Raw genomic sequence first — 123,555 nt, forward strand, 5'->3', positions numbered from 1 at the left:
AACGAAGACGTAAATTCTGATGGTAGAAGATGCCTTACAAGCAATGGGTTCTACCACATTTCGAGAATTGGGGTGATTAGAGGATTTTACTCCTTATTATCTGCTCTCGTGGAAAAATGAAAGTCGGAGGCTCACACCTTTGTATTACCGGTGGGTGAGGTTATCGTTACATTAGAAGACGTGACTCATATATTTGGCCTACCGATTAATGGAGAGGTTGTGAGCGGCTGGATAGATAGCAGTCGCGAATTCTTGCAGAGCCAGAGCATCGCAATTTTCGGCAGAAAACCCGTTGTGAGTAGTTCCTCCAAATCTTATATAAAGCTGGCATGGGTTTACCGTATCAAAGATGCAAAGCCATTTGACACTTTGGACTCTATTTAGAGATACGCCAGATGCCAGATTTTTTGTTTGTTGGGTTCGACAATCCGCGGCATATGCCCACGCGAAATATTTACCATTGCTATGTGATTTTCAGCGGATCCATACTTACAATTGGGAGCAGCATGTCTCGCGCATCTTTACAAGGCACTGTACCCTGCATCATGGTATGATACTAAGAAGATGGATGACCCTCTTAATCTTTTATTTGTTTGGGCAAGGGAGCCGAATGCCGTGTATTGTGCCTGTTCCGATGTAGTACCTTCCAGCGGCTGACGTACTAGTTTCTCGGAAGTAGCAGTTCCTATTTTAGTTTTGCATTCTATTAACAATGCATATTTGATTGACTTCATATTTTTTAATATTTTCAATGTTATGTGTTGCAGGTGGAGTCATTCCAAACGATCCATAGTGCAGTTATCAAAGACCGTAGCGATATTTAGCCAGGAAATAGACTACATGGACGAAGTTAATGTTTTTGCTTTGTGTGTGCTAATATCCAATACTAATATAAGATTTCTAATTTTCTAATAATGTGTTACAGTTTGTCTGGCAGCTGTACGAAAGATTAATCATACCCAACGAGTTACATGGACACCTTGAGGTGTGTAATACTGTTGCTCCGTTATTGTCATTCGAGTTTGTCAAATGACACCCTGCGAACCGAGTGATGTGTCAGTTCGGGTATCCACAACCCGTCTTGGAGCTAGCACAAATCATTCTACCAGAAGAACATTGCATCACTCTTCACGGAGTGCAGCTTCATGACTAGAGAGTTTTACATGCGGGTTGGATAGCGAAATGGGACAACCGTCGTAACACTCAGTTGCAGGATCTGCACCTCCTTCCGACATGGAACTTTAGACTGTCGGTTGAGTACCGTGATTGGTACGTGGGTTTGTTCGGGCATCTGCTGAGATTGTCGGAGCAAGTTCCTCAGTATTCGCCTTAGCCACCAGCACCTCAGGGACCACCTCAGTATGCAGTATTTGAACCGTTTTCTTATTATCTCCTACAGCAACTAGACCACAGTCAACACAGTCAGCACAGATACCACGGCCAATCCAGTGACCACGGCGAGCCCAGCCGTCGTAGCCATCACAGTCAGCACAGCCACCACAGCCAGTCTAGTGACCACGGCGAGCCCAGCCGTTGCAGCTGTCACAGTCAGCATAGCCACCACGATCAGTCCAGTGACCACAGCAAGCCCAGCCATCACAGCCATCGCAGTCAGCATAGTCAGCTCAGTGGGTATAGTCAACACATTCGTCAGGTTCAGTCCAGCCAGCAGATTTAGCCCACATAACACATTTAGCCCAGACAGCAATTGGTTGACTTTCCGTCGATCCCATCGCAGATTCCTATTGATGGGGATGGGGATGAGGATGATCATATATAGCAATAGATTGATGTTGATGTGGGTCATTTTTCAGATTTTAAGTACTATCCTTTCACCACCAAAGTCTGGTTGATAGGAGTCTGCTTTTGATTACACTTCAGGGCGGGCGTCATGTGATTCTTGTCAGAGTGCTTTCATCGCTCCGCATATGGTATTCGATACTACTTGTCTCAATCTACCAAATACTGGGCCGAGCTTTTTTTAGCATGAGGTTGTTGAGGAGTACACCTCCGGTACATCTGCGCCGGCAGAGGCAGGTGGGTCAGCCACTTCGAATGTCAATGATTCAGTTCGGAGTCATCCATATAACCTACGGACGGAAAGAAATCCACCTAATAAATTTACTCCGTCGCAGTTTGGTCAGGGCACGATGGGCAAGGGACTTAATTGGATGCTTGGAAAGAATTAACCAGGCATTTAGTAATTATGTTTAATGTAATTTTTAATTAATTTTTTGTAAGTTTACCTTATTGAACTGTAAATTATGGTTTTAGAATTAAGTTAATGTAATTTTTAATTAATTTTTTGTAAGGTTATTGTATCAAATTTGAAATCATCATCTCAGAAGCTGTCAACTATAATAACTCACATAAGTTAACATCTAACTTAATAATACAAACACAACAACCCACACAGACATTAAATTATAAAATTAACTTGAAACTACAAACACAACGAACCTAAAAAACATTAATTGACAAAATTAACCTAAACATACAAACACGACCAACAAAGATCTAGGGGCTATCATCATCACCAACTCCACTCGGTCCAACACGCTGAGGACATCGACCTCGACTATGACCCTGTATACCACAGAGACAGCATATCCGAGGACCACACATTTCTCATGAATCCATTTCATTCAGGTATCAGGTCAATTTGGGACGACCTTTCGACGTTCACCACAAGGCAAGATTAGTGACCCATGTTAGTCCCAGATAAGTAGGCCATGTCTCTAGATCGCTTAATGGTACAAACTCAAATCTGTAGACCTTATGAACATCTGTCATCTTATACACATCATTCACATACAGTTGCCAATCGAGACGCTAGTTAGCACAGTAAGCAATAACATGGCGACATGGAAGTCATTCCACCTGAAAGTGCCGACAGTCACACGATCGCCGTGCAAGATCAACTCCCAAGACCTTTCCATTAGGCATTTCATGCACCTCAAACACCTCATTTCGTTTAACAAACCGGTGCACAACTATATTTCTAACACGTTGCATGTTTGCTTCTATCTGTTGTTGTGAAAATACATAATAAGTAAATCTAGCATGCTTGCGATCGTGAGCCTCGTCACTCTTCTGCATAAATAGCTCGTTTAACCAATAATATGTTGCTTGGATGAGCGCCAACGCAAGGAGGTTTCAGGCACCCTTCAGCATTGAATTAATACACTCGACAAAGTTCATCATCATGTGGCCCATCGATGTTCCTCGTCAAATGCCAATACCCAGTTTCTAAGTCCAATGGCATCGCACCACCGGGCATATGCCTCGCCTCGCTTTTGCAACTTCTTATAGTTGATGTACTCATCCACCGTCCTTGAATACCCTATGTTGACAACAAGTTTTTGCAAGTGTGAAACTTTGAATGCCCTTAAGAAGTTGCTACCGATGTGCTTAATACAAACATCCACCATGCTCTTGGAGGTTGTCAATCACCTCCAAAATGATTTACTATTGCTCGGATTGACTTATGTCGGTCTGAGATTATACTCACGCCGTCTCTTCTAACGTGTTTTCATAAATTACTGAGAAAAAAGTGTCACGCATCAGCGGTCTCCCCCTCCTCGAGGGTAAAAGCGATAGACATAATATTTGCTTCCCATCTTGTGCAATAGCAACCAAAAGTGTACCTTTGTATTTTTCATAAAGGAGTGTCCCGTCAACCTGAACCAAAGACTTGCAATGCTTGAACGCTCTAATACGTGGATTGAAACTCCAAATACGCGGTGAAGTATCCTGACACTGTTTGCCTCCTCACTCCCGTTGTACAAGAGTTGTGTTTCTATTTGGACAATTGAGCCAGGCATTTTCCGAACCATGATCGAGAACCACCATGTTAAAGCTTGGTAAGAATCTTTCCATCCAAAGAAAACTTTGGCTATGGACTTCTGCTTTGCCAACCAAGCTTTTCGGTAACTAATGGTGTAGTTGAACCTTAACTGGACTTCTGCAATTATAGATTTCACCTTGATAGACAGGTCGGTCTCAATCAATGGCCTTATAACCTCAACAACTGTGTCCGAGTCTAACTTGAAATGATCCTGTAAAATCGTTTCCATGGTGCACGTGTGCCTACCGTTATATCTGTGTATCTCTCAACAACCTTTTTTTCGTATCAAGCTAGCTCGGATAAGCCAGTCGCACCCACGCCCATACGTCTTGCATTTTGCATAGAACGTCTGTGGCTCAAACTTATACATATTGTAGTTGACTCCTCTAGAGATAGTGTAACTTCTATTCCGATCCTGAACTCCCCGTCCTCAAGATCAGCAACACCTACACAAAATAGAAATTGTCACTCATTGATCCATCAAAAATATAAATTAAAAACGTATTATTCAATCATCACGTACCTATGTTTGCATATTCGGAGAATTCCAGTGCATGTATGGCATCAAGATCCAAGTTACGCATAAAAGGTGAAATGTCCATCGGTTGACTAACTGCAGGAAGAACCACTACATTTTCTACTGCTGCCTCACTTCCTACATCACCATCCTCATCTTTGTCGCCGACTTCATAAGTAGTTTCGAAGTCCTCTTCGCTATCATTGTTCATTCCTTCATACACTTCAGCTCTATCATCCTCTATATCTGAATCATTTTGAATCCTATCTTCCTCTACATTTTCAAACTCAACATACAGCTCAATTTTTGGTTGTCGCACCTGAGTCTACCAGTGAATATGGAACATATTATACATACTCGCTTCGTCAATGATCGGCATAATATCAAACTATATTAGACCACCAAAAACTATAATGGGATTCTAGTACAGAATACTGCGCACTCTCCTCAACATATCATTCTCCATGCTTTGACAGAGACTGTTCTGAAACTCCATGAACGTCACGGTGCATGAAACCACAAAAAAATGGATTTTCACACGCAAAGCTCACTCCTTTATGAGTATTTCGTATAATTTCACCGTTGTTATACACCATCAAATTTGCGGTACCTTCCATCACACTAGAAACATACTCAAACAACTCTCCTCTTTGCAATGAAATGGTACTGAACTTTGCCTTGTATAGGGAGAGCACTCAACACGCAAATCACGTGTTGCATTGCCATCGAAGGAGAGAGCGACACATCATCATCATGTCTCCACATGCTGAGTCAGCATGCCCTCCACGTATTGACAGCACGCCCGCACGTACTACGTCAGCATACCCTCCACGTGTTGTAACTATCCAACTAACATGTCCACTATTCTGTAAATATACCAAATGTCTCCATTTCTATGAAAACACTAATAATATTTTTATATGGAAAAAAATGAGCCAGTTTTTTATATTATATAAATAAATAAATAAATAAAATAAGATAATGCTGAATAAAATTCCCACACAGACACAGTTGGGGTCTTGGGGAGCAAATTTAGGCTAAACCTGGAATGGTAAGTACAAATAGTTAGTTTCAACAGTTATGGAAATGCAGTATAAGAAAAAAAACAGTTATGGATATTGTGCGAACTTTTTATTTTTAATATTGGAGTAGTAATGGTGTTTTTTTAAAATGTGAATTGTTGGGGTGTTATTCTCAAATGTGGAGCCGTATAATTAGAAAAGTAGAAATCGGATCGTCCGATTTATTAGAGGTACACAAATCGGACCGTCCGATTTGTGTTAAAAAAATTAAAAATTTTGAGGTACAGAAATCAGACCCTCCGATTTGTGTACTTTCCACAATTTTGAAAAACACCAAAAATTACAATATTATGGTATATCACTACTTTTACTTCCATAACAAATAAAAAATAGCCAAATTGTGCTTGCATGTTAGCAAATGCGACGTAACAACGAATCCACTGGATTATTCAAAAGATGAAAACAATTATGGTAATTCAGTTGGACACTACCGGTTCTAAGTTCTAAAAGGATCTATTATGACTAAATCCCCATAGTGGTCCCTCAGATTCAGTCCGTGCATCGATTTAGCCCCTGAGATTCCAATTGCACTATTTATGTCCTCCAGATTGCACTCCGGGCAACATAATGGTCCTTGGGTGGAATTCCGGCTTGACTCAGCGACGACCTTGCTTATGTGGCACACCCACTGCCACATTGGACATCTAAAACGACGTCGTTTCATGGAAAAATGTATGAAAGCCCAAACGTCGCCGTTTTGATCACAGTGAATGTAATGGTTGCTTGGGTAAAGTGTTTGGCATTCGTTATGTCTTCTTCATATTTTTCTCATCTCTCTCAACGCTTGGTCTCCTCCTCCATAACCAGAGACAGTGGCAATAGCCTAGGACACTGCTGCTTGCTCGCTGCTTTCTTACCATTGTTGCACTAAACTTGGGGGAAGGTTTGTGGGAAGCCATTGAAGCAACGACTGAGGAACCGTTTAACAGAGCTTCAAGATAATAATTTTTTTAAAAATTTTTTGGATCATTTTTCATTCCTCAGACGGGCGATTGTTAAAGTTACTCGTATATGATGCATCCAGAATTTGTTGGAATTCACATGTTGTTAGGGTTTTACTTGTTCATATGTTCCAACCGATAATGGATGCTCTGTTTCTTTTCAATAGAATAGGGGGCAATCTCTGATGGTGTATAATGTGGGTGTTATTTGTTGTTTTTGTGTTTCATGCGTGTTAAATTTATTTTTTTCTCTGTTATGTTGCAGATGGATGTCGAAGTGTTAGACATAATGTTTCATCATGGAGAAAATTTTGAGAAGAGTAAAGATGGGAGATGGACATATTATCCTGACAATAAGCACTGTTTGGGTAATCTGGATGTGGACAGGTTGGATGTATTCTACCTGAGAAATTACTTCAAAGAGCTAGGCTATGAGACGATGAAGGAGGTCTGGTGGCAGTGCCAGGGATGAGTCTGGAAGTGGGTTTGAGGCGTTTAGACACTGATAACGAGTTGAGGGAGATGTGTTCTCAGGGTGGAAAGAACAATGGGGTAGTTGATGTCTACATTGAACATGGTATTTCAAAACCTGAGATACTACAAGGGCAGGATGTTATTGTGCATGTTGATGACCAAGTGAGGGATCTTGGAGAGCAAGCTGAGTCGAATGCCAGTACTGTGAAAAACCCCCCCTCTGAAAACTACTACCGAGAAGGACCCTCCGATGAGTTTGAGTATAGTAACATACAAGCCCCAAGCTAAAGAGGCATTACCGAAGAATACCAATATGAATTCAAAAATGGAGTCCAAGCCTAAGCCTAAGTCAAAGCCTAAGCCTAAGACAGTTTCCAAACCTAAACCCATACCCACACAAAACAAAGTCACTAGGTCTAGGAGATACTGTCTGAGGCCTTCAGGGAAAGGTTTTTCAAAAGCAAAGAGAAATGGAGGTGACCATGTTGTTCTATCCTCTGACTCAGGCTCTCATGACAGCTACGAGAGTGCTGAGGACGAGGTGTATAAGCCACAAGAGCCGAATGATAGTTCAGGTGAATCGGGCATCGGATATAACATTCCTTCACACAAGAAGAAAGTCGAAAAACCCAGTGCAAGAAAGAAGGTCCAGGCAGAGAGTGTAAAGGAAAAAGGGAAGGCCAAGGTTTGTGTTGATAATGATGAATTTGTGCAAGACATTTCTAATGAAGATGTGGACATGGGATTTGTGGAGGGAGGGGGAAAGGCTGATAATGATGACGCTTTTGATCCGGGGTCAGAATCGGATGGTGCCAATTCATAGAACTCTTTGGAGATGAAAATACCACCTAATTCAGAGGATGGGCTAATTGGAGAAGAAAGTTCAGATGAGGTATTTCCGGTGTTTAGGCATGGTGCTAGGTTCGGAGAATTGCATTTGGAAGTCGGCATGAAATTCAATACTAAGTGGGAGTTCAAGGAGGCAGTAAGGGAGTTTACTATACAAGAAGGGAGACGAATGAGGTTCAGGAAGAACGATAGCAAAAGGGTAAGGGCAGTATGTAAGGTGAAGGATTACAAATGGGTTGTGTACGCATCAAGGGACCACAAAGACAGTTGCTGGCAAGTGGAGACATTCTTAAATGATCACACCTGTCCAAGAGAGAATAGGAACAAGGCAACAAATAGAAATTGGGTTGCAGGTAAGTTGGTGAAAAAACTAAGGAAATCCCAATTTTAGGAACTGTGAGGCTACAACTTATTTCAAGACAAAATACGACTTATCGCTCAATAAGAATTCTATATCACAGGCACTGTGTGATGCTAGGAATGTAGTTTATGGGGATGCGAAGGAGCAATATGCCATGCTTAGGGACTATGGTGAAACCCTGTTGAAGACCAACCCGGGATCCACAATTTAGATTTGCACAAAGCCACAGCCTAGTAATGAGGTCATATTTGAGAGGATGTATGTCTGCTTGAGTGGGTGCAAATCAGGTTTCAGGGCTGGCTATCGTCCATTAATTGGACTTGATGGGGCCTTTTTGAAAATTGTATTCGGGGGCAAATTCTTTCGGCTGTTGGACAAGATGCTAATCATCTATATACGTTATTGCGTGGGCAGTTGTGGAAGTGGAGAACTTTGAGAACTAGAAGTGGTTCCTAGAGTTGCTACATGAAGACCTTGGAGACTATGAGACTCATGGGTGGAACTTTATCTCTGACATGCAAAAGGTAATCTCCTAGCATGACCTTTATAATCTCACGTTAAAATGTATTGTATAAAACTGTGTTCAATTGGTTTAGTACATAAAGTGCAGTAAAATTCTGTTATTGATGATACCTCTGTTATTGTTTGATTAGTTACTATACTTGTGTGGTATGCTGTCTGTTACAAGTTAGATAGATTCTGAATGGTGCAATTCAGGGACTATTATAGTGAATGATTATGAAAGTTAAGGACTTTTATGGTGAAGAGTGGTAAACTTAGGGACTATTATGGTGAACGATTATCAAACTTAGGGACTATTATGGTGACCAACTATTGTTGTCTTTGTTTCTGTGACATGATCTTTGCTGCCTTCAGGGATTACTACCTGCCATAAAAGCGATGATGCCTGATGTGAGTCATCGTTTCTGTGTCTGGCATCTGTGGCGAAATTTCAACAAGTAGTGGAAGGACTTGGAGCTGAGGGGACTATTATGGGAGTGTGCACGAGCAACTACATTTCAAGAGTTTAAGGTATGTAAGGACAGTGGTCTTTTTTGGCGTGAGTTTACATGGACTGTTTTCACCTCTCTCAATTCTTGCCATTTAGGAGTACATGGAAAGGATAAAGAGGCTGAACGAGGATGCATAGGCGTATCTTGACAAGTGGCCCAGGGAGGTATGAACGAGGTCACAGTTTAGACACAACTCCAAATTGGACTCGATTTGCAACAACGCTTGTGAGATTTTCAATTCAAAGATCAAGGAAGCAAGGGGAAAGCCAATAGTTACTCTTTTAGAAGAGGTGAAGATGTTTGTCATGAGGAATATGGCTGAGAACAAGGTCAAGTTGGACAATCACCTGGGGCTGTTACCACCGGTAATCAAAAGTAGGCTAGAAAAGGTGAGGAAGGAGTCCAGGAATTGGCATGCTATGTGGTCTAGAGATACTAGTTATGAGAAGTTTGAGGTTCATGGGCGTCCTACAAACCATGTGGTGGACTTAGGAAAAAGATTATGTACCTGCCAGTTTTGGATGTTAACAGGTTGTTTTTCCCAATCATCTTTGTTCCATTTACACTTGTCTTATAAATGATTTTTTGTAACCTAAGCTACCTGTATATGAGCACTTGTAGGGATTCCATGCATTCATGCTTGTGCTGCACTGGCCTGAATGAACAAGCACCCAGAAGATTTTTGTCACAAATTGATAACCATAGAGTCTTACAAGGAAACATACAAGTACCACATCAATCCTATACCTGGCCAAGCCTTCTGGGAACAAAGTCAGTATAACAGGCCATTGGCACCACCAATCAAGAGGAAGCTAGGGAACCTTCAAACAAAGAGGAGGAAGGACTCCGATGAAGGCACAAGTTCTAGCAAGAAAGCTAAGCCAGGTATAGCCATAAAATGACATCTTCGACAATTCACCTGCAGGTACTGTTTGCAAAAAGGTCATACTAAGAGAGGGTGTAAAAAGAAGAGAGCAGCTGATGCTACTCAAGCTGCGGAGGCTGCTAAAGACCCTAAAAATGCTACTACCCAGGCCATTGCCACTTCTACTGGCCAGGCCACTATGACTTCGTCCACACCTACTGCCACAACTACTGCCCAGGCCACTGCAACTACACTGCAACTGCCACTGCTACTGGTATAGCTACGGCTACTGCTACTGTTACAAATAATATTCCGTCTGCAACCAATTCTGCTCCTACTAGTCAAGCTTCAGAGATGAACTATCACAACCAAATTGTTTTGAACCAGAAGATTCTCAAAAAATACAACAGTAATTCAATAATACACCTTTTTATTAATTCTTCACTAATAACTCCGAAAAAGGTTTAGTAGGTGACGAATTTGGGTTTTCATTTGTTGTTGGTGTTTTGTGTAGTTCACTGAACTAAAAGCGGAACTAGCCGCAAGACGTGCCAAATTACCTGCTAGAAGAAGATCACCACCGCCAACCCCCTCTACAGCACTGAACCCAATAAGGGTGCAAGTTCAGCCACTGCCTCACGATTCACAAATTTTCTAAAGTTTGTACCGACTCCTGAATTTAAACACCCCTGAAAGAAGTGAAACTTAATATTGGGACATTACACTTGTGAAGTGTTTATTTTTTTGTTAAAAGAAACTGTGATTGTGCTCACTCTAAATAATGGTTCATTTTGTTAGTCAAATATGTCATATTACTTGCTATTGTCAAATACATATGGCTGTAATGTATAAAAACTATTAATGGTTTGCCATATTTTGGTTTAAATTAATTGATACTATGCATGGTTTAAATCAACCTTTCTATTACTTATTTACATGTACTATTTATTCATCTAACATGATATTACATTATAGTAAACTAAGATCAGTTACTGAAACCTTGTGATATTACCCCCACAACACTTTTATTCATTAAATTAGGTACTACATTACATTGCCATGTTCTCAACCCTTTAATAGAACCATTCCTACAAAAGCAACAACTACCAAGAATCTAAACCCAAGAACTTGAGTAATGAATTTTAGATTTCTAATGTCTGTCTCCATCTTGCCCACCCGCCATGCAAAGTTCATCTTCCTGTCACCGTCATCATCTCCTGAAACAGCTCTTTCAGGCAGATCCTCTTGCACACAATCTGCCCAAACGAATAAGCCACACCATTTTTTTCTACTTGTCTGCAAACAACCATCCACAATTTACTGTCACAACAAAAAAAAATTAATGGATTACAAATCAGTTACTTTCACTCACATTATAGTTGGGGCAACCAAAGAAGGGCTTGTTAGGATGTGCCTCCGTCGCTGACCACCTAAACACTGGGCGACAACCACAGTCGCACCAGTCCGGAACCCGCCCCTGCCTGCTTCGCGTTGTGCTTCTTGTCCAGTTCTCCGTTGACGATGACCGGTTCGAGCTTCCTGCAACGTGGCTCCCAGCTCCTCTCATGGGGGACAGCTATTGGTGTACACAACAGATGAAGAAGGAGACATTGATGGAGAGAACCAGATTGAGGGGAGGCATACGAAGTTTTAGGGTTTAAAAAGGAACAGAGGACTACATTGGGAAATTTTAAAATACAATCCACGTCATCTGTTCACTATAACGTCCAACGTGGCAGTGGGTGTGCCACATAAGCAAGGCCGTCGCTGAGTCACGCCGAAATTCAACCAAAGGACCATTATGTTGCCCGGAGCACAATCTGGAGGACATGAATAGTGCAATTGAAATCTCATTTATGAAAATTTAGTCAAATGATCCAACGCGTGCTACTCGTTTATGGTTAAGTTCGGTTGAATCTTGAAAACACGCAAAATAGTAGAGAGATTGATTTTTTATTTTAGGATAAATTATATGTTTTTTTTTAAGTTTAACAAAAATTTTAAAAATATTTTAAGTGTTATTTTGTTTTACTTTTGTTTTAAAAATTTTTTAATTTACATCAAATATATTTTCGATAGCTGAATTTTCAAAAAATTTAATATCAATCTAACAAAAATGCATAAAAATTATACTTAATTTACTTGCGTTGAAAGTTATTTTTATGAAATTGTTGTTGAATTAGTCTTAAATTTTGAAAAATTAGTCGTTGAGAAGTATATTTAATGCAAATAAAATTTTTTTGAAAAAAATTAAAATAAAATAAATAAAACTTAAGAATACTTTTAAAATTTTTTATTAAATTTTAAAGACAAAAAATATATTTTATCAATATTAATATAATTATTAACTTAACATACGTGTTGTAAGTTATAAATTTGTTAACTTTTTATTATATTTTATTATGTTTTAATTTATTTTATGTTTAATTTGTTCCCGCTCATATAAAATTTCTAGTTGCGCGGTTAAACTTAGCATATTAGTACGAGATAAGCCTCATTGTAGTCCCTGAAGTTGCACTCGAGCCTCATAGTAGTCCCTGAACTTAAAAGTTTCTCAGAGTCATCCCCGAACTTGCACTCCGGGACTCAAACTCGTCCTTCCGGCAATTTCTGGACACCTGGCGCAACCGGAAAACTGAGTTGGCAGGCTTCGTGACACGTGGGCATTACAACGGCTAGCTGATGTGGCAGAGTAAACTGTCCGGAATCAATTTGGTCCCACAAATCAAGTTAAAACCCTAATCCCCAATTTTGAAGCCCACAGTGCTCTGTCTTCTCTTCTCTTCGTTTCTCTGTTCTTGTCTTCCCCACAGCGCTCTGCTCAGAATAATTACTGCTTTCATTTGCTACAGTATAATCCCTAACACTGTATGTAGAAAAATCAAAGCACCAGATCATGACATAACCGTAAATTCACAAGAAGTACGATTAACCATAGAAAATTTTAATTTTCACAACATATCCGACTTCACCCAGAAAGAAAAGCTGATAACCTTTGAGCAACAAAACTCAATACACACAAGCTTAAAATTTGCAGCACAGAACGAATATACAAAATATTTCTGGTGGTTTTTTTATTCCCTTAACTATTATATCTTAATATTTGATGTGACAAAGAAAGAAATAGGGGAAAAGGGTAAAAGTTAACAATACAGAGTACAAACTCTAATTTCAAAAGGTTTTCAAATCACAATTTCGTACTTCAGTTTTTACTAAAAATCATATATGATTTTTTGCCCCCACCATAGCCATTATATTTTAGTTTCTGGTCTTCCTCTATTAAGAACGGAAATTCTATTTAATTAAAAAGAGTAATAAAATAAGTCATCAACAAATAGAAGCTCCAAACTCCAACACAGCCCAATTCAACATGAACAAAGAAAACCAGGTTGGTCAGTTACAAAAATTTTAATTTTGCAATGCAGCAAATGAAAGAAAAATCTTGAAGAATTTATAGCTTGAAGGGGAAAAAAGAAGCTTACCAAATCTCAAGGTGTGCAGGGTCAGAAAACCCTTCCTTCAAGGCATCAATGAGTAACTTCTCATTCATGACGAGGCACTTTACTAGCACTATATTTGGAATCTTTTTTGTATTGACATAAACAAAGACATATTCTTGGTCAAGTTGGTTCCAGTTCTCTACAGACACCTCCTCTACACACAATCACAAACCACGTATTAAAAATGATCAGTAAATGCTAATTATAAGCTTCAGGCTGCATATATCAATTCGCTACATCTTCTCTTGATACCACAAGGTATCTTCTAACTTCAGCTTAATTGAATTAATCCTCATATTAGATTTCATAGCCTAATCCTTCGTCTAGTATAGAAACCCAAGGATAGTGTAATTTTCCGGCATGAATTGCCATTATTTGTGGTTATCATGGTTCATTAACAGCTACCACCTTAGAAAGCTCAAATTTACTTTATAATCTAAATAATGAACCTCTGTAATTCACTCAATCAATCACATATCAGTATTTGATGGTTTTCAATAAATCATCAACTCAAGAACAAATAATCCTATAAAAAATCATCCCTTCACAACTAATTGTTCACTTGTTTTTGTCTTAACTCATTGACCGAAACAAGTTACTGAAAATTCTAGATGCTTGAAAATATCTCTAGCTATACGCAGAATTTCTTATTATATGGCTGGTGATCCAGATCACATGATGGCAATGAAAATGATCAATGAAGCACATATGCGGAAGGGGAAAATTAAGTCTTTCATTTCTCACTGTGGTGGACTTCCATCTCCTGATGCTGTTAACAATCCATTAGCATATAAATTTAGGTACTTTTTTTTAATGTCTTTTACCATCATGGTTTAGAAATAAAAACTACATTTTTGGTATTTTCAGAGCTGGCTGGTTTGATAAACAATTAGTCAAAAGACCATGTTAGTTTGTTGCATTAATGACTTGAGAAAGACGGCTTATTAATCAATAGCTTCATAACATAGTTGTTGTGGCAAAATGTTTAACAATCGGGGAATTCTCTCTTTTCGAGTAAATACTTACATGACCAATTATGGATTCAATTAGATTTGATCAGGATGAGGCATATATCTGTTAGTCTATGTTTCCAAAAAGAAAAGTTCTTCTAAATCTACCTACTTTTGTATTTGCTTTCAACTCAGCAGTACAACTTGCTCTTCTTAATGTAGTTGAAATATTTTATGATTGTTTCCATAAGAACTCACTGATTATCAATTATGTCAATTGGAGTCCTGTAGGGGCTATCCGAGCTGGGAGAAATCCTGCAACCTACAAATACTGTGGTGAAACTATACACATTGATGGTAAAATTTTAGTAAGTTGGGTTAAAATTTCAAGAAAGCAACAAACAGGATGTATTTTCTATCTTCATTTTTCTTTTCTGTCTTCAAATGATTTTGTAATCTGTATTCATGCATGACAAATAACAACATGCTTGGAATTATCCCTAGAGAAGCCTAGCTGATAAAGATTTCATCTGCTTTGTTTTGGGAACAGGGGACAGTATTTATGATTCAGCTACAAGAATAAGGATAGCTGACTTTCCTGCTTCAGCTACAAGAATAAGGATAGCTACAAGATTGCATAACCTAATCCTTCGTCTAGTATAGAAATCCAAGGATAGTGCAATTTTTCGGTATAAATTGCCATTATTTGTGGTTATCATAGTTCATTAATAGCTACCACCTTCAAAAGCTCAAATTTACTTTATAATCTAAATAATGAACCTCTGTAATTCACTCAATCAATCACATATCAGTATTTGATGGTTTTCAATAAATCATCAACTCAAGAACAAATAATCCTATAAAACTCTCTTATACCGATTAGATAAAAATTGTTCTACATAGCTAGTGCTACAAATTTAGGGCACGTTTCGTTTCCCTTTTTACTTTCTATGTTTTCTGGTTCTTGCAAAGAAAGAAGTGAAAACAGAAAACAGAATTTTCAATTGTTTTCACTAAAGAAGAGTGATAATTAATGATATTTGGATATTTCACATAAAATATATCGAAATTAAATGATTTCGTTAAAGAAAAAAGAGAGAACAAAACGGGAAATTAGTGAAAGTGTTACCAGTGGAGGGATGTGAGAGGGCGTCGTCGAAGAGGGCTTAGGGGCCGGTGGCGGTGAGAAGGTAGCCGGAAGAGAGGAAGGTGGCGTGAACGACAATCGCACAGATGCCATTGATGAGTGTAGTGGAGAAGAAGAGACCTCTGTGTTTGTGTTGTGATTTGAGAGGGGGAGACAATTCGTTAGGGTAACGTTGAGGAAGGGGGTTTTTTAGCGTGAAACGACGTCGTTTCATGTCATTTTGGCGCCACAGCAAATACTACGTCGTTTCTGTTATGCCAACGTGTCAGGAAAGAGGCCAACTCAGCTTTCCAGTTGCGCCAGGTGTCCAGAAATTGCCGGAAGGACGAGTTTGAGTCTCGAAGTGCAAGTTCGGGGATGACTTTGAGAAACTTTTAAGTTCAGGGACTACTATGAGACTCGAGTGCAACTTCAGGGACTAAATTGAGGCTTATCTCTATTAGTACTGACCAAACAACTGCAGAAACAATCAGTTTGATGAGGTCAATCTCTTGAATTAAGTACTTTACTAACTACAGGACGAACCCAAGAAAACATAATAAAATGAGCATCTCCTAAATAATCTTAATCTCCATACCCCATATCCAAAAAATAAAATCTGGACAAAATAAAATGAGCAACATACTTTAAGATTTTAATATTTTTATATTTTTTTGATAATAACTTCATATAACTAAAATAAAAAGTTATCATATCTGAAATAAATTTTAAAATAATTTTCTTTTAAGTATATATACTAATATAATTTGTTAAAAAAAATGTATTTATCTTTGTTTAAAAAACCTTGTTTAATGATATTTATAATTGAAAAAATACATTCAGTTCTTATTGTCATATGAAATTAAAAAAATAATTTTTTTTAGAGAAAATGCATAAGAAAATATGAAAGAACAAAATTTTATTAAAAATAAATTATAATTTTAATTTGTTTGGATTATCTTAATTCTTAAATGAACTAACTTATTATTTTTATTTAACTTATATTTATTACAAATTTATTATATATTCATACATACTATTATTATTATTATTATTATTATTATTATTATTATTATTATTATTATTATGCTATCAATATATTGTAATACACATTATACACAATGAGTTATTTAAACATAATTTTTTTATATATAATATACTAACATATATTAATTGACTAACAGTATACATATTACATATTACTAATATATTTGTTCGGTTGCTCGGAATTCCGGACGGGTTGGAGAGATGCTCCAGGTGAAGGTATGAGAACCGATCTGAACTTGAGTTTGTGCGAGCCGACGACCTCTCGAGTTCTTCGCGAAATATTGGGGAGCCACCTGCAATGACACTCCGACGCCCAAGTCAGGAAGTATGCAGGTAGCAATGTGAGTAAAGGTGGTAGTGACATATTTTAGGGGTGGAGTATAACTTTCCTCATATATACCCTGTCAGAGGTGGATCCCGCAAGATCAGACCCATCTTCCTCAAAATTTTCCTGCATAGCTGTTTGTGTGATGAGATGGGAGGCAGCTGTTTGGGTCGAATTCTCGGCCCAGATTTGGTCATTAGAGTGGACCGCTCGGGTCGGGTCGGTCGGGACACAACCCGAACTGGGCCGTAACAATATTATTTTAAAAAAATTGGGGGACATGACCATTTTAGGTACCCATAAATTGGTTGCTGGCTAAGTTGAAAACTATATTTATTTAAAGGAATTATATATATATATATATATATATATATATAATTAAGAGACGATATCGGACATAATATAAAGGAATTTTATTAAAAAGTATTTTAAAGAAATTCTTTAGGCTGCGAATTAGGGATGAGGACGAGTCGGTTTGGTTTGAATTTATGGTAAAATTAGAACCGAACCGATCAAAACGTAATTGGTTCGTTTTGGTTCGGATTTGAGATTTTTTGTATATGTATCCGAACCAAACCAAACCGATTAAGAACGGATTGGTTCGGTTCGGGTAATTGGGTACCCGATGACTTTGAAATTCATAAAAAAAAACAAATTTTTATCTTAAAAATTCAACAAGTACAATAAACATGTAACATCAATAGAAATAATCCAAACATGTTAAACACCAAATACATTAGAAACTAAACTCATTAAAATCCAAATATATTAACAGTGAATAATCATTGTCTAATAAAAAGTCATATATATTTTTATTTTTATTTATTTAATTAATACATGATCGGATTCGCGGGTTTGTTCGGGTTCCGCACCCCCATAACCGATACCCGAACCAATTACTAACAAAGGTCATCGATTTGGTTCGGGTTGGACCCGATTACCCATTGATTCCAGAACCAATTTAATTGGTTCGGGTTCAGACGGGTAATCGGATACCCGTTATCCGTGCTCACCCCTACTGCGAATATTTTTTGGAATTGAGACTAAAATTAGGGAACTGAAAAGTATTATATTTGATTATTAGATATGGAAACTAAATTTTAATTTTAGAACATAAAATTTTAGTCTTTTTAGTATTTTTAGAAAATAGAGATACAGAAATTAAAATTTTTAAGTATTAAGATTAAATTTCAATAATATATTTTTTTATATTTTTATTTAATTTTTAAAATTTTAAATTTATCTCTTTGTGTAGAATTAGAAAAGAAAGGAGAAGAGATGATGGTGTGGGGAGCCACTGCTATTATCGTTGCCATGTGGTGCGAGGAGAGAGGGAGAGCAATCAGAGAAACAAAAGGAGAGGAAGAAAATTCAAGTTGAGAAAGGAACTAAGGGGAAGAAGAGAATAACAAGAGGAAGAGAAAAAGAAGACTACTTTTATTTTTTTTATTTAATATTAAGACTTAATTTTTTTAATTTATTTTTAAGGATATTTAATTAATTTTATTTGTTTTAGCTTTTATATTTATCTTAAACTAAATATAATATTTAGACGTAATTCAGTTTTATACATTTTACACCAAACACAATATAAAGACTTAATTTAATTTTTGTATTTCGGTCTTAGTCTCTCAATTTCTAACTCTCAATCTCCTTTTTAAACACAACTTTATGAAACTAAAAGAAAATAATTTTTTTATAAATAAATTTTTAATATAATAAATGCATTAATATTCTTTGGCATGTCAATTTTAAATAGCATTTTCTGGACATTTAGTAATAAAAGTATTGTTTTAATTGGTTAGAAAAATCAAGCCAATGGTAAAAGAGAGTAATATTCAATTTACCTCATGAAATTTGATATTAAATTTAATTTAATTCTTAAAATTTCAATGGACTCAAATTATTAGACTTTAAAATTTATAATCGTAACTCGCATTAATTTATGAGCTAATCTCCGTTAACGGTGTATTGATTTGGTACATTAACTTGTTATGATTTGGATTATTCGTCCAGGTTTCATGTGATTGAAATCTTTTAGATATTTCTAGAAATTTGAATGCTACTCTCGGAGTTCTAATTTTCCAAATTAAATTTGTTATTATCGTCTTCACGAGGATGTTAGAGAGACAAACAAATTTCTAGAAAAGTACAGCATATCTCAGTCATATGAAACTTAGGTGAAGAATCCAAATTTTAACAAGTTAATGTGTAAAATCAACACGCTATTCATAGAAATTAACTTAGGGACTAACGCGAGTTATTATTATAAATTTTAAGTTTAAATTGAGTCGACTGTAATTTTAGGCGTCAAATTGAGTCCGATTTCAAATTTCAAAGGTCAAATTGAATATATAAAAAAAAGTACCTATCAAAAATATAAGCGAAAATAAAATAAATATTACCCTAGTTTGTATTTAATTAGGACATTTAGGACACTAGACTTGATCTTGTTAGGGCACGATGAGAAATTCTTAGGTCTGCCTTACATATAAAATTTTAAATTAGAGATACTTTATATTTTTAAAAGATAAAGAGAATAAATATTGTCAATCTTATTTTAATAATTTTATTTTGAGCAATGCTAGGGGGCCAGCAACATTTATGATTGGTAGCCATCAATTAGTCATCAATGATGATTTGATGGTGTGAGATTGGTGTGAGATTTCATCCAATGGCTCACTTTTTTCTGCTGGTTACATGCTAGCTAAAAAACAATAAAATTGCTGGCCCCTAGACTTTCCCTTTTATTTTTCTTATAAAGTTATATAAATATATAATATAAAAAAAATAATGTATAGAATGACACTATTATTATCCGTAAATAAATAAACACATATATATCACCTCAATATTAATTTCTCGGGCATATGCATATGGGTCCAATAGACAGAGGCAAAACAAAATCTCATATTTTGCTTCATTCATTGCATTCTAGGTAGAAGAATCATAAAGTACACAAAACCAGTCAATTATGTTGAAGCTTCACTGGTTTTGTCTTTTTTTGGCACTTTCATTTTAATTCATAAACTTGATTTAGGATGTTGATGTGAATAAGGGTTTCTGGACGAAAAGGATGGTTTGGAAAACGAACGGGCTATTTTGTTTTCCAACCCTTTTTTTTCGTTCCTTTTTATTAAAAATAAAATTTATCGTTCTACTAATTAATTTAGATTGGTCGAAGAGTCAGTTCATTTGTTCACTTAAATAAGTGTCGAGAATTCAAATTCTGACATTTATTTAATAAATTGAGAGGATCTATTCCCTAATAAAACAAGAGATAAAAGAAAAAGAAATATATAAAAAAATATTGTCTTAACTTTTTTCTTTAAAAAGATTAACAAAAACACAATAAAATATTTTTTATTTTCTTGCAAAACAGAAATAGATTATCTTTCCCACTAAATATTTTTTAAACTAATTTTTATATCTTTAAAAAAAATAGAAAATTAGATACTATTACACCAATGTAATAAAATATATGACTTGATCTATATATAAAAAAACACTATAAATACATTAAAAATTAATTTTCATATATTCGTGAAAATATATGTATTATTTATCTATCTATTAATATATATTTTATACTAATATTAATTTAGTGAGTAATTTTTGTATCTGTATAACATGATTATATAGAAAATACTATACTCTTACACCAATATAAAGTTTTGTTTTTTTTTCACCTAATTATTCCCCTACCAAATCAAACTCGAATTGATTTTGAATGGTGATACAAATTTATTTATTCTATTAACGTGTAACACCAAACATATATAAAAATAAAAATCAATTATTATTGAGCAGCCGGTCAAGAACAATATATCTATTTATTAATAATATTTTCAATCCTACTCAATATAATAATAAAAATAAAAATAAAAATAAAATGCACAATGTGATCACTATCTTCTGAGTTGTGAGTGAGACAGAAAGGAGAAAACAGCTGACTGGAGAACAGAGTGGTGTTCAGCTTCGTCTCCACGATCATTTCTCTCATCCTTCTTCTAATCCCAATTCCCAACACACGCTTCTCTGTAATCGGGTAAAGTTAACACCTTTTCCGTTTTTTCTCACTGCCCTTTTTAATATTTGATCACGCTCTTTGCGAATTTTGATCGGGTTTGTTCTTTGTTGTTGCTCTTTTCTGTTGTATCTGCTGAATTCTTCTTCTTTAATGCTGTGAGGTAATTTAACTGCTGATTTTTTGGTGACATAAAAAGGGGTTTGGAATTTCGCAGAGGCTTATATGATGATGGCAAATAACTTTGCGGGCCGGTTGGTAGGCTCAGAGATTCATGGATTCCACACATTGCAAGGTACCCATTTTTTTTATGTATACCCTTTTCCCCTATCTTTTTATTTTATTTTATAAATCTTGAATTATGCAATATGCTTTGTTAGTTTGTTTAGCTAAAATATGTTGTTTCAGTATAGTTCTGAAAGTTACCATCATGTTCTCTGGGTGGTTAAACAAAGTTTTAACTTTCAATGTTTGTTTTCTGATCACATGTATGGGCAGTTCTTGTTTTGTGTTTTACCTGGTACTAATGCATCCATGCAAGTTTGTCACTTTCAAATTTCAGTATAGCCTTGGAATGAAAAAGACAGTTAATTGTGTCTTCAGTTCCACCTTGATTATGTTTCTAATAGTGTTTGGTGTTGGGGTTGTTGTGACAACAATCCTTTTTGTTTCTCGTGGTAAGATATAGTGTATTATTACTTGTTAGTACAGAGTTCATTAATTTGGTGAGTTGAGTCAGATGTTAAAATCTTTGTCTTAATATGGAGGGCTACAGAGAACATTATCTTGATCCAAGATGCAACAAAACATGTTGAACTGTGAAGTCTTCTACCCTAGAAATATTAGGTTTTGATAGGCCTCCTCAATAGAACGAACTAATAAATGAATCTAAATCATGGATATGGAAAGTGGCTTTAAATTTTTGTTAAGTATGATTTTATGGCATAGGAACCACCATTTTTTCAAGATTTGGATAAAAGAAAACTAACAATTTATATTTACGCCATTCACTTCTCTCTTGTTTGCTTCCCATAGCAAATCTTATATGGAATACCAATTGTTTGGCTACTGGTATATTAATCGTCTCTTTTTTTTTTGTCATTGTGAAATACATAGACTTGGATTTGGGGAACATAATGGAGGAAGCAAGAACCAGATGGCTTCGTCCCAATGAGATTCACGCCATACTTTGCAATTCCAAGTACTTCACAATCAATGTCAAGCCAGTGAATTTGCCCACATGTAGTTATCTTTGCCCGTCGCAGTGACCTGATATTTCTGAAATGGATATGCATAGTTTTCATAAATACTTACGGCTGATAGAAATCTTTCCATGTTAATCTGCATAGTTTCTAAAGATTTGTAGTCTTCGTAGTAAATTTTGTGAAATTCTAGATGCTCTGATTCTTTTTGGAGTCTCACTGTGAATAGTTTTCATTGCATGTATGATGTATCTACAATAAATTTCATGAGTTATTTTGCATTTAAGAGAAATCTCAAGTAGTAATGTTATATTATTATTGGAACTACTACTTTTGTGCAAACAGGTGGTACTATTGTATTATTTGACCGCAAGATGCTTAGGAACTTTCGGAAAGATGGGCACAACTGGAAAAAGAAAAAGGATGGTAAAACTGTTAAAGAAGCTCATGAGCACTTAAAGGTAAGTAATTTCATTTTCTGATTGTTTAAAATGGTGTTAACTTGAATTTTGTGCGGGCAATTTGTACAAAATATTTTTGGATGAGAAAATTTGACATTTTTTTTTTGTTCACATGCAATGCGAAGGCAATACATGAGCATCATGTATTTTGGTTAGGTTAAATCTTGAATTAAACAAGGCTTACAGGAGCTCAGTTTCTACTATACCTGTTCTCTTTGTGTTCAATTTTCTCCAAAAGTGCTAATATTTATTATGCATTTGATAGACTTAGATAGCATATATAGAGGTATTGAAGTAACTAATTCGGCCTTAATTGATAGATAATTTTGTCTCTGCTTTGTATGTTGTGCAATTTTGGACTTAATACATAATTATTTTCATTCAAATTTTTATCATTATTTCGGGTTAATATTTTAGTACTGAACTATTATTTCGGATTATTTTCTTATTGTGATTGTAATAAATTGAGTCATTAATGTCTTATCTGATATCTGACAAGCTTTATGGTCATTATTTTCTTTTCCCCATGAACCAGGTTGGTAATGAAGAAAGGATCCATGTCTATTATGCACATGGACAAGATAACCCAGGCTTTGTTCGTAGATGTTATTGGTTACTTGACAAGTATGTATATTAATAGCTGAGCTAACTTCTTTTTCCCCAATTCAACATGTTATGCATGTCCATATTTCTGAACTATGATTTATTAATGGTCCTTCTTTAGTTATTGTAAATATTGGTTAGAGCAAAGACTTATAGTAACTTTGCAAATATTAATAAGACTTATATCTGTTATTATTTTCCTTTCAGGAGTTTGGAACACATAGTCCTTGTTCATTATCGTGAAACACAGGAGGTATCATTTGCTTTGTTATTTTTCCTTTATGATGTAAATATATCATCATTCACTTCTCTGATCCCGAGCCATTAACCTGGTTTTACTCTAAATTTGAACATGAGCGGATTCTCCACATGATGTGTCTATAAGAAATTTGTTATGGCAACAATGTGAAAAAATACACTCAACTAATATTCCATCAATTAGTTTCAGTTTGTGGATGATTCTTAATCTAAATACATCTTTGTAATCAGTGATAGACTAATGTTTAAGGTATCATTTATGCCTTGCCATTTGATCATGACAAGGAATATAACCTGGATTTGCACTTGTTTTTGCATTGTGGTGTGGTTTATGATACAGTTGCAAGCTTCTCCTGCCGCACCCATAAATTCGCACTCTAGTTCTGGCTCTGACCCAAATGCCCCATGGATTTTATCCGAAGAAATAGATTCCGGGATCAAAACTACAAATGCTGGTGGTGAGAATTTACTTTTTCGTGATTGTGGTCTTATCTTCTTAAAACATATATTGATAGTAGATATTAGTACAAAAGGCATATCCCATTAGTGTTTTATTTGAAACAATTATCTCTTAACTTTGAAGATTTTAAGGGATGGTTTGGAAACAATAAGTAGCAGAATTATTAATTCAAAGGAAAGAATATGTGCCACGTCCATTACTCTACATGCTGCACATTTTTCTTCATTTTTATTTATTTCATGATCCTTTCTGCATGTTGTCCATTTGGTACCCATTCGATTTTATGATTTTTTTTTTCCTTTCAAAAAATTGTTGATGTCTAGTTTTATAGAAGTTTTTTGATAAAATGAATACATTAGTTGTCTTTACTTGACAAGGTAATATCCTAATCCCGATTGGTGATTAGCAGAGATTAATAACAATATAACCGTCAAGAGTCACGAGCAAAGGCTTCATGAGATTAATACACTTGAATGGGATGACCTAGTGGTTGCAAATGATCCTAACACCTCGACTATTAATGGAGGTAACTGATTGTCCTTTAGCACATTGAAACCTTGTCTAGAAAGCATCATAATATTTTTTAACTTTCTCTTCCTTTTTTAGGAGGCAAAGTTCCACATTTTGATCAACAGAATCAAAGTAATCTCAGCAATGTAAGTTGATATCATCTTCATTGTTCTATTGTTTTGAATAGCTTTGTATTTTTTTTCACAGTTTGTTTCTTTTGGTTAACTCATGGCTGGGACAATTGCTCCCCAACCCCTCCCCACTTCCTTTCTTTCCTTTTTGCGGCGATTCTTGCTTTGTATTATCTGCTTAGCCTGCATAGTGGTTTTATCAGCAGGTAGCCAACAATCTTTCTGCAGAAATCCCTTCTTTTGATAATCTAACGCAACCAATTGCTGGGAGTCACACTTTTCCGGAGAATCTTAATCTTCAGACAGACAATCAAATGAATCCAAATGAGCAGATAAATCATAATGTCTTAGTTAATGGTGTTTTCTTGGACACTTTGGGCAATGGTGGATTGCAAAGTCAGGATAGCTTTGGAATGTGGGTGAACCATATGTTGTCGGATTCGCCATGTTCAGTAGATGAGTCAGCTGTTGAATCATCAGTGTCATCCATTCACGAATCATATTCATCTCTAGTAGGGGATGATAAGCAAACTTCTTTGCCAGAACAAGTATTTAATCTCACTGATGTGTCACCTGCATGGGTGCCTTCTACTGAGAAATCAAAGGTTTGCTTTGCTATTCTCATCTACCTACTTTACTAGCCATCGCTTTCTGGTAAAATGTATCTTTCGTTTAACACTAATTTATTATCTGCTTTCCTACTTTATACATCATTCTTCTTCCATTTTGTGCAATCAATCTTAAATGCTTATAGAACTCCCAAGCTATAAAGCAAGGGTTAATTGTCGGGTGATCGATCAATGTGTTTACCGCCCTCTATTTTGCAAATGGTTTGACTTTCTCTAAGTTTGTTTACTTGTTGCAGATCCTCGTGACTGGATTCTTTCATAAGGATGCTGACCTTTCAAAGTCCAATCTATTGTGTGTCTGTGGTGATGTAAGTGTTCCTGTAGAATGTGTTCAGGTTGGGGTCTACCGATGTTGGGTACCTCCACATTCTCCTGGATTTGTGAATCTCTACTTGAGCTTTGATGGCCATAAACCTATCAGCCAAGTTGTTAATTTTGAGTATCGTACTCCCATTCTGCATGATCCTGCGGCTTTTATGGAAAACAATGACAACTGGGACAAGTTCCAATTCGAGATGAGGCTTTCTTATCTGCTTTTTACCAAAAAGAATAGTCTTGATGTCTTCTCTTGTACAGTATCACCTAAGAGACTAAAGGAGGCGAGAAACTTTGCCATCAGAACGTCGTTTATTTCCAATAGTTGGCAATGCTTGATGAAGTCAACTCAATACAACAGAATTCCATATTCACAAGCAAAAGAAGACCTATTTGGAATTTCTTTAAGAAGCAGACTAAAGGAATGGATTTTGGAAAGAATTATTTTAGGCTGTAAGACTACTGAATATGATGCACAAGGCCAAAGTGTAATCCATTTGTGCGCGATTCTGGATTATACTTGGGCTGTTTCCCTATTTTCATGGTCAGGCTTGTCACTGGATTTCCGTGACAAGTTTGGGTGGACAGCTCTTCATTGGGCAGCATATTATGGAAGGTAAAATGGTTAAACGACCCACTTCTTTAAACCCTTATCCATGCTTCAACTACATTGATCTCCACATGTTTGATATGTTTTTAACCAACTAAATACTTTTGTTTCTTTCCACCCTACGCAACCAGATATTAACATTATTTGAATTCAGCATGAGTTTTGGTAAATTTAATGAAAACTTTGTTGTTTATTTGATTTGAAATTTGTGTTCGTTGGTAGGGAGAAAATGGTTGCAACTCTTTTGTCGGCTGGGGCAAAGCCAAATTTGGTTACAGATCCAACTCCACAAAATCCTGGTGGACAAACTGCTGCTGATCTCGCATATATGAACGGTTATGATGGCTTAGCAGCTTATCTTTCAGAAAAGGCTCTGGTGAGGCAGTTCAATGACATGAGCTTAGCTGGAAATATCAGTGGCCAGCTAGAAACCAACACAACTGACCCAGAAGATCCTGAGAACCTTTCAGAGGACCAGCTGTACCTGAAGGATACATTGGCAGCTTATCGAACAGCTGCTCAGGCAGCAGCACGCATACAAGCTGCATTTAGAGAGCATTCCCTAAAACTGCAAACTGAAACCATTGAGCTTTTGACACCAGAGGCTGAAGCACGCAAAATAGTTGCAGCAATGAAGATTCAGCACGCCTTTAGGAATTTCGAGTCGAGGAAAATGATGAAAGCTGCTGCTCGCATTCAGTACACATACCGCACATGGAAGATTCGCAGAGAATTCCTCAACATGCGTCATCAGGCTATTAAAATTCAAGTAAAGAGCTGCACTTCCTGCTCCATTTATTTCATGTTTTTGCAATTTACTTGCAAGAGAATAACCACATATATGTACAATACAGGCTGCTTTCCGGTGCTTTCAATTGAGGAAGCATTATCGTAAAATTTTGTGGTCTGTCGGGGTGGTCGAGAAAGCACTATTGCGTTGGCGTTTAAAGAGAAAAGGTTTGCGTGGGCTGCATGTTAACAATGCCGATCAGAAGCAGGAAGGTGATGGAGAGGAGGAATTCTTTCGAATTGGTAGGAAGCAAGCTGAAGAGCGTGTCGAGAGATCTGTAGTGCGTGTGCAGGCCATGTTCCGTTCAAAGAAGGCACAACAAGATTATAGGAGGATGAAGCTGGCCCTTAATCAAGCAAATGTAAGTGACTAAAGTATGCAAAGATTATTGGTGATAGGTTATGTTTTACGTGTGTATTGACGTGTATATTTCGTTTGTGCAGCTGGATCGGGAATATGAAGAATTCCTTGGTACGGAAGATAACATGGAAATTTAAGACATAGGTTCTCAAAAAAAAAAAAAAAAAAGATAGGTTCCTAAATGTTGGAAAAATATTAAAAAGGGTCCTTGTTTTTTCTTTGGATGCAGCCAACACCCCAAGACAATTGACAAACTAGTAATGTGCAAGGGGAGGTTTGTGCTGTTTTTGTATATTGTATAGTTTCTAGATTACCTAGGGTAGATATAAACCCTTTGACCCTTTGTACAAGATATATAGTCAAGACTCAAACAACGTGCCTTCCCAAATTTAAATGGAAGGGATAGTAATCTATCATTCTATCTTTCATACTGATTCATGTGGTCCTTGTTTGCTGCATTAGTAAAAAAGACCTGTGTGTGCGCTTTGCAGCGAACATAGCAATCATGATTTTTAACCCCGCAAAGGGTAAATGACATGGCATTTGTGCAGATGATCCAAAGGTAAAAAAAGGGAATGGTTAAGGGTGCATTATTATGACTGAGAAAACGTGTTTATTTCTCTTTCTACATGTCCTTTGAAAATGTAACAAATCTTCCCAGTTTAGCAAGGGTATTCTCGTTCCTATTAGGGGAAAAAAAATAATAATTCCTAGTTTAGCATAGTAAGATTAACTTTTCAAATAATGTTTTCCCTGAGAATGGAACCAAATTCTTTCTGAAATCATTAATGCTCCTCTATCACTATCATCATGTCTCTTATCATACTGGAACCATGCAGTTAATTACTCTCCGGATGAATTGATCTCTGAAGCTCTGGCATTTCACATTCTCATTCTACTCAAAGATATATAGATGGAGCCATTTCACAAATTCAAAACACACTATTAGATAGGCAATTTTAGTAACCAATATAGACAGAAACACAAGCTTCTCAACCCCTACCAAAAATAGAAACAAGCGAGTCTCATAACTAAGTACAAATAAAAATAGAAAACATTATATTATAACCAATTTACATGAGACGTCTAAAACAGTAAAACCTACAACTGCTAATGTTGAGATTGCATCAGCACCATGAGAAGTTGAGAACCAAACCAGGAGCACACTGCACACTTGTGGTCTATTTGTCTTCCCTCTACTTAATGTACTGAGAGAGCCACTTGAAGCCTTCACCATACCCCATCTTACGGACGATACTGCACATGAACACCTCAAGAGGTCTGACTCCAGTGTCTGCCAGATTCACATTGCCCTTGCCAGTAGTGAAGTTACTCAGGCCCATATTATATCGCAATTCTTCCTCCGATGCTGCATAAGGTATGTCAATCTTGTTTCCCAAGATAAGAAAAGGTACATTTGCTAGTGACTCATCAGAAAGAAGGGCATCCAGCTCCCTCTTTGATTCTGCAAACCTCTCCTTGTCATATGCATCTACCAGGTAGACTACAGCATCCACCTACATGGCATCAACTTCAGAGTTAACAGGTAAATTCACACGAATTAGGAAACTGCAGATGTTATTGCTTGGGAATGGGAACAAATACTGAGTTGACACTAACAATAAACATTAAAGACTCTTCCAATGCACCATGAAGACCATAAACAATCTAACAACCCTACCAAAATGCAATGCCATGGGGTTCATGTATACTAAATTGGACGTTCTAAATGCATGTTTTGAATCATATAATGAATGATCTTGCACTTAACCCTACCATGTCTCTCTACTAAGGCAGTAAAAACCTATGTCTCGCATGCACAGACATAAAAATATCAGAAGAAAAATTTTATTTCTAAGAAAGGTTAACAAACCTTAGCATAATAATCCTTCCAGACCCTGCGAGCAATTTGATGGCCACCCAAATCAAAGGCCTTGAATTTTATCTTCCCAATACTCAACTCTTCAGAAGTTGGATATTGAGTAGGCTGATGCTGAACTAATCTCTGCAAAACTCAGGTTTTCTTAATCACTATATGAAGGTATTCATTACACCAAAAAAATAAACAAATAAAACGAAGATAATCAAATAAATTTGATATTTTAAGATCGCAGAGAAAACAATAAAACTAGATGCAGGATAAGATCGAAAAAGGAGAAAAGGGACGAAATAATAATAATGATAATAATAATAACCTCGTCTTTGAGCATGTGAAGCAAGGTGGTCTTCCCAGCATTATCTAACCCAAGGAATAAAATCTTTGCCTCTTTTTGCCACAGACCCAGCGATGCAAGAACTCCATAGAACCAATCGACAAGAAACATTTTTTTTTCCTATAAAAGATTAATAATTCGGTGGAAAAATAAACAGCGATAAAAATCCGCCGCCGACGAGTTCGTCGGAAACTCCAACCGGCGTAGCCAACAGAGTAAGCTAGACGATGATATTAACTGAGAGCGATAAGATGAATCAACAAAGAGAGAACAAGAAAACGCAACAGAAGAAAACGAAATCAGTGATCTTTTCTTCTTCCTAGGTTACTTATTTTCGCTGCTTTTTGCGGAGTTTATTTATTTATTTATTTTTCACTCAATTTATAATACTGAATACCGGCGTAGCCAGTGAAGTAGGCGGGAAGCTTTCGTGCGCGCAGGTTGTGGAAACTGGAGTAGCCGGTCATTGGGTGGATATTCCAGTTGTGGGTATTTCATTGGTTAGTACGCGTCATTAGATTTGTTATTTGAAACATCCGTATGAATGTAGAACCAACCGCTGGGTTTCTGAGTCTATTGGCTTCGCTATAGAAAAGCTAAGGAAAATAAATAAATAGAATTTCTACATAAAATTCTAGATAAAGTACTAAATTGATCTCCTATATTTTGATGTAATCCTATTTTGGTTCTTAAGGTTTAAAGTGTCTTATTTGAATTAAAAAAAATTATTTAATTTTAATATAATCTCACCGTGAAGTCAAAATTAAATAATTAATGAAATGTCCTATATAACAGCAATACAAAAACAGGCTAATTTTTTTTATATTGGTTAAATATATGTGTAATACATTGTTATTGGAAAATTAGGTGCTTTTTTTTCATACGGTGTTTTATTCAAATCGGACGGTCCGATTTGTTCGATGAAAAAAATAAATTACAAATCGGAGGGTCCGATTTGTTTGAAGAAAAAATTAAACTCCAAATCGGATGGTGCGATTTGTATTTTTTATTTTTTTTATTTGTTAAAATAAAAATCGGACGGTCCGATTTTAACATTAAATTTTTTTTTTTAATTTTCGAAATCACAAATCGGACCAATTTGTGATTGTTTGTTTAAAAAACAAAACAATGCAAACAAATCGGTGCCTTCGATTTGTGTCATCCCATAGCCAAATAAAACACCCTTCTCCTCACACCATATTGTCATACACATTTCTCTCTCCCACACCAAAAATCAAAAGCGTACAAAAATAATGTCGATAATCTGGAAAATAAGTACAAGTTCCAAAGGCATAAAATCTACCGTTGATGTATCAATACATTTATTTATCATTCTTCTTACAATTTAATGAAATATAAATGTATTGATATATCCACGGTTGATTTTGTGCCTCCGAAGCTTGTACTTGTTCTCCATGTTATCCATGTTATCAACATTGTACTTGTACTGCTGTCATATAAGACATTCCGTTAATCATTTAACTTTGACCTCATGGTGGGACTACATTAAAGTTAAATGAAACTTTTTTGAATTCAAATAAGATACTTTAAACCTTAAGGACCAAAACATATAAGGGACCAATTTAGTACTTTACGCTAAAATTTATTATCTAAATAAATCTAAACAAAATAACCACCTAAATTTTTCATAATGTTAGTATATCAAAATTAAAATTTAAACAAAAATGTAAAAAATTAATTTTTTAAGATAATTATTTATATAAAAGATCCTTTTATATAAAAATAATAATTAATAATTAATAATTATTAAATTGAGGCCTGCTACACATGATACAAGTCTTTTTGGCTTACAAGTCTTACAAATTGGCACAAGCCCAACAAAAAACACGCATTACACTCTCACATTCAAGAGTAAATAAACGTATGTTATTCAACCACTTTCTGTTTCTAAAGCGTGTTACTCACCATGCATTATAAACACTCTTCTTCTTCCTCCATGAAAATGAGTTTCTTGCCAAATTTGAAGATAATGGAACTTCAGAAATACACTTAAATGATTACAGAAATACACTCAAACGATTATAGAAATACACCCAAAGAATTACAGAAATACAGCCAAAGGATTACAAAAACTACACCCAAAGAATTTAAGAAATACACCCAATATTCGTTGAAGTACACCTTATGCATAATTCAGAACTCTTTCTCTTTCTCCTCTTCATCTTCTGCTGCTTCTTCTTCAAAAACGATTTCAGAGTTTGATGTCAAAAAACAATGGAAATCGAGAATAACGAAGAAAGAAAACAGAGAGAAAAACACATAAATGAAGAAGGAGAAAGAGAAGTGAAAAACGTGCACTAACGGTTGAAGAAGAAGAAAGAGAAGGCAAGAAACGAAAGAAAAGAAGAAGAAGAAGAGGAGTGCAGTAATGGTTGAAGAAGGAGAAAGAGAAGGCAAGGAACGAAAAAAAAAAGAAGAAGAAGAGGAAGAGGAAGAAGAACGTGCGCAAGAAGAAGAAGAAGGTGCACTTGTAAAGACTTGTATAAAAAAATGCTTGTATGTGGAGAATTTTTCTATTAAATAATTTAATATATTTAAAATTAATTTGGATTGATAAATTGAATAATTCATTTTTCTGATTAAACAAGTGTTTGAAGGTTTAAATTTTGTCTTTTACATATAACAACTCTTCATGACCCATTAATTATTGACCTATCGACCAAAATACATAACTGTCTTAATCTTAACTATTATGTTCACATTTCATGTGGATAGCACCATTTACATGCATGGCAATAAGTCAAAACTTGATAAGACATCAACAAAGAATGGTGCATGACAATTAAACTTGAAGAAAAACCGAAAATGGAAAAGGGGAAGACAACAAAGTTACACGTATGTGAAAATTACTTGTATGTGAATGAAAAGTACTTGTGGAATCAGGGCAAGACGAATCACTTGTACGAAAAGCACTTCTATATATTCTTTCCAACTGGTAAATGGAGTATGTACAGTTGCAGCCTGATTGTGTTCCAGCCTCGGAGGAATTAATTGAATTGATTCTACAAGCTATGTTTTTTGCATGTGACCTAAGTTTGCGTGTAATTTTGATGAGGCACTATTAGATAAAGTAATTTAAATAAAGTAATTATTGTGTTTTGGTTTTGCTATGATCATTGTCTCCATGAATATGATGCACAACCAATAATACTTCAATACATTACAACAAAAGGCGATTAATTATTCTATTTGGCATTTTTGTGTGTTTTAGTCATCAACTCAGTTTCACAACATGCTAACATGCGCAAAACGATGTTGATATATTAGATTTCTCTCTATTTCAAAATCAACAACACAGAGAGTGGAATATAATTTTTTTTTTCTTTCTAAATTTATTGGTGACTTCTCTCTTTCTCCTCAGTCATACCACCTTACAACAGAATCCAATGTTTCAAAGGAGAATGAATATGCCCCAGCCCACAAAAGAATCCCTAAGGATACAAATTGTAATACAAAATAGTACTGGAGTTGTATCAAATAATCCAATCAAATCCAAATCACCAAAACCAAACAAAGATAAAGCCTCCTCTGATGTAACTGCAGACAGTGAGTGCTTGTTTGTTAACCTGGGAAAGGGGAAGAAAAATGATGCCCAGGCTCTACTTTATATATTGAGAGACCCATTTGAAACCATCGCCATACCCCATCTTGCGGACAATGCTGCACATGAACACTTCAAGAGGCCGAACATTGGACTCTGTAAGATTGACCTTTCCCTTCCCCGTGGTGAAATTGGTCAGGCCTAGATGATATCGTAGCTCTTCTTCCGAAGCAGCATATGGAATGTCAATCTTGTTGCCTAGCACAAGGAATGGAACATTTGCTAAGGCTTCATCTGAAAGCAATGCATCCAGTTCCTTCTTCGATTCAGCAAACCTCTCCTTGTCATAGGCATCAACTAGGTAAACTACAGCATCAACCTGTAAAGACAACATACATGTGATGTCACAAGCAATAATAATGAAAAAGAAAAAGAAGAATTATTATGCAGCATTGCAGTCATCGCAGATAAGGCATGGCACACATGTTTCCGTATAGTGAATACATCTATCCAAGAGCGTTTGTTCTTTGTTGATAAAGAGATCACCAACCTCAAGAGGTCAGCTTATAGCACATTTGACATGCAAGTAATGCCAGATGAGGCAAGGAAAGATGACTGAATCACAACCTGTCGATGAACACGGTGTGCTGACAGCTGATTTATCTAAACACTATTAGTCCCTTAAATTATTTTCTACAAATAGTTTAATCCTAAATTTTAAATCGTAGTACACTACTCTCTGAATGTATAAACTCATATCAAGTAAGTCCCATTTAGGGACAAAAAATAATATGAAAAGGACATTTGATGATGTGTTTTATAATTCATATGCAAACTCACTAAATTTCAGAGAGTAAACCGCAAGGGCAGAACATGTCGGGGAGTTGGATCATGTTAGTAACCTAAAATATTAAAATAACTGCTTCTTGGAATACTTCAGTAGGTTATATCAATTTATTAGAAAATCTAACAACTAGATCGTTATAGTTCCATGCATCTCATTTATTCCTCCTACTCTTCTGTGTGCTCTTCTATATCCAACTGATCTGGAAGAACTTGGACATATTAGGAAAGCCTAGTAAAATGCATTCTGCAAGTGAGTGTTAACAAGTTCAATTTCCACTGTCAGTATTTGCCTCCCATGAATCACAAAAAACACAAAAGGTTCCACCTGGGATTATGAAGGCATAACTGGCTGAATCAGGAAAAACATATGAATATCAAGCAAGTTGTAAGTTGGTTACAATATATATTAAAGGGAGTTTGGTTTAGGGTATCAAAATAGTGAATTTATAAATTGGATTTTCATATATATGAAAATACGGTAAACAGAGAATATTTTAGAAGCTAAGCTAACTTTTCAACTTATAAGAAGAGCTGAACATTTTTTTTGTGTTTTTTTTTTGGGGGGGGGGGGGGGGGGATGTGAGTTCATAAGATAAAACAAACTAATAAACAGAGTCCAACAAGTGAAAATTAAAGCAGAAAATATTGCAAAGAGCCATAACCTTAGAAAATCAAGCAGTTATTTTCCGTTAGAATAGATGAGCTATCTACAGACTACATGGACCACTGTGTCTTGTTGTAAAGCATGTCTACATGGATCAATCTACATCATTGTGTCCTATCAATAGATAAATAGGCTAAAAAATTTCAAATGTCCCATAAAAGTGAGGGCAGCCAAAAAAAGAATTCAAGAAAAGCTGGTCTATGAATCTATGATGAGGAAACCAACCAGAGTTAAGAGTTAAAAGAAAGGCATTAGCCAATCATATCAAAAGCAATTGGTATCCAGGCTGAAGATTAGCACGTCTCAGGCTTCAATTGAAAATCAATCTAAGAAGCACAATTGCTACATCACATCCAACTGAAAAGGAAATTCCACTACGGCTCTAACCAAAACACTTGTAAACCATGCACACTCTGGAAACAACATAATGCTGATAAAATTTAAGGTTAGTATGTTTTTCATTGAAGATTTGACAGGAATCCCTACACAAATAACAATAAAAAAACAACAAATCTGCACATAAAAAGCAGGATATGCATGCATCATATAGACATCTATATTAAATGACAACCAAGTACACATTAATCCCTATTATAAATACCCTCCCGCAAGCCACATAAAGATATCCCATTTTCAAAAACTAAAATCATTTTAAAGCTGCATTATCTTAAAATTTTTCATTTAAGAGAGGAAAAAAAGTCAAAATTTGATAAACACAAAGGATTGATTAATGACCTTGGCGTAATAATCTTTCCAGACTCTGCGGGCAACTTGGTGACCGCCCAAATCGAAAGCTTTGAACTTGATCTTCCCAATGCTCAATTCCTCCGAAGTGGGGTGTTGGGTTGGTTGATGTTGAACTAATCTCTGCAATGACATGGAAAGAAAATTTAAATTTCATTTTTAAACCATTCAGAATCACACACAAAAAAAAAAGATTAGGAGACAGGGAAATTGTTCGATGTTGTTACCTCATCTTTGAGCATGTGAAGGAGGGTGGTTTTTCCGGCATTATCGAGACCGAGGAAAAGAATCTTAGCTTCTTTCTGCCAAAGACCGAGGGAAGCTAGAATGCCGTAGAACCAGTCGAAGAGAAACATGGTTTTGCTTTCAGCGTGGAGATCCAAAGGGAAAGTGGGAAATGGAGAGAAAGGTGTGTATGAATCTGGGGAGAAGAGAGTGTCACAGATCGCTGCTTAGTTCACGAAATTATGTGAATGACAAAAACGAAAGGAAGCCACGCGATCGATGAGATCCCACACCACCATAAGTCCTCAATTGTCTTTTCACATCTTACATTTGCATTTGCTACCCCCATTAGCCAATTACCAATTTGCCACCAATACAAATCCTCCGCATGTCCTGCTCTGCAAATTTACGATGCGTATTTTTTTATGGTATTTGTTTAAGCTACAATAAGGGTGTATGACGATGGTATTTTAAGTTCTACATTCTAATTAATAAAAAACAAAAATAGGCTTCTTACTATTAGTTTTTCTATTTATGGATTTTAATTTCAATAAATCTATTATATATTACTAATTTTACGATAAAAATATATCATATATTTCTTCTTTTATTATAATTGAAATTAATTTTTTTTTCCAATTTTAAAGAGTTATCACTTTCTTTCTCTTTCTAATTTTTTATTTCTTTTATTTCTTCTCTTATCTATCTCTCTTATATGTCATTATCAATAACTAACTACAAATTTAAAAATTATAATGTATAAAATGATATTATCTAATTATAATTAAAATTAAATTAAAACTAAAATATAATTATTATATTACTAATTTAACAATAAAAATATATCACATAACACTCTCTTATTAAAATTAAAATAAAATATTTTTTTCTAAAATTAATAAATTTTCTTTTTCAATCATCTTGTCTATCTCTCTTTTTCTCTATTTTTCTCTACCATTTATATTCTATATATAATTTATAATTTATGTCTTATATTACTAATTTTTTTTTTGGTAACTTCTTATACTAATTTAACAAATCAAAATGTTTCATGAAATATTTTTTATTATAATTTAAATAAAATATTTTCTTTTAAAATTAAAAAATTATCTCTCTCTTCTTCTTTATCATTCTCTCTCATTCTCTATCTCTCTCTTTTTATTTTACAAAAAATAAAATTAATAAAAAATAATTTAATTAAATTCATAAAATTATAAAAAAATACATTAAATTTTATAATTAAATATAATTAAAAAATAATTCTATAATATTATTTAAATAAAAATATATTATTATATGCATATATTTTTAGTTTTTTATTTAGTTTTAAATTTTAACTTCTAATTTATATTTTTATTTTTTTAAATATTTATTACATATAATTTAGAGAAAATACTAATGTTGTGATGTTGTGATTAATAATTAAAATCAAGATTCACTTATTTAAAAAAATTAATTTTAAGTTAATTTTATAACTATTAATATAATTTTTTATACTAATATTTAATTATATTTTTATATACAGAAAGAGAAATATATTATTTTAAAAAATTATGAAAATTAATTATTTTTATTTGTGTAACAAACTTAATACTTAATCAAATGTAAAAATATATACATTAAATTCTTTCAAATTTTAGATAATAAATATTAAAATTAACTATTAATAAAGAATTAAACTTTTCTGTATAAAAATAATAACTAAAAAACTCATTATTTGATTTTTTATTTTTATTATGAAGACCCTCGTATTTTATAAATCTTTTGTATCATAATTTATACTACTGAAATAATCTATTGTGGATATAATTACTTAAGCAGATGAGTAAACTGACCATTTGACCAATCCAAATTAACTATGTTTCCATAATATTTTTATGGACCAAAATACTAGTAATGTATGAAATTTTTTTGGACTTGGATTAATGTATGGAATTTAAGTACATACTACAAACATATTACAAAAAATAAGTTTTTTACAAAGCTCTTTTTTTCATATGATTTTAAGGCGTCTTCTTATATTAATTTAACATAAATTGGGCCTAACTATCTGTCTCCGGCCCGGAAGGGCATTATTGTAATTAAGAAGACAAAATGTCCTAGGGTTTTCGCTCACATATATAAACATCCCATTTGCTTCGTTTCTAATTTCCTGTTCCGCAGAAAACCCTAGAGCTCAGCACTCCCTCTGCTTTTTCACGGTTCTTTTTTTCTTCTTCTTCTTCAATTTCTCTGCCGTAATTTCTCACCCATTTTCTTCTCCTTATTTCTAATTTGTTTTGTTTTGTAGATTCAGAGATGGCAAAGTCGAAGAACCACACAGCTCACAACCAGTCCTACAAGGCCCACAAGAATGGCATCAAGAAGCCAAAGAAGCACCGCCACACTTCCACCAAAGGGGTACTGTTTTTTCCCCACCCTTTCTTATTTCAAATTTCCCTTTAAACCTTCTCAGTTGATCTGTTTGCATTCATTTTTGTTCTAATAATATTGTGTTGTCGGCAATTACTGTAGATGGATCCAAAGTTTTTGAGGAACCAGAGGTATGCAAGGAAGCATAACAAGAAGAGCGACGAGGGATCCGCTGAGGAAGAGTAAACTGCTACTATCGAATGGAGCTATTAGGGTTTTTTCATTTAGATTCCTTATTCCAGCTCTATATATGTTTTGGTGTTAACCTTTTGTTTTAATCTAAATTCAGTAGTATAGTTCAATTTTATGGATACTTATGGTTTTTAATTAATCCCGAGATAATGATGTGCTTTGTTGGTGATTTCTGTTAAAGACCATTTAAAGTTTCTCAGTGGAATATTTAGTTGCATGTGTTTTTCTCCTATTTGATTGTTTAACTGCCGTAGAATTATACGGATATCAGAAGCCATAAGCAAACGTAGTGGGTTTCTAGGGAAATGTATGTAGGCATAATTTAAGCTTTCATCGAATCTAAATTAACAAGCTATGAATAATCCTTTGTTATAATTTTTAGAGTCTTATGATATCTCCTCCCACTCTTATAATATTATGAAATCATCGTATGATGGGTAGCAGGCATGTCATAGGTTTACTCTACAAATCTAAGCTTGGCATGTCTTTATCGGCTTTCCACTCTCTCTGTTACGTTTTATCATAGAAGTTTATATGAGCGTTATTATCGACTACAGAATGATTATAAAAAAAAAGTTCCCGAATATTTGTATCCGGTGTTCCGACGTCTATTTGTACTAAGGGCCATTTTTCATTTGAAAATTTAATCTTTTTTTTTCTCATGTTGATCATCATTAGCAATCTTGTTTAACTTTTGAAAAAAGTATTCATTACGGAATTTTTGACGACTTGACATAGCTAGATCAAGAAGAGTTATTCAAAATTAGAGGGTTTTTTAGCGTTTAATTTTAATTTAAATGAAAGGAAGGATGGAATAGCAAGATAATAAAAGAATGATGAAATGGTCTAAAATAATACTACTCAGTACTTCTTTCGGTAGTTCAAAAGCGTTTTGTAAACGTAGATTTGAGTACAAAAATCACTTCAGCGTATCAAAGCGATCAAGAAATTTAAACGTGTTTTTTTACCTTTGAACGCAAAAACAAAAACACACACTAAACGTTAGTTGTTTGTCAGGTTAAACAGAAATGAACTTTTCTTATTACTATTTAAGGTTTAATTCTGAAAAGGCTATGATTCGGGGCTATCATTGATCATTTTGGAACGGCAGCAAACTTCATTCTCTTCCCAAGCCAATTAATAATCGATAGTAGATTTGGCAAATCTATTCGAGCCCATGAAAACCTAGAATGAACTCGTTGGGAGCTAATTAGTTTGACGAAGATGTCGACGGGATTAATTTCATCAACTAATTTGGCCAAGTCTTCGACTTATGAGGAAAAAATGGGTACATTATTTTTGGGTGCAAAAACCAAGAGCTTTGTAAAGTATACCACTCTAAAGAAGACTATAATTATGAGAAGCAAATCAGTTTGAAAAATGCAACATTGAAGCTAAGCATTTCTGGAATGCACTAAAAATACTAAGAAAAAGTGATAATACTACATCTAATACTCCGCGGCTATTCATTCCATGGCTGTCGGTGGTCTCCTTCCAGCGGTTCCCTACTACAGGCTTCTGAATGTGCCCAAGTCTTCCGCTTGAAGATGAGTATTCCGGAGGTTCCTAGTACAAGCAAATTTCTTCAAAATTTATACTTTGGGGGAAGATTACACTGCAACTGGTTCACTTACTGGGATGGAAGCATGTGCTTTAACCTGCCTCAGTAATTGAAGATGGCGTGTATCAATTCACAAGATATAATAAACTAGCTGTGTATTAATAGAATTTAACCTTAAATTCACCACTTTCAGAAAGAAGTTTAGATTGAAAACCATGAACAACTCGATGCCTATCTTCACATTTTCACCATTATAAATAATTAGGTATGCTGGAATGGTCATGCTTAATATGATGTTTTAAGTAAAGGATAGCTCACCTTTGCTGACTTGAACAGCTCATCAAGAACCTCTGACAAAGTTGGATGAGCATGAACTGCAAGTTTTATGTCCTGCATTGTGGCGAAATATGATGAAATTTATCAAATAAACAGTACGACAGCAAAACACATGGTGGCCAATAACACGAACATTAATAGACTAAAAACTTTATTGATAACAAAATGTGGTGAGGGAAAAAAGAAAAACTCTAAACTAAAAAGTCAATCTGAACAAATTTTACCTGAATACGTGTTCCTAATGCTATTGCATTTGATGCTTCGTGAATGAGATCTGCTGCATGCAGACCAAAAATATGAACACCTAGTATCTCTCCATTGTCAGGTCTATATATCAACTGCATTAAAGCATAAATGACAATTAGCAATGTGTAGCAAGTCTCACACAGAGACAACAAACTTGTTCAGCACCGCAAGTTATTCCTTAGAAAAGATGTAAAACTTATTTATCATTTCGTACGCAAATAGCATCAAAGAGAAATACAGAAGTAGAACCTTGGCAAGTCCCTCTCCTTCATTTTCTGCTAGTGCCTTTGTGTTAGCTTTAAAACTTGTTTTGGCAACACTTACTTCAAAACCCTCTTTTTCACCTTTCTCCCTTGCTTGAGGCTGCAGATTTTATGTTGGTCACAAAATATAAGATCTTGATCTTCCAAATTCAAGACAAGAAGCAGAAATATTATAGTATAATATTGGGGGGAAAAGGGTGTTAGACCAGAAAACTGGAAGGAAAGTTAAGAACATATATGAAAGAGAAGAAGTCCATTACTGTAACATTACTACAGAGAATGACACATAAAATAAAAAGAAAATTCTGATATACCTCTGTTAGTCCAACCATGCTGATTTCAGGATGAGTGAAACAAGCAGCCGGAACACTTAAATGATTGAGTACGTGATCTCTTCCAGTAACTTGTTCAACAACTGTCAAAAAAAGAAATTATCGAGTGAAACAAAGCAAAATACTAATAATTTCTAGAAAATTACATCAGTTGCCAGTTACCTGAAATTCCTTGAGCACTGGCAGCATGAGCAAGCATCATTTTGCCATTTGCATCACCAATGCAAAATAAATGCGGTACCTAGCATTCCAAATCCTATGTCAGTAGCCATAGATCAGATAAAGATAATTGCTTGATTAGCACCTGAGAGACTGAGACAAACCAGCTTTCCATTTGAATCAATTACTCGCATGCGCTCGTCCACAGGAACGAAACCTCTCTGTGTTACCACATCAATCTGTAGGAACAACATGCCAAACTTTATAATCATTTCTTTAAGGGAAAACATTCTGTCCTAAAAACATTTCTGTTAGAAATGCATACATTCTCCAACCCAAGACCTTGTGTGAATGGAGCCCTGCCAGTTGCTATTAGTGCAGCATCCACCTGTACCAAAGCAGATAAGAACTTGTCAGGTTGTGATGAATCCATATGAACCGGTATGAAACAAATAAAGAGATCATTTAACTTTGAGATTTCCAGATAGTTCAAGGATCCCACAAAACCTAGCACTACAATTAGTTAAGGATTTCAGCTCATAACCTCACAGTGCTAAGTTCAAGGGGACCGCTATCTCTAAAGCTAAACATAGACAAGAAAGAAGAGTAATTTGGTTATCAATCATCATAGACTTGAATTGCCTGCCTCAGTGCAGCTTCATGCACTTATTTTGTTGATTTTATGCAAAATTGATGTGCAGTGCATCAACCACTTGTGGCTTTTGAATATGTGATTCAAGTTAAGTGGCAAGTCCTCTTGTCATGAGTGTGTTGGTGCCTTACAAAGTACATGATCAGAAACAGTTACTACTAATGAAACTAATAGTTAAGTATGAGTACATTCTTGTCCATGTTTACTCCATCTCAAATTCCAATTTTGCAATTAATAACCTTCTCCCTCCTTCCCATGGGATGATGAGAGAAATATTTACATCAAAGAGATAAAATTTTCAGGTAAATTACCTCCAAAGTGTCCTTTGGTTCCTTGGTCTTTGCATCAATGAGTTCAATCGTGACAGGTTTTCCATCCCTTGCAGGCGTGATCTATGGAAAACATCAGGACTGTGATTCATGAAAGTAGCCAACCAACAAAAATCTAAATCAATAAATTACAAGATGTAATTACCTTGCTTGCAAAAACTCCTGTATGATAATCAATATTCCGGGGGTTAATAAGAACCCTCTGAGCCAATTTTCCAATTTCTGGATCAAATCCAGGCATAAGCTGATCTAAAGCTTCAACAAAAGTAACCTGCAGAATATCATTACAACTAAATTACTAGCCTTAATAAATTAAATATTTGTTATAAATTTTGTATATCGAGGGATGTGGTTGTACGACACTCAATTATTTGTAATACTTCTCAGAATAAAAAGTATTGAGAAAGAAAAAAGCATGCCAAATATGTAGTATCTCTCTTTCAAGTTCTGTACAAGGTTGAACAACAGTCAACTATATGTAATATTTCTCAAGTATAAAAGATAACAAAAAATGTATGCCAAAGATGTACTACCTCACTTCCAAGTGCAGTATATACATCACTGAATTCAAGGCCAATGTAACCACTTCCAACAATTGCTATCCAATCAGGAACAAACTCCAGTTTGAGTGCATGGTCACTGGTAATCACAGTCTTCCCTGAAGGTGATTAGTTGGCAAATTTTCATTAGGAAAAAATAAGTAATTATACCGAATGTCTGAATATATCTTATAAGAAATCAGGAGATGACAAACAAGGTTGAATACAAGGTTGAATTTATGGACAAAAGCTAATTATAAACTGAAAAGAGAACAAATTAGGATATATGGCATTTCTGAGTTTTTCAATTTCGAAGAGATAACGACTCTTTCAGTCCACTTGATGAACTCAAGTGTCAGGAGCGTTAACCATTAAATAGAACACAGCCCTATCCCCTCTTCTAAAGATTGAATAAAGACAGTGAGTCTACATGAATCATCAAACTGACATGTTGAGAGATTAGAAAGCTATGTTTTATTGATAAATGTTTTGTTTGTTTTGCATTTGTATAGGGAAACCATTATCCCCAATTTTATTATCCTCCTCCTCGTCTTAATAAAATCCTCTTTTTTTCTAAAATATGAATCATTAAACTGACATTTGAGATCATAAATAGAATGTACTATTGTAATATACTGACCGACAATCTCATCATATAAATTCTAATGGAGACGAATAAGTTAAATACTAGTAATCAATAAAAATATCTCCAATCCAAATACTAATGTTGTGAAGTAATTGATACATACCATCAACTTCAATGCCCTTGGGAACAAAAGGAACAGATCCAGTTGCAATAATGATATCTTTCGCAGTTACTATTTTGTCTGAGGAGCCAATTTGCACTTTTTGAGGACCCTAAACAAATTCATAAAGCAAAATAATGTCAAGAACTTGGAATCTTTTGAAGTTTAAGGATAGCCTTGCTCAATAAACAAATGGTTCATTTTTCCCAAGCAATTAGGCATGACACAAATATGGATCCACAGCCCAAAATATTAACTATAGATTCATGACTTACCAAAATTTTTCCAAAACCAGTAAGTATATCTACTCCAAGTGCTTTCATTGAGTTGGTTAAGTTATTGCGGATTTTTGACGCAAGATTTATAGCATGGTCGGCAACTCCTTGTCTGTCATACCCAGCAGCAGAAACCTAGATCAAGCAAAACAAAGGAAACCAATTTACTCGTGTATCTGATCGGCCCACTGCTCTACCATGGGGCAAATACCAGTATTCCATTGCCATCACAGCAATTGACAGCACAATAGATTCAAATTTTGAAACCAAATTAACTAAGATATTATATAGCATTGTTACCTGCAAGCCCAGGGACTTCAAATGGTGATCATTCTGCAGTTCTCGCATACGACCAGCCACAGCCAAAAGAGCCTTTGAAGGAACACAGCCTCTGTTCACACACGTCCCTCCCACCACGTCTCCCTCCACAATTGCCGTTTTCAAACCCTGTAATTGTCATGTGATCCTTAAGATAGTTATACACTTATACATAACAAGTAATTTACAGTATGGTACAGTGCACCACTATTGAACCTTATCAATCTAATTATATTAAACAATTATTAGTCCCAGATAAACCCTGTCCTGCTAAGCTTACTTTTGTAAGATACTATTAAGCATTAAATAATTGAGATCAAGTTTGGGAGATCGGACCTTCTCTACAGCGTGAAGCGCAGCTCCGTGGCCGCCGACGCCAGCGCCAATAATCAACAAATCATAGTCGAAGGATTTGGGAGGGCTGCCATTGGCGGAGAGCGCAGCTGAGATGGCTTGAGAGCGGGGACGGGACGGGAGCTGAGAGGAACGATGGTTGCCGGAAGCATTGAAAGCTAATGCCTGAGGCCTGAGGCCGCAGAAGCGGAGATTGAGGGGCGTGGAAGTGTTTAGTGAGAATCTGGTGGTGTTTGATCTGGAAACTGCTGCGGCGGAGGAAGAAGGAGAGAAGGAGAGTGAGAGAGTCGACTGCATTTTGGAGAGAGAGAGAGAGAGAGAACGGAGAATGGGAATGGCGAAAATGGAAATAAAAGGGAGAAGGGAGATCTGAGAAGATATAAGACAGAAAGAAAAGGTGTCCCTCGATGAATCCGTTGGGAGTTAGGAGGAGCAAGTGAAAGAGGCGGAGAAACCAAAGAGTGGCGGATTAACCACTTTTCTTTGCTTTGTCATTAGTCATTACCCTGCCTTAACTTCGCCACTAGAGTGGGACTAGTTATTTGTAATGGGAAATGTCTCAATTTCTTTTTTATTTGATAAAATATAATTTTATATTTTATATTTTTTAAGTTACTTAAAATATATATATAAAAAATATTAAATAATTAAAATTACATTTTATAAAATAATTTTAAAAAATTGAAAAAATCCACTCCCACACCTATAATAAGTGTTTAAGAAAATTAAAATATCCGGACAAAATTTTATTTATTATAATTTGATGCTTAAATTGATATTCGTTCTGCATTCTTTTTAGCGAGTCCAAGTGTCCAACTATGGAATAGTAGCCAGTTATCAACAAGTATCCTGCTGGGCGAATGTGTTTAACTGTTTATGGTCTAGTCATGTATTGCTTTTAAGATATACATTTTTGTGGCACCTAACATTACTTGAAGATGTACTTTGTAATCTTGTATATGGGGAGAAGATATTTTGTATTTGTTGTTTTGTATTGAAAGTTGAAACAGGCCATAATCCATTTTTGATGTACTTTTAATTTATTTTTTGGATTGGACTTTCACTTAATTTGTATTCTTTGGTTATGTGGACTTTTTTTATTTAGTTTCTAAAAATGGTATCATCCAAAATATTGGCCCAATGGGCCACCTCAAACCCATAAAATTTTAGTCAAAAGTAGAAAATCTTAGCTCAAATTTGATCAATATCCTGACAGAATATTTTTTTTTATTTGATGGCATAAGCCCAAAAGCACATATACAGATCAGAAATCATTCGTGGTGCAATTTAGGATTTAGCTCAAAGCCTCAAATGATAAGTCATGTATCTCTTAAAATATTATATTCGGATTTGAATATCGACAAATATCAAGTTGTGAATAAAAATCCTTAAGTATTGTGTAAACGAGTGTATAATGTGTTTGAATTGCAATGATGTAATGCTTAATATTAAAAAATGTCCAATCCATATTTAAATAAAAAAAAATTATTCGGGTAAAAGAATCCCTCTTACATTATCATCGATAAGCAACTTATGTTTAGATCAAGGTTCTGAAAACCGAACCGATCATCGAATCGTTCTACTTACTGGTTTATTGGTTCATAGGTTCAACCTGTTCGACCGTGGTTGAACCGAAAAAACCGTTTTATAATAAAATAATAAATAAAATATAAATAAACACATGAAAATATAATTATAGTCTAATCTAAACTTTAAAATATCATTCAAATTAAAAGTACTACATAAACCAGAATGTTATAATCTCATTCAAATACAAATGCAAAAGTCAAAAAACAAAACAACCAATCAAACATAACATAGCAGCATCAAAATGATCCAAGTTTGTCATCAATCATCAACCCTACCAAGTGGAATAAGATTTTTTGTTGTATATCTTTCTAAAGAATGTACACCTGTGAATAACTAACAACCCATCTACAATAGAGCAGGATCATCATCACCGCCTTCTAAGATGTCCATGTTTAATCTTCATTTACATAATTAAACAAATATTTATATACCAAAAAATGTAATGAGAGAATCATTCAAAGGTACCTCTCCTGCAGCTTTTTTTGAAACTTCCCCCTCTGAAGCTAGAGCTCGGTCAGCACATAAATGGGAATGAGCCACATTTCCAACATAAGTGAAATCATACATGTTATTGCCATCACCAATAATGAACTGTTCAAGAGAGAATTAAAATTAAAGAATTAAAAGACTTTAAGAAATTTTCTGGTAATAAGTTACATGTGCGTATTGCTCTGTCCAAATCCCTCTTTGTTTCTGGAAGCACAAAGGTTTTCTATTATTTGCAACAAGCCAATTTCTTTCAATTCATGGATAATTTGAATCATCAAGCTATGTCCCACTCAAGATTAATTGTCCAGATTAATTAGCTACTGAAGGAGAGTACAAAAATTTATTAGGGCACTCACTACAAATGCAGTGCAAAGCATAGCCTTCAGCAGAAACTCACATTAAGAGTCAGGAAGTATGGCTGAGTATGCCATAGCATCAGCTACAAGGCTCTACAAAGCAGTAAAGTCAAGCTAATTGCTAACTCTTCTCATTCTGCTCAGCCCAAAGGGGATAGGATATAAGAGCAGAGAACAGATCGAATAAACATTAAGCCTGCCTAAAACATGCAAAAACTACAAAAATGTATTCATAACAGTTTCAGAGACTCAGAGTTCAGTTCATCAGAATCAGTATCAGATTTCATCACAAAATCATGTTCATAACTAAATTAAAAATTACCTGGAGATGAGGAAATCTATTGCTTTCTCTCAGAGCTCGAAGGACTTCACCGCTTCAACGCTTCAACGCTTCAACCGAACTCTATTGCTTTCTCTCAGAGGCAGAGCTCGACGGAGGTGACTGGTCGAAGTGGCTGAGGGCGCGACGGAGCTGAGTGCGCGATGGAGCAGAGGGCGCGACGGTGCTGACTGCGCGACGGACCCAACGGCGCCACGGAGCTGACAGCGCGATGGTGCTGACGGCGTGACGGTGCTGAAGGCGCGACGGAGGTGAAGGCGCGATGGTGCTGAAGGCGTTCTCTCTGTCTCTCACAGTCTCACTCTCTCTGACCCTTGCTTCAGGACGCTGGAGTGCTGCTAGACGAAAGGAAAGTGCGAAGGGGAAAACTGAAAAGGGAATTAGGGTTCCAAAACGCAAAACGCAGCCGTTTTGCTGCAAGGCTAAAAAACCGGCCGAGTCCCGGTTCGGTTCGACCCACCGGTAACCGGCCGATTCATCGGTTCAACGCCGATTTTCAAATCCTGCGATTTTTCTTATTATTCGAACCGGTTTTCAGAACATTGGTTTAGATAGTGGAGTATCTAAAAATTGTTCAATTTAATGTAATGCAATGTAACGAAACGAATGAAATTTGAAATGAAAATGGCTGATTTGAAGTAAATATGTTATATGATAGCTTCGAAGGCCCATAACACGAAGAAGAAGTAGTGCATTAAATTTGATAGAAAATAATAATATCACTCTTTATTTTTTATAAATTTAATTATTTTATTGATCCTTATATTTTATCAAATTTTTAATTAACTTTTTATATTTTTTAATTAAATTTTTAAATTATTTTTAATTTTGTAATTATATTATTTTTATATAAGAAATATTAAAATCAACAAAGAATATTTTTTTCAAAAAATATATAGTCAAATATTTAATTAAATTCTTAATCGTAGATATTTTCAATTTATCGAAAAATATTGAGTTAACTCTAACTTTTTATACTAAAAACTAAAAGGGACCAAAATATAAAATTAAAATAATATAGTGATTCAATTAAAAAAATATAAAGATCTAATTACAAATTTAATGAAACTATAAAAAATAATAAAATAATTAAACTTTTTTTTACAATACTGTTTTACATATAATATTTTTATATTATATTTTTGCATAAATTTATAGACAAAATGAGTGATACTATTAAAATAAGAATACTAGTACATATTCTCAATTTAACAATTCTAAATTGAATCACACAAATTTTTGGATTGATAAAATTTGGTTTTTTCAAAATAACTTATTAACATAATTTTATAAAATTTATAAAAATTATATTTGTTAAATTAAAATAAAATAAATTTTAATAAATACAAATTACTAATAAAATTATTTTTAATATTTTTAATAAAAATAAATGTACTAAAAAAGTAAAAAATATATAATAATATAAAATTGTATTAGATTTTTTTATTAAAAGAGTAACCTACCAAAACAATATTCAAAATATTTTAGTATTGGCAAAATAATTTTAAAAGATATAAAAGATAAATTAGCCTCTAAAAAAATTCTTAATTTTGACAAAAATAACTAAACATCCGACAAAGTCGTTTTTATTTATGAAAATGCTGAATTGGCTAACAGAAAAGTTGTAATGACTTATCAATTACCACCACGACTCCCCTCTCCTCTTTTCACCCTCTCCTCTCTATTCACTTTTTCTACAATCTCAACTTTTTTCTCATCCTCCTATGTAAAAATGGTATTTAAAAAAATGATGGCACCAACAAAAAAATGTTAAAAAATACAAAAAAGATAAAAGAATCCTAAAAAAATTAATGGATTTGACAAAATGATCAAATTAATCACATTTTGGTTAACAAAAAATGCTTTTATGTAACTAACATTGTAGATGACATAGCAAACTGTGTTAATAATCTATTACATAATATTATGAATTATTTTGAAATGTTAGAAGCTAGAAAAACAAAATTATCAAATCAAAGTAGAGTTTATTTTGATGCATTGATAGTATAAAACATTTTATATAATCCTACAATCACAATCATTTTTTTGGATGACTATTTATGCGATTAATATAAAAGATCATTATTTTTGCTAATATGATGTTATGTGATTAGATGTATATATAAAACGGTTTTACAATATATCTAAATTAAATTTATCAAAGTAATACAAACATTAATTTCTCAATAGGGTAAAGTACTAAATTGGTCCCTTACGTTTGGAGTGAATCATATTTTAATCTCCAACATTTGAAGTGTCTTATTTACATGCAAAATAGTTTTGATTGGTCTCAATCAAATCCTGTTGTTAAGTGATAGTGAAATTGGTAACGACGTGTCCGACGTGGCCAACCTGGTACACACGCTCGACTTAACCGTTGGAAGCAAGATAAAAAAAAAAGAAAAAGAAAATAGGGTCAATAAGTAAATCATAAACCACCAATATTGTTGATCATCGTCTTCTGAGAATGACTCCTCCATTCTCTTCTCAAGGTTCGCGTAGCAGCAGCAAAACTTGTGGGAGAAGGAAGACGTGGTTTTGTGAGGAGAGATCAGTATTGTGAACATCCTCTATAGTGGAGAACCCTGGAAGAATATTTTGGGAATGCGTCAACTATCAGGTAAGTGTCCTCTTTGCAGTCTCTTCTTTTGATTCATCATTGGTTGCTAGTGTATGGAGCTTTTAACTGTTTGATATCCTCTTTTTGTTCTTCTGAGAACAGATCGGAGAAGAATGTGAGTATTTTACTTGGGTAGAGACTGAAGGGTAAGACTCACAAATTCAAAGACTGAAGAAGAAAGCAAGTGTGTTGAAGAAAAACCTGCAGAAAGCTGAAAGAAAATTCGCATTGGCACTTGCTACTAGAGTTCTAGGATGGATAACGGATAGGTTGTTGCTATATGATCGATCGATTTAGTTATGCAAGACATATGAGTTTGACATACATTTGAATTGCTGCAAGATTTAGAATTGTGGTTTAGGGTGATATTATATATGTTTATCTATTTTGCTAAATTTGTCTCTAATTTGATATGAATGTGTAAAGGTATGTGCTATAAACATTGTCAACTATTGAGCAAAATAAAAAAAATGAGTTTTTTAATCTATGAACATACATTTTTGGGCATTGTAACATTTTAAATCAGTTCGACAACCAATAAGTAGAAGGCTTAAAGAAGCAGTTCACATAATTATACTCCTGAAAATAACTTTTAATCATTGATACTAGAGAAGTCTTACAGTAGCTTCTCTAAAACATTATAATATCAAAATAAGTCTTAAAGTAGCTTGACATAAACAGAAAAATAACAACACAAAAGATAACTATCAAATAGAAGTCTTAACGTAACTTCTCTAAAGTATTACAGGTCCAAAAGTCCTTAGTCATTGTCACTTTCATTACAAAGTATACATTAATCATAGTACTATAAATTCATCCCAATACTTTTCAGGTCCTAGGTGGTGTTTTGGCCATATACTTCAAGATCCTTTTTGATGGACTATTAATTATTATTGTAGATGGCTGGAATTGACTATTGTTGTTGGTGCATTTAGCTCTCTTGGAGGAGTTTTGTGACTGTTGTGTCCCTACAGCTTGTGCATTGCTCTCTCTCTTTGCCTGAGTTTTTGTTATTATTTTTGTTGTTGGCTTTGCTGCTATCTTGATGGAATTTCTAGTCCTAGTTATACCAACACTTCTTGGATTGTTGAACTGTATTATGCTACAACCAATAACAAAAAGCAGAGATATCAACAAATTGATATTAATCCAATATTAGTTTCAATCTATATAGTTAATTCTAATTCTTACAATTAGATGAGGTCCATGCAATTTTTACCTTTTTTGTCGATGTCTCCACCTTACGTTTTCTATGGCAGGTTCTTTTGTTGTGACCAAGTATAAAATAGTAGGAGCATTTTTTTTGTTGTCCTTTCCTGGATAATTTCGACAGTGGTCCAATATTTCATGTCTCATCACCACCCTTGTTCCTGCTTAATTTAGGGCACCCTATTGGTTTCCTAAGCACTGGTGGTAGCACATTATCATTCTGAATTCCTCCCACAGATTTAGTCCATTAACAGGATAGATAACATGTTGATAGCAGTTCACATAGATCTCTTTCTTATAGTAGTTGTTCACATAGTTCTTAATATTTAAACACATTTTCTAATGCAACTCATGGCATGCTCACAAGGATAACCTGATAGCTGAAACTTTTTACGGGAGCACTCATGGTTCATTAAGTCCACAACAAATTTGTTCCTATTACCCTGGCTGCTGGACACCTCATACTTGTCTCTACCCACATAGATGGCTATCCACTCCCCACCCTTATCAAACTCTCTTTTATTTTTTTTTTTGTTTATTTTTGACAAAACATCTCCAGCATATGTCAGTATACTTTGTCTATTATCAGCCCACCTATTCATAAGATAAACCTTAATATCTTCTAACATAGACATTATAGGTTTCTCTCTAGCCTCTACTATAACAAAGTTAAAATATTCACACATATTGTTTACAAGTGTATCACATATGGGTAAATAACTAAACTTGGACTTGATCCAAAACTTAACAGGGATCTCCATGAGATGCTTATAAGCTCCTTGATCAACCATCTGAATCTCCTTCATTCTTCTCTCCCACTCCTGGACATATGTTGCCTTTGTAACCTTCTACATCATCAATTTCAACTAAACACTTTGGTACCTTTTTTTAAAATTGCTATATAAGTGCCTGACACAAAACCTATGATCTATGCCAGGCAGCAACTCATCAAAGGTAGGAATCAATCCTTTGGACACAAAATTTAAAAACAGAACAAGTCAATAACATCACAATTTGAAGTAAATATCCTATGACATAAACAAGAACCAAGTAATCAAATTAAATGAGGGTTACCTTTTGTTGATCGCTCATAAATGTACACCTTCTGATTTTATCAACGCTCAAATCATCACACAAATTCAATAAAAACCAAGTCCATGGGTCTTTTGTCTCTACTTCAACAATAGCATAGGTAATTGACAAAATCTGATCATTGGAGTCCCATCCAATAGTTGTTAGAAGTTGACCTCCATATGGAGTCTTGATGAAGTATCCATCAAGGCCAATAATGGGTCTACATACCATGAAGTTCCTTTTGCAAGCATCCAAGCAGATATAAATCCTCTCAAAGGTTGGTCTCATATCCTTACTAGGGATTGGTATCTCTAATTGAAACTCAAGAGGTCTTTGAACTTGTATACGAATAGTGATATCCGAATTCGACCTTAGTAACTCGGCAGGATAGTCATATATTCTCCTATATTACTCTCCATAAGTACCATTAATCTCATCCAATGCTAACTACTTGACTCTGGCAGCTTTAAACTTTGTGAGGTTAACATTCCACTTGCTATGAGTGCATACTTTCTTCATAAAAGTTCTCAACTTAATCTTTGGGTTCTCACAAGTCTTCTTCATAAATGCCTTGCTAAGCCATTAGGAACTCATGATTCCAATTTTGGTGGCCTTGCTACATGTGTGTCTTTTATAATAGCTGGTCAACTGCCATGTATCCTCCCTTTTAATCTTATGGCAGTATGCAAACCACTTGCATCCTTCTTAGCATGCCACATACGGCTATCACACTTTGAGAACCATAATCCTCTGTCACTGTGCACTGCATAGCTAGTTACACATTCCTTAAAAGCATTCCTGTCCACATATATTATGCCAACCTCTCGTTTATACTCTTTGATATTCTTCAAATGTTTGTGCAAAGGATACTTCCTCAATGAGGGATCCCCTTCATCATCGCTTACAGGGACATCCCATAATTCCTCACTGTCATATCCATCATCTTCATCCCTTAGTCCAACAGCCACCACTTTCTCCTTTTCCTTAGTAAAACTGGCACTGAATTCTACTTCCACTCTCTCAGCTGCAATACTTTCTTTCATCTTTTGAGAATCCTTCATAGTTGTGATATCAACAGCAAACAAACTCCATCACCATTCCAATCATCATCACTGTTATAAAAAACTACTTCCATTGCACTATCTTCAGAGCTGAATTCACTCCACTGTTCATCATTATCTCCATCATCACTCTTTGGCTGATAGTCATCATCCTTAGATTCATCATTACCTGAAGAATTTGTCCTCTCTGCAGATATACAATTCTCCTCTAACATAGAACATGTCCCCATACTCTTTTAAGGTATCTCCAAAACTTTGGGTTTCTTACCGACCTTGGCCCCTATAGATGATTGGGCCTTATGCACCACAATTGGACTAGACCCAACAGTCTTCACAATAGGTGCACTAGCCTCACCACCATCTATGTCTTGGACTTCCTCAATGGTACATGCTTTCCTAGCAGTAGTACCATCTTTGTGAACAACAAAAAACTCCATTATGTTATCCCTCAGTCCAATTTTGGCTATATCTATTGTGTCATTATCTGTCTGAAGCATCCTCATTCCTTTCTCTGTTTCTTCTTTTAGAGACTTATACTACATTGCATCGATATTCTCTGCCAAATACCTTGTTTGACTACTATCTTAGTAGCCTCGAATCTACTCCACTTATCTTCATCACAATAGTCCACTATGAAAGTCTCACCCCCACATAGTGTAAAGGTTCACTGTCAAACCCCAAACTTTTTTTATGGTGTATCTTGACACTAAAATAACTCATTATCTCAATAAACTGTCAGACAAACATAACATACTCAATAAAATTCTCATATTAATCAACAACAATTTAAAGGCATACATTTAATCACTATGGCAAAATAAAAACTTTCAAAACAAAACAATAAAATGAATATTGAACTATACAATCACACATATAGCATCATCACATATCATCATGCATTAAGATGAAAACCAAATGGGTGGAGGAGATTTGATAAATGAATACCTGACACAATCTTCTTTAGGAGATGAATGGTTTCAAACTAACTGCTAGGGTGGAACTTGAATATTAGCGAACGACAATGTCACCTCTCTACATTCGAATCGCAACCTTTGAATGACGATCGGTAGGATTTGTGGGTATTTTCGTTTCGTGCTTCACAAGAAGAAGAAGAAGAGTCAGTATTAGAGTATGCGTTCTGTCTCAACGTGGGAACCTTACACGTCTATTAACCCCTACCCCTTTAAACGGCCACATCAGACACGTTGTTACCAATTTCACTGTGACTTAACGACAGGACTTGATTGAGGCTAATTAAAACTATTTTGGATATAAATAGGACACTTTAAACGTTGGGGATTAAAATAGGATTCACCCAAAACATAGGAGACCAATTTAATACTTTACCCTTCTCAATATCTAAACCAAACAACCAGTAGACCTTACCCTAATATACATAGCAATCTTTCCCAAATTCCTAATTTGAAGGTGAAACCGATGGGTGGAAAGGGTGGTGAAAGATTGTGCATAAGCACATGTGCAAGAAATCAAATCAGAGAATGATCTCGTTCTACAAGCGTTGGGTGAGGATTGGAGGCAAACACAATGATTTTGCATATGTCGGAGGTTAAAAACCCTTAGGACTCGAAAAAATCAAAATTTGGCTGCAAAGTTCGTTTGGCATTTGCAATGAATAACTTGGGTGACAATTAGAAGACATTAAATGCCGTCGTTTTCGATAAACCAATGCAATCACATCATTTGGTTTTTACTAGTTTCGAAATTCATGCGATTGGAAATCGAAGTGACGACTTTTGGTGGGAAGCCACATGTGATGATTAGGTACGAGAGTATGAAAGATTTGTCGTTGGAAGTTGAATATTAAAGAGATGAGGTTGAGAAGAGTCTCAAATAAAGCATGACCATGAATAACTATAAGAAATGCAACTTCAAATGATCAAACTGCATTTCCTTGAATTTCTTAGAAAGAGCCTTCAACATTTGCAGAAAGCATATAAACTTAATAATATGATTTAGGACCTCCATCACTTAGGTTACCTTCAGATAGAGAAATTAAGATTGAAAGACAGAGATTAAGAGATATAAATTAAGAGGCAGAGAGTAAATTAAGTTTAAATATTATGTTTGGTGTATTCTGTTTAATTTAAAATAAAAATATAAGAGATTGAAATTATTGAAGTTATTAAAATATATTTATTTATACTTCAACTTTAAAATAAAATCCTAACCCCTTAAATTCAATTTTCAGAACCCCTTTCTCTCCTTTTTTCACTGACCCTATCCTGGAACTACGTCGAAGCATTGAAGACTACCTCCATTCAATCCTGTCATCGGCAAGTTCACGAACATCGACACAAAAGACGATCCCATTCAGCAAAGCGTGTGACAGTGGTGGTAACGCTTCTCAATCACGCCGCCAGAAAAATCCTCGAGATCGTGATTTCGGTGCCGCTTCTTCCCACGTCCTTGGAGCGCCACCTTCTTCACTCAGAACGTCGTATCACCCTCTTCACTCTCCTTTTTCCTGTCCGTCGCCATTGCCTAGCATCCACGGTTCACTTCGATTCAGCACCCGTTGGCAGCTCCTCTTTTTACACCATTGTCTCCTCCTTTCTTCCTTTATTTTCTTCTATTCTCTTTTTTTTTCCCTCAATTCTAATTATGAGATATATTTATGATATTGTTTTTCGTATTATTGTTGATGGTAGAAATGAGAGATGGGATGAAGTTATGAGGTGAGAGATGGTGGTTTTGGTGGCGGCAATAAAGCAGAAGTGGTGGTAAAAGAACTGGATGAGGATAAACTTGGAATTAGAGTATTTTGAGAAGGAGTTATTTGTTAGAGTTTCAGTATCTATCTTTAAAATTTCAATTCTGTGTATCCTATTTTTTTAAAAATATTGAAGTAACTGAAATTTTGTATTTAAATTTTAGTTTCTAACTATCAAAATAATACTGAATTTTAATTTTCTAATTTTAGTTCCAACACTCCATATTAAATACTATCTTAGCACTCAACCGTTTAAAATTAGGTATAATATAATTTTCAATGTCAAAAAAAATCAAATAACTAAGAGAAAGTATTGGGAATCAATATTAATTGTGTACAATGTGTACAATAGATTAAAAAAATAAAATTATAATTAAAAATTAGATTATTAATTAATTATTTAATTTTATATTTTAAAATTTAAAAAATTAGGATTAGCATTTAAATCCATTCACACTACGTACGGTTATTTCTAATCTCCGATCCTCATCTCGCATCACTGAATTTTTCACCGGCCATACCGACGCTGCCGCATCCTTCAACCGACATCGTCCTCACCTCCGCCGGTCAGTCTGACGCGCCTCGCCTTCCGACGCTCAACCTAACGTTGCTGCTGTTGTTTTCGCATCTCTCTTCCGAACCGGCTTCGCTTTCTCCTATTTCTTCAAGCAACTTCTCACCGATGATACCACCATACTCTCCTTCTTCGGATCCAAGCATGATTAGCTTCTTTCATGATTTGAGCCCTATGCTTCACAACAATGCCTGCCTAGTCCTTCAAAATTATGTTTCACCATAATAGTTGTTTCTTTTGTTTATTCATCATCTTCTATTTTAATGATGGTCAATTTGGGATGGTCATTTTAGTAGGTATGCGGATGGTCATTTTAATTTTTATGTAGATGATTATTTTGATTGGATTATGTTTAGTTATAAATAATTAAAATATGTTAGATGTTCAATTTATTAGGTATGCGGATGATTATTTTTATCTTTAAGTAGATGGTTAATTTTTTACTAAGGGTGAGTGCGTGTGAAATGGGATGATTATTGATGAAAGTGAGTGGCCGCCGATTGAAAAAGAAGAGAGTATTTGAGTGAAATATTTTAATAAATTAAGATTTTAGATAGTTATTTTTTTAAAATAACTAACTAGATTTTTTAAAAGTTTAAAATTTGAATGGGGATTTAAAATTTAAATTTTGATGTAAATTTTTTATTTTTTTTTTTTTAAATTTTTTTTTTTTTTTATTTTTTTTATTTTTTTTTTTTTTTTTTTATTTTTTTTTTTTATTTTTTTTAATTATTTTTTTTTTTTATTTTAATTTTTTTTTTTTTTATTTTTATTTTTTTTTTTTATTTTTTTTATTTTTTTTTTTTTTTTCTTTTTTTTTTTTTTTTTATTTTTTTTTTTTAATTTTTTTTTTTTTTTTTTTCTTTTTTTTTTTTTTTTATTTTTTATTATTTTTTTTTTTTTTTTTTATTATTTTTTTTTTTTTTAATTTTTTTATTTTTTTTTATTTTTTTTTTTTATTTTTTTTTTTTTTTATTTTTTTTTTTTTTTTTATTTTTTTTTTTTTTTTTTTATTTTTTTTTTTTTTTATTTTTTTTTTTTTTTTTTTTTTTTTATTTTTTTTTTTTTTTAATTTTTTTTTTTTTTATTTTTTATTTTTTTTATTTTTTTTTATTATTTTTTTTTTTTTTTTTTTTATTATTTTTTTTTTTTTTTTATTTTTACTGAATAAAATTTTTTAAATTTATTATTTATCTCTATTAAATTAAATAACTAATTTATTATACACATTTGTCAAAATTTTTCATTGGCTCTCTAACAGGATTCAATAACTAACACAATTCTCACAAAATTTTCCTCAAAATTGAGGAAGATTGTTATAAATATTATGGTTAGGTCTACCGGATCGATATAATTATTTGATTTAAAATTTTATTTTATCCGACTTATAACATTTAAAAATAATTTAGAATGTCAATTGTTATATAATTATATTGTTAACACAGTTTGTCATTTCATATACTTAAGATTATTTTTGTTATGATAAGAATTTTTTGGATAATATTTTATTATTTTAAAAAAATATTCATAAATATTTTTAAAAATATTTCTGATTTTACGAAACTAAAAACATAAACACATAACAATCCTTTTATTTACTAAATATAACATTAAATATAAAAAATATAAATATATTTCCATTGGCAGACCATTGCTAATCCGGATTTAAATCTTTTTGTGCTGTGGGATTAGAACTTTAGCGGGGATCGTATGATAGACCCCAAACGGCTTGGCATTTACTGATTTTACTTTGGGATTGAAAATTGGCGAAACAAAACAAACCGCGAAATCGCATGGAACAGCGCGGGCCCTGAGTCAATGGGCTGTTCGTAGTTTGATCCAACTCCAGGGGCATCACTGTCATTCCACACCTTAATACAAAGCGTTAATAGTTTTCTACTCCTTTCTCTGCTTAATCCAAGGTCGGGGTCACATTTTTGCATAGAAAAAATATTAAAAGGGAAGAGAGAGAAAAAGAGGAGAGAGAGAGGAGAAAGTTCACGCTGTTACGTCAATGGCGGTTAGGGTTTCCTTTTGATCCCGCGAAGCTTAATTCTTTCACTGTAATTAATTTCTCTCTCATTCTCCTTCTTCACAAAAACCCTAATCTCAAGGCCCCCCGAGGTTGAGTTATGCGCCTTACCTGCTTTTGAATTTGAGGAGCTGAGATGGGCGCGCCAGAGAAATCACAGGCTAACGCCAATTCGATGCAGGCAAGTAATTGGAAACTTCCACCTCAGCTATATAATCTTAGTCGATGTGTTTTGTTTTGCTATTTGATTATTTTTGGAGTTGAAGTTTCTATCTAATTTATTGGTGCGGGAGCTCGAGGTTCTTCATGGAGTCTGATGCTATCGTTGTAGATTCCGTTGGACTTGTCCTGTTTTGCTTTTTCTGTGGACTTCTTAAATAACTTTTTTTTGGCACTTGTTATTTCTCTTCATCCCCAATTGAATTGAATCGTTCTCTGCTGTAAGCCTGTAACAGGACCCATTTCTGAAATTTGCTGAGAATGCATTTATTTGTGCTGGAGTTTTGATATCTGTGGTTCTTTTAATTCGCATGAGCTTTTGTCGTGACTATGACTTACTTATTTTGGCTATGGCTGTCAAATAGAGATAGTGCATCTCACAATGATTCACTTGAGAGTAATCTAGGATTGCTTATGCAAGAAATGTAGTGTTTTGTGGAACGGGTTGCTAGGTGTCAATTAACTAGACGTAGCTAGTAGTAGAAAAGCAGCTAACAATTTAACATTCCATTAATGGAATTGCACAATGCTAAAAGAGATGGAGTTGCTGTGAAGTGTTAAAATTGGAATTTACTCAAATACTCAATCAACATTGTCTGGAAAATTTGGGAGCAAAGTGTTCCAGATTTGAGAGAAAAAAAGGTAATTCATATATATAGAATGCTGGGTATTTTTTACTGGCACAACCTGAATCACAGTTAAGAACTAACTTCTCTTAAAAACTGCATGTCTTATATCGAATTTTTATAGTATTGACATTTAATTGTGTTCTTCTTTAGCTATTTTTGTCTATTTACATTTATCAGATTAAGTGTTTTTTGCTCTTTTATATAAACTGCCATGTTAATCATCTATAAATTCATCAACTTTAATCATGAATCAAAATTTACAATATACTAAAAGTTCGGTATACTATATTTTTCTCGGTAAAAAAACACGATTTATATTAAAGGGTAAAGTATTGTTTTGGTCTCCAACGTCTGGGATGAATCCTATTTTGGTCCCCTAACGTTTTAATCGGCCTATTTTTATCCTAAAACGTTTAAAATGACATCAATGTTATTCCACCGTCAAATCCTTCACTAACACTTAACGAAATTGATGTACTATTAATAATGCTTTTGTTAAAACTACATTTGCTCAACCCCCCTCTCCCACCTTCACCCTCTTAACAAGTCCAACTCCCATTCTCCTACTCCCTTCTTCTTTCTCCTCAAACCCCTCTTGGAGAATTAATAGTGTAAAAGGGAGAGGAAGAAGGGAGTAGGAGAATGGGAGTTGGACTTGTTAAGAGGGTGAAGGTGGGAGAGGGGGGTTGAGCAAATGTAGTTTTAACAAAAGCATTATTAATAGTGCATCAATTTCGTTAAGTGTTAGTGAAGGATTTGACGGTGGGATAACATTGATGCCATTTTAAACGTTTTGGGATAAAAATAGGACGATTAAAATGTTAGGGACCAAAATAGGATTCACCGCAAACGTTGGGGACCAAAATAGTACTTTACCCTATATTAAAAGTTCCATAATACTATATTTTTTCTAGTGCTGAAGTTTTATTTAGGCATCACGTCATATCCTTACAAGATAACATGATAATAAATTTAATATTGGCTGCACCTTTTTACAAAAAGATGAAGGCAGGAGTTATTTGACCATAGAACTTCTAGTTGCAATTTTATTTATTCGAGGTTTGAAGCTAGAACCCTAAGACCAAGAAGCCACTACTAGTGGCTTTGCAACTTTTTATTTGTTTTGTAACAATTGTTTTAGTGGTCATATTAACAAGAAAACACATATCTGGATTTACAGTAGAACACATAAGAAGACACATAAATGGGATTTACAGCAAATAATGTTTTATGAATGGTATCAACTTTTTAGTGCTATCTTGTTTAACTTGAATTAACTAAATTCTATCCTATCTGTCATCTAACAAGAAGGGGGAAAACCTCCACTTTCCTGCCTATTGTCAGTTGTTGTTAGCAATTGCAAATCTACTATCTAACATCCTATGTTGACCTTCTTATACATTAATGTAAAAATGATCCTATCTGGTTATGATATTTGCTTGAGAGATAGGTTTAGATTCTGTTCTGATATTTGTGACCATATTCCCCTCCCCTCCCCCCTCCCCCTCCTTTCTTTTTTAATTTTATTTCAGTCAAATAAAAAACAAGGAAACAGGATGATTGGAAACCTTTATTTTATGTGGGACTTATAGAAACCATTCCCCTCATTGAAGCCATTACTCTTAAAGTAAAGAAAAGAAAGCTAAAAGAGTGCATTATACTTCACATCTTAGTGACTGATAACAGGATGTTGCAGCGTTGTAGGTGGGCTGCATAGAGATGATCTAATGTAGTTTATGTGTATCTTTGTTCCTTACATACAAGTTCTCCTGTTGGGACTTTTTTGCATGATGCATGAAATGTGTTCTTAATCCTTTTCTTTTACATTGATGCCATCAATGCTTGAATCTGGAGAGCTATATTACTTGATCCTTATTTCGTAATCTGTTGTGTTACTGGTTTTCAGCGTGTCAAGGTCTATCGTCTTAATGATGACGGGAAATGGGATGACCAGGGTACTGGACATGTTGTTGTTGATTATATAGAGGTTTGTACATCTTCCTAATGAAACTTTTGTTTGTGATTACTGACTAGCATGGTTGTTGTATTGAGTCCAACCATATAGTATCTATTAATAAGTCATGATTCTCAAGGGTTGATGAATGTGTTAATTTTGCTGAGACCACTGTTTTCTTCTGGTATATGATTACCATTACATTCCCCTTTTCTCACATAAATGTTTACAGTTTGGAGTTAATGTGGTGTGGATATTGAAAAGAATAAGTGGTCATTGGGCATATTACTGTATTCAAATGCGTATTTACAGTTATGGTTGATTTTCCTTTATTGGACAAGCTTTGAGATTCCTTGCATTTAAACAGCGATCGGAAGATCTGGGTTTACATGTTTTTGATGAAGACGACAATGATCAGATACTTGTGCACCGCATCAATGCTGAAGATATTTATAGGAAACAAGAAGGTAATTGGTAGTTTCTTGTGCTCTGTTTCTTGTGCTCATTCATTTACTCTGGTAATGTATCAGTGTTCTTTGTATTTGTTAATTTGATGGATGTTCTATTCCTTAGATACAATTATCTCGTGGAGAGATCCAGAATATGGTACAGATTTGGCACTTAGTTTTCAAGAGACTAGTGGCTGCTCTTACATATGGTAATGAATAGAATAACTAGTGATTTTAATTAATTTACATGTTGCTCTGGGTTTTGTTCTTGCTACTTTGGAATTGAACGTAATTACTGTCCATGTTTCATTCAGGGATCATATTTGCAATGTGCGGAGGAATATACATTTTAATACAATAAATAGTAAGTAATGAAGATTCTTACAACTATATTAGTTTTTTAAGCAGGAATATACATTTTTTAAGCAGGAAATGCTCACGTGTTGCACTGTTGTTTGCTAGTTAATGATTTTTGTTTTGTAAATAATTTGAATATTAACTCTATCATCTATCTAAAATTGTTTTTTAGGATGTAATGCACACACCATCAATGATAGATTTTCTGACAAATGTCTAATGGGAGATAGGGTTATACCCTTAGCATCTATTTGGTGAAAAGCTCATGATCTATATAATAGGACGATCCTTCTCAAACATGTTGAGAGATTGGAAAGCTTTGCTTTATAGATAATTTTTTTTTCCGTGTTTTGCTTCGTAAAAGGGAACTCTTACCCCTTTCCTTTTCCTGATCTTAATAAAGTTCTTTTTTCTAATTAAAAAAAGATTCTTAGGAGCTGATTATTATTTCTGCTAGTTGAAATGCACCACTATTTACATAGTTAATTGTTGAATATTTTGTTTTACTTTATTTTCTGAATCTTCTTGTTTCTACTACATAGACTAAGCTCTCTCTCTCTCTCTCTCTCTCTCTCTCTCTCTCTCTCTCTCTCTCTCTCTCTCTCTCTCTCCATTAGGTGAGCCATTTCACAGCGTCAACAGTGAGTTAAGGGAGTTGCCTGCTGTACAGCTATCCACACTTCCTATGATTCTTAAGGTCTGCCATATCCCTTCATCTTATTTTTTGCTTAGCTTTTGCTTACCTATCCCCCCCCCCCCCTCCTTAATTTTTCTTATGCAAGCTATTTACGTCTATTTTGCATTTGTCCTCTGCGTTTTTTTTTTTTTTCACAATTTCATTCTTGTCAGAATCCTTTTTCATTTCTAACCTACAAGATATAAACGAATGAAATGTGTGAATAGTTACTTGATATGGTGAGTTTGCTGTGCTGTAAATAATCAATTTGGCTGTTTTCTTTGCAGATTGTGGTTGACAGTGGCATTACAGATCAGTTGCGGCTTACAGATCTAATTTTAAGTGATGTAAGCTGACATAAACTTTCGGAATTTATATCTGATGTATATTCATAGGGATGGTCAGTGACTTTCATTCTGCATACTCTGGTGATCTCTTACCATTGCTACTATTCATTTAAAGTTTGTATTTTTGCCAAAAACCTGTCCTTTTCTACAGTAATGAATTGAGTAAATTCTAAACTTGTTTGCTGTGGAGAGTATGCAGTCTATGGTGCATGCATAGACCTGGGACTTTCTTATGTCAATTCCCAATATATACAAACCCATGCAATGATTTTAACACTAAAAACGTTAGATAGAATAAAACCTTCAACTCAATTGGAGCTTAAATGGATGATGACATGAAGCATAATGTTATATGTTCTCATCTGTGCAATGTGTCAAGATTTTCTTTGCAATTTGCATATCTTGTAAGCAACAAATCTCTCTTAATAATTTGGACGAAGTTATTGAAGTGTCTCATGTAAAAATGTAAGATATTTGTTTTAATGGTTTTCAAATTTAAATCATATTTCCCGATGATAATGTGTCTTTCTCATGATGAACGAATTAAGTTTAGGACGGCATATTATGTTAATATTTAATATGTGTTTAATTCTAATTTCCACTACTGATATAGTGTTCTGCTAATTACTTATTTTACCTTGTTCACATCATAAACTTGCTTGCCTATTGCTTTCTGTTTTGCTTATCTATTATAAAGTCTATATATCACATCATTCATCTGTATGGCTGAATGCTCTTTAGACTTTTTGTAAACTCCATCTTTTTGGTCCATGCATATTTTAAGATTTTTCAACTTTTCCCCCTCTTGTGTCTATAATGCAGCAAGAATTTGTTCGGAAGCTGATGGAAGTATTTCGACTATGTGAAGACTTAGAAAATATAGACGGCCTTCACATGATTTATAAAATAGTCAAAGGGATCAGTAAGTATTGATTACTGTGTCATTGTGTTAGATCCTTTTGTTGTCATTTATTTCTTCCTTCATAACAGGAATATGTTCGTCTCTTGCAGTTTTACTTAATAGCACACAGATTTTTGAGAGGATTTTTAGTGATGAATATATAGTGGACATTATTGGTGCGCTTGAGTGTAAGTTTCATTCGTCAGAAATTTATTTCCTGTTTACGTGAACCGGTGCCTCTCATACACTTATTTGTTTCTAAATGAAAATTCTTTTATCATATCGTGATTGTATATTGGTATTCCTTACCTGGTAATAGTGGTTCTAGTTCCAATGTAATTGATTTTAGATGGTTTCATTCCATATTCCCCTTTCCATCTTACAGTTTTAGGTTCCTTAATCACTTGTTTTTTACTCTTTTTTAATATGCAGATGATCCAGAGCTTCCGTGTGTTCAACATCACCGTAAATTCTTAAAGGAGCATGTAATTTTTAAGGAGGTAAGTCCTCCTGCCTCTTCTCTTCAAGATTGTAGCTATATCTGTAGACATGCCTGGAAGTTCTACCTTACTGTATTTTTTTCTCCCTTCTTGTAGGCCATACCTATAAAAGATCCCTTTGTCTTGTCAAAGATCCATCAGACATATAGAGTTGGTTTTTTGAAGGTTTGTCTTAATTAGTTAATTTTCATCTTGTTATTGCTGACTGGCAGGCTGATTTCTTCCTTAATGCAATTTTTATTTTACTACTTTCCACATTCAGGATGTTGTTTTGGCTAGGGTATTGGATGAGGCTACTAGTGCAAATCTCAACTCCATAATACATGCAAATAATGCCATGGTAAGCTTCAATTAGTAGTACAAGATAACTTGGTTAAATATTTTATCTTCATTATTAACTGCCCTGTCAATATTTTAGGTTGTTTCTTTGTTGAAGGATGACAACACATTTATCCAGGAGTTGTTTGCTAGGTTAAAATTGCCTTCCACCTCTCCTGAATCGAAGAAAAACTTGGTATGTCTTGATTAAGACATTGTTTTATTTGCTTCTTGTAGGCTGTAGTCAGAACTTGTATGTAATAGAAAGACTGACAGGCATTTCCTTTACCTTTTCTGAATATTAAAGAGGGAAAATTGGGATAATTAAAAGATCTAACTTTTTAATTTAATCAAATATGGGTTAAAACAGTAAATCAGAAGACAGATTTTTAAAAAGTGAGGTTCTGCATGCGTTAGATTCCATTTCCAGTTCCATCCTTCTGAATATTTCTGATAGTTGTTGGAACAAACACAACCATGACAGTTCTACTGTGAAATTTCCATCATGAAGAAACTTTTACAATGTGAATTTGCCCTTACCAGTAGATGACACTTACTATATACATGCAGTGCGAATGGTGCCTCTTGATGACTTTTAGGATCCTTGCATGAGTTTATACTGATAGATGCTCCCTATTGAACACTTCTTTTCTTTCTCCCCCATCATATGATCTTTCAAAACTTCAGAAATTTATTGCTCGAGTATTAAACTTTTTGCTGTGCTCTTGTCCCCTTGGATAGGCTTTTACACAGATCTCAGGCTCCCTTGTTCTCTAGCTTTCAACTTGGCCACAGATTTAAATTTACCAACATTTGATCGATAAGATATTGGTAGAATGTATTTTCATAAATGTTGCCACATGTGATGAATAAGATATTGGTAGAATGTATTTTCGTAAATGTTGCCATTCTACTCTAGAATTACATTTGTAATTGGAAAGTGCAGAAAGTCAAAATTGTTTCTCCTTTTCATCTTAGCTTTCTGGTCAGAAGAGCCACAGAAATCCTTCTAAAATTAATATTTCATTTTATCAATGCTTATAAATGTTACTTGTTTAATAGTTGTAAATGTCAAGATACCTGAAAAAGAGTGATTTGATTAATAATTGAACAAATATATTGATATTAGAATAAGGGCGATGTTTCTCCTTCTAAATGAATCATAGTTATTAAATTTGAATTTTATCATATATTGATATGCTACATTAGTGAGGATATTATCCTAACTTGTATCATTATAACTCCTAAATTTTAAAGCTGTATTGCTTAATAATTGTTGTCTTTGTTGGTGCTGATTCTTATTTTAAACTTGATATGCATCATTTATGGGATGAATAGGTATATTTCCTGCACGAGTTTTGTACCTTAAGCAAGAGCTTACAGATGGTCCAGCAGCTTCGGCTCTTTAGGTAATTACACGTGATATTGTGATCATGGAACTAGTTAGAGCTTTTCGACCAAGATTATAGCACCGGTATTATGTAATCTTTCACATTCTATGTAATAATGTGCAACTGTAGTATGGTATTATAATCATTTATAATACTTTTCTGACTTGTAGTACTGATGTTTAAATCTTAGTTATTTTTTATTTGATTTATTCTAGCTAGGTTTGCAGGTTTTATGAACCCTGTTGGTTCTCAGCTTTTAATTTTTATGCATGTTTTTAGGGATCTAATGAATGAAGGCGTCTTTGATGTCATCACCCAGGTTTTGCAAAGTCAAGATAAGAAGTTGGTGCTAATTGGGTATTGATTCCCCTTTGTCACCTTGATCTGTTCATGATTCAGTTTTGGGTGTTCATGCATTTCTTATGGTTAATTTCTAATGTGAACTCATTATGATGGTTGCAGAACAGATATCCTGATTCTCTTCTTGAATCAAGATCCTAATCTTTTGCGATCCTATGTTGTTCGGCAGGAAGGAATAACACTTCTTGGACTTCTGGTATGCTTTGCATGCGAATGAGGTCATATTTTTCTTATGACATGAATGTATAAAATTACTGAGAAGGTATTTATTAGACAAGTTATCCTGTACAGGTTAAGGGAATGATAACAGATTTTGGGGACAACATGCATTGCCAATTTCTTGAGATCCTTCGCAGTCTATTGGATTCGTGTACATTATCTGGACCACAGGTACCTGTTACTGATATTTTCTTTAATTTCAATTGTTTAACTGTATTTGTCACTGCTATGGATATGATAATAATGGTTATATATGACATATTTATTTTCAAGGTTTCCTTTGGTACCCTTGTTTATATCGGGTATTGTTACCTTTTCAATAATAATATTTAACGGTTGTGAATGTTTTTGGGTAAACTTTCTGGTTTTTTTTTAATTTACTTATAAATAAATAGTGAGGTGAACTTTTTTATTTTATTACAAGTTTTATAGAAATGGAAACATAGTGATTTGAGTTAACACATGATTGATTCTTAGCCTTTAGCCACAAATAACTAGTGTTTTGGTACAAGAATGTTACTTATATTTGTAGTAGTTTGAGGTTTTAATTTCTTCGTGAGTGTAACAGAAACCTTGTGTTGGATTAGCAATTTGTTTATTTATTCATTATCCTGACATGACATGACTATTCTTGATTTTTAAGTTTAAAATGGAGGGGGGAGAGAGAAGCCTCCAAGCATAGTACGGGTGTATTCAGTTTTAGATTGTAATTCTCTCTGCTAAAATAAAATTTTGATCTTTTTAGTTGGTAATGTAGTTTGTCTAGGGTTGATGTTGCTATCATATACCAAAAAATCACTGGAACTGATGCAGTTGAATTTATTCTTGCTAGTTTGGATTCTGAATTGTGTATCTTCTAATTATTGGAGATGTCAGTTAGTAGTCTTATTTTGCATTTGAAGTCGACTTGTTAAAAAGATAAGTTTGGATGTTGAGTAGTAATTTATTACACATCCTCTAAATTGTTGGAAAAAACTTCTTTTACATAAGATGGAAGTCCTTTTCTAGGTTAATAAGATATGCATTCCTGGACTTGTTTTATTGATTGTTTCAGTTCTATCTGGCAGAGGGACACAGTTATTGATATTTTCTTTGAGAAGCATTTGGGTCAACTGGTTGAAGTTGTTGCAGAATCTTGTCCTTCAGAAAGTATGGTTGATGCAAGCAGCAAGTTAATAGGCTCTAGAAGAAGAGCTCAATGTCAGAATGTGACAAAGCCAGAGATACTGTCCAATATATGTGAATTGCTATGCTTTTGTGTCCTACATCACCCTTACAGGATAAAGTATTACCTCTTGCTCTGCAGTTAGTAGAATTTTCTTTTCAGTGAGTCATGACAATTCTGATCATGGATCTCTCTTTGCTGCTTTCAGGTGCAATTTTCTTCTTAACAATGTGATTGAAAAAATTTTGCTACTGACACAGAGAAGAGAAAGATACTTAGTTGTTGGTGCTGTCCGTTTTGTTCGTACTATACTTTCCCGCCATGTAAGTTCATAAGATGTCTGAAATGGTGACTAAAATTTGAATTTATTCTGTGTTCTTTGACATTATTTCTTGTTGCCCAAAGGGATCTAGTTGAAATTCATGAAATTCAACATATTGTTGGTTGAGATGGCTGAACCTTTTTAATTTATGAAGCACCAGGTTAAGATACAATACTGATACGATCTGGTGCCAATTCAGGATATAATGAAGTTTAAAATAACTCTATGGGCCCTATACCTGACGGCGAGTTTTTAAGAAAATAATAATATATGCCGTATCCTGTATGCTTTTAAAGTTGCTGTGTCCCAATATGGGTCACGTCTCACATCCGTGCTTCCTAGGTGATTAGCCTATTGTTAGCTTGTTGCTTTGAGCTTTTACTGTCATTCTCTTTATTTTTTGTATTTTCTTTCTGATGCCATTGTTGTTTCTGGAAAATTTTCAATGGTTTCCTCCTTAGATACTATACAACTAACAGTTCAGAGTGCTAACCTGCAGGATGAGCATCTTATAAACTATTTTGTACGGAACAATGTTCTCAAACCAATTATAGATGCCTTTGTTGCTAATGGCAACCGCTACAATCTGCTCCATTCTGCTGTTCTGGAACTTCTGGACTATATACGGAAGGTGCCTGTTCTTATTGGTATTCATTTCAATACTAATGCTGCAAGTATTTTGCACTGATATCATTGCATCGTGTAGGAGAATATGAAATCATTGTTGAAATATATAATTGATTCTTTCTGGGACAAGTTGGTGAAATTTGAGAATTTGGCATGCATTCACTCTGTGAGAGTGAAATATGAGCAGGTATTGTTATCTTAAATTATCCACTAGTCCTCGGGATAGGTGTGCCACATAGGTTTGAGCTTTACTTATATGCATGCTTGCAGTCTATGGATAATGGTGGCACAAAAGATGCTGCTAATGTGGTCGATCTGCGAAGAAGAACTGATGAGCGTGCTCTGGAGGAGGAGGAGGAACATTACTTTAATGAGGACAGGTACGCCTCTCTTCTCTTAGTTATTGAAGGAGGTTTTATACACGCAGGATAAAGTCTCATGGCTATTTTGTGATGCAGTGATGAGGAGGATACAGCCTCTGCATCCATTCCACCTAATCAGAAAAGGGAACGACAACCTAGTTTATCTAATGGAGTTGCTACAAGCTATTCACAAACAAGGTTGACTGGTGTTTCTTTTTGACTTTTTGGTTTGGATTGGAAGTCAATATAATGTAAATGTAAATATCTAATATGTTCATCTTGATTTTCAGTCCAAGGTCCGGTGGACTGGTTGACTATGATGATGATGAGGATGATGAAGATTACAGGCCACCGCCAAAGAAGCAGAAAGAAGCTTCTGAAGATGACGGGGAAATGGAGTTTCTTCGGCTCAAAAGGAATCTGCCTTCAAAGGACAAGGAATCAGAACATGTGAAGAAGCAGAAGTCATTCAAGAATACAAAATCTAAAGATAGTGTTTTTGCTGCTTTGTGTTCAACCTTAAGCCAAGCTGTGCTACCTGGTAACAAAACTACAAACAACGTTCATACAGGTGGTGCACCAACTGAGGGTAGAATGAACTCAAGTGAAGACAATCAGGGAGAGGGGGCAAATGTTTCTACAAGTAGCTCTGAAAATAATAGCAAGGAAGCAGCTGAAGATAACCATGTAGAAAAAGAAACCGCAGCCTCCAGAGGATTTTCTGATCGCTTGCATGGAACGTCAGATAACATACAATTGAGTGGAGAGGAACGTCCATTGGTTCCGCCAAAATCGTCGCCAGAGATGACCGTAAATGGATCATAAGCTTTTAGAATCAAGCAGGAAAGCAGATCATTTGTTCTATTTGACGTATATTGCTGGTGACCGACTGCCAAAGCAATACCTTTGCCTTCAGGGGGTGATAAATTCTGATTATGAATTCCAATATTCCATCGAGGACATGTGGAGAGATATACTGTACAGGCCACTACGGCAGGAAGACATTAATACAGCTGCGTGCGAGGATCTGCTCTTATCCTTCAGTTTGCTATTTCAGGCTTTGAGCTTAGTAATTGTTGCTTTTGTATAACGTTTCCTCGGAGTAATAATCTTATGTTTCTCTCTCCTTTCCCACCTCCTTCCCCTTTCTTTCTGATTTTTATCCCCCTAGCTCCTTTACTTTGATAGCGCCTTGCGAAGGATCCAGGATGCGGGTAAGGGGTGATCATGTTATGATTTCCTTTGTCAGAGTTAGTTGAACTTCGTGATATAGGGCACCAAATATATGCCCAACACAGGTTTTCCTATTTTTTTTTTTTTTTTTTTTTTTTCATTTTTGTCATGGGGTTGTGGATGTGACGGTAGTAGGGATATGTGCAGCGAGTTTGTTGGGTCAATTTTTCAGTAGTGTTGTAGGGGTCATCATCCATTGTAAATGTGTATTCAACTGTTACCTATGCAATGGACTTCTCTTGATGAGTTGATGCTCTTCCGTTGGAACTGGATTTTCATGGGCTTGTGTTACCTAGGCTTTGCCTTAGTCGCGTGTTTTGGTTTAATATCAATATTTGTGGTGTGTTATATATGCTGTGTATTGAAAGTCGGTGCTTGGGCTAAGGAGAGAACTACTTAACCGCGAACTGATCCCTCTACTTGATCTGGAATTCGGTGTAGAACAGCTCAGCTGTGCCCTTCTCAAGAGAGATTAGGTGAGAATGTGAGTAAACATTTTATTTACGGCCTGCAAACGTGTTTTGCAAGGAATAAGCTACAATGGACATGTTTTGTGGTATCGTTGTTGCCGTTGACTGCTCTGGCTCTGTTTGTTCCGCCGATGGATATGGAAGCTTTTGCGAAGTAATCCATCACCTACTCGAGATAAAACTATAAAAGCCGAGTCAAGTGTTGCCTGATCAAATACATACTTTATATTCCCTCTACTGTGTTATTGAGTCTCTGATAGCATGTTCTTAAATAAAAGAACTGTTTCGATTAAAGTTGAAGTAGTATTTCTCCTAGCGAAGTAGCATTGCAATACTAACACCAATAATAATAATAATAATGACGATAATAATTTGTTAACCCCCTTCTGCAGTTGAACTTTCCTCATTTGCATTGCACATATATTACGTGATTCACGTCTAAATTTGAGCCGGCATGGATATTTTAAATATCCTGTAAAATTAATAGACCGAGGAGATTCATGCCAATACTTGTGTAAGCAACGGCATTTAAACAGAACCATAAAAATTACTAAATTAACAAAGTCCTAATACTCTCATGACAATAGAAGCTGGAGCTTACACAACTTGCAAAAATCAACTATGTAAACATCTCCAAACACATGGCATCTCCATAGTTTAGTCTAATGCAAAAAGCTTAAATCAACTTCAGAGTACGTTCAGAACAAAAAACTAGTCGCAGAAAAGAAACACAAGCCGGAGCCATCTATAGCAAAAACCTTATTGTACATTAACCATATCATAATAAGGACGGTATCTGCTTAAACAGTTAAACTCTTGTTGATTGCATATGAATGTAGAGATGGAAACATCCTCAGATTGTGACTTGCACTCACTAAATCGTTTGTTGCTCCACACAATCTTCACTCACATTCAGCGTCTTCGATTGTGCTGCTTTTTCCGTCGACGACTCCTGTCATCAGAATCAGAGTCTGATTCTGAATCTGAATCAGATGATTCTGAAGACGTACTATACCTCCTGCGCCTTCCGCCCTTCTTCTGCTTCTTCTTCCTCCTTCGCCTTCTTTCTTCCTCTGAATCAGATGAGGAACTGTACCCTGAACTACTTCCGGAAGACTCTGATCCTGTAACCGATGAAGATTCGCTGCCACTATCAGTCTCAAATACTGAATCCTCGCTATCACTGCCCGAATCAGAGTCAGATTGATATTTCCTTTTGGTTTTCTTAGAACTCACTTCGGCCTTCTCATCCTTAGTAGCATCGGGATTATTATCATCCATATCCAAGCTCACAGAAATATTCAGCCTCAACTTGGGATTCTTAAGTTGCTGTGTCCTGGATGGCCTCGACATGTAAACCCGCTCGTTCTTACATTCGTAGGTCCAGTGGCCACTTTGGAAGCACTTCTGGCACTGCGCTGATCCGCCAATGGCAGACATTGCAGGCTTAAGGTCTTTCCTTTCACCCAATCTAACAGCTTTCTCAGTACTCATCAAATACATCTGCCTTTTGGCTTCCCTTTTCTCCTGCCATCTGCTAGGCCCTTCTTCCTTCTGACCATAAGCATTCACATTCCGGGCAGCTGCAGCGGCGGCCCTTTCAGCTTGGGCACGACTAAGCCCTTTTGCGGCACTCAATGCCGCAGCTTTGATTCTATCAGCTGCGGCCTGAGATTTCTCATCCTTCTTGCTCGACATGTTCTACGTATAGAATTATCTTCTACAAAATGGTTCCAGAGAAAACTAATTGCAATCTATTGAAAGCTAAAACCTGCGATAAAGAGAAGCAAAATCATTTAAAAATTTAGATTAAACAATCTACCAAAAACACACCATTGCAAATCCTAACAGACTCGAATGATAATGAATTTAGCTGTACACTGTTAGGGTTCGGTTACCCTTAAAAGAACGGAAAATCGAGGGGGGCAAAAAGGTACGAAACGACATGCAAGAATTTTAGAGACTACAAACTAAAGGGTAAAAATTAAGAGAAGCGAAACTAAAATAAACACTCAGGATCTGGAAAATGAGAAAATTTTAGCGCTAACCTTGGCAGTCTTGAAGGTGGATAATTGATTCGAATTTCGAAGTAGATGGGAATGGTTAGGGCTGCGATCTCTTCAACCAGAGCTGCTCGTATTTGGATTTTGGAGGCGAAAGGAAATTAGGGTTCACACGCTTATCAGATCAGATCGAATATAAAACATGAACAAAATTTGAGCTGTTGAGAAGCATAACGGGGCTTATTTATAGTTAAGATAAAGTACTACTTGTCTACTTTAAACAGGGTTAATGTGATTTTACGGTTAAAATTAATAGTAATAGTTAACGAAATAAATAATATAAATGTTAACAATGTTATTAGTTGAGTTATTTTTTTTTAAGGGTTAAAAAAATATAACTAAAATTTTTTGTAATATCTTTTTTTTTCAATTTTTTTTAAATTGTATAAAATTTTAAATTCTAACAATCAATCATTAATGTTTAAAAATTAAAGAAAAAAATTTTGTATTAGTGATTGATAATTCATCGATTTTATTTATATACTAAAATTGAATATTATTTGCTCTTCATTATGTGAATTATTTGTATAAAATTTAATGGTGGGACAATAATAAATTCACTTAAAAATTTTTTGGAATTGAAATAAGACGTTTAAAAATTTTTAGGACTAAAATAAGACGTTTAAAACATTAAAGATCAAATTAAAATTTAGTTCAAATATTAAAGACTAAAATAATATTTTATTTTTATATTTATTTTTAAAATTTTGGGTAACAAATGAATAATTATATTAAATAATTAAATAAATATATTTTTTTGTAGACTTGTGTTTCTCAAAAAGAATGAGAATAATCGTTATATAAAACTATAACACTATTTTATTGTAGTAGGACTATTTTTTAAGATAAAAAAAATGTGCAGACGTGCAGTTGAAATTTTAAATAACCATATTTAAGCAAAATATATTTTAATCAACACACAATAAAGAATGTTAATGAGTTATAGTTTAAATGTCATAGTCTTCTTCTTCTTATACTCATTTAAAAAGGTTGCAGATTCGAATCTCTTCATTTTTAGTAAAAATAAAAAATACATAAAATAAAAATATTATTGGTACACTAAAATCAGTTACTAATGTGTTTATATATAAATATATATGTGGTTTAATTTATTTTTAATATGTATTTATATTTTAATATATATTTTATACTAATAACTAATTTTAATGATTAATTTTAATGTCCACCTAGCATAATCAAATTTGTAAAAAAAACAATAATTAAATCAATTATTTTATATTTATATATAAACATATATTATTTATTTTATTTTTAATATTTTATATTTTAACAATGAGAGAATTTAAGAGGAAATTACCACTACGCTAGTTTAAGGCGTAATTTTTTATGTCATAAATTTATTTATTGTTCAATTTATTTATTTATATATAAGACTCAATAAGGATAAAAATTCACCCAATAAATATATTTTATTTATTGTTTTTATATTTTAAACATATTGTTCTTGCTGAGTTTGGCCGGTGTATAGTGCGTTTGTCGATGAATGTCTTCAAACTTCTCGTCGGGATGAGTTATACGTCGGCAATGAAAGAACAAGGGGTGGGTAGCTGCAAAAGACACTCCGACGTTCAGGTCAGTAAGTATTTAAGAGGTATAAGAATAATTCTATGAATATAGAATGTAAGACATGATATACAACTTATAGAACTTATCATGCTGCCTCTTGAGATTAGATATATAAGGTTCCTTTTATACGTATAGAATTGATGAATAATATTCATGTTATGACCGTTTGGTCATTAAGATTAAAATGATGGCCATTAAGTCAGTAATGAAGGTGTCGGTTACAAGCAAAGAATAAATGATAATTAACGCCGAGTTATAACTCGTAATGCACAATAAAGACCGAGTTATAAGGTGACGGATCACATCCCCCAAGCTTTGTCCACTGATCATATGATCCAGGCTAAGCTTAGAAAATAAAATGAGTTATAACTCTGTTAAAAGATAAGTAAATAATGATATGGTGAGCCCCCAAGCTTAGTCGGGTTATTATGTCGGCACTTATTCAAGAAATAATTGAGTGATAAGAGTCATTCAATCAAGAAAGTTGAGTGAGGGATACTTTTCTACTTAAGAACAATTTTAACATTTGATTGTATGTGAACTGAAAAGTCCAGAGATATCTATTGACAGAATCGATTTTATGGTCCGAGGATATAATGATTAATTGTCTTGGAAAATTTTCCGTCCCGCAACAACTTATTGATAAATTTCTCGCTCAAAACAATTAGTTATTGAATATTTACAATTTATAGTAAAGGTCATACGACATGAATTGAGAAAATGAATATGTCTAAAATCGCAACATACATTGATTGATATATATTGTAAAAGTAAAAGAGTTCAAAGTAGAAAAATATACCTTGAAAGTTGATAATTGTAGAGAAGAAGACGACATATATGAATGTCATACATGGCAAATGTGAATATTTGAATTTTGTTTTGTAGGACATGCTTTAATTTGATAATAAAGTAATAAGATAACAGTTATTGAATTATACATTTAGTATATTTTTTCTAGCAGTTACAATATGACGAGGGATATTCTTCGTGCAATAATAGTAAATTGCCTGTTTAATTTTTTACATTAAACAAATAGTAACATAAAATTTAATAGTATAAAGTGAATAGTGTAACAGTTATATACAATTGATATATAATCAATTTTTGATGGAATCAAATTTTAAGATTTAAACTCGTCATTACCGTCATTTAATTGTATGAATGAAATCATTAAGCAATAAAAACATAATACATAATGAAATAAAAATGAAATCGACATGGTTGTCATATGTCATTATTGTATAGAATATATATTGAGGTTTGAATATAACTAATAAATCAATAAATATTAGTTACACAAAATATAAATGCAAAAGTATGTTGAATAAAATACATAATTTTACTTGTGTAAATAGAAAACTTTGAAAAAGTAAGCAAAATTGATAAGTGAGTTTGTGTTCGGATTGATTGAAAATCGAGTTTGTTCTCAGATTGATTAAAAGCCGAATTTATTCTCGGATTGGTTCATTGATCGATTATGATATGTGAAAGATTATGATACATAAAAGTAAAGCAATTCAAATGTATAAAGTACATACTTTATAAAAAGTTATGATAGATTAAAATTTGATAAGAGGTATTAAATAAAATCTTAAAGTAGATTGTTGAGATTGGTCCAAAAATTTAAATGTAAATCAAATTTTATGAACCTAAGGGGAGTAGGAACTATTTTACTCGTCCCCACAGACGGCGCCAATTGTTCTTGCTGAGTTTGGCCGGTGTATAGCTTGTCCGTCGATGAATGTCTTCAAACTTCTCGTCGGAATGAGTTATACGTCAGCAATGAGAGAACAAGAGGATAGATACCTGCAAAAGACACTTCGACGCTCAAATCAGTAAGTGTTTAAGAAGTATAAGAATAATTCTATGAATATAGAAGGTAAGACATGATATAGAACTTATAAAACTTATCATGTTGTCTTATCATGTTGCCTCTTAAAATTAGATATAGAAGGTTCCTTTTATACGCATAGAATTGATGAATGATATTCATGTTATGACTATTTGGTCATTAAAATTGAAATGATAGCCATTAAGTCAGTAATGAAAGTAATGAAGGTGTCGGTTACAAGCAAAGAATAAATAATAATTAACGTCGAGTTATAACTCATAATAGTCATTAAGTCAGTAATGAAGGTGTCGGTTACAAGCAAAGAATAAATAATAATTAACGTCGAGTTATAACTCATAATGCACAATAAAGACCGAGTTATAAGGTGACGAATCGCATATATTGTTTAATGTATTTATTTTTAATATTTTGCCCAAAGCTTTTGCTTCATATTTAAGCAGTAAAGTGTTATATTTATATTGCGTTTGAGTGACCTCTGCGTAATACACAATGATTAACAATCTCTTAACAGAATATTTTAGGAACTGCTCATGTAATTACTGCTAAAACTAGTGTCACGTTTAATTCGGATGCTCCTTGCAAGGGAAGAAGCTTGTTAATTCGAAAGGACTTTAACAAGGAGGCCGTGTCCAACACTACAAATTCGAGTTAAGACGGAACAACTTGCCAAGTAGTTCAAAAACATGTCCTAACTAGTAACTAGAAGAATCCATAAATCCACCAAGACAACACAAGACGGTTTTCAATTATCAATTTCAAAAGTAGAATCATTAAGAGGGTGGTCATCACTAATATTCTGTCTAGAATATTCCGGTAAGAAGATTTGCTGCGGTCGAGATTGCAGCTCCAGTAATAGCACATTGCACAATCTGTTCATGAGATGTGTCTTCTGATGTCAGTGCAAGTGTTGCCCCCGTTATTGCTCCTGCAACTACACTGTTTTTCTACATCATTCAAAAATCAAATGGTCATGTCAACTTTGTAGCAACCAACATAACATCTACCACTATAAGCAGCTAAAGAAAATAATAGGTACTACTAACCAGAAGTTTGATGGTCAATACTTAATACCCAAATATTTTTAATTAGTCTGCATGCTATTAGGCTAATAAGCATGTTACATGTATTAGTTATCTGGAAATGAACATCTAAACTATTGGAAACTCCGCCAGAGATCTCTTACCAGTGTAATATCACTACAAAATAGATAAAAATAAATAGAACAAATAAAAAAAAAAAATTGTTGGGGTATTCATTACCCAATCATGAGCTCCACGAGCTTCCTTCAGCCCATATGTGAGACCAGAGTATATCCCAGCAGCCAGTCCTGCATTTTAGAAAAACAAAAGATTCTGTTTACAAGAGTGGAAGTAGGTAAACACAACACACCTAAATTTTGCCTGAATACAAAGGCAAAAAGAAACGGTAGTAATTGGAAAATTCACATATGATAAAAGCATATTGACATGTATCATTACCCCATTGCAAGGACTCTTTCCCGGTATGCTTCACCTGAGCAAGGAAAAAATAAAGCCGTCACGGGAAAAGAACTATAGGATATGAAAGGCTAGTTCACTAATCTCTTATGGAATGTATAAAGAGAATGTACCAGAAATACATATACAGCATTCGAAGTTTTATGAACTCACCATGGCCTCAAGGGATTTGCTGCTGGTCTCTCCTGCATGCACAAAAGCAAATGGGAAACAAATATTACTATTTTTCCCAACTAATAACAGATTCACTCCCAACCCAATCACCATAAATGGCCACAATTTCTCCTTTTCTTTTACTATGTTTCAAAATTATTAATACGGGCATGTTTGATGTACCTCTGAGACCGGGCAAGCGATGTTTCTTGGCGCCAGAAACTTCGGAAGGCATGCCACCGGTATTATCAAGCCCTGAACCTATACATATCATTTCATGAAATCGGAAACTGAGAGAAGGAAATGAAAGCAGCAGTTGCCATTCAATTAAAAGGAAAATAGGAAGGGAACATGGTAGTACTTTCAATAGCAGTGAAATAAGCCTCACGGGACACGGCTTGAACCGCTCCTATCTGCAACAAATGAAGAATAATTATGAGAACGAGAATGAGAGAGAGAGAGAAAGAGAGATCAAGTTAATTAGTTGTTAGAAAGAGAACTCACTCCAGCAGCTTTGACGAAACTTTCAGCAATACGATTGAGGAGAGGGTGACCGAAGTCGAAGAGCCCCCCTTGGTTGAAGCTGCTAAGCTCATCAAGCAGTGAACGGGTCTCCAGATTGCTGCTTTTAGAATTCATCTTCCACTTGCACTTACAACACCCAACTGATAAGATAGGTAACAAGAAGAAGAAGAAGAAGAAGAAGAGAGGAGGTGACTGGTAAGATCAGTGGGAGGTATGAAGAAGAAGTAGTAATGGAAATGGAGAACACGTGTTTGTATGATCCACACGTGGATGCCCCTAAAAGTGCCAGAGTCCGCAATCGCTTGCAACTTATTTGCAACAGGGTAACACCTGTCCTCTCACACACTGACATTTTCTCCTCATATATTCAATTAAGCTCAGCTTAATTAAAAAAAAAGTAAACACAATAGTATATAAAGTCCTTTCGTAATTTCACTTTCTTCCATGTAGATGCATATTATATTTGTGGTTTAATTATACACTTTATATTTGGTGGGTCCATGAGCTGTTGAGTGAAAATGAAACCTCCCGAAGAGAAAATAAAATGATAAGCAACTTTCCTAGTTTGGTATACATAATGATGGGTTGGTTTCGTTCTGTGCCTATCGTTTTGTTCCTGTAGAAAATGGTAGAAAGAACTACATAACATTTATTTCGTTCTACCAAGTTATTTTGGCCAAAATTGACCAGAGTATTTTAAAGACTATGCATTTGTTTAGCCCAAAGTTAAACCTGGCGAAATTTACCTACGATTAGCAAGTGGGAGTTTGCAGGAGAAGGTCTTAAGATGACTGTGTACAAGTTCTGCCCTGAATGGTAGATCATTTTTCTCTCTTGTTTGAAGAGAATTTGGTTCTTTCCCTCCCTACTCACTTTCATTTTCGATTATAGGAAACTTTTTAATAAACAATGCTGTGGTTAATAAGCTTTGAGATGATAAGCTTCAATAGCATAAATATCCACCAACTAATAACGTAAAGTATGTAGTTTCAGTTTGTGTATAATTGTTTCCTATCAAGTTTGAACCAACACAGTTAACTTTATGCTAACTGATCAGTTAGCATAAAGTAGTAGAATGCAAAATACCTGCCAAAACATAAGAGCGATAGAGAAATATAACAAGGAAACTAAATAACAAGGAAACTAAGTCCCACTGGTTTTATTGATTCAACCATTTTCATTTTATTTATGTGTATCCATATCTGCAGCAACAATATTCTTTATCCTAAGGAAGACAGGGAGCATAAGATTCTCTTCTTCGCTTGCCGCACCTGTGATCATCAGGTTCTTCTCTTTTCTTACTCTATATCTGAAATAAGATTTCACAAAACCATATTTAAAGATAATTTCTCCTAAACCACCGGTTCTTTTAGAAGTAGCCTTTCAGCATTACCATCAGGATAGTAATGGATGACCTTATTGAATTCTTGTTTTCTACATGGCCAAAATTTGACCCTTGGTTTTTGTTATTCGGATCCAGACCCAGTTGCTTTATTTGGATGAAAAATACAGGGAACTAACTTTTAGTTAGCTTAAGTGTTTATAATTTAGGGTCTAGAATTTAAAAAAAAAATGGTTAATGTTAGCTGAAAAAAGTTGGTCATCTAGCATTACCCTATTTGAATATGTCTGTTGGAAGTTGGAACTGTTATAATATAACTAACAGTTATTTTTTTGTTCAGGAGGTTGCTGACAATAACTGTGTGTATAGAAATGAGATATATCATTCGGCTGAGGAGCGAACTCAAGTGTTGGAAGATGTAGCTTCAGATCCAACTCTTCCTCGTACCAAGTCTGTTCGTTGCGCTCAATGCAATCATGGAGAAGCTGTCTTCTTCCAGGTTAACTCCTTAGTTTTACCACCTATATTGAATTGACTATGGCATGATTGAATGAACCATATTTATGCTTGTTAGTAGAATAAAATCTGCAGTTAGGTGGGTAAGATGTTAAGTATTTGATTCGCATGCAATATGCAGGGAACTATTAGAAGGGAAGAAGGTATGACACTGTCTTATGTTTGCTGCAACCCAAACTGTGGCTACCGATGGCGAGATCAAGATTCATAACCTTCACTCTAATCCATCTTCTCATAAAAGATATCAAATCCTTTCATCCTGGATAGCAGCATAGGGAATTAGTATATGGAGTGATATAGAATTAGATATGTAACACGACCAAAATGATGAGATGAAAGCATAATATTGTTATTATATATATTATAACGTACATAGGATATTACAGGGAACATGTTAAATATAAAACAGAATCAGCCTCTCTTTTATTGGAAATTAAAGATATAATCTTAGTCCCGATCAGTTGCGACGCTTAACAGAAGTGTAGGTGGTGGAGGAATCAAAGCCACCGAAGATGATGGAGCCATTACCATTACCCTCAGCATGGCCAGTGTTGTTTATAAGACCTTTCAAGTTTTGTGGCCCTGTGTTGTTCAACGAGTTTCGCGGTTTGGTGCTCTTCCTTGATGAAGCAACACCACCACCTTGGTTGTGTAGCGGCCTTGGCTCAAGGTCAGATTCGTCCTCATCGTCAATGAGGCCAAACAACCGGAAAAGAGAATTTGCCATTGATATTTAGGTATATGGAGCTTTTTTTTTTTGTTTTTTGGCTTAGGCTAGAGAGTTTAGGAAATATAGTATGGTTTTATATCCTGGGCAAGGAATATGTTGTAGCAGCTTGAACACTAAGCTAAGCAAATACAGTACTATAAGTTTCTCCTACCATATATGGGTGTGGTATAAGATTCATATATTCTAATATTCAAATCATTTTCCATTTAATAAATTTATACCCGGTAAAAGTATTTCAAGAAGTAAGCATTTTAGATATTTTATGAAACTGAATTTAATTATTTGTATATAATCAGAAGTTTTGTCTTCAATAACTGCGATTTCGTTTAGTTTTTGGCGAGTTTAAAAACAAAATTACATCTTTGTTAGTTAATTTATCAGATTTATTAATGAATAAAATGACTGAACTGTATAACTACTAATCATGCATATGAATTTGATCCTTCAACTTCAAACGTTAAGAATATGGTTGAGTGAAGCAAGTCAGAATTTCCAAATCAAAGGTTTAAACTCCCTACTCATGTCTTTGAGCTCGTAGACTTTCCTTCCCTTGAATTAAATTGGCCAGGTCGTGATTCATTCTCTTTTTTCCTCGTGTTATGTTTTATTTCAGTGTAAATACTATATAATATTTTGGTCCGTCATGTCAAACTTTGCAATTTCAAATCCCCGATACTCACATTAATATATGACATGAATCACTAAGTGTCGGAGGTTTGAATCTCATCTTGTGCATGCATTAATTTATTAGCCAGCGACAAACCCTTAAATGGAGCTTCGATCTCCGATCCGTGATGGATTAGTCTTTAGCCTGCCAGATTAAGAGATATCATGGGAAACCAAATGAATTTGATTTCACCTAACTAGCTTGCGAGATGCTGCTGTTAAAGACTTATAAAGTTGCATATTGGACAGTAACATGAATCTTATTATATTATTGAGTACGATACATGAGTTTAGTACGATATTATTATTATACATAATCTTGTTTGCATATTATCAAAGGATTAATTAGATCATGGCTTCCTCTGGGCTTCAAGGATTGCTAGTCAAGGTGCCAAAGTTGATGACACCATTAGCGTTGCCCTTCACAAATCCGGTCTGATTTGTTAGACCTTTTATATTTTGAGACCTTGTTTTGCAGCAGTTTTTCCTCTCCTGCTCTTCACATGGAATAGGAGTAGTGGTGGCGGCAACGGCCGCGGTAGTGGTGTTCCTGTTAGGCCTAGAATCAGCTTGTGTTGGTCTTCGAGCATCACTCGTGCCAAGAGCAATATTGCAGATTCCGGACGCAATCCCTGCCATATTGAAATATGATGTTGGTATAATCTGCTTCTTCAATTAGGTTTAGATTAGTTTGGTGTGGCTGAGGAGGAATAAGCGTTCTTTTTATAGCTGCAGCTTGAAGGGAATTTGAATGAGCATGAAATGTAAATACAGTTTTTAATTTGCTTTGGTTATTTGTCCTTCTCTATCATGTCCAAAATCGTATAAGATGCTCCAATAATAATCAAGTGGCGCCTATACTCTGTACTCATCTTAACTTGTTATTAGTATATGGACGAATAATAAAAAAAGAAGTAAGATTATTATTCATTCCTCGTCTCGAGCTAAGTGTACATCAAAATCAGTCATCAATATAAAATACATGTTAAAATATAAAAATACACATTGAAAATAAATTAAACTACACATATATATTTATACACAAATATATTAGTGATTGATTTTAGTGGCTAATTTTAGTATACAAATATCATTTTTATTCCTCATCTAAAGCTGTATTGATAAGGGAATCAATGCAAAGGTGACACAGTCCTAACTTTGATTCATATTCCTTTTATATCGAATGTTATATAGAATGGATCATTTCCGATAGAGTAGTTAACCCTTTGGTTTCTTTCTCTCTTCGTAAAATTATTTCAAGATCACTTAAAATTTTTAAGTATTTGATTCATTAATTAAGAGTATCGGTTTATTTTTTATCCTTGAAAAAAAAAAGGCATTGCACGGGAACAAAGAAAATTATACATTTGGCAAAAAATCATGTCATGCAATTAATCGAGGGAAGAAATTATACTACCATTTTTCGAAGGCTAGATTTTAAGTGTCAACACCTCACTCACAAACACACATGGACATAGGCCCCCACTTACTGCTATAGCTAGCATAATATATAAGTATAATACGAAAATACGTTTCTGGATAAAAAAATTGTTACATGATAAATATCTTTTTCTTTTTATTTATCTTGTACAATACTAATATTAATATTAGTCAACTTTTTTTTCTTTTGTACTAAGAGTGTTAGCCTTTTAGTATTTTTTTTGGTGGATACTACCATGAAAATTTTACAATTACCTTCATATGAAGATGTTTCTTTTTTATCATTAGATCATAAATTGTATGGTTTGATTTTGATGTGCTACAAAAATGTTATTTTTTTTAAAGTGTGATTAAACAAATAAAATACATTTTTAATACAAGAATCTTCATAAAAAGATGTTTTTAACATCTTCCTTTAAGTAGGTGCCTTTTCTTTTTTGGATATATATATATATATATATATATATATATATATATATATATATATGATGGATCCGAGTTTAAAATTGCAGGTATAGTCGGAGTCTTGCAGGTACCTCCTATGTTGCGCATTAAAATTACCCGTTTGATTATTCTTTTTGTGTGTTTATTTGGAGCTTGACACCAATGAATCTTCTTGTAATATATATTAGCTAATCTATTATTTCTTCTTTTAACTAAAGAAGTAGTCACGTACAACAACGAGAGAGTTTATTCTAACATGTAATCATGTATTTAGTATTTACTCATTCATCATATAATACATGACTTTATGATTAATTCTCCGTTTGAGTGGCTTACACATGCAAGTCGCCAAAGTTGATGGCTCCGTTAGCATTGCCTTCAATGCGACCTGTTTGGTTACTGAGTCCTTTTATGCTCTGGCGAGTGTAACATTCTCCAGACATGCGATGATTTCTTCCGGGAACCGGCCTCGGACATGATTGTGGTGGTGGTGGTGGCGATGCCGGAGGAGCACTTTGAGTTTCACCATCATCTATGCTATTTAGCACACATACCAGGCCCTTGAGTGCATTAATCTTTCGTTGCAAGTCAGCCATATATGGATACTATGTTGCTAATGAATAGGTTATGACTTATGAGAAGAGATTGGATCTCCTTATATATATACATGAATGGGAGGAAATTAAATATTTCTGTCCATTAATGAAATGTAAACTAATAGCAAAGAATGACCATTGTGGCTGGAATAGAATAATCTATATATCAAATAAAGTGCACTCTCGGTGGAGTATCATGTTCCATTTTAATTTGATGCTTTATACTTATTCTTTAATAATCAAAATGAGTTTGTTAAGACGAAAGCATCTTATCGTGATAATTCCACAAATGCCATTAAATAGCTATATGTTAATTACTTGGATTTTTTAATTTTCTTATTCTCATAAATTTATTGGCATGTCTTTACTCTGGCTTTCAGCTGGCTAAGATTTTAAGCATTCAAAGCGATAGTGCATTTATTATTAATAAAACTAACACTTCGGATCGTAGTGAGTAGTAGTGTAGATAAACCAGACTCGAAGAAGAATACAATATGGAAAAATAAAAAAATGTGGCTGCTGGGATTCGAGCCCAGGTCTCCACGGCCACAACGTGGAATTCTTACCACTAAACTACAGCCACTTTGTTGTTCATGTTGGTTAAACAATGAAATACTAAACAAGCATTGAGCCGTTGAGCCATTTACGCACAATCTACTAACTATTAACAAAGCATACTTAGATTAGACTAAAGAAAATGAGGCTTTCAATTATAGTCATCCACAGGCTTAAGAATTTGCTATGCAGTAGCTTTCCTTAAACAAACTTTCTCAGTATTATTATTCATTCCAGTAGCTTGTTTAAGCTTACACCATTCTTTTATTTTTTATTTCCCTACGAAACACGTAACATTTCATACAATATATTACCGAATAAACAAGCACTTATAAAAGCTTTAAAAAGCTTGTTGGAAGTTGGAACAAAATCAGTTCAGACACTTGCACAGCTCATGTTCCAAAACTCAACCTCGTGCTCAAGAACACTTAGTAAAGCAACTTCAGCATTCTTCAGCTCATCGTCAGAAGCTTTCTGCAGGTGTAGATTGGCAATGTTCTGAAGAGATTGGCAATACCGACCAAAACCCTCATTGCCCCATCTTTCACAAGTCTCCTTCAATTCTTGTGGGGTTTGGGATCCTTCTCCAAGACAGTGAGCAAAGCTCTCTTGATACACTGCTTCAATGGCCCAAAATGCTGTAATAGCCACAGAATATTCTACCTCTGGCCTCGTCAAACTATCCAGCAACCTGTCACAGCATCCATGTCATAAGACTTAGCTATGTTAAGTTAATGTGACAAAATATCATTAAATGATTTTCATCAATATTAAGTGCCATAAGGAAATGTATGTGTGTTAGAAAAAATCCAAATACAAACTTGGTCTTAGAAAGATTGAGTCCTCTTGGAATACTGTGCTCTTTCAAATTACATATTTTGCTACTATTTAAATTCATGTTTTTAAGTCCTTTATGATATTACCAAATGTATATCTTTGGACCTTTAATCCCAATCCAAAACCATACCTTCCATAAAATTTTTGTCCACCACTTATTGTGTTTCCACTTTCAATATAATAGTACAAATGGACTATGATTATATATGATTAATATACCTACCCACAGTAGTTTTTGTTTGGCTTTTGAGGGACAACATTAGAAAGTGAAATACCCCACTTGTTGGCTTCGTTCTTAAACCATGATATCTCATCCTTGAGAGCAGCCACACCCCCCAATATCACTTCCATGTCAGTGTTGTCATCTGATTCCTTATAAGCTTTTATCAGAACACTTGCAGCAAAAGGAACAAAAGCTCTTACGAACAAGTAGTCCTGTGCCTGCATAATGTGTACTATTATGTATATTATATTTATATATAAAATAAAAATAGCAACCGGTAAATTGAAGGCTCAATTACCCGAGCCATGTAACTAATTACTACTACTACATTGAAATCGTGATCATATAATAATCAATCATGCTCATCATGCTATCAGCCACCAAAAATCAGCTATGCTTATAGAAAAATATAATAATAATTGCTTGATCATTGAACATGAACAGAAAGAGTCAAATAAAATACCAATCAGGGAAAGGAAGCTAAAATCAGAACCTTGCAAAAGGAAATAAATAAAAATAATATCTTACGAGCCATGTTTTGAAGGCAGCAATGTCGACGGTGCCATCACGAATACTAAGAATGAAAGGGTGTCTAGTCGCTCCAGTGTGAAGAAGACGGTGCTTCCTCAACCAAGCCTCGGTCATGCCGATTTTCTTCTCTTCGGCCTTTAACTTTTCTTCCATCTTCTCGTTTCTTCTGTGTTTCTCTCACCTTCTCACATGTAATCGGTCATTCGGTTGTGCACTTTTTCATCTTTGACTTTGTAGCTGGCAAGATTAGCATAGTAAAGCATACATTTATAGAGTGAGTAGTAGGAATTTTCCAGTGATCAGTGGGGAATTCGTGGCAGACACAAAAACTATGGGCCTCAACGATTTTTTTGGTCATGATATGGGCCTCAACTTAACCAATCGTGGCATTAATATTGGGCTTCACACCCTAAAGCCCAATAAGATTAGAGAAGATGAGCACTGTAAATGATATAGTGGAAAAAATAAGGTGTAGTGAGATCCGAAAGAAGAGCTACTTCGCTCCAATAGAAGCGAGACACGTAAGAAAAGAAGCGCATCGTGACGTGTCCATCGAGGAGCGAATTCCCTCGGGTGAATTTAATTACTAATTAGGTCCCCGCGATAATTTCCATGTCTAATCCTTAATCTGATTATATCTTCTCTCTGCATTTCATAACACCAATCATTTCCCCAACCTCTGAGCTATGATCTCTGTTTAAGTATCTGTCAACCACGCAACTCTAACTAACCAGAGAGAGAGAGAGAGAGAGAGAGAGAGAGAGAGAGAGAAGCCGCGTCAACGGTGTCGGTGATAGTGTGGTTGGTGGTTTTTGGTTACATCAATCTCAACGTGAGAGAGAGAGAGAGAGAGAGAGAGAGAGATCGCATCGGAAATGGCGGACAAGTACAACCTCAAGAACCCTGCCGTCAAGCGCATTCTCCAGGAGGTCAAAGAGATGCAATCCAACCCTTCTGATGATTTCATGAGCCTCCCGCTTGAGGTTTCTTTCTCTTAATTTAGTTTTAGGTTTTATCTCTTGCTTTATTCTTGAATTCCATATAATCACATGGCTATCGGAGAATTATTGAGACATGAAAGGGAGATTCAACGGTGAGATCCCCGATATTATCGGTAGCAATTCAATTTTGTCTTGTTCTATCCCCAATAAAAAATTGGTTGCCGTAATTGCTAATAATATTATCAGGTGATTCAATAGATTGATTTAGCTTGTTGATGTTTGCGAGTTGTGAATTAGAAAGGTAATTAGAAAAAAGAATTCCATTCTTGAGTGAATTCATTCCAAACATACTCTTAGAACGTCTAAATGATTTAGCTCATCGCTCTCAAGCTATGGTATAAATTAATGCACACCAGATTAGGGAAACCTCTATCGCTATTAATATTTTCTTATATTGTGTTCTCTAAGGTTTCTGATTGTTTGCTCACTCACCTGTTTTATTTTCGCATAGTTTGCATCTTTACATACTTATTTGGAACTTGGCATCTGCTAATTAATTCTTATTGTTTTGTTTTTGGGATCTTATATGTTTTTCCTGAACAACTTTATTATGTTTATTTTCAGGAAAATATATTTGAATGGCAATTTGCGATTAGGGGGCCTCGTGATACTGAATTTGAGGGTGGTATTTATCATGGGCGGATTCAGTTGCCAGCAGAATATCCATTCAAACCACCTTCATTTATGCTTTTGACCGTAAGATCTTACTTAACCCTCTAGATTGAGTAGAGTTTATTTTATTTTTCATGTTGATCAGCGTATCTTGAACTTAAAAGCTCAATTCCAACATGCTTATAAGTTTCACTGTTTTCCTTTTCAGCCTAATGGTCGTTTTGAGACCCAAACCAAGATTTGCTTGAGCATCTCTAATCATCACCCTGAGCATTGGCAACCATCATGGAGCGGTAAGTTCTCCTTTCCACTCTTGACTCACCTAAATGATGCTTGACATCTCATATAGTATCTCGGTTCGCCTCTTGTATTTGTTTAAATATTTCTTGTAATTTTCATGTTGAATATATTGTTTTGTATTTACTCTGTTGCCATTAGTCCGTCTCTATTTTTAATTATCCAGCGCTAACTTATTGGGAAAATACTGAACAAACTAAGTGATTGTACTGAAGGAATATTTATCAGTTTAGAAGGTGATTGTATTTGTACGCATCATTTTCGTTACTTGATTGTTTCTTCATTTGCAATTTTCATTACCTTAATGAACCATAACTATAACCATTAATGCTTCACACTTTTCCTTTAATAGGAAGGTTTGTATGTTGCTGATGTGAATTTCTTTTGGCAGTAAGGACTGCTTTAGTTGCACTGATTGCATTCATGCCAACCAACCCAAATGGTGCATTGGGCTCATTAGACTACAAGAAGGAAGAGAGGCGCACATTGGCAATTAAATCCCGTGATGCAGCGCCAAGGTTTGGGACTCCTGAGCGGCAAAAACTGATTGATGAGGTAGAACAATTCTTATTACTTTCTCCCTAGTGCATTATTCTGTAATACCATGCTGAGTGTACTCTGTTGTCTCAGATACACGAGTATATGCTAAGCAAGGCGCCCCCAGTTCCTGAACTTGGCCCCTCACAGACTTCCGAAGAACAAGAACAACCCAGAATTGAAGAGGCCAAGGCCGAGGTTGATGTGCAAAATCCTGAGGCTTTACCTGCTGGAGAGGAGATTGCAGATCAAGCAGCTGATGAAATTGTTGAAGAACAAGAACTTCCTATCGATGCTAATCCTAATCCTGCAGGAATTGAAGCTTCAACAGAGATTCCATCGGCTGTCTCTAGCACTCAGTCTCTCCAAAAGTCAAATACAATGATACAAAATCTGAAACCAGAGACGAGGGTCCAAAAGCCTGATGATCGCTTGTTCACACTGGCAGCTATTGGACTTACTATAGCAATTGTTGTCCTTTTGCTGAAGAAGTTCATCAAATCCACAGAATATGGTGCGGTTTTCATGAATGGTGGGTCGTAGATGTATTCGTTTCTCATGTTTTCTCCAAGATAAAGATTATTAGCCCCACGTAGTTCATAGGGTATATCAAGCTCATTAAACTCGAGTTAAATTTTATAAACCAAGTCTTGTAATTATGCTAATATGAAATATATTGCATTTCTTGTATAATATGCGGTGTCAGATATTCCTCTCGGCCACTATATGATTGGCTTATGACTATCATGAACTTTGTATTTACCGGGGATGATGACAATTATTAGGATAAACAATTTCATGGTTTACAGTTGAAAAATAGGCAAATAAAAAAAGCTTTGTTAGAGTGAGCACAAGTAAAATTGCAACACTGTAATCCAGAATCATGTACAAGTGCAAGTTTTGAGACAATTGCTCTTCACTTTCCTCCACCATGATCTTCGATTTGTGTTATACTCAGTTATTTGTTCATGAAGCCCCGCAAAATAGAACTTTTCCGCCACATATTCCACTCCCTCGCAAAGCCCCTTAAATAGATCACAAACATTTTTCTCCGTACCCTTCTCGCTCGCGACAATCCTTAGATGGCGAACGAGCTTCGCATCATTTTCATCGCTGATGATGTTTTTCATTAGGAACGCATAAGAAGTGAATGGCTGAACATCTTTCTGATGCTGCTCCAATGCTATCAGATTTGAGAACAGTATTTCCGTGAATTGATGAGTAATGAGTGGAGCAATTTCAAGAACACCATTGTGAAAATCTATATCTAACAAGCTCTTGGCTGTGAACCTCATCAACTTAATGCCATACTTCCGAAGCTTGGTGGCACAGATATACTTGAGATCCTCTACAGTCGGGAGTTTTTTCGACTGCGCCCTTGCATAGGTTGGTAGGTAACACTGTTGGAATAAGTCAAGCAAATGATTACCTTCTTGTCCAAACCTCATAGTAACACATTCCTTGTCTCCTGGCAGCATGTTTCTAAAGAAACGGATTGCAAGTTCCGGGAGGGTACAATTGCATTTCACTGGAATGGGTACAATCTCAAACAACCTTTGAAGAATGACCAATGGTATTTGGTTTTCTAATAAGATCAAGTCACACCGGATATCATATAGCAACCTTGGCGTGGCGAATATGGGGTCAGCAAGGCGTCTCACACTCTTTATAGCATATTTCAACAAAAGCTCAATGATGAAACAACCATCAAGTAACATAATCTCCACAAATTCATCACTTGTGAGATTGAGTTCTTCTGCATAGAAATTCCGTGCTGTCTTCTCTGACTCTCTCAATGCCTTCAAACATTCATGCAAACTTGCTTCCATGTTCGGCTCGCGGCTGAGCAATGTGTAGAGGTAATGCCACTTATGATCTTGCATATCTTTGAGATTTTCGTTACCATGGTGAAGAGGTCCAATTGACACTTTAGTAGGGACGTACACCTTCTGGTTTGCTTGTAGAAGCTTCGTAGGCACCCTGAAGATGGATTTCAAAGATGTAATCGCTTCGAGTTTTTCCTTAATTGATGCCACAAGATCTTTGTTAACTTCTGTCATACTGATATCTGAAACATGGCCACGGTCCATGCTTTTCAAAAGCTCCTTGGATTTGTCAATGCTGGTTTCCATGAAGTTCTTCCTTCTCTTATGCATATCCATTGATGGACACAACTCACAAGCTAAAAGGAAAAGGAAAATTGTTAGCTGAAAAAAATTTCATCATATGGTATTGATGATAGGAAATCAGGAGTTATGGCTGAACAAAATTCAATTTCAGTTGATATTTTATACATCAAGCTTTCCGATCAATCATATTTCAAATTTGTCAGTTACATGTTAAGAATAACAGATTTAGACAATGTTAATTTTCAAAATTGTATATAGTTACTATATTATATATTACATGGAAAAATTCATGGTAGAAAAGAAAACAGAAACCTAAGTAACAAAAATTAGGATATTCTGTTGGAGAAGATTAAGATTTTTTTTCTCTAACAGATTAAATAAATTTGAGAGAGAAAAAAAATAGTGCATAAACCTGTAGGTGGGGTCTAATTTCAATTATCTAAATTCTGAATTGCTGTTCTGCGAATCTGTTTGTTTCCTCCCTATATATCCTGTGCAATAGCATTGCATTGGTTAATTTTATATCTTAGAAACCTCAGAAAGAATTTTTTTTTTCACGAATCCACTGCAGCTGTTGTTAACTTGTTATATTATGCTAACCAAGTAAACTTTGGAATACTGGATAACTTGACAAGGGTGATAAGGGAAAATAATACGATAAAACAATGAATTAATAGGAAAACATAATTCCAAGAACTGCATAGGCGAAGATTGATTACTTGACAAACAATTTTAGAATTGTTTACGGTAATTGATACGAGGCGGTTTCCCTTTTTCATGAGATATATAAATTAGCAGTATATTTTTTTGTCTTTAACATTTACAAAAAATTTAAAAATATTTATAAATTTTATTTCATTTTAATTTTATTTTTAAAATTTTTTATTTGTATTAAATATATCATGACAATTAAATTTTTAGAAAAATTCGAATTCTCTAAATTTTAAATTTTACTTTAGAAGGTAAATTATGATCTATCATCATTTATTTCATAGGTAGGACAAAGAGAAAACATAAGAGAGAAAGCATTCAATGGTGAAAAATCTCACTTTATCATCTAAAGTGAAAATCTAAAATTTAGAGGATCCAAATTCGTAATAATATATGAATTACAAGTACTATAATATGAAGGAAAACATCAAACCAAATATACACACATAACCTGCCATTTTTTACACCCAAAGAAAGTTAAATATACACCCAAAAATCTATCCCCCCTCATGCTTTATCCCTAAAACTCTGAACCCTAAATACTTAAAACCATCCATATGCAAACTGTATTTTATAACATAAAACCTTTAAAACGTTATAAAAAAAACAAACAGTATTTTATAACATAAAAATAAGGTTCTGAAGTATATATATGTATATATATGTAAAATGTGAAATACAAGAAAATTCATAAATACACCCAAACGAACAGTGCTTTTACACTCATATTCTGTAACTATACACCCAAAGAGTTATCTGCTGCTGCTGGTACCCTGAACTGATAACTCATAACACGTGCTTAATATTGGCTGGAATTTGAATGCACCACTGATGCAGCATCAAAGAGGTTTAACTGAATATAACAAACTCACATATTAGCTAAACTATTAACGAGAAAATTAAACTCAATCACCACGTATTTAAAGAACATCACTTTTACCTCGTTTAAAGCTTTCATTTTCTTCTTCTTTGTAGCATTTGCAATCTGTTTGTCCAACTTTGAACCTAGCCAATTTTTTGGACGTCCTCTTGTTCGAATCTTTGGAGGGCTTTGAAGCTCGTTAATGGATTCCAAGTTGGCGTCTTCGTGAGATAAAGAAGATATGCCCTTCCTTTTGGCTTTCAATGATTCCATCTCAACCATGACGTTATCGTACGCACGATGCAGAATTGCAGTCAGCTCCTCCGATTCGGATGCAAATTCGCAAATATTTTGCGAACGAAAAACCAATTGGTCAAACCTCTTTCTTCTTGGCTCCAACAGTGGCTCGTCGTGACTGCTCTTGATGTGTGTGTGTCGCCTCTTTACCTTTTTACTCCATCGTTTCAGTATATATCTCGGTGACACTTGGCTTACTCGTTCAAAGCTTAACACGCTTAGTGCGTGACGGCACAATATCCCTCTTGACTCGAATAATAAGCATTGGTATTTTACCTCGGCTGCTACTGAGTCGTAAGTAACCACAAACTTGTTGAATATTGAGCTGGAAACTTGTTCTCCGACTTCGTATACTGAATAGCCTAGAGCGGAATTCGTTAATCTAGTGATGCAATTCGCCTTTCCTCTGAATTGTGCTTGGATTTTCCTAAACTTTTGATGAGTGTACACATCTTGAAACTGAGCTTCAATGGAGGATTTGGTTGCACACAGTATGACCGTATGAAAATCTGCAGCATCTGATTCTCTCTCTGCTTGCTCCCTGCTTCTGAGCCAATTATCGTATTGTTTGACGAATTGAATAAGCGAGTTGTTCCGGGTAATAAACTTGTTAAAAAATGAATGCATGCTCTCACTCCTTTGTGTGCTTCTCATCCCTGCCCAGAAGTGGTGATCCAGATAGATTGGAACTCATATATGACGGTCTTCATAGAGATCTGCAGAATACACCTAAACACAGACTATAAATACACCCCCAAAAAATTCAATTTACACCTCTGCTGCAGATTTTAAACAAACATTACCTGAAAGCCACTTGTTGTCCACAAGACCAAAATTCAGTAGAAAATCATTCCAATTACTATCAAATGAGTCTTTACTATGAGAGTTCCAAACAACTTGGCTCATTTCTTGTTCAATTTCTGCATGTCCCTTGTACCCGTTTAATTTGCTTGGAATCTTCTTCATGATGTGCCAAATACACCAACGGTGAATTGTTGTTGGCATACAAGCCTCTAAAGCCCTTTTCATTGATGCGCATTGATCGGTGAGAAACCCTTTCGGAGCATTTCCTTCCATGCAACAAAGCCAACATTGAAATAACCATTTGAATGATTCAATTTCTTCGTTTTTCATCAAAGAGCATCCGAAAAGTGTTGACTGACCGTGGTGATTCACCCCGACAAAAGAACCACAAACCAAATACCATAGTGCATAATGAAAAATCATTAGGTACACCCAACAAATACTTTGTATACACCAAAAAACACCCAATATACATCTCTGCCGCGGATTCATAAAAATACATTAATTTAGCATCATAAACAGGGACAGTTTGTTACCTGTTTGTATTGTATGTGGTGTCAAATAAAATAACATCTCCGAAATACTCAAAGGCAGCTCTGCTTCTTGCATCGGCCCAAAAAGCCAGCTTAATTGATTGATCCTCCTCGAGTTCAAGCTCAAAAAATAAATTTTGATTCTTCTCTTTCATTCTTAACAAATATTTCCCGAATTTTTTTGCATCTTCTTGTTCGGAAACATTCCGCACTTCTCTCGTAATGTAATTCCTCACATCCTTTTTAATAAAATTTAACTCGCGGTGACCCCTGGCAGCCGCAACAAATGATTGGTAAGTTTTGCTTGGTCTGATACTAGCCTTCTCGTTATTCTCTATTGTACGATGAATGGACATGCTTAGTTTCCTGTGCTGTTTGAGCATCTCTGCTTTACTTGGACAGCAAGGGTGTGAATGATCCAGCACAACTTTTGAAATGATCCAAGCACCAATATCCTTCAATGTGTGTATATAAATTCTTGCAGGACAGTTTAAACCGGCTGTCGGATTCGTCTTCTCGGTCAGAGATATTTTAGATTTCCATTTTCCCTCTCTGCTACATGTAATCAATTGATTCTTAATCTCGTTTCCCTTCCTATTTGTGCTCCGAACTCTTGTAGAAAAACCTGCAGCCTTGGCGTAGTTCCTGTAAAATTTTCTAGCATCTTCAAGGGTGGTAAAGGTCATTCCAACCTTCAGAACAAACTGGTCATCAACAACAGAGAGAAGCTGTAGAATACACCATGTCAAAAAATAAAAATACACCCAATCATATCTGATATAATACACCCGAACGACAACAACTCAGCTAAAATAACAAAAAAAAAACATAAACTGTAAATACACAGCTGCAAAATACACCATGTCAAAAACTAAAAACACACCCAATCATGTCTGGTATAATACACCCGAACGACAACAACTCAGCTAAAATAACAGAAAAAGCCATAAACTGTAAATACACCCACACTTCCCGCAAAAATACACCAAAAAAATTCTGATCTACACCCGAGCGTCTGCTATAAATTCCAAATAATTAATCAAAACTAATACATTAGATTCAATCCACATATTTATGTTCACGCGTTAGTTTCACAGTCAATGTTCACGAATTATTCAGCTACACAATGCTATACAAATTATTGCAACAAAATTTAGAGTAATCGTATGTAAATCAAACCTCAGGAACTTCGTTAGATTCAAATTCATAATCCACTTCGCCCTGATTCTGCTGACAATCTGAGGTTGAATCATCCATTATCTTCAAAACGAATTCAAACTTTGATTTCAGAAAACAAAAAATCGAATAGAAAACGAAGCTGGAGTTACAGAGAGAGGAACTAACGTAAATGACGAAGAACAAACCAGTGAGAAAGGAGGGAAAAAGAACGATCGAAAAAAGCAGGGGAAGACGCGCGAGAAGAAGAACGAGCAAATCTAGAAATAAGGAGAACCAAGAAGGAAACAAATCTTTTAAATTTGGTAGTTATATATACGCGGGATCTTTATATAGCGCGTGTATGGGACGTAACCCTTGCAGCGCGTTTTGGGGTTTTATTGGTTAATTAACTTGTAAAGCATAACTTTCCTGTTTATATATAATAAAAATTGTTCTTGTAAAATTGTTGTCGAATTATTTTTAATTTTTTTTAAAAAATTAACCATTAGAAATATATTTTATGCAATTTAAAAATTTTAAAGATGAAATTAAATAAAATAATTTTTAAAATTTTTAACAAATTTCAATAAAAAAAATATACTTTATCTAAATTAATAATTCCTTAATTGTTATGATTATTATATGGCATTTTAATTTGATCCTTTTCTTGGATGATGATTGAGATGCTTCAAAGAACTCTTCCACTTCCACGTGCCAACGAGAAGTTCTCAAATAGCCTTGATCATAGGATCATTTTTATTAGCTGCAAAAATGATCACTGATGAAAAACTTGAAAGGGCTTAAAATATGGCTCGTTTGGCCCTGAGTAAGTGTTAACAAAAATGTTAGTACTTTCCTAAAGAAACATTTATACAATTTTGAGTGAATACCCAATTCAATTTTTGATAATTTTTTCGTAGAGATTACAAAATTTTTAAACAAAAAAATATTATTTTTAGTTTTTGATCTTTATTTTTATAAAATTAATTAGTCTCTGTGTTAATAATAAAAAATATTTATAAAAAATTAATTAATTTCATAAAAAAATATTTTTTTATTAAAAATTTTATTATCTTTTAAAATAATTGTTAAGGATGTTTAAATTTTTTTTTTTTTTACATTTTTTTTTCACTTACATGTAAAGTGATTCCTTGGGGTGTAACTTGCGGGGCACTTTGAGTAAGAAATTAATAATCAACGAAAAGCCAATAAAGAGATTAAAGTAATATTCAAAACTTTTTAAAGCAGAGATTATTGAACAGTTGAAAACATTACAGTTTCATTTACTAAAATAACTTTTCTATGCAAATCACAGTCCCTTTATTTACCTGTTCAGCAATAGTCAAAGTGCTGACTAAGACAGAAATGCACTTTAGGCACCTAGTAAAAGAAAAGAGTAAATAAATAAATAAATAAAGGAATTGTTTGTCATATATTAAGTAAAGTTTTATGGGATGCTACGGTAAAGATGTCATTTTTATCTTTACATAAAGACGTTTTTATTTTGTGGTTGTTATTGATTTAAAAGCGTATCACTAAAAGTGTTGCTTAAAGAGAAAGTGTTACCCTTAATCGTTAACTTGGCTCTGATACCAATTTTTGGTTTGCAACCATTTCTACTATATGATACCAATTTTTTACTAGTCCTTGATGTATATTCTGATTTTATTTTTATAATTTTCAATCTTGTTTTAGTTTATAATATTCTTTTTTGCATGAATTATTGTATATAAAATCTTTTATCTGTTTGTCTTTTTCTTTAATATAATTTCTCAAATCCTCAAAAACTTCTTTTATTTCTACACTTTCTGTTGTTTCTAAATACCTTCTTAATTTTTCAACTTCATTCTCCATTTTTTCTTTCAACAGCTTTAATTCTTTTAAGTCATAATATAGTTTTTCAGGCATTTATAAATTTTTTAAGTTTAATTCCAACTTGTTTATATTTATTCTTATTTCTATCCTTTTTATTATAAGGTCATCAATTTCGATCTGAAGGTTATTTAATTCCCTTTTATACTTTTTTATTTTACTTTTTAATTTTTTCCGCCCTTTTTCTTTTTATTTTATTTTCTGGTTTTTCAATCTTTTTATACTTCATTATTTATTTTAGAATTTCTGCAAACTCTATCATCGATTCATCACTATTTTTTAAAGATTCTATTAATTTTTCTAACTCTTCAACTTCTCTTTTTAACTTGTCATAGATTATTTTTAGAACTTCAAATGCTCTTTGATTTATTTCAGAAAACTGTAAATAATTCAAACGATTTTCTCTTTCAAAGAGCTCTTGTTTCTTGTCTTGATAAGTTACATATATTTCTTCTTTATTTATTGTCATAATTTAGTGTTTAGAGTTTCATTTAATTTTTCGACCTTTTTTGTTAATTCTTTTATTTCAGAATTTTCTTCTTTAATCTTTAACTTAGATAAACTTAACGGGCTATTAATTTTAGATTCTCTTATTTGAAAATTCGATGAAACTAATTTTCCTGATGGTTCTTTTAATAATAGAACTGGGTTTTCAATAGCTTTATATTTTGGTATTTTTGTTTTTATAATTTTTTGAAATAATTCATCGACATAAATTCTTTCTCTATTTTTAAATATTATACTATGATGGCTATTTGTTAAAGCATAATTTATTGCATATGTAATTGAAAATGGTTCATCATCTTGTTCCATTAGATTCTTTCTGTGAAATTTATAAGCCAAACTTATAGATCTTCCAAGATTTTCAGTTGATAAAGGTATAGCATATCCAAGATGAGCATTGAATTTAACATTTACGTTTGCCAAGTTTTCATGAACAATTCCAATTATTTGATCTATTGGGTCATCATTAATTCTTTTGTCACAAATTGCTAAGCTTATTGGTGAATTAATTCCTTTCATATATGTAGATTTGATTAAGACTTGTATAGTACTAATATGAATCCATCCAATTTTAGATCTTTTTTGTTGATTCTTAATTTTCTCAATCTGTTTACCCAATTCTTCATCATTTATCAAAGCTATTTCAAGTTTTCCATTGGCGGATTTTATCTTTATAGGGGCTTCAAGTTGAATTTTTTCATAGTATATTATATTTTTTCTATTAAAAACTTCTTTTAAAAGATTTTGTTTATTAAAATTTTCATTTGATTTGAGATTTAATTCTGTTTTTAGAACAGCCTGTTTTTCATTATCTAATAAAGCAGTTAATCTATAGTAATCAAATTCTTCTGTTAATTCTAAACTTTCTAAATAATTCATAATTGAAAGACTAGGATGAAGATGTACCTTTTTGGAGGAAAACTTCCTTTATTTAGTATATTTTACATAAGGTGTTCTTATCTCCAGAGGGGAGATTGTAGATACTAACTCCAGAGGGGAGTTTAGAATTATTTTTCTCTAAGGGAATTCTTCGTCAGACTACAGAATCGCCTCGGCCGCTTCCTCCTTGCTCTCCTAGCATATGAGTACTCTTAGCCTCCTGCTTTCTATTGTCTGATGCCTCTACAATTGCCTGAGCAACCTATTTATAATAGTTGGGTTTGATGGACAATTCTCATCCTTACCCTTCTTATGACGTCATTGCTTACGTCATTGTTTGTTATCTTGCACCAGCTACATTGTTAGTGCTTTATGACCTAAGTGCTTACGTCACTATGCAATAATGTTGAGAGATGCTTCAGATGCACTGTCCTCCTCTTTTATCATGTGACCCTCAGATGCGTTGTCTTCTTCCTTCATCATGTGGGTTGATTCCGTTTCATTATTGCTTTCTTCAGATATCTCTGAGGCACATAGCTGGCACTTGTGGTATTCTCTGTCTTTTATCAAATAGCAGAGGTTCCTCTTTATCCCTTCAGGGAGCTTTTCTAAAAGTTCAGATAAGTTGTAGAATGCTGATTCAAATTCTACCAAGAGTCTCATCTCTCTTTCTTCAATTTCATTTCTTTTACTGGATACAAGCAGAGTATTTCTACTTTTATAATTAATCCTTGTGTGAGATTCCTTCGTTATTTTTTGAGTTCTTTCAAAGACCCTTGCTAATGTGCTGGCTAGCCTTCCTTCATGATTGTAGATTGTTAAATCTTGAATTTGATCAATTGGTTAAAAATTTTCTGGGAAGACGGACATGAATATTACTTGGTGTGCTGTAACCAAGCATTCTTCTTCTTCATTAAAAATAGGTTGACTGTTTGTAAATTTTAGGGATATATCCCTTGGATTTACATTGTCAATCATATTTTTAAATCTCTTTACTGCATCAACGAATCCTGATTTGTCCACCATGCTTAGCTGGCTGAACTCTGATGGTTTTGCTTGTTGTGTTGATTTCATTGCTTCAATGGCCTTCTTGAGGGATTGAATCTGTGTCCTTATTTGCTGACAATGCTTGCATTTTTCGAGCTCTTGCTCATATTTTTAAATTTCTTGATCTAATGCGTTGTAGACGAACTCCATTCTCTTGTTAATGTATCTGCAATAACATTTTTGTCACCCTTAATATATTCAATTTTTATTGGATATTGTAACAAAAATAATTGCCATCTTACCAATCATCCATGATTATAATCAACTTTTAAATTATATCGTATGAAACCTGTTAGGTAACTTGAATCTGTCCTTAATGTAAATTCTCTAGGTAGTAAATCAATTTTCCATTTCTTAAGAGATTTAATTGCTGCTAGAGTTTCCTTTTCATGAGTGGTATATCTCTGTTCTGTTGGAGTAAAAGTCCCTGAAATATACCTGCAAAGTAATTTCTTTGGGGAATATTTAGAATTTAGTGATTCTTTTTCTTGTTCTAAACCTTTTATAGTTTTCTTAGCTTTTAGACATCCTGACCAGGTTATGTTTGAAGCATCTGTTTCCACTATTAAGTAGTCGTTTTCTTCTGGAATATAAAGTTCTGGAAGTTTTTCACATAACTCTTTAACTCTTTGAATTTGCATACTATCTTTTTCTTCCCATTTTCATTCTTTTTTAGTATTTATTTTTGGAAATAAGCTTTTAGTGTATTCTGTTATATTCTTTAAAAATCTTTGATCAGAAATATAATTTATACACCCTAAAAATCTTTGTAACTGTTTTCTATCTTCTATTTTATTAGGAAATAAATTTATCTTTTCTAAAATATTTGGTTGAAGTTTTAGCTTTCCTTGAGTGGATAGAATTAATCCAAGAAACTCTATTTCTTGTTTTGCTATTCTTGCTTTCTTTTTGCTAAGACCTAATCCTTTTTCTTTACATCTTTCTAAAACTATTAGTAATTTTTGAAGATGATCTTCTTTATCCTGTTTTATAAAAATTAGTATATCATCAATGTATACTAAAATAAATTCATTTAATTCTTTTAGATTTTCTTCCATAAATCTTTGATAAATACCTGGGGCTTGTTTTAATCCGAATGGTAATACATTCCATTCATAGAGCAACACACTTGTTGATTCTTTTGTTGGGCAAGTAAAAGCAGTTAATTTCTTTGTTTCTTCGTCTAAACGAAGTTGCCAATATCCTGATTTTGCATCAAGAGATAAAAACCAAGTTGCTCCTTTGATCTTTTCTAAAATAGAATCTTTTCTTGGAAGTTTATGAGCATCACCAATGGTTGCTTCATTCATTTTCTTATAATTAATTACCATTCTTCGTTTTCCCCTTTTAATTTCATTATTGTTTTCGACATAAAAGGCTGGAGCCGCATGAGGACTTTTACTTATTCTTATAATTCCTTTTTCTAAAAGATCTTTACATTCTAATGAGAACTCTTCTCTATCTCTTGCAGAATAAGGAATTTTATTTAGAATATTTATCTCTTTTGTAGGATCTTTTAATTTAATGCTTACTAATTCTTTATTTGTATTTTTAATATCTAAAGGATTTTCAGCACAAATTTTATCTAAAAGTTCTTCTATCTTTATTTCAAGATTATTTTTTGGAATATTTATCTGAAAGTATAAATTTAAATAACATGTTTCTAAAATAGAAAATATTTTAAATTTTAAGATCTTATCTATAGTAGTAGTTGGTATTTTTATACGTTTTGATTTTTGATTTATTGAAGAATCGTGTGGAGCTTTTAAAACTATATATGTTAATTCTTGAATAAATGGATGATATAGCTTTAAAAAGTTATTTCCTATGATAAAATCCATTCCAGAATCTAACATATATATAGATGGAACAATGAACCTATAATTTTGAATAAAAATTTCAGCTATCTCTGCTTTTTGGTCAATTTTATGTATTGATTTGTCAGCTATTCTAACTCTTAATGGTTTCTTTAATTTTTTCCAATCAAGTTTTATATTTGTACTAGCAAAGCGTTGTGTTGCTCCAGTATCTATGAAAGCATTTATAAACTTTTCTGTTATTTTTATAGTAATAAATATGACATTATTACTCAGTCTCTGAGTCTGTTTCTGAGACATATTCAAAAATATAGTCTAAGTTATCATCGGATTCTTATAATGGTTCCATGAAACAAGACTTAGCAATTTCTATTTGTTTGGTAAGATCCTTTTTATCCTTCTTTTTTGGACATTCATTTGCATAGTGTCCTTCTTCTTGGCAATACCAACACTTACAATTTTCTTTTTTATTTGGGCAATAGTCATTTTTTTGTCTTTTATTTTTATTGTTATCTCTTTTTCTAAAATACCTCTTTTTTCTCCAGTTTGGATAGTATTTTCTTTTTCTAAATTGATATTTTTTTTCTTTGAAAATTTTTATTAAGACCATATTTTTGAGGTATCTCTTCATTATCCTGACAGCAAATTCTAATTATATTTGCAAATCTTTTTTGAGTCGCTTCTTGCATACAACGTTCTTTTATTTCCTCTCTTATTGCAGAGGTTGCTCCACCAAAATTATTTTCAATTGTCCCTCTATTTATTTCTCTTATAAATCTTCCCATTATAAATTCATTAGCAGGATATGGAAGTTTTGTTATATACATACTAAGATAATGATTTTTATCTTCTTCTTTTAATTTGTAATAATGTATTCTATATTCACATATATATGACTCCACATTACATAAATCATATATCTGAATATTAGCTAAATGATTTTTTGCTTCTTGATATTCTTTATTATAGACTTCTTGTCTATGATCTATAATATTTTTTCCAAAAAATTCTTTATATAGAATCATCATTATATGTAATATCTTATCATAAGCTGTTGTTTTTGTTGCTAATTCTTCTATTATTTGGTTTTCTATTGATGTCATATAATCTCTTATAGTTTCTTTAGTATGAAACCCCATGTAATTCCAAATATCTCTTCCAGACAATTCACTAAGTTTTGGATTAGTAAAGGCTTCTAATAAGAAGGAATTTAACCAGTTTTCGAAAATTTCTTTTTCATTCTTTTTACAGTCTAAATCGAGCATTCTTTCTCCTTCCATTTCCTGGATTTTAGGAACATATTTTGATGGTATTTTTGTATATTTTGAATCTTTATTTATAAACTCCTTTTTAAAAGCATAATTATCAAAACTTGTTTCCCATTTAAATTGAGATTGATTATCCTTAGATGTTCCAGCTTCATTTTTTACTTGTATTGGAATTGCTGGTTCTTCGTCACTTGAATAATCTAGGATGTGTTCTTCATTTTCTATGTTTTCAGAATTTACTAATTCTTCTTCTATTTGAAATCCCTGTTCTATAATATTATTTTCTTGAGCCATTTTTAATTGTTTAAAAAGCATTGTAACTTCTTCTAATTTTTCTTCAATATTCATAATTTCAATGGTGGTTTTACTTTTAAATCTGTTATGTTGATTATATTTTGAAATTTTTCTTCTTTGGGATTCTCTTTTTCCTTATTTCTTTGAAATTTTATGGATACTAATATTTCTTCAAGCATATCTACTATAGAATTTAATTGTGGGTTAAAAGTATGATAAAGATGTGGGGAATCATTTCCATGGTAACATTTTTTAGAAATTTCGTGTGAAAAATAAGTTTTTTTAGGTTTTTGAAGTCCTTCAATAAAATTTATAGTAAAATAAAGATTTTGAGAAAAATCATTTTGTATTGATTTTAAGAATTCGGTGTCATTACAGTTAACATTAGTTAAAATCATTAATTTTTGATCTATTAATTTTGATAATTTAATTATTTCTTCTCTTAAATCTTCTAATTTACTTTTTTCCATTAGGTGACGCTTTTCTTTGTGAAGAGTTACGGTTTTAAGTGAAAAGTGTTGCTTTAGAATGTGTGGATCAAAACTTGCCACGTAGGCATCTTTATCGTAAAGTTATTTTTGGAAACTTTATGTAAGTGGTGCCCAAATTTTATAAAGAAGTTTATCAAGCCTTACTATATGAGGATTAAAATATCAATATAATACTTTGTTGAGTTATTATATTTAGTGTTAAATACAATATTTGTTTCAAATACGTATTTTCTGTGTTCAAGTAATTTAAAAAAAATAAAAATGAAAAATAATAACTTAAGGTGAATTTAACAATTCTTGATCAATAAATAATTTTTAAAATAGTACATAGTGTGCCTATTTTTTTGGTTATTGGAGGCATGAATGTGATGTGCTGCCTTATGGGATATAGTGGTGTTAGATCAATTTGTAGGGATAGCCTTTTTTAACTTGTGCTATAGACAAGTCTAACCATGCGAGTTATGTTTAAAAAAAAATATTATGCGCAAATCGAATGGTCCGATTTGTAAGAGAAAAATTTTAAAATTTGGAAGAAGCAAATCGAACCATCCGTGTTGTATGAAATTTTTTTTAATAAAACGAAAATCAAATCGGATGGTCCAAATTGATTATTATATATTTTTTGAAATCAGACCGTCCGATCTCTAACACCATACATACGCCTGTAAAACACACTACTTCTCCATATCTCCTACACCATTATCTTTTCTATAATAAAATTAAAAAGCGACATAGTATTAATCATTAATATAAAGAATTATTTAAAATAATTTATATAATTACAAAATATTAAAAATTTTAAGGATTGATTTATATTTTAATATTAATAAAATTTTAAAATATTATTATTCGTATATTTTATGTCTGTGTTGTGACTTGTGACTGATTGTGTGTGTCTTAGCTCAATTCTTTTCTTACAAAAATTCCTGTTTAAAACACGACATTTTATTTCTAGTTAACAGCTGTCGCTATGTTATTCGTTATAAGTAGATAGGAAAATTGAAAAAGATATCTTATATGTAAAAATGGATTCTCTTTATTTTTTTAATACTTAGAGAATAAAATATTATATCTCACCTTTAATTCTATAAGTTGGACTAAAATTAAATAAAAATAATAATAATAATAAAAAATAAAATTCTACCTTAGATATTATCCAATTTTTTTCTACCGAAAAGAATCCATTTCCCGTTGCATGTTAGCGAGATCAGTTCCATGTTAGTCGTTAGAGTAGTCATCAGCCGGGTGAAAATAGGATAGTAATAAAGATGCCTTTATTTTAAAAAATTTGTGTTATTTAATTGTAAGCCAATTTTATAGTACTTTTTATTTGGTATTTAATTTTTGTTTAATTTATTTTTATAATAAATTTTAAATTTTTTAATTTTTATATTTTTAAATTTAAAATTAATTATTTAATTTTTTTTAGTAATTCGACAATAATTTTTAGACAACATAACCATCTCGTTTTCATAAAATGGGAAAAAGGACAGAAGCAATGAGCCAACAACTTTATTATGACTCCTCGAGTTATGCCAGACCCGATAGAGAAGTAAAGTGCGATAAAAAAAGACGAACGGAATCGGAATCTGATTTTGTTTCTTTCCTTGGTGCTATGAGCGACCTCCAATTTTAATTGTGATTTCAATGCTATAAATAGTTCAAAACGCTGCTTGTTCTCAAAAATTGAAAATTCTCAAATATACAAGAGTAATCCACTTCCACAGTTCCACGCATTTTCACTTCACTGACTTTGGAGCTTTGTCTTGAATAGAACTCTCCAGAAACTTTAGGCGCTAGTAAGAGCTTCTTCCGAAGCCCTAGCGAGCAAGTAGAAAGATATTCGCGCTGAATTTGCGAGTTTCCGATGGCGTTTTGGTGGCCATTGCTTGTCTTAGCATTCGCTTACGGACTCTGCAGGTTCCTTTTCATGCTTATTCCTCCCAAGGTTCCTTCCATCGATGTTGAAGCTTCCGACGGTACTTCTCTCTCTCTCTCTCTCTCTCTCTCTCTCTCTCTCTCTCTCTGTTCGCTTTCTCGCTCGGAAATTTGTGGTAACGGTGAAAATGTGATGTGAATTTTGATAATGACAGTGTTGGATGATGGAAACCAAGCGCAGGAGAATAGCTTCATATATGTGAGTGCTATTATATCTCAAATCTTTCAAATCGCTGCATGCTTAGTTATACTCTGCTTCTGCTTGTGCTCGATAGGTAGGATTTTTGTTTTCCCTCTATTTCAAAATTGATATTCGGTATCATTTTAAAAATCGATTACGTATTGAGGTAAATATCGATCGATGCATTCAGGAACTACGTTTTCTTGTGAAGCAACGTGAGTTTTATGAGTTGCAAGTTTTGTGAAAGATGCTCTGCATAAAATTATTGTTAGATTCACTCACATCTTGTTGAATATTTTGATTCAGGTTCCTCCGAGAGGAACGTCACAGCAATCTGGAAAGATAGTTCAGTGCTATGAGCCTGCGACTATGAAATATTTAGGATATGTTCCTGCATTGACGCGTGATGAGGTCAGTGATGCATATAGTATTTGTATCTATTTCTCTAATATGAAAACAAGTAGCTATTAAGAAGCACATTTTATTTTTGAATGAACATGTTCTGTTTCTATGCGAGTGAACCTGTATATGCTTGTTGTGCTGAATAAATCTGGCATGTCACAGCATGTGAATTACGCATTTAACGGAAAGCCTAGTTGAGTCCAATGTCGTGAAGTTGACTATATTTATCGTGTTAATGATTTATAACTGGGTGCTTATCAGCATATATATACCTGTCCTTATGTTAAAAGATGAATTAATTGTCTCCCTGGCATTCTACAAGGAGAGGACTATTCGTTCAGTGAATCAATTTTTGCAATTTGCAGATCTTAGAATACCGATTCCAAGATTTTGAATAAATTCAGAAGTAAAGCCTTGCCATATTAACTAGAAGTAACTTGCATAATATGAATAGGTAAAGGATCGTGTGGCAAAAGTAAGAAAGGCTCAAAAAATGTGGGCAAAGACCAGCTTCAAGCAAAGACGCACGTTTTTGCGTATACTGTTGAAATATATAATCAAACATCAAGCGCTCATATGCGAGTAAGGACTCTTTTTCGCCATGGTCATTGGAGGAGTTTCACATGTTAGTTTTTTTGTCATGATTTTTTCTTTTACACACTGCTTGGAAATGTTAGTGGTACCGGCTGAACTTATAGTGTTGCATATTTTACAATATTTGAAACTTGCACATTTTTAGTCATTACTGATTACCCTCTATTTTTGGTTATCCCATTGTCTATTTCATTTAGTTCAAGTAGACATGAATTGTTCTTACTGCATGAGAATTTTAACATATTCTAATTTGAGTGCTCTTATCAGAATATCTTCGCGTGATACTGGAAAGACCATGGTAGATGCCTCTTTAGGAGAAATAATGACAACTTGTGAAAAGATCAATTGGCTACTGTCAGAAGGCGAACAGTGGCTAAAGCCTGAATACCGGTAATTGCTTTATAATAACAGAACTTAATTTACGACTTGCAATATCTACGGTCAAATTTCAGTTCATCTAAACTCATTTCCATGACCTTTCTCTTTATGCTTTTCATGATCAAATTTTGTAGGTCTTCTGGAAGATCAATGCTTCACAAGAGAGCAAAAGTAGAATTCCACCCCCTTGGTGTTATTGGTGCCATCGTTTCATGGAATTATCCTTTCCACAATATTTTTAATCCAATGCTGACAGCTGTTTTTTCTGGAAATGGCATTGTGATTAAGGTACAAAATGTTATGCTATTAACCCATCTACAATCTTTCATGGCGAAGATGCATTGTGTTGCTGCTGATATTTTTACTTGAATGCAAATAAATATTCCCCGATAAGAGATGTTAAAAGTTGAGAACCTTAAAAGTTCGCATTCCTACTATCATAGAAGCTTTCATGAGCTTTGACGTGATTACTTAAACTTTCAGAAACATTGGTTCCTGATGCGGAATTTGTATTAATTAATATAAGCCTAGAAAAGCACTTGATGGAGAGAATTTCAGCAAATTTAAAATTGGCATATGCGTTGTCAGTTTGAGTCCCAAAGCGCTGTTGCATGGGGGCCATGTTAAAGATTTCGATGCAATTTTGAGTTTGGACCCAATACAGCTTGAAACTTTAGGGGAGTTAAAACTTCTATAGAATTTGTTTTTATGCTTTTCAATATGAAAGAAAACCATGTGCTTCTGATTGTAGATATCAGAACATGCAAGTTGGTCTGGATGCTTTTACTTCCGGATAATCCAATCTGCCCTTGCTGCAATAGGAGCGCCTGAGGACCTTGTTGAGGTCATAACAGGGTAGAACCTTCTGACTTACCATTACTCTGTCCTTTTTCCTTTTGTTCCATGGTCATGTTTGCATGTATTTATGAGCTAGATTGGTCCTTTCTTTTCAGATTTGCTGAAACTGGAGAAGCGTTGGTATCTTCTGTTGATAAAGTCATATTTGTTGGATCACCTGGTGTGGGGAAGATGGTATGATTCCTCTGCCAAATCAAACGACTTCACACTGTGTTCTCATCTAATCTAATAACTGTACTATAAGTCAACTTCCATAATTTCATTTGGATTTCTATGAAACCATTTGATATGTCATTTTATTTATATATCCAATTTCCGATTTTTTTCTTAAAAAATAAATTGCTCTATAAATATGATGTTTTATTTTTTATGCAGATAATGAGAAATGCTGCTGAGACACTTATTCCAGTTACTCTAGAGCTTGGTGGCAAAGATGTATTTATTGTTTGTGATGACGTAGATGTGGACCATGTATGATTCCCCTTCATCTGATCTAATTCCTAAAGGCTTGGGTGTTTTACCATTAATAATTGACTATTAATTGCAGATCTTATCATTAATGCTTAATGGAATCTTCATCTTGAGAGTTATAACAGCCATTTGTCTGCTGAATATAGGTTGCGCAAATTGCTGTCAGGGCTGTTCTTCAGTCAAGTGGACAGAACTGTGCTGGGGCTGAGAGATTTTATGTCCACAGGGAGATTTATTCTTCTTTTGTCAGTAAAGTTACCAAAATCATAAAATCAGTTAGAGCTGTAAGTTTTTGACGTGTGTGTGTGTGTGTGTGTGTGTTTTTTTTTTTCCTGGAACATTTCACTAGCCAAAGTCTTATTATGCTCAAGCAACTTTCTAATAAATCAGCATAGGATCTTGAGATAGGCATCTATAGAGTTCAGGATACGTGGATTTGATATTCTATTTTGTTGAGCTTCTGCATTTAGCGTTGAAGAGCAGTGAAGCACTATGCTACTAGAACTCTGGCTCACTGCTTATTGAAGAAAATGCCATTGTCGAAAACTGATATTTTTGTTGATACATGCATTTTTCACTTGATATTATTAATTTCTTGCAGGGCCCACCACTTGCTGGAAAGTATGATATGGGAGCTTTATGCATGCATGAGCATTCTGAAAAGCTCGAGGGCCTTATCAATGATGCTTTAGACAAAGGAGCCGAGATTGTTGCTCGTGGAAGTTTTGGACATATAGGTGAAGATGCTGTTGATCAATATTTTCCCCCTACTGTGATTGTGAATGTGAACCACTCAATGAGACTGATGCAAGAAGAGGTAACATAGCAACACTAATTATCTTATCAACTTTATTAGACCTTTTCTTATATATATATATATATATTTGCTATTATTTAGAGCTAACTTCAATGGTACTTTCCATATTTAGACTGTAACAACTTGACATTTAAATTCAGAAATTTTCTCTCTATCTTTTATGCTTCGTCAACTGCTTACCCACTACATTCATCCGTGTACTTGAATCACATCTAGGCATTTGGACCAATCATGCCAATAATGAAATTTAGCTCTGACGAGGAGGTTGTCAAGCTCGCAAATGACTCAAAATATGGGCTTGGCTGCGCTGTTTTCTCAGGTTCTCAGGACCGTGCTAGAGATATAGCTTCACAAATACATTGTGGGGTTGCTGCCGTTAATGACTTTGCAGCAACGTACATGTGTCAGGTAAATTTAGTCTGAGTCTCTCGTATTTAGTTGCATACTTGTCTTAACCTTTCTATAGACTTGTAGTAAGTTACTCAGCCTAGATTATACTTTTCTAACTTCCATTTAAGTAAAGATGCATTACGATTCGATATTGTAGTCCCTGCCATTCGGGGGCGTAAAACATAGTGGATTTGGACGATTCGGTGGTGTAGAAGGTTTGCGAGCCTGCTGTCTTGTCAAGGCAGTTGTCGAAGATAGATGGTGGCCATTTGTCAAAACCAAGATACCTAAACCTATTCAGGTCAGTCCTGAAATCCTTTCACCATAACATTATTTTTGTAATTCACCACGAATAGAAAGAAACTACGGGCATTGTCTGCCACAGTATCCTGTCGCAGAGAATGCATTCGAATTTCAGGAATCACTGGTGGAAGCACTTTATGGACTCAACATATGGGAACGTTTGCAAGCATTAGTAAATGTTTTGAAGATGCTTACTGAGCAGAACCCTGCCGGTGAAAGCATTAAGAAGAAAAATAACTAGGTGCGAGGTATCTTAATATAGTAAAGTGGTTACTTGCTAATTGCTATTGCCATATACAAATCATGTCGAAGAGACGAAATGAATGGGGAGCATGGGGTTTACCATTTACCTGGGGATTTGGGTTGTCATTTATCTCCAATCTTCCCCTGGCTACTCTCCTGTCCATGTCTCGTCATTTTTAACGTGCATTAGTTGGGTGCCATTAGTTGCGGTGAATAATGATATCAGTTTTAAATCATCATATTAAGCATCGAGGAGTGCTAGGACAGCAAGTTTTGTAATTTGTAGTCATCAATTAGTTATCATTAGTGTTTCTAATGGTGTGAAATTATATCTAATAGTATAAAATTACTCACTTTCTTTTTGCTGGTTAAGTGCTAGTCAGATTTTAATAAAACTACTGTCCTTTAGACTTTCTCTTGAGCATTTTCTTTGGATGCAGGTTGGGATTGAGAGCGGAGGAAGTGGCTTTCATAAGTAAAATGGAATTTACTATATAAGTCATTCCTTTCTCTTTTATTTGCAAAATCTCTATTCATAAACTCATTCTTAATTTCAACAAAAAATAGTTTTTTATATTTTAAGATATTAAATTTACTTAACTTTTAGGCTTTATTTTGCTTAATAATAATAATAATAATAATAATAATAATTAGAAGAATCAATAAGAGATATATTTGTTACTCTAGTTGCAAATTCTCTGATAGAATTTTTTTCGAAAGTTAGGAATGAGATTTGAACTCGAAACCTCTAGATAAGAATGGAAAGATTATGCCATTTGAGTTATTGACTTTTGATAGACAATTTGGTGAAACCGAAATACAAATACTCTATCCCATTGAATTAAATGAGTTCCGTAAATCAACTTTATTTTAGTATACAGGTAGAGTTAATAACAAATGATACATATGTAATCTTTTCTTTTGTTTTTTTTAAGAAAAATATTGCTTTCGTGTTCAACTGATTGTAATTTATTTTTTGGTTAAAAAAGTCAATGTATTTAAACCTTTTCTTATATACAAATACATTAATTTTTTTATACAACAAAAAAGTAGATAATTAATTAAAAACAAAAATATATACTTTTTCGGTTTAACAGTTAAATTACAATTTACAATTACGTTTAATGGTCATTTATGTTAAATTTCATCAAAATTGATTATCAAGTAGGTCATAAAACAATTTTTTTCGTATTTCCAAAAAAAAAAGTTATGTTCGATTAATGTGTATAGAAAATAAACTAAGCAATTTTTCTTAATAAAATATTTTATAGATGATCTATGAAGTATGAATTTTTAAGTTAAGCTTGGTTTTTATTTTTTCGTATCTAGTTAGAAAAACAGTAGTTCTTTTTATTTGACTATCTTTTCGGTGTATAAACACTTTAACGTTTACATTTTATGTATAACTATATATAGATCTAAAAATGATTGATATAATAGAAGAAAAATACTGGATAATTAATAGTTTTTCTTATATTTAAGTGAATATTAATTAATTTCTTGTTTTTTACTAAAAATATTAATTTCTAACATCCTATCAAAAGAAATTACATTTTAAATTTAACTTTAAAAATTAAGAGTATTTTTAAAAGCTAACTTACATTTATGTCTATTAATATTATAAATATTACTTTTTTTATCAAATTTAATTTTATAATTTATGCTTATTAAAAATTATTTTTATTTTAATTTACAAAATAAAACTATTGTAACTTTTAGTGTTTATCCAAATGCATTCTTGAGATTTTTAATATTGTACATCTTAGTTTCTTAAGTTTCAAAATATATAAAATAGGTTTTAAGTTTTAACGTTGACCTCTTTCAGATATTACCATTTTTCTCTAATTTGATCTATTTAATTAAAATTGTTGTTTTATAATTTTTAAAATTTTACAAAGATTGTTACAATATTTTGGGTAAAAATATTTAGGATTAGTCATTAAAAATATCGGAGTTAGTTTAAATTAAAAATATTATTTATATATTAAAATTAGTTATTAAAATTAATTATTATGTAATTGTGTACAAATATATTTAATTTATTTTTAATATATATTATATATTTGTGACTAATTTTAATATAGATGTAAAATGATTGTATTTGGACAATTACTCCAACTTTTAATATTTTTTCGTACAACAAATGACAGCATAAAAAATAGCAAGACTTAGATAGAAATGCAGAATAGTTTTACTGAAGTGTCTGAAAATACTTCATTAAAATTATGAAAATGGTTACTAATTAACATTTACGAACCAATTTAATCGGGTTAATGAATAGGCAGGCAGGTGTAATCCTCTAACACTATCCGCTTGTTTAAACATGCATAATTGTAAGGTAACATTTGGAAGAAAGATTGAAATAAGAATAAAAATTTAATTTAATTTGTATAAAAAATAAAAAAATTACTTAATTAAAATAAAAATATTTTAAATATAAAATATTATTAAAATTTTATTCTCTTATATTTTTATTTTTTAAAAATATTAAAATATTAAAATTTTGAAAGACAGTCTAATTTTCGTTCCAATATTTTAAAACAAATGCTAACTAAAGTACTTAAAATGGAACTTAAAACAAAAATTAAAATTATGCCGCCGCACAAAATTCTGTTGGAACATAATTTTAAAATATTACTGATTTTAAAGGAAAAGTTATATATATATATATATATATATATATTAAGGAAACTTTTAGACAAAATTCACTAAATTAACCGTGCAAAATTAAGAATCCGGCACAAATTAATTGCCTATCAGATATTTACAGTGAATACAAGGAAATAATGTGCTACCTTTGGCTGTGCACAGTTTCTGTCACTGATGACATGAAATGGCCTTCTGCTTTGTGGGACAAACCCTAATCCAAGTTTCGTTGCAGCTTCTTTGGGCATTCACAAAAAGCCTTAGCAGTGCGTAATCCGGTTACATCCACAAGTAATTTCCCATGAAATTGAATCGTCCGACTTAACACTTGCAACTTATCAGCACAATCTACCAAGACTCATTTTCTCACGACGAAGGGTACACTCTGATTCATGAACAGGAAATATTGCGCTACCTTGGCTTTTCACCGAATCGACGTCTAAGATCTGAAACGTCTTATGCTTATCGGGGTAAACATTACCCAACTCCATGGCAACCTTATAGGAACTTTACAAATAGCCTTACGTGTGCATAATTCGACTCTTAATCACACTTGTATGCGCGAGTAATTTCCCATGAAACTGAGTCGTCTAACCCATCCCGCTTACAATTTACCAGCGCAACCATAAATTTCTCTTTTTCCAACGATGAACGATACATTACTTGTTCCACCTAAAACAGAATCATCTGTTATGTATAAAAATGGATAAATTCTGTTGGAACATAAATTAAAATGGAAGCTATGTTATGTACATCTCCGCAGAAAAAAGGGGTAGAGGAAGGTAAGGAAAAACCAACACGTTTATTTGCAGACTGCTTTTGCGTTTATTAGCATGATGAGGGTGAGATTTCGGTAAGGGAAATATATTAGCATGTAATTCATCTAGACATTCAGCGTAAAAATTTACACGTTAATCTAAATATCTAATTATATTTATGCATTTAAATAATTTAATTAATAAATATAAAAATTAATTATAATTAATAATACACAATTGATTGTCTATATAAAATTCTTTTACAATGAAAATACATGAAAATTATATTCATATTGTAAATATAAAATTAAGGATTGAATATAAATATATGTAATAAAATAAAACTAGAATTTAATTTTGATGCACTAACAATATAAAACGTTTTACTAATATGATATTATATGATTGGATGTATCTCTAAAACAGTTACATCGACACAAAGGACATCGAAATTAAATTCATAAAACTATTAGTAACTATTTTATTTTGTTAGCATTTTATTATTTGTTATGGTCACACTGACAATTAGCTATAGAGAAAAAGCTATGAAGCTAGAGTAATTAGTAAGTGAATTTGTTAGAAGCGGGTTGTGCCTTGAGTTCAAAGCGCTAGTTCACACTTAAGTAATATTATTACGTTAATGCAGCCAGCTTTTCCCAGTTAGCAAAATGGCCATCTAAAAGTAACTTTGCTTTCAAGAGGCAAGTGATATCAAGTTTAAGATGTTACCTCGGGAAGTTCGTCAAATTCCTCGGGAGAAATTTGGAACAAATCCATAGCCGTTTGACCAGTACACCATGCTAGAACTTTCTTACTTTCATCTGCTAAAGTAATCTTCAGATCGAAAGTACGAACTACCTCAGCACAACAGATTTTATGACAAAAGCTGCATTCTAAAAATCCACTAGGTATCTTATTGACAAAGTGACCACATAGTGTATGTGAAAATCTTGTATGAACAGAATAATATTCAATCGGATCGAGCCAGACTCGAGATACCTGAAACAACATTAAGGAACAGAACATATTGATTATTGAATGATGTGATGAACACGACAAGTAAAAGGGAAAGTAGCGAACTCTTACTTGCGCATAGCTTGTCTTGTTAAAAATATCAGATAACTGGGACAGATTATGAAGGCAATATGAGTTTATCAATGCTGGTAAGCAACTGACATTGATGAAAGAAGCGCCAATACCATTCTCAACCCAAGATACTTCGAGACTGTCAAGTCCAAAAAAAAGGGAGAAAGACTGCATCATGTGATGAAGACAATACTTGAACTAGGGAGAATAAAGACGCGCAAACTAAACTGTTCACTGATTTAAAAAAATAAAAACACAAAACAAAAACAAAAGCTAACTGCTCAACAAGGTGTAGAAGACAACATTTTGGAGCATTAAAAAAAGTACGATCAGAAGGTCCATTTTCTTCTTTTGGGTACAGGACGCAATCTATTTTACATCACAAAAGTTAAAACCGGAATTCGAAAACTGGAGCCGTAGAACTTGGGACCTTTCTTCTGATCACGCTAGCATAGAAGTCTCAGTGTTGTAGCAATGCTCTGAATATATTAATTACTAAAGGTTATCTTTCTTTTTGTCTTTTTTTCTTTTTTTTTTCAGTCCCCAAAAAGTTATTAATAGCTAATAATTATATATATAAGCAATAAAATTCATATATCATTTATGTAAATTTAAATAATATGAAATATTATTTTTAATCTTTGATGATATTATAATTATTTACTTTATCATTTAAATTTAATTTTGTTATAATTCTGTATATTTATTTATTATCGGATCAAATACTTCGATCGATAACTTACCAGTTAAACCAATCATCCATAATCCAATAACCTAATGACTTAATTAGTTCGATTTTTATAACTGTGTCACAAATGGCCATCACCGGTTATAGGGAATCAATTTTAGCATTTGAGTTTGAATGTACTCACCGCTTTTGTTTGGACGAGATGCATGTCAAGCCAGATATAAATACAGTGTGGCCCACGCCTACTCTTCCCAATGACCTGAGATATTTAAATTAAAGAGAAATCAGATTTAGGCCTATCCTTCCCCAGTTCTGCTCATAGGCAACACATTAGTACTGCTTGTAAACTGTGGTAATTACCAGAACTCGGAAAAATGAAGCTTTGCCCAAATCGCTCCACTACTATCAGCAACTTTTAAAGAGAAAACAGTTTCTTGTTTAGTGTCTTCTTTGATGATATCTTTAACAACTCCATAAAGGCTGACACTTGTCATCTTGTTGCGAAGGTCGACCACAAATGACTGCAAACCTTAACAGAAGTAATGAGGTTACTAATCAATCGTAAGCAGCCTATACCGGGTATTGTGAAATATAAATAGCCAGATTTAAAAAAAAAAGTTCCACGACTTCTAGAAGGAAAACACGTAAAAAGCTCATAAATACTTGCCAACGAACTTATTCCAAACAATTTTTCATTCATATACTTAAAAAGGCTAAAACGTGAGAATTGAGATTCCTATTGAGATCATAACGGGTAGAAAATAGGGAAAACTTTCCCTTTTTGCGCGTGTTGTTGGGGGGGAGGGGGGGGGGGGGGGGGACTCACCCGAAAAGGATAATTACTGAAATCAATGGTCCCCTGAGAATCGCGGGGCAAGCTCACTTGAGAAAGCCTGAGAGCCTGGCTAGGATTACATGAACTCAAGGGCCTTGAATTTTGATGACGATTCGGCGTCAATGTTACACACACCTAATCAACATAGCCGTTTAATATCATCTCAAAATGACAATAGTTCATGTTGTACCACGGAAAAGAAAAGGCACCATGAATCACCTGTTCTTCATGTTGAATGTAAGGCACCAAGTACAGTTGTGTTGCAGTTCCATATTCAAGACAAAATTCCTCACTTACTTCAGTATCACACTCAGTGGAGATTGCAATATATGGTTTGTCCAGCGCAAGCATGCTTCCCACACTGTAACCAACCATAAAATGAATTTTGTACGCATATAACAAAATACTCGATTCAGAAGTCTAACACACTGCAAGATTAACCTGAAAAGATTTGCAAGGACAATCTGCTCACCCCACAGGAAAAACTTGAATCTGACATCATCACCATCAACAAGAGTAATCCGTTTCCCTTGTAAGCTTCCATAGCTTCCTTGAATTTCCATAGATTCAATGCTTTCAATCCTAAAAAAGTGGATTGAAAGAAAGAAAGGAAGGAAGGAAGAAAGGAAATAAAAGAAAAAAAAAATGGTGAAGTGATGCTTAACAAGATTAAAACGTGTATAGAGAAGTACTAATGAACTAGTAGTAAATGGTTTAAAACCTCATATCTTCACTTACATGTCGTTGTAGTATCCTGATGTACAAAATTTTTAGTCACGGCCGTGCTCAGTTAATAAATTTACAGTTTCCACAAATAACAAGAGCAAAATATATGTATATATAACACGTATTAGCAAGCAGCTCACCTCGCATAAAATGAATATGAAGCTCCTGTGTTCACTGCATCAAGAGAAATCGAAGAGAATGAGTCCGAACAAAACTGAGCTGCTAATAGCATTGCATCATCGTCCTGATTCTGCAGTGTTAAAGAAAACAAAGTTTTATCAACAGGTGAACTACAATGATCAAATCTAAAGCGATAAATTTTAGTAGAAACTACCAATTACCTCGTCCAATAGAATTACAAGATACTCTGTAGGCAAAAGACGTGGATAACCGGAACCTTCAGAGGCACTTCGGAGATAACAACCAGTGAGGAAAATCTCCCTCCCTCTTTTCAGAATTCCATTCTGTAGGTCTGCCATGTCATAGAATCTGCAGACAAGATATGATGTTTTCTAAATTTAAATTTTCAAAATATACGCTACATGACAAGTATTCAACACGGACATCTTGTGCAAATAACAACTAGTACCAAGAGAGAATATCATAAGATTGTTTCCCATGTATGTTGAATAAACTATGACACGATACATATGGCATAGAATTACCTAAATTTTCAGTAATTCTAGGGTTAAACATTTTCACCTGGAACAGAAACAAGCAGTATGTACTATGTAGTGAACAAATGGATAAATAGCTGGTAGTACAGATCAGAGATAGAGTGAGCTTTGACCTTGCTTGAATTAATATTACATACTGCATTTACCTACGGTGTAGATAAAGATCTATGATATTGGAGCTCCAATAATCCCCTAATGTAAGCATGTGGATGTTTGTGCCTGCAGAAAAAGCAGTTCACAATGATAAGCGTGAATCACTTAAAATGCAACTGTGCCTTTTCATTTTTAAGAGACAGATGTTCCTGTAGGCTCCAATAGACTCATAATTCATCATTTGAATATCTCCGGTAAAGTGAACTTGGCTTTAGCTTTTCACAAACGAATACACCATCAACATAATAAAAAATAATAAGAAAAATATACAGTTCAGCTCAAGCACCCGGAAGTACAAATGCATCAATAATAACAGCTTCCAGAACGCTATTCAAGGACAGGAACTTCTTCTGGTATATTGAATCAATGGTAACTGTATTTGGAAGCTTCATCCTACGATGTTCCTTCTTGAGCTGGTTGATTAACTCAAGCCTCTTCTTAGGAGCACCATTCCTGCGTTGTTCGCACCATGTCTGCAGTAACAAATTCAACAGTTTCACACACAGCATAGATCTAATTAAACTCAAAAACCATGTCGCGATAACAGATGAAATCATAACAAATCAACAATATATCGAATCAGACAGATCTCAAAAGGTATAGACGAAATCAACAACTACAAATCCCTAATCTCTGCATTTCATAGCTCAAGAAACACTAGAGTTCCATCGAGTCATATATCTGAGAACGAAACTCAGCAAAATAAGGCAAAGAAATATGATGAACCTGAGAGAGTTCAGAGAGCAAGATCGCAGGAGTGACACCGCATGAATAAGCCTTGCAAGTCTTAAGGATCCGCAATACGATCCAGCTCCAGCCAGGTCCACTGGTTCCATCAACATCACCGTTTGGATCTCCTTCCAGTGACAACAGCTCTGATCTAGCGTAATCGACGAACTGGAGAAAAGGATCTTCCTCGACCTTCTCTTGATCTTCTTCGTTTTCTTCTTGACGCTGATCTACGTCCATGACGGAATCAACATCGACGTTGTAGCCACAGTCACGTCGCTCCATTATCGACTCACCGAGTTACGAGAGAACGAACTTCAAAGGAGAGGAGTCAGTTTCTGCGCTGGTGCAGTGAAAGGAGAATGTGATAGATTTTTGAATTTGTGATTGTGTTGTATCTGGCGGCTTTGGCGCGCTTTTCAATTGAAAATAAATAATGCGCGGCTTAGAAGTAGGTCTTCGTTATTTTGGCGGGCAAGTGTTTAGTTGGGCCAACATGCTCCGAACTACGTCTAGTAAGCCTGGCCCAATAATTTTAAATAAAATGTTGGAACACTTTTTAAATAAAATTAATTTAATCAGCGACAAGTGAACTTCTTCTCCAGCAGTGGAGTTCAACTTCTTCGATAAGCGAAGCCGGTGATCACATTAATACACTAAACTCGTATTTCCCATAAACACTATGACTTCATCTTTCTTTACAAAGAGAGTGCTAGCAATCATTATAAAGAATCATTTTTTTAGGAAGAAGCATGGAAGGTATGATACTTGAAGGCATGGAAGGAGACGTGGTTCACTTTGATGAGCCCCCAATTCAACAGGAAGCTGCTGTCAATCAGAAATTGGTCGAAAGAGTACTAACAAAAAAATAACTCAACATGACTACAGTTTGAAAGACCATCTTTTAGATGTGGGGAAATCCGCAAGGATTGGTGATCACTAGTGCATGTTTCAATTCTTTCATTTTAAACTTTAAAAGTCAAGATAAAGCAAGAAGAGCTTATGAAGATGGACCATGGAGAATAGAAGGCCATATGCTTAGTCTTCAGTGATAGAGTTTAAATCTGTCCATTGATGAGGTAAATTACAATCAGCTTTCTATTAGGATTCAAATACATGGACTACCATATGATAAAATTAATAAAAGTAATGCTGAGAAAATAGAATCAATATTGGGTAGGATTATAAATGCAGAAGATCCTTTTGTTGAAGGGAATATGCTTAGGCCTTTTTTGAGAGTTAGAGTTGAGATTAATATTCAACTTCCATTAAAAACTGGATTCTGGTTCAAAAAGTTTGATGGAGGTCATTCATGGGCATCGTTAAAATATGAAAAATTGTATGATTACTGCTATAAGTGTGGGATGATTGGTCATGATAGAAGAACCTGTGTTGAGGAGATGACTATGTCCTTAGCTAATCCTAATATGTCCAAATATGGTCCAGAGCTCACTACTCCAGGTTTGAGGTCCATAGATGTTGAAGCAAGAAAGGCTGGGATTAGGAGACAGAAGGAAGAACAAAACAACTGGATGGATGAGTTATGGGAGGCGCGTGAGAGAAGCCAACAGGAGAGGGTATGGCAGAGAAGGCACCAAGAGAGAGAAGGAGAGTCTAGTCAAGGGTGGGTAAAGAGCTCTCAGGCTAGTGTCTCAGTAAAATCAGTAGGCAGAGTAGATGGTACACAAGATTTATTGGCAAATAGACAAGTGACATTGCAGAAAAATTTGGAACAAAATAAAGGGACTGATCTAGATGAGCTGATGGGAGATGAAAATACTGCTGTCTTGGAATTAGGTGATGGGGCTCAGATAAGAAGGAGGATTGAGAAAATCTCCTCTGGTTCAAGGGATAGATCAGGGGATAAATCAAATCATAGTACAGAGATCGAGAGGCCTAGTAAATATATAGAGAAAACCATTAGAGGCATGAAGGAGAACAGACATAAAAGCAAAGAAATGAATGAAGAAGGAGCAGGCCAAAAGGAGGAGAAAAATAATGTCCAACCCAACATGGTGTTCTGTCAAACTGAAACAGTGAAAAATCCAATATACCAAGCAACCAAAGAGAGAATAGGTATAATCAGGAGAAAAGAATTTGGCCCAAGTGAGAGTCAAGCTGAAAAAAGAGACTACATGATGATCAAGGAATAATGTAAAAAGGCCCAAAAAAATGGATCAGACTAAAGATAAGGAAAGACTAACTATTGGAGAAATGTTAAAGAAGCAATGGGTAAAGGGGCCCAAAAAAATAAAGACAGCATGGTGTATCAACAAAAGAAGCAAGGAGTCATAGTAGAAAATAAAGTAGAAGGAAGAGAACACGTGGAAAAGAAGAAAATAGGCCGGAGTCAAAGAAACTGTGAAAAATAAACAAGATTGGCACAAGAAAAACAAGTACACATGTCAGCCAATGAAAATTTATACTTTGTGGAATTGGCTAAGGAGGATGAGGAAGAGAATAGCAACGACAATCAGCCACTTAGTAAAGGAGAGTGAGGTGGAATTAGCAAGATGCATAAGGGATAGCCTGAAGCTGAAAAGAAAAAGGGAGGATGAAGATGTTGTACATGTAATGGAAGTGGAAGAGGGTGAAGAGGGGTTGAACCAAAACATCAAGGCAAGAGAAAAAAGGCAAGGCAGATTTGGAGGAGCACAAATCAGGAATGATGGAACAAGAAATGCAAACCAAAAAAGTTGTCATGGAAGACTGTATGGCTGAGGAGGCGGGCCTCAACATGCCCCCAACTCAGCCATGAGTATGATAAGTTGGAATTGTCGTGGGTTGGCGGCTCCCGCGACAATTTCGGAGCTCCTAAATTTATGTAAACAGATAAAGCCAGCCATGGTATTTGTAATAGAAACTAGAGCAAAAGAAAAAACTGTCATGAAAATTAGAAAAAGGCTACGTTTTGATGAAGCTTTTTGCATTGAACCTCGGGGATTGTCCGGTGGTCTTTGCTTATTTTTGAATGCAATATATAATGTTAATGTTTATTTCTGGTGTGACAATTACATTAAAACTCGTATTGAAGACAAGAAAGGAAATATATGGTATTGTAATTTTGTATATGGAAATCCAGTTTTTTGAAGAAAAAGGAGTTGTGGAAGGATATCACATCAAGCAATAATCATAGAAACATGCCCCAACTGTTTATAGGAGATTTTAATGATGTATTAGCACAAGAGGAGAAGGTGGGGCTACACCCGAAGCCACAGAATCAGGTAAGGGAGTTTAGAAATTTTGTTGATGCTAATGCTCTAATGGATATAGAGTTGAAAGTAAGTAGATTACTTGGTTTAGCAACCCGAGGAATGGAGTGATTACCAGGGAGAGAATAGATAGAGCGTTAGCCAATGGGGCTTGGAGAAGTATGTTTTAAAATGCCACCTTGACAGCCATGCCAGCCATAAGTTCAGACCATTGCCCAATCATTCTAAATTTAGAGCCGAAAAAAAAACCCAGGGAAGAGCTTTAAGTTCGAATCGTATTGGGTTGACCACGAAGGTTGTGAGAAAGTAGTTACCAAAAGTTGGAGCAAGGAGAAATCAAATGGAGATAATTGGAGTAAGATGATGGGAAAGATTAAAAACTACAGAGAAGAACTCAATACATGGAGCAAAATGACCTTCAAAAGGGCAAATAGGGAAATTCAAAGAATAAAAGAGGAACTTAGAAGACTGCAAGCATCAGAAATTTCAGAAGAGCAACAGAAAAGGATCCTAGAGCTAAAAGAAGGGATAGCAAAATTATGGAAGCAAGAGGAAAAATACTGGGGGCAGCGAGCTAGAATAAAGTGGCTAAGGTGGGGCGACAAGAATACGGCATTCTTCCATGCGACTGCTATTCAGAGAAGAGATAAGAACCGTATAGAGAAATTAAAAGATAGTACAGAACAATGGCTGAATGAAAAATGGAAAATAATGGAACACATTGAGAACCATTTTCAGAGCCTTTTCAATTCAACAAAAAGGTAGGATTTTGAAAAAATCATCAATAAGATTCCAAGAATGGTAACTAAAGAAATGAATGATGAGCTATTAAAAGAAGTTACAGAGGAGGAGATAAGAAAGGTTGTCTTTAGCATCGGAGGTCTTAAGGCACCCGGGCCTGATGGGTTGAGCGGATTGTTTTATCAGAAATACAGGGAGAGCATTAAGAACGACATGTGTGCAATAATGAAGGAATTTTTCAATAGTGGGTATATACCTGAAGAGGTGAGCGAGACAACAGTGGTCTTAATTCCTAAGATCAAGAACCCAGAGAACCTCAACCAGCTGCAACCCATTAGCTGTTTCAATTTTGTCTATAAAATCTTAGCAAAAGTTCTAGTACAGAGAATGAAGAAGATGATGGAAAAAGTTGTATCGCCAACTCAAAGTGTGTTTGTGGGGGTAGATTCATACAAGACAATATTATTATAGTACAAGAGGCTTATCATAGCCTTAACAGAAAAGGGAGAAGCAGTTCCAATAATTTAGCAATCAAGTAAGGCATGAATAAGGCTTACGATAGACTTGAATGGGACTTCCTAGAAAAGGTCCTCACAGCCTTCAAGTTTCAAGCCAGGTGGGTGAAGTTGATGATGGCATGTGTTACAAGTGCTACCTATAGATTCAAAATTAATGGAGAGCTATCAAGAAAAATCAAGCCATATAGGGGACTTTGACAGGGCGATCCCTTATCACCGTATTTGTTTATAATGGCAGCAGAAGTGTTAACAGTCCTAATGAGTGAGGCACAAAGGGAAGGCGGGATCTCAGGATTTAAAATAGCACCAACAGCACCTACTATCTCTCATCTACTTTTTGCGGATGACTGCATCATTTTGGCAGAAGCAAAGGAGGAGGAGATTTTTCAGATCATTACAGTTTTGAATGAATATACTGAAGCTTCGGGTCAGAAAATCAATCTAGACAAATCAGGAATCACTTTTGGATATCAAGTGCCTTTATAGACTAGAGTGAACATCGAGGAGATTCTCGGTATGGCGTCATGGGATACTCCAGGAAAATATTTGGGGCTGCCAGCCAACTGGAGAAGGTCCCAAAATAGAGCTTTAGCATGGATCGAGGAGAATGTCATAAATAAGCTTGAAGGTTGGAAAGAAAATCTATTAAGTCAAGCAGGGAAGGAAACTTTAATAAAAGCAATCATGTAAGCAATACCATCTTATGCGATGAATGTGATTAGATTTCCGAAAGGCTTTTGTAGAAG

The 123,555-nt window shown here is 34.1% G+C and overlaps 17 protein-coding genes, 1 long non-coding RNA gene, 1 other non-coding gene and 1 pseudogene across 24 annotated transcripts; 7 read left to right on the forward strand and 13 right to left on the reverse strand.

The window, feature by feature from the left end:
* Window positions 1–6,652: 6,652 nt before the first annotated feature.
* LOC148578768 (uncharacterized) lies at window positions 6,653–10,607 on the forward strand (annotated as a pseudogene).
* A 2,072-nt stretch (window positions 10,608–12,679) lies between these two features.
* Window positions 12,680–15,639, reverse strand: LOC148578769 (uncharacterized). Its single transcript, XM_088501565.1, has 3 exons — window positions 15,529–15,639; window positions 13,432–13,532; window positions 12,680–12,815 (listed from the first exon to the last, which is right to left on the reverse strand). The coding sequence occupies exons 1-3, from the start codon at window positions 15,637–15,639 to the stop codon at window positions 12,680–12,682; spliced, it is 348 nt and encodes a 115-aa protein (XP_088357691.1).
* Window positions 15,640–20,706: 5,067 nt separating this feature from the next.
* LOC107639056 (calmodulin-binding transcription activator) lies at window positions 20,707–27,684 on the forward strand. Of its 4 annotated transcripts, none has more exons than XM_088502084.1 (14): window positions 20,707–20,945; window positions 21,124–21,219; window positions 22,041–22,166; window positions 22,472–22,587; window positions 23,123–23,211; window positions 23,398–23,443; window positions 23,789–23,906; window positions 24,318–24,434; window positions 24,515–24,564; window positions 24,753–25,154; window positions 25,415–26,109; window positions 26,326–26,872; window positions 26,958–27,254; window positions 27,337–27,684. In XM_088502084.1, exons 2-14 carry the CDS (start codon window positions 21,150–21,152, stop codon window positions 27,388–27,390), a joined length of 2,727 nt encoding a protein of 908 aa, XP_088358210.1. In that variant the 5' UTR covers window positions 20,707–20,945; window positions 21,124–21,149; the 3' UTR covers window positions 27,391–27,684. The 4 variants fall into 4 exon arrangements, with proteins under 4 accessions (XP_088358210.1, XP_088358209.1, XP_088358211.1 ...); XM_088502083.1 differs by having other exon boundaries at window positions 20,759–20,945; window positions 21,142–21,219; XM_088502085.1 differs by having other exon boundaries at window positions 20,759–20,945; window positions 21,142–21,219; window positions 24,756–25,154.
* Window positions 27,685–28,175: 491 nt separating this feature from the next.
* Window positions 28,176–29,979, reverse strand: LOC107639088 (small COPII coat GTPase SAR1A). Its single transcript, XM_016342509.3, has 3 exons — window positions 29,449–29,979; window positions 29,127–29,258; window positions 28,176–28,770 (listed from the first exon to the last, which is right to left on the reverse strand). Exons 1-3 carry the CDS (start codon window positions 29,575–29,577, stop codon window positions 28,450–28,452), a joined length of 582 nt encoding a protein of 193 aa, XP_016197995.1. The 5' UTR covers window positions 29,578–29,979; the 3' UTR covers window positions 28,176–28,449.
* A 2,810-nt stretch (window positions 29,980–32,789) lies between these two features.
* Window positions 32,790–35,813, reverse strand: LOC107639098 (small COPII coat GTPase SAR1A). The gene is made up of 3 exons (XM_016342519.3): window positions 35,510–35,813; window positions 35,274–35,405; window positions 32,790–33,407 (listed from the first exon to the last, which is right to left on the reverse strand). Exons 1-3 carry the CDS (start codon window positions 35,636–35,638, stop codon window positions 33,087–33,089), a joined length of 582 nt encoding a protein of 193 aa, XP_016198005.1. The 5' UTR covers window positions 35,639–35,813; the 3' UTR covers window positions 32,790–33,086.
* A 1,825-nt stretch (window positions 35,814–37,638) lies between these two features.
* Window positions 37,639–38,343, forward strand: LOC107639106 (large ribosomal subunit protein eL29z). 2 transcript variants are annotated; one of them, XM_016342529.3, is made up of 3 exons: window positions 37,639–37,708; window positions 37,798–37,907; window positions 38,022–38,343. In XM_016342529.3, the coding sequence occupies exons 2-3, from the start codon at window positions 37,806–37,808 to the stop codon at window positions 38,103–38,105; spliced, it is 186 nt and encodes a 61-aa protein (XP_016198015.1). In that variant the 5' UTR covers window positions 37,639–37,708; window positions 37,798–37,805; the 3' UTR covers window positions 38,106–38,343. The 2 variants fall into 2 exon arrangements, with proteins under 2 accessions (XP_016198015.1, XP_016198024.1); XM_016342538.3 differs by having other exon boundaries at window positions 37,655–37,708; window positions 37,804–37,907.
* A 982-nt stretch (window positions 38,344–39,325) lies between these two features.
* Window positions 39,326–44,778, reverse strand: LPD1 (lipoamide dehydrogenase 1). Its single transcript, XM_016342549.3, has 15 exons — window positions 44,204–44,778; window positions 43,850–43,996; window positions 43,550–43,684; window positions 43,278–43,386; window positions 42,523–42,647; window positions 42,135–42,260; window positions 41,972–42,052; window positions 41,334–41,396; window positions 41,173–41,247; window positions 41,012–41,090; window positions 40,832–40,932; window positions 40,504–40,617; window positions 40,233–40,346; window positions 39,991–40,062; window positions 39,326–39,769 (listed from the first exon to the last, which is right to left on the reverse strand). Exons 1-15 carry the CDS (start codon window positions 44,516–44,518, stop codon window positions 39,722–39,724), a joined length of 1,704 nt encoding a protein of 567 aa, XP_016198035.1. The 5' UTR covers window positions 44,519–44,778; the 3' UTR covers window positions 39,326–39,721.
* Window positions 44,779–45,911: 1,133 nt separating this feature from the next.
* LOC110263640 (uncharacterized) lies at window positions 45,912–47,357 on the reverse strand. Its single transcript, XR_002349523.2, has 2 exons — window positions 46,979–47,357; window positions 45,912–46,402 (listed from the first exon to the last, which is right to left on the reverse strand). It is a non-coding gene; the product is annotated as an uncharacterized LOC110263640 (long non-coding RNA).
* A 3,794-nt stretch (window positions 47,358–51,151) lies between these two features.
* Window positions 51,152–52,187, reverse strand: LOC148578770 (uncharacterized). Its single transcript, XM_088503192.1, has 2 exons — window positions 51,900–52,187; window positions 51,152–51,673 (listed from the first exon to the last, which is right to left on the reverse strand). Exons 1-2 carry the CDS (start codon window positions 52,185–52,187, stop codon window positions 51,152–51,154), a joined length of 810 nt encoding a protein of 269 aa, XP_088359318.1.
* A 5,986-nt stretch (window positions 52,188–58,173) lies between these two features.
* On the forward strand, window positions 58,174–70,593 carry LOC107639129 (uncharacterized). The gene is made up of 24 exons (XM_088502086.1): window positions 58,174–58,478; window positions 61,052–61,132; window positions 61,467–61,566; window positions 61,673–61,757; window positions 61,863–61,912; window positions 62,523–62,602; window positions 62,869–62,928; window positions 63,751–63,850; window positions 63,940–64,017; window positions 64,262–64,329; window positions 64,426–64,494; window positions 64,592–64,669; window positions 64,748–64,843; window positions 65,986–66,056; window positions 66,318–66,395; window positions 66,501–66,594; window positions 66,690–66,788; window positions 67,685–67,902; window positions 67,991–68,105; window positions 68,604–68,735; window positions 68,811–68,918; window positions 69,002–69,111; window positions 69,190–69,291; window positions 69,384–70,593. The coding sequence occupies exons 1-24, from the start codon at window positions 58,434–58,436 to the stop codon at window positions 69,916–69,918; spliced, it is 2,652 nt and encodes an 883-aa protein (XP_088358212.1). The 5' UTR covers window positions 58,174–58,433; the 3' UTR covers window positions 69,919–70,593.
* Window positions 70,594–71,323: 730 nt separating this feature from the next.
* On the reverse strand, window positions 71,324–73,022 carry LOC107639137 (zinc knuckle (CCHC-type) family protein). The gene is made up of 2 exons (XM_016342571.3): window positions 72,845–73,022; window positions 71,324–72,567 (listed from the first exon to the last, which is right to left on the reverse strand). Exon 2 carries the CDS (start codon window positions 72,492–72,494, stop codon window positions 71,709–71,711), a length of 786 nt encoding a protein of 261 aa, XP_016198057.1. The 5' UTR covers window positions 72,495–72,567; window positions 72,845–73,022; the 3' UTR covers window positions 71,324–71,708.
* A 3,791-nt stretch (window positions 73,023–76,813) lies between these two features.
* Window positions 76,814–78,750, reverse strand: ATOEP16-2 (Mitochondrial import inner membrane translocase subunit Tim17/Tim22/Tim23 family protein). Its single transcript, XM_088502088.1, has 7 exons — window positions 78,452–78,750; window positions 78,309–78,360; window positions 78,131–78,208; window positions 77,948–77,979; window positions 77,777–77,810; window positions 77,558–77,625; window positions 76,814–77,242 (listed from the first exon to the last, which is right to left on the reverse strand). The coding sequence occupies exons 1-7, from the start codon at window positions 78,584–78,586 to the stop codon at window positions 77,099–77,101; spliced, it is 543 nt and encodes a 180-aa protein (XP_088358214.1). The 5' UTR covers window positions 78,587–78,750; the 3' UTR covers window positions 76,814–77,098.
* A 326-nt stretch (window positions 78,751–79,076) lies between these two features.
* Window positions 79,077–81,299, forward strand: NRPB9A (RNA polymerases M/15 Kd subunit). The gene is made up of 4 exons (XM_016342591.3): window positions 79,077–79,288; window positions 79,681–79,756; window positions 80,155–80,313; window positions 80,452–81,299. The coding sequence occupies exons 1-4, from the start codon at window positions 79,260–79,262 to the stop codon at window positions 80,539–80,541; spliced, it is 354 nt and encodes a 117-aa protein (XP_016198077.1). The 5' UTR covers window positions 79,077–79,259; the 3' UTR covers window positions 80,542–81,299.
* Window positions 81,300–81,967: 668 nt separating this feature from the next.
* On the reverse strand, window positions 81,968–82,456 carry LOC148578771 (uncharacterized). The gene has a single exon (XM_088502089.1). It carries the CDS (start codon window positions 82,363–82,365, stop codon window positions 82,096–82,098), a length of 270 nt encoding a protein of 89 aa, XP_088358215.1. The 5' UTR covers window positions 82,366–82,456; the 3' UTR covers window positions 81,968–82,095.
* Window positions 82,457–84,717: 2,261 nt separating this feature from the next.
* Window positions 84,718–84,789, reverse strand: TRNAH-GUG (transfer RNA histidin (anticodon GUG)). Its single transcript has one exon. It is a non-coding gene; the product is annotated as a tRNA-His (tRNA).
* A 168-nt stretch (window positions 84,790–84,957) lies between these two features.
* LOC107639147 (heme oxygenase-like, multi-helical) lies at window positions 84,958–86,605 on the reverse strand. Its single transcript, XM_016342582.3, has 3 exons — window positions 86,350–86,605; window positions 85,822–86,039; window positions 84,958–85,452 (listed from the first exon to the last, which is right to left on the reverse strand). The coding sequence occupies exons 1-3, from the start codon at window positions 86,503–86,505 to the stop codon at window positions 85,137–85,139; spliced, it is 690 nt and encodes a 229-aa protein (XP_016198068.1). The 5' UTR covers window positions 86,506–86,605; the 3' UTR covers window positions 84,958–85,136.
* A 223-nt stretch (window positions 86,606–86,828) lies between these two features.
* UBC32 (ubiquitin-conjugating enzyme 32) lies at window positions 86,829–89,492 on the forward strand. The gene is made up of 5 exons (XM_016342635.3): window positions 86,829–87,335; window positions 87,918–88,049; window positions 88,174–88,258; window positions 88,654–88,817; window positions 88,893–89,492. Exons 1-5 carry the CDS (start codon window positions 87,228–87,230, stop codon window positions 89,340–89,342), a joined length of 939 nt encoding a protein of 312 aa, XP_016198121.1. The 5' UTR covers window positions 86,829–87,227; the 3' UTR covers window positions 89,343–89,492.
* A 61-nt stretch (window positions 89,493–89,553) lies between these two features.
* On the reverse strand, window positions 89,554–91,462 carry LOC107614729 (UPF0481 protein At3g47200-like). The gene is made up of 2 exons (XM_016316871.3): window positions 91,341–91,462; window positions 89,554–90,981 (listed from the first exon to the last, which is right to left on the reverse strand). Exon 2 carries the CDS (start codon window positions 90,959–90,961, stop codon window positions 89,681–89,683), a length of 1,281 nt encoding a protein of 426 aa, XP_016172357.1. The 5' UTR covers window positions 90,962–90,981; window positions 91,341–91,462; the 3' UTR covers window positions 89,554–89,680.
* A 13,482-nt stretch (window positions 91,463–104,944) lies between these two features.
* Window positions 104,945–110,616, forward strand: LOC107639194 (aldehyde dehydrogenase 22A1). Of its 2 annotated transcripts, XM_016342649.3 has the most exons (15): window positions 104,945–105,444; window positions 105,559–105,602; window positions 105,891–105,995; window positions 106,441–106,568; window positions 106,848–106,970; window positions 107,093–107,246; window positions 107,710–107,813; window positions 107,912–107,990; window positions 108,192–108,287; window positions 108,434–108,571; window positions 108,889–109,104; window positions 109,321–109,512; window positions 109,652–109,795; window positions 109,880–110,038; window positions 110,481–110,616. In XM_016342649.3, exons 1-14 carry the CDS (start codon window positions 105,333–105,335, stop codon window positions 110,036–110,038), a joined length of 1,794 nt encoding a protein of 597 aa, XP_016198135.1. In that variant the 5' UTR covers window positions 104,945–105,332; the 3' UTR covers window positions 110,481–110,616. The 2 variants fall into 2 exon arrangements, with proteins under 2 accessions (XP_016198135.1, XP_020960954.1); XM_021105295.2 differs by lacking the exon at window positions 110,481–110,616 and having other exon boundaries at window positions 105,154–105,444; window positions 105,559–105,678; window positions 109,880–110,412.
* Window positions 110,617–112,732: 2,116 nt separating this feature from the next.
* Window positions 112,733–118,803, reverse strand: LOC107639201 (Nucleic acid-binding proteins superfamily). The gene is made up of 13 exons (XM_088502081.1): window positions 118,336–118,803; window positions 117,896–118,082; window positions 117,603–117,675; window positions 117,121–117,268; window positions 116,920–117,029; window positions 116,495–116,635; window positions 116,273–116,414; window positions 116,045–116,188; window positions 115,579–115,739; window positions 115,403–115,477; window positions 114,531–114,669; window positions 114,174–114,443; window positions 112,733–113,358 (listed from the first exon to the last, which is right to left on the reverse strand). The coding sequence occupies exons 1-13, from the start codon at window positions 118,621–118,623 to the stop codon at window positions 113,230–113,232; spliced, it is 2,007 nt and encodes a 668-aa protein (XP_088358207.1). The 5' UTR covers window positions 118,624–118,803; the 3' UTR covers window positions 112,733–113,229.
* Window positions 118,804–123,555: the final 4,752 nt, after the last annotated feature.

This window comes from Arachis ipaensis, chromosome B1, assembly GCF_059453495.1.
Source record: "Arachis ipaensis isolate K30076 ecotype BB chromosome B1, ASM5945349v1, whole genome shotgun sequence".
Lineage (NCBI taxonomy): Eukaryota > Viridiplantae > Streptophyta > Magnoliopsida > Fabales > Fabaceae > Arachis > Arachis ipaensis.

Excerpts from the sequence above, each read along its gene's own strand:
- LOC148578771 (XM_088502089.1), bottom strand. The coding sequence starts at position 82,365 with ATGGCAGGGATTGCGTCCGGAATCTGCAATATTGCTCTTGGCACGAGT.
- LOC107639106 (XM_016342529.3), top strand. The coding sequence starts at position 37,806 with ATGGCAAAGTCGAAGAACCACACAGCTCACAACCAGTCCTACAAGGCC. Across the intron at positions 37,908-38,021 it reads GCCACACTTCCACCAAAGGG|ATGGATCCAAAGTTTTTGAG; the intron begins GTACTGTTTTTT and ends CAATTACTGTAG.
- LOC107639194 (XM_016342649.3), top strand. The coding sequence starts at position 105,333 with ATGGCGTTTTGGTGGCCATTGCTTGTCTTAGCATTCGCTTACGGACTC. Across the intron at positions 107,247-107,709 it reads GAAATGGCATTGTGATTAAG|ATATCAGAACATGCAAGTTG; the intron begins GTACAAAATGTT and ends TTCTGATTGTAG. Across the intron at positions 108,288-108,433 it reads ATGACGTAGATGTGGACCAT|GTTGCGCAAATTGCTGTCAG; the intron begins GTATGATTCCCC and ends TGCTGAATATAG.
- LOC107639147 (XM_016342582.3), bottom strand. The coding sequence starts at position 86,505 with ATGGAAGAAAAGTTAAAGGCCGAAGAGAAGAAAATCGGCATGACCGAG. Across the intron at positions 86,040-86,349 it reads CTGCCTTCAAAACATGGCTC|GCACAGGACTACTTGTTCGT; the intron begins GTAAGATATTAT and ends CACATTATGCAG. Across the intron at positions 85,453-85,821 it reads CCAAACAAAAACTACTGTGG|GTTGCTGGATAGTTTGACGA; the intron begins GTAGGTATATTA and ends ATGCTGTGACAG.
- LOC107639056 (XM_088502084.1), top strand. The coding sequence starts at position 21,150 with ATGATGATGGCAAATAACTTTGCGGGCCGGTTGGTAGGCTCAGAGATT. Across the intron at positions 22,167-22,471 it reads GCCAGTGAATTTGCCCACAT|GTGGTACTATTGTATTATTT; the intron begins GTAGTTATCTTT and ends TTGTGCAAACAG. Across the intron at positions 24,435-24,514 it reads CACCTCGACTATTAATGGAG|GAGGCAAAGTTCCACATTTT; the intron begins GTAACTGATTGT and ends TTCCTTTTTTAG.
- LOC148578769 (XM_088501565.1), bottom strand. The coding sequence starts at position 15,639 with ATGGCATCTGTGCGATTGTCGTTCACGCCACCTTCCTCTCTTCCGGCT. Across the intron at positions 13,533-15,528 it reads CCTCTCACATCCCTCCACTG|ATTCCAAATATAGTGCTAGT; the intron begins GTAACACTTTCA and ends AATACAAAAAAG. Across the intron at positions 12,816-13,431 it reads CCTGCACACCTTGAGATTTG|TGTTAGGGATTATACTGTAG; the intron begins GTAAGCTTCTTT and ends TTCTACATACAG.
- LOC107614729 (XM_016316871.3), bottom strand. The coding sequence starts at position 90,961 with ATGGATATGCATAAGAGAAGGAAGAACTTCATGGAAACCAGCATTGAC.
- ATOEP16-2 (XM_088502088.1), bottom strand. The coding sequence starts at position 78,586 with ATGAATTCTAAAAGCAGCAATCTGGAGACCCGTTCACTGCTTGATGAG. Across the intron at positions 78,361-78,451 it reads GTTTCGTCAAAGCTGCTGGA|ATAGGAGCGGTTCAAGCCGT; the intron begins GTGAGTTCTCTT and ends CATTTGTTGCAG. Across the intron at positions 78,209-78,308 it reads TTATTTCACTGCTATTGAAA|GTTCAGGGCTTGATAATACC; the intron begins GTACTACCATGT and ends TGATATGTATAG.
- LOC107639137 (XM_016342571.3), bottom strand. The coding sequence starts at position 72,494 with ATGTCGAGCAAGAAGGATGAGAAATCTCAGGCCGCAGCTGATAGAATC.
- LOC107639129 (XM_088502086.1), top strand. The coding sequence starts at position 58,434 with ATGGGCGCGCCAGAGAAATCACAGGCTAACGCCAATTCGATGCAG. Across the intron at positions 62,929-63,750 it reads CAGATCTAATTTTAAGTGAT|CAAGAATTTGTTCGGAAGCT; the intron begins GTAAGCTGACAT and ends TCTATAATGCAG. Across the intron at positions 66,595-66,689 it reads TAACACTTCTTGGACTTCTG|GTTAAGGGAATGATAACAGA; the intron begins GTATGCTTTGCA and ends TATCCTGTACAG.
- LOC107639201 (XM_088502081.1), bottom strand. The coding sequence starts at position 118,623 with ATGGAGCGACGTGACTGTGGCTACAACGTCGATGTTGATTCCGTCATG. Across the intron at positions 117,269-117,602 it reads GATCTTTATCTACACCGTAG|ATTCTATGACATGGCAGACC; the intron begins GTAAATGCAGTA and ends TCTTGTCTGCAG. Across the intron at positions 116,415-116,494 it reads GTCCTTGCAAATCTTTTCAG|TGTGGGAAGCATGCTTGCGC; the intron begins GTTAATCTTGCA and ends GGTTGGTTACAG.
- LPD1 (XM_016342549.3), bottom strand. The coding sequence starts at position 44,518 with ATGCAGTCGACTCTCTCACTCTCCTTCTCTCCTTCTTCCTCCGCCGCA. Across the intron at positions 41,397-41,971 it reads AACCAAAGGACACTTTGGAG|GTGGATGCTGCACTAATAGC; the intron begins GTAATTTACCTG and ends GCTTTGGTACAG. Across the intron at positions 40,063-40,232 it reads CATTAGGAACACGTATTCAG|GACATAAAACTTGCAGTTCA; the intron begins GTAAAATTTGTT and ends GCCACAATGCAG.
- LOC148578770 (XM_088503192.1), bottom strand. The coding sequence starts at position 52,187 with ATGAGACCAACCTTTGAGAGGATTTATATCTGCTTGGATGCTTGCAAA. Across the intron at positions 51,674-51,899 it reads TTATGAGCGATCAACAAAAG|AAGGTTACAAAGGCAACATA; the intron begins GTAACCCTCATT and ends TTGATGATGTAG.
- UBC32 (XM_016342635.3), top strand. The coding sequence starts at position 87,228 with ATGGCGGACAAGTACAACCTCAAGAACCCTGCCGTCAAGCGCATTCTC. Across the intron at positions 88,050-88,173 it reads CTTCATTTATGCTTTTGACC|CCTAATGGTCGTTTTGAGAC; the intron begins GTAAGATCTTAC and ends TTTCCTTTTCAG. Across the intron at positions 88,259-88,653 it reads TTGGCAACCATCATGGAGCG|TAAGGACTGCTTTAGTTGCA; the intron begins GTAAGTTCTCCT and ends TTCTTTTGGCAG.
- LOC107639098 (XM_016342519.3), bottom strand. The coding sequence starts at position 35,638 with ATGTTTCTCTTCGACTGGTTCTACGGCATTCTAGCTTCCCTCGGTCTT. Across the intron at positions 35,406-35,509 it reads TTCACATGCTCAAAGATGAG|AGATTAGTTCAACATCAACC; the intron begins GTAACAACATCG and ends ATGTCATTGCAG. Across the intron at positions 33,408-35,273 it reads GGAAAGATTATTACGCCAAG|GTTGATGCTGTAGTTTACCT; the intron begins GTCATTAATCAA and ends TTGTCTTTACAG.
- LOC107639088 (XM_016342509.3), bottom strand. The coding sequence starts at position 29,577 with ATGTTTCTTGTCGATTGGTTCTATGGAGTTCTTGCATCGCTGGGTCTG. Across the intron at positions 29,259-29,448 it reads TTCACATGCTCAAAGACGAG|AGATTAGTTCAGCATCAGCC; the intron begins GTTATTATTATT and ends TGAGTTTTGCAG. Across the intron at positions 28,771-29,126 it reads GGAAGGATTATTATGCTAAG|GTGGATGCTGTAGTCTACCT; the intron begins GTTTGTTAACCT and ends GATGCCATGTAG.
- NRPB9A (XM_016342591.3), top strand. The coding sequence starts at position 79,260 with ATGACTGTGTACAAGTTCTGCCCTGAATG. Across the intron at positions 79,289-79,680 it reads TACAAGTTCTGCCCTGAATG|CAACAATATTCTTTATCCTA; the intron begins GTAGATCATTTT and ends CCATATCTGCAG. Across the intron at positions 80,314-80,451 it reads GAGAAGCTGTCTTCTTCCAG|GGAACTATTAGAAGGGAAGA; the intron begins GTTAACTCCTTA and ends TGCAATATGCAG.